Raw genomic sequence first — 144,179 nt, 5'->3', positions numbered from 1 at the left:
TAGCCGAGCTCAACCGCTCCATGCACAGGACAAACAAATAGGGAGACAGCGGATCACCCTGCCTAAGCCCTCTCTTAGCTGCAAATGGGGAAATCCTTTCCCCATTCCACAAAATCGAAAGGTGGGATGCCGTCACACAGTTCATAATTAGAGTAACAACAGAGAGAGGGAACCCAAAGGCCACCAATGTTTCCCTCAAGAAACGCCAATCAACCCGATCATAGGCCTTCTCAAGATCAAGCTTGAAAACCAAGTTACCTCCTTTCTTTCTCACCTTTCTCTGGTGATAGACAATTTCTTGAAGAGCAATAGCATTATCACTCGTACATCTCCTAGGAATGAAACTACTATGCATGGGGCTCACAATATCATTCAATACAGGTCTTATGCGATTAACAAGGATTTTGAAAATTAATTTGTAAAGGACATTGCACAAGCTGATAGGCCTGAAGTCCTTATAAGAGATAGGACAATCCACCTTCGGGATCAGCACTACCATGGTCTCCCCCAAAGCTCTATCCACCTGTTGAGTTTCAAAAACATTTTTAATGTATAAAAATACATCCTCCCCAACAACATCCCAATACTTCTTGTAAAAAGCGGCAGGAAAACCATCTGGACCTGGCGCTTTATAAGATCCCATCTGTTGGAGAGCAGACAACACCTCATCTCTAGTTACCTCACAAATAAGATAAGGGAAGTGCCCCTCTGAGAGGACCGGAAGATTAGGCGTGGGCAGACATGTGGTATCAATCTCCACGGTTTCTGCAAAAAGATTTTAAAAAAACGCAACAGCACCTGCCTTGAGAGTATCCTCATCCTCACACCTATTCCCATCTGCCATCACCAACCTCGTAATGCGATTCCGCTTCCTTCTAATGACGGTTTGAGCATGAAAAAATTTGGTATTCCTGTCACCAAATTTTACCCATTTCTCCCTGGATTTCTGGAACCAAAGCATCTCTTCCTGCGCTAAGATATCACTAAGCTCCTTCCTTAGCTTCTCATGCTGAAGGTGGAGAGCCACAGAATCTACATGCTCAAGACGTTGCTGGATAGAAGCGATACAGTTTTCCACATGCCTTTTCCTCCTAAAAATGTTCCCAAAAGTTTTTCTATTAAATTCTAGGGAATCCCTTCTAACCTCATACAAAGCTTCCTGTATGTTCGGGCTGCCCTTGCTCCACGCATCATGGACAACAGACTTGTAGAGAGGATGCATGGTCCAAGCCGCTTCAAAACGAAAAGGTCTCTGGCCACGGTTCTCCACTTTTTTGCCACACCGCAGAAGTAAAGGGCTATGATCAGAATGCAACCTGGATAGGACCTCGACCCCACCTTCCGGGAAACTCGTGCGCCAAGAGAGGGATGCAAGAGCTCGATCGAGTCTCTTCTGAACAGGGGGTCTTCCAACACTATTTCTAAACCAGGTGAACTGCAACCCTGTGGAACCAAGATCCAGCAAACCACAACTATTCATATTATCCACAAAAGTGCGGGCACGCGAGGGAGAGAACAATCCCCCTCGTTGCTCAGTGGAAAGAGCTATATCATTAAAATCTCCCAGGATAACCCAAGGTTCTGAGAAACTCCCAGCCAAGGCTCGCATATGATCCCACATAAAGCGCCTATTACCTGGAATTGGGCTGGCATACACACCAGAGCACTTCCAAAGGAGAGGACCAGAAGTAATGTTAAGAGTAATAATCTGACGATGGGACGCAACCACTGAAACATTCCCTCTAACATCATTACGAGCAAGAGCCCAAATTCCTCCTGCTTGCCCCTGGGCTTCCTCCACTCCCACAACACTGTAACCTTGCTTTAACCAAAAATTTTCCAGCCTACTAAACTGGACATGGGTCTCAAGAATAAAACAAATCTCTGGTTTATGCTTCATCACCATCTCTCTCATGTGACGCTTAGATACCGCATTCGCCGCACCGCGAACATTCCAACTCAAAACAGAAAAATCAGTTTGTACATTCATTAAAAACTAATTCAAGAGAGAGGTAACCCACAGCTGAATCCTAACTTGAAGCCACACTCAAGTCAGTCACGATACCCTGCTCCCTGTCTAGAGCCATCTTTGAGTCTCCTATAGCTTGATCCTCTGGACGGTGCAAGTCAGGAGGCATTGTACTCTCCTCCATACCCTGAACCCCAGCCTGGAAGATGACTACCTGAGGAGCACTAGCCAAGAAGGATGAAGACTCCCCTGTCATGTGAACGTTAGATCCAGTAGTCTTCAAATACTCACGGACCTTGGCACCAACGTTTTTCCCATCGTCCGCAGAATTCCCATTGGTTCCCACATGAAAAGCACTAGTAGGCCCCACAAATTTCAAGTCTAGGGCTTTAGAATTACTTTTATTTTCCAACGTGGGTCCCTCCTTTCTCTTTTTGATCCACACTTTATCATTAAACTTTTCCTCCAATTGTTGCACGGCCACCTTAACATGAGCCGGCCCCACATGGTCTCCTTTTTGTTGCACGTGTTCTCACCCCTTGCTAGCTTGTGAACTATCAAAGCCACTTTGTCTAGTATTCAGAAATGGGGCCCGCACCTTCTGGTTTTGTTTCTCTTTCTTTCTGTCTTTCCCATCTTTCATATTAATTGGCCACTCCTGATTCTTTGGGATCCGTTTTTTCCTTGTAACTACCATCCATTCTCCCAGAATTCCGTCCCCCCCACCATTGGGGAGCGCTGATTTTTGCACACTTATTGCGTCATCCACCATTAAGCAGCTTGGAATATTCCCCTCAACTTCCGCCGTCATGATTATGTCAGTTTCCGGAATCATAGCAATTCCTCCCTCTCTTTCCTCAGACAACGTACCTGACCCTGGAGCAGGTAGGGTTTGCGGCAAGTTCCCCTGAGGTTGTGACGGCGCCGCCACCTGGGCCGGCATGAAAACCAGAGGAGCCGCTGAGCACTCCTTCTTCCAATGTCCATAACAACCACAATTGGAACATATAATATGGAGCCCCTCATACTCAATCTTGTGCCAATGCCCTTCAATACAAATTTTACCAATCACAGGCAGCGTGAGATCTAGCTCAATGCAAATCCGGGCAAACTTCCCCCGTTCGGCTCTGAGAGTGTTTGTGTCCACTCTAACTGGTTTTCCTATCGCCGATGCCACCCCTAACAAGTAGCTCTCGTCGTAAAACACGACATTAAGTCCAGGAATCCTAATCCATGCCAGTGTCTTTGAGACCTTTGCATGTGGCGAGAGGAAGTCCTTATTCCAGGTAGCCACCGCCAGGTAATGGTCGAAAACCATCCAAGGTCCCCCTCCATCACCTTGGCCCGATCCGCAGCAATATCAAATTTCACCATATAAAACCCATTATCCACATCCAAAAGATCAAAATCGCCAGATAACCTCCATGTTGATGACAACCGAGCCTTCATAGTCTTGTACCCAAGCCTCTTACCCAGCAACGACACCACCAGAGCCTCCTGCCAAGGTGAGCACATTTCCTTGATAACCTCAGCGTCCGTGATCACCTGTGGAAGCATACGATTTCCATCCACCAGTTCAATCCTCATCTTCCCTTGGTCTATCAAGTTCACCGTCTCTTTTGCTGGAGCCGCCATCTTCCCACCTAGAAGCTTGTCACGGAAGGATACCGGAACCCCACCAACCGGTGGCTGTCGGAAAGCCACGCCTCCAGAACTTGCAGCGCTCATGCCTCTTTTTTTTGTAAATGTCAAAAATCGTTATAAACTATAGGTGTTTTGATTCTTTTTATATTTACACTTTGTAAAATAAATTTTAAGAAATGTTTTCTGTATGGAGAGAATTTGAAAACAACATGTTTGCTCACGTGATTTTGATTGTTGTTCTGTTTCCACAAATTCACTTCGTAGTGTTGTGTTCCTTATAGGTTATCAAATCACATCCACTTGCCATTACCAAATTTTATCATACATACGTTTGCGTTGGGGACAAAAATGCTAGAGAATTGTTTGAGAGCTCAAATGACAAGAAGATTCCAAACAAGTCTCAGCTAGTGCATGGTTGTGAATTATGTCCCTTTGCCTCATCTCACCATTGTTATTTTACACGACACCATCAATGTCAGCAAGCTCAACATACTCGAGCAGTAAGATTTTGTCAACATTCATAGCTGGCTAACGGTTTCTACCCCTAATCCTATAGAGACTTCATTCTACGATATGATTTAAGGAATCCAAGGCAGTAACCATAAGCATGAAATAAAGTTTCAATACATAGATTCTACCTATTTATGTTGGTATAAATTTCCTTACATGCCATCCAACTTTTATCACACAGAACACAACTTTTCAATAAAAATGAGTGACAAAAAAGGCGGTCCTCTTGAGACGTATGTCTTTGCGGTCATTTTTAACTTTACATCACCACAAAAATGTACATCTAAATGATATTGCTAGAAATGTGTATCAGTACTCTCATTCACTAATAAAGTTTAACATAACTGGTAGATAACTGAGTTTATTAATCATCTCGTTTGTGGTTCAATCCTCTTAGAATCTCACGGTCCCGGCCGCTGGATTTAGAGGGATACCTTGAAAAACTAAAAAATAAATCATCTCTTCAAGAAATTTTTGGAGCAGCCCTATTTCATGATTATTATGAGACATAACATAACATTAAATTCAAAACCAAACCGCATAATCCAACTCAGGCAACAACTAAATGGGCCTAAGAAGATCTAATTATATTTGGGATGGGCCTCCAAGTCAGCCCATGAACTTAAGAAAGAGAAAAAGGTGAGATTGACAGCGTGGAGCGCACCTCATGGTAGTTATAATAACAGAACTTAGCGGAAACGCAACTACTGTTTTTGTTTGTTGTTAGGTTTAGACCACTATCTCATCATACACTCACTACGAAGTTTCCAGACGCACTCTTTTTCAATATTTAATTAATTCTGTGAGAGGAAAAAAGACCTAGTCGTGGCAAGTAGGAAAGAAAACGTGTCATGCTACTCCTTGACACATTGCATTGCATAAAACACCTTCCCACAAATTCCACTCGCGCTCTTTATACGCGCAAATAAGCAACAGCTAGCCCACTTTTTTTAAACAGAACAAATTCATTTTGTAAACTACTGCTATAAGAGGGTGTTAATTTAGGTCATAGATGTCAGATTTTTCGTTTTCTTAAGAAAGTCTCAAACTTAGCACACGTGGTTTTGATTAAAAGAAATAGGATAATTATATGGTTTGAACTTTGAAGATGAGAATGATAAACTTGTATCAGTTGTATAGATTGTTTAGACCCTCTGATGATTATGCCATGCAGGTGGAGGTCCAAGATGAGTCTCTAATGGACAATCACTATTATTGTTTTCACTATTTCCTTCATTTATCAAACGAATTTTAACCATTGAAAAGTAACAGTAATTGAATGGGAAAGAACTTTGAAGAGTTAGAAGGAGATGAGTAAACTATCAAACAACTAATTATTCAAAAAAACTTAAGATGTTAAATAAGGGTCGTAATTATTAAAAAATCTTTATATTATTATTTCTAACACGAGCGACCACACACGAACACTTGAACTTTGAGTACATAACTTTTGGGAAGAGAGTTTTTATTCAACATACAAACACGGTAAGGAAAACACGAAATAGCGTCGACAAAAAACTGACGTTAACTAGCGAAAAATCAACGCTAAAACCAATTTAGCGTCGATGTCGAGACATACATTAAAAGGGTAGAAGCTAACGCGTAGAGTTGGTTAAGTAGCCAACGCTAACAGGTTGTGTCGGTGGAGCCGACTCTGAGCCGAATCAAACCTGTTGGAGACGTCAACTGACACAAACTCGTAAATGCTAAAGTTGGTGGTAGGTCGACGCTATTTAGACTCAGCTTATACAAACGATTATATTAGTGTTGGTGCCAACACTAATTTACAATGTCAATGCACAAATGATGATGACTTGCGCCACTTAATCATAATTTACAGGGCTCTAAAATGGTCGCTCTTGGCAATACCAAACATTATTCCAGGCACTACCCGAAACACTATCTCCTTTACTCCGACCCTGTGCCTCAACGCGATCTCTTCTCCTTTATAACATATTCACTTGAAACCTTCAGCTAGGTTTTCTGGAGCCCATGTTGAGGATACCTCGTTCCAGAGTGGCTTGTCAGCTAGTTGTGGTGCCATCAACGATGAAGACGATGCAGACAACAAAGAGCACGAGGGTGATGATGACAGTGGGCTTGGCGGAGGTCACGACGGTACAAGGAGATGCTTCTCTGTATGTTCATTAATGGCGGGCTATCATCAAATTCGGTACCTGTGTGCGGTTTTCATAAAGATTTTCAACCTCTTCTTATGGGTTTTTCTTCTTTTTGGGATTTTCCTTTGAGAGTCTCATTGATTAACCTCGTTTTGTTGGTGTAATTTCGCTTTCTCTTATTTCTTAAGGGTATGTCCTCAAGCCTTTTTTAGATATAGATCCTTTATTTAAAAAAAATTGGTAGATTTTAATGGGATGACAATGAGTGCACAGTAAATAAACTCATAATGTACTTTTTTTGTTTGTTATTTTTACATTTTTTCTCAGTGTAATTGATAATAATATTTTGACTAATTTGAATATTTAATATTTTAATTATAAATATATACAAAAATTCAGAAGTCTAACAATTAATAGTTAATCTAATTAATTATAGAAAGAGTCATATTTTTTTGTTGAAAAGGAAAGCTTATAGAAATAGTCATTAATTACTAATTAGTATATTATCATTAACGCACAACTCAAGATTATATTTTACTATATTTAGACATCCAGATATAGATAGAAAAAAATAATTTAATAATGAAAAAGAAAAAAAGTGAAAACTGAAGACATTAATTTTCTTCAACGAACCAGAACGTGAACCTGAACCTGAACCTGAACCTTATCCAGGGAAAATTATTATATCACGCATGTGTCAGACATCTTCGAAGCAGCGCGTGGATCTGTAATCCACAGAAACTACTCATAGTTTATAATATATTACCTCGTTCCCTGGCACGTGATCCCACGCGCACGACTTAAAATAACGAACAAGCAAAACGAAAGAAACGAAATCTCAGAAACCCTGATCATCGTTGAAACCTTCCTTCCTTCTCTCCAAAACCCTCACATTCATTCAATCAATCCATGTCAGGCCCCGCCGCACCACCGCCGGAGCCACCGTCGTCCGATCTCTCCTTCGACGACTTCTCCGCCGACTTCCACAACCTCCCTATCCCCACCATGGACTCTCTCTTCCCCATCAACGACGCCATCCCTTCCGACCTCGACACTTTTGCCATGGAATTCGCCGAATATGGCGACTTCGACATCACGTTTGACGATCTCTGTGTTCCCTCTGAAGCCGACGATTTCCTCCTCCCCGATGCCGCCGCCCCCGCTTCCGATTCGCCGGAATCCGGAAGCTCCGGCGTGTCTGGGTTTCTCAATTCTCAGGAATCGGAATCGGCTGATCTCAAACCTTCGAGCTTCCCTTTGCTGGAGGAATTATCTGATGGACCGGTTTCGTCTCAGGGTTCTGGGAATGGTGGATCGGGTGTGTATGAAGTGATGAACTCTCCGTTGTCATCGGATTCTGGGCATGACGAGAGGGACATTTCATCCTCTCATGTCCCTCATGCAGTTCTGGATGATGGTGTGAAATTGGAGGTGAATGGTAAGGGTTGTGATTTGAAGAGGAAGAAAGAGCAGAGTGAAGGAGGGGCTGTCAAATACAGGAAATCATGCTCCTTATCAGAGAACAAGACCCAACAACTACAGCAGCAGCAGCAGCAATCTGAATGTGGTGGTGGTGAGGATGATGACGAGAAGAGGAAGGCCAGGTTGATGAGGAATAGGGAGAGTGCTCAGCTTTCTAGGCAGAGGAAGAAGCATTATGTGGAGGAGCTTGAGGAGAAGGTGAGGTCAATGCATTCCACAATTACTGATTTGAGTAGCAAGATTTCGTTTGTCATGGCTGAGAATGCTACCCTTAGGCAGCAATTGGGTGCTGGTGTGATGTGTGCTCCTCCTCCTCCACCAGGTGCTTCAGGGATGTACCCTCACCCTCCAATGCCACCCATGGGTTATCCTTGGATGCCATGTGCTCCTTATGTTGTCAAACCTCAAGGCTCTCATGTTCCTTTGGTTCCCATTCCCAGATTGAAGCCTCAGCAACCAGCTGCAGCAGCCAACAAGAGTAAAAAGTCTGAGGGTAAGAAGTCTGATGGTAAGAAGACTGAGGTGAAAACTAAGAAGGTTGCCAGCATTAGTTTGTTGGGTTTGTTTTTGTTTATCATGCTTTTTGGTGGGCTTGTCCCTCTGGTGGATGTTAAGTTTGGAGGGTTGGTGGATGATGTTTCTGGTAGGTCTAGTTATGTTAGTGATAAGTTGTTTGGTCAGGGTGGAGGGAAGGTTTGGCCTGTGAATGGTGGTCATAGGAATGGATCTGAAAGGGATGAGAAAGTGGAATTTTCTAATGGAAGGTTTTGGAATCAACATGAGGGAGACCGGAAACTAGTAGAAGAAACGAATGAATGTAAAAACCCGAGTGGTTTTGTTCATAGGGACAATGGTAGTGAGCCTCTTACTGCTTCTCTGTATGTTCCTAGAAATGATAAGTTGGTGAAGATTGATGGGAATTTGATAATTCATTCTATAATGGCCACTGAGAAAACCATGGCATCTCAAACTGCTCAGGCCAAGAAGGAAAAGAGTGAAACTGGGTTGGCCATTCCTAAGGATTGGGATTCTGCATTGGCTATTCCTGAAGTTGGAAGGAATAGAGGTCAACATCCACATGTGTACAGGGTTCCTTCTGCAAAGAGGAGGGCTCTTGGCTCTGGTTCAACCCAAACTTTGAAAGACCATATGAAATCCAGTGCAACTGATGGTAAAATGCAACAGTGGTTCCGTGAAGGCCTTGCAGGTGAATATCCTTTTATTGTATCTTTCCTTGTGAATTTCACTCTATAGGTTGCTAGGTAGGAATGTACTTTCTCTTCGTCTGACTTAGGTGATAGACACGTAGGAATGATACATTCTCTTCTGCTGACTTATGTCTTTTTGATCACTGTCTAATCACACTAATTAGATTTTGTCAAATTATTACCACAAGGTTTTCAATTTTGGTGACGACAGAGTCTTTGAGATGCTGTCTAAGACAAAATGTTTCGTTTTGTTCTGCGCCTGTTCCTTGCTTTCCTATGGATAAAAATCATCATGCTGTTTTGCAACTGAAAATTTGTGTCTTGTCAATACTTCTGCAACATTTTTCCTCAATTTTTTTGAAGGTCTTTTAAACTTTACATGAACAATTTGAACTATTTGGCAGTCTCAAACTAGTTTGTTAACTTGGTTTTAACTTTTTATAATGCTTCATTTAACATTATTGTCCACCAATATTTGCAACATTGGTTCATTGTTTTAACTAAGTTACAGATTTTATTACAAAATATGCAGTCATCATCAATTGCGTCTCTGCTGAAAATAAGAACTGACAGCAATGTCTTTATGCTGTCCACCTCTTAAAATAACATATTTTGCTGGTTGTCTAAGCTATCCGAAAATAAAGTACCTGCTTGTCTATTTTGATGCCCAAATAACATTCAATTCCCATTCAATGATGCAGGGCCAATGTTAAGCTCTGGCATGTGCACTGAAGTTTTCCAGTTTGATGTTTCTCCAGCTCCTGGAGCTATAGTTCCAGCAACATCTGTAGCCAACATTTCTACTGAAAAACGTCAGAATGCTACCTCTGTCAACAAGAGCAGGAATAGAAGAATCCTCCATGGGCCTTCAGACCCACTTCCTGGATCCAGTCTGAACCTTACTGAAGATCATGTAAGAAATTCGCAGAAAGACCACCTCCATGGTAATAAATCATCTATGGTTGTTTCAGTGCTTTTTGATCCCAAAGAGGCTGGAGATGCTCATGTTGATGGCATGATGGCGCCAAAGTCGCTCTCGCGGATCTTTGTCGTTGTGCTTATGGATAGTGTCAAGTATGTCACTTACTCATGTGGTCTACCGCGTGCTTCTCCCCCCCTCTGGTAACTGCTTATGCATGATACATCTAACCCGAGTTCTAGTTTCTGTGACAAAAAGGATGTGGGGACTGGGAGGGAAAGAAGCTGAGCTCCAGTTTTGTACATAACAACATACTTGAAGTAACAAGCCTCATGTAGCAATGACCCCCAATATAGCAAGTAGCTGAGAATTAGAAGCCGGCCTTGAATGTGGTTAACCAACTGTTATGTACTGAGTTGAGACCTTTTTTAGAAACTTCTTAATATATGCTCAGCTTGGAATTAAAAGCTGCTCCCTTGTCGTGTGTTGTTGAATTTATAGTTCTGTGCTTGGATGTACCAAACTTGATTTTGGATAGTTTAGTTTTACAAATTAATTTTATTTAGAAGTGAAATTGAAATATAAGTGATGAAGTTTTTTTTTCCTGATGATTAGAAGTTTTTATTTTAAAAGTAAGTTTATATTAAATTTTAGTCATTTTATTTGATTCAACATTAAAGTTAAAGTTTTTGTTAAGTCAATCGTGCCTACTTTTATTTGAAATGGTTGTTTTGCAAAATCACTCCATAAATTCAAAACCGGACCCGAATATGATCCTACTGTCATCATAATTTATTGGGATAGTTAAACACACGTCCATTTTGGATTGACATTATTGCACTGACCTAACCCCAACTCTTTCATAGATCATTTAGAATAACATAGGAGTGCTGAGTGTTATAATGATAAATCTTAGGGGAGGTCGGTGCAATAAAATCTTAAGGGAGGTTGGTGCAATAATGATGAACCTAAGGAAAGATTAGGGCAATGTTGCCAATAAAGTAATGGTGGTAACCACCCTCAAGTATTCTCTTCAAACTTACAAGCTCTTACAGACTTACACTATCAGACTACAGAAAAAAAAATGTTCAGAAGTTATTTGCCATAAGAATTTCAGTACAAGATGTATGAGTATAAAACATGCCTCATGGATGATTGACAATGAATGAGCACAAAGTTTCGAACAATTCTATATGTTTAATTTTCTCGCCATCCAATTTCACCGCAATTATACGTGCGAGAATCAATCACATAACCACACTTATAGTGCGGTACACAAATTTTACATTCCGCACATTAAAGTGCGGAAGGGAATGACATAAATATCTATGAGGGTGGTATTAAAATCAAATCCCTTTGTTTTATAGTTGCATCAAAAGTAATTGTGCTTCAAGTTAATGAGCTATTAGTTGCTTTCACGTTTTCATATCAATTTCTGCATTTTATCTTATGTTATCAAACAGGCATTGTTCATGTCTTCCATCACAATCCTTCAACTTGATTGCCGTCAGACACATCTGGTCTGTATGCCTACCCAAAAAAAAATCTGGCCTGTATGATTTTTGAACATTGAAATTACATTAAATTTAAGTGGACGTTGATGTTGTCTAGAGTAGACTTCAAAAGCTTACTTCTGAGTGTAGCAGGTATACTCTGCCTATCATACTCCCATCAACTTAGCAGCTAGCCTGTAATGAGACTTTCCTTCCTGATATAAGCATTAATTGAAATGCTCTAAAATCACTTCTTGAAAGAAGCTACAAGTCTTAACTTCTAAGTAACATGCTATTGAATTCTATGCAAATCGTGAAACCAAACATCAGACTAGAAAGAAAGACAATTGATATTGGTTTAGAAAAATGAAACCATGTAGCTAGGCGATTGTGACTAGATAGTGGGAGGAAATAACAAATGAATGTAGAAGGAAGTAACAAATAAATGTACACGATAACACAAATGAAGTAAATGAGCAAGTAGCTGAACATATTATTTTCTTGGACTTTTTTTCAGTTTTTGGTTACCAAGATAAAATAAATCAAAGACAAATTGAAACACAGGTCACTGACTTAATCAGGTATTTACAAAATTACAAGGAAGGAAAAAAAGCCAGACTGAGAAAACACGTAAAATCTGATTTTAACCTCAGAACAAAAAAATCAAATGAGGAAACATAGTTCTTGCACAGTGATCTTGTATAAACAAAATCCAGACTGAAATAAACCGAAGTAAGTCTCTCTAATTTACCTTTGACAGAGAACTACACCACAAAGGAATCAAGCATGGCCTTTAGAGTCTTCTGAGAAGTTTGCCACTGCTTGTCATTGGCACTAGCCACAAACAAAACAACAGTGTTTCCCTTTGCTGTTGCTTTTGCTAGATTATGTGAACCCGTAAGAGCATATGGAGTTTCAAGCGCATATTTGTAGTACTGCAGACACCATTTCAGTAATGTTAGTCCCTAATACTTGGCAAAAAATGGAAAATTTAACTTCAAAGAAGCAGCTTGGCCTAAAAAATACAAGGAAGGGGGCTCTGCACTTGCTTTACATAGTTAACAACATTTAGCCAGAATAATTATTCGTATAAGAGGAGATATTAGGGTGACGCCTATCGAGGAGATATTAGACTATAGACCATGTTATGAACTCTTCTCAATGTTGCCTCCAGTGATCTTCTTCTTTTTACATGTTGTTAACTATCAAGCTCAATGGTGTAGTGTGATCCATATACCTCACTTACTGGGATAAGGCATTTGTTGTTGTTGTTATTCTATACTTCTATTAGTTGTTTATGCTTTTAGGGGGGGATGCACATAGGGTTTCTTGTTTAAGAATAGAGTTATGGACAAAACATCTATCACTTAAGCATTATATTGCAGCATAATAGGACAAGTCAGCATAAAAGAAGAATGCTCAAAGAGCCCTATCCTCCAGAGATTTCAGATATTATAGTTTCTGGAACTTCTCATGGGAACTTGTGTATATTTGTGTGTATAAACATCTTACGTCACACATTGCAGTTATAGGAACTTGAGTTTATATGATTGGTTTGATCAGCAAGCTTTTCAACTGAAGCTTTTCACCAAGCTGGTTTTCAACAAGCTTATCAGCTAACAGGTTATGGAAAGAAAATATACCGTCTGATCACCAAGCTTTTCAACTGAAGTCTCAATAAGCTCATCCGGATCATACGTGCTTCCGGTGACAAATGGCCCAAGAGATGCAATCACTTTGTCTGGGCTCCCAATGTCCTCAATTGTTGCATTTGGTTTGTTGGTTAGGCGTATCAAAGGTGAAGCCACAACCTGGACTTTTCCTTGTTTTTCATCTTCAAATTTAACCTCCACCCAAGGCTCAGCACATTTTGGCTGACAGTAATTTCCAGATAATATGTTTGCTATTCGTGTCTGTTTCCAAGTTGGGGGGAGAATAAACTGGTATGGCTGCACATTTCCTGCAAAGAACTAAATCTAGAGGATCAATTGCAAAGAGCGACAGAAGATGAGACAAAATGCATGAGGTATGGTTTAGTCTCTTAATTTTGAATCAATTTGACATATAGAAAAACCATACTGATGGTGGTGGCAATTGTAATTCATCAGAAGCCATAGAATTTACTAAACATGTGTCAAAACATAGATGCTTGAGGATAACCATTATTGACTATCATATATGAATCAGTGAAGAGATAGAGACATTTACATAATTGATTCTCATTAAGATGCTAAAGACAGTATTGAGACTTAATGAGAGCATAAACCTCCAAATTAACTGCTCTAAATTCTAAACTGAATCCGGTTCATCTCCAGCCTCACTCTTGCAACGCTATTGACCGTTAGATGCATCAAGCGGTTGTAATATTTTGTTGGAAAGCTAATACACTGTCGTTTGGTCACACGCTCCAAAGGAGATTTCTCTCAGACTGCAATTTTCAGTACTCAATCTGCAACAGGGGCTGATAAACATGATTCCCCTTTTGATTATATGATGGTTTGATCGACTCTGGCTCATTTTGTAATTTGATTTCCTGTTTGGTCTGGTGTAGAATGGGAGAATTTAAAGTTTTTACTAGTTTATATTCTTCTAAGTAGAACTGTTGCTTTCACTTTCACTTGACACTTGCCAAAACTTATATATGATGTATACAGTATAGCTTTTTTCTTTGTATGTTGAAAAACATGGAGATTGAAATGAGATTGCATAACTTTAATGTCCTATTTTGTTTACTTAGACCTACACCTAATGTCACAGGCTTAATTCTTACAAAAGGATGATGCTCAAGATGATGCCAGCAGCACAAACACCAGCAAGAACAAAAGAAGTCAGCTTAAAGCAATTTGCATCTACTGATCAAACACTAGAAGCACAAATGCTTTGCACTCATTATCATATTTATAACCTGCAAGTGCTTCAAGTTTCAAACCAAAGCAAGTCCAAATCCAAGAGCAGAGGCAAGTGTGAACAACTTCCATGAAACTGAAGTTTCAAATTTGAAATTGTTAAGTAGTGTAAAGAACACCTAGACTTAAGACTTTTGTACTGTTTCAAGTTTGAAATTGTGAAGTTGAGTGTGAAGAACATATAGACTAGGATTTTTGTACTCTTTAGCTTGACCATGATGTAGGAAAAGTTTGATTGCAATAAAATGATATTTGTGCAATTCATTGTGTACATTTCTTATATGTTATAAAATAGCATAAAGGCGAAATACATTACAAAATAACATAACCCCAATCACTAAACCATGAGAAAGCATTACAATGTTCTACTCAATGGCATTGAATATAGCAAATGAGTAGCAATTAAACTACTAAAATTTCTTCTTTTATTAGAAGCTAGAAAAGGGACAACAATGCAAAAGTAAAATGTTTGGCTGCATGTATGCAGAGAATGCAACACATGACCTCTTCCATCACACATCATGATGAAATTTTTTCGCATGCCAGTTTCATTAAAAGTGTGTTAACCGTGCCTAAGTCTGAGATGGTTTCTCTTAAGTAGTGGTCATAGTGAATTCAAGGAAATTAGTATTTCAGAAAATGGGGCATATCAATTGAAGCCATGTCTAGTAATCACTCAAATATTTCCTAGAGCCACATTGCTCTTTTTATTCATATCTTAATCAACAATACTAGCTAGTCATCCGCTATCTCAACAATCATTTATAAATTGCCCAAATTTAAAATCATCCCCAGAAGGAAAATTTCAGCAACATAATTAAAGTCCAAGCAGCCCATATTTTCATTTATTACACCTTCAATAATTGTTTCTCTTTCTAGTTAACTTCATATCTTACATAAATCCTGAGCTGCTAATTTCTCAATTCGTCCAGCTCCAGAGTCGATTACAATAAACACGCAAAGTACATCAGCGAGTTCACATTAACCATTTTTATATATAAAAGAAGACGGAAGCAAAACGCCGGTTAGAGCATTAGAGCAAATTAAAGGAAGAAGAAAAGCATCGGAGAAATGGCACCTGGGATTAGGTCATCGCGCAGGAACAGATCTGCACATGTAGTGCATGGGAGAGCAGCCAATTCCAATTGGGAGACGGATTTGCTAATTCGATCGCATTCCGAACTTGGAGTCTTCCCCCACAATTATCTTTCTAATGGCCGGAACTGTAAATCACATCCACAACAAATCATTCATGAAGTTGAAGATAGTGAAGCTGATACAAGTGACAGCAGTGATAGTGAATATAACTACGGAGGTCCTGATCTTGTTGATAGAAAGAATGGTGTCTCGGCATTAACATTTGATAACCAGGGAAGGTACTTGGCAGCTGGGACAAGAGCAGGCTGTTTAACTGTTTATGATTTTGAATCCCTGTATTGCCACACACAAGATGGAGAAGATCAAAGCAAGCAATTGGCACACAGATCCGACTCCGACATTAAACAAATCAATGCTATCAAATGGAATCCTGCTGATCAGAATGAGATTGCATGTGGATCTAGAAGCCTATATGATGTACAAATATTCGATTGCAATGACCTAAGATCGAAAGCAGTGTGCAAGAGAAGAGTCAATAATCACGATTGGGATAAAGGTTTGTCTGATGTTGCTTTTGCATCAACCAATCCAAGCTGCATAGTTGCTTCTGATTCGGAATATCCTACTGTTGGGGTTTGGGACACAAGAGAGAGGGATCTACCCATCCGCCAGCTTGAATCAGGTCTCGATCGAAGTCTTAACAGCATCCAATATTTAGATGGCAGTGGTGATCAGATTCTTGTGGGTGGTGGGTCAAGTGGCTACATGTGTCTGTGGGATCTTCGTTCAGGCGCTGCTCCTATACAACAATGGCAATTGCCAAATTTGCTGGAGGCTCAAAATTTGAATGAGGGAGCAGGTCGTCTTGTGTTGGATATTGACACCATTGGTTTTAATCCATCCAATCAGACGCAGTTAGCATTCCATGTTAATAATGGCTGGTCAGGTATTTTTGATCTTCACTCTACTACAATCACGCATATTCATCGACCATATGTACTACCTGGTTTAAAAGAGGCATGCCGTGATCCATTTTGCCTTAGAAGATCCTCATGGTTATCTACCACCTCGGTCTATATGGCACCAGCACGAAATGCAAGTGGCATTTTTCTCTTGGATTTTCATCGCTCCACCGACTCTCCTTACCATGTGGATTCTGTGTGGAAGCACCGAGATAACAACCAAGGTTTTATGGCTTTGTCCCAAACAATAATCACATGCGCTGCTCATCCACGGTGTGGGGATATTGTAGCTGGAACTGAGGATACTTCTTTACTGGTGATTTCCACCAAAGGCAGGAAAGTGGAAGGTGAGGAAGGCAAGCAAGGAAGTGGAAGGTGAGGAATAGACTGAAGCATTAGTAGGTAATAGACTGAAGTAGGTATTTAGTGGTTTTTTGACTCAAAGTTGTATTCTGTGAATTTGATGATGAATATACTGAAGCATTAGTAGGTATTTGTGGTTTAACTCAAAGTTGAATTCTGGGAATTTGATGATATGATCCTCCTGATACTTGTCACTATGTTACAAGAAAATATATATAAACTCTTTTTCATTCACTAGTTTCCTAGAGAGCGCTAGAAGAAGTAGGACAGTGGGGAGAAGAGAGCCACAGTGAAGAGTGAACTAGTGAGGAAAGGGAAGAAGAACGTGGATTAAGAGAAAGCTACACTTGATCAGACTTGAGTCCCTTCATTCCTACAAGAGACCAAATAAGATAGCCAGTGGTGCAAAATCATCACTTCATCCAATCATCAACTAATGATTAATTAGTCAAATCTTTTCCAGGAGAGGCATAAAAATTATAGCTGCTCAAATTATTCAGGCTATTGATACTATCAAGGTTTTAAATTAGAGTTATGGTTATGGTTAATTATGCAGATTGCAATTGTGAACAAATGCAGCTGACTTGGCTGTGGAAAGTCCCAAGACCATGAACTCTGTTACACATGCATTTGGGTTAGGAGTCTAGTTAGCTATATAAGGTGTATACACTATGTAATTGGTATGTTGTTAATGATAATGATACTCCTTTTCCCTTGTTTCCCTCTCTATTCTCTCTGTTCTTCCCTCTCTCCCTAATTCTATCCCTATCAAACTCGCAGCCGCAATTTAAAACCCTGATCATAATGATTACTAGTCCAGTTGTTTCCATTTCAATCCTAACAACAAGTTCTAATGCTCATTACCCAGATGCATAATCAAACAATCACTACCTACCCACTAGTCTCTTCACCCATTTATCTCATATTTTCAATGAAAAATCAACACTTTTAGTCTCCTACATGAAAGCAAAATAAACAGTATCCAAAAAAGCAACCTTTAAATTCAGCTTTTGGATAGGACAAAAATTCAATGTACCTGCTCGAAGGGCAGGGGTGTCCTTAGGAGAAGCCTTGAAGAGAACGAAAGATGGGTCTGCTGGTGAAGGTGGGAGGAAGGAGCCAACTTCAACGTCTCTAGCTTCTGCAGGTGGTGGTGTTTCTCTGAGGAGAACAAGTGGAAGTGCCCCCAACGCAATACCCTTCAAGAATTCTCTTCTGGGTGGTATGAGTTGGTAGCTTCTTGTTGCAGGAACTGAGTCAGAAGAAGCTGAGGCTCTGAATGTGCGAACAGGTGAGAGCTTTGAAGGTGACTGGGTTGAGAGTGTGAGAAAGGAGGTGAATGGAGAGGTAGACATTGCAGAGATCAGTGGTGTGAAAATGTGCAGTGTATGAAGGGAGAAGGTTCAGTGTTGATTGAGTCACTCTGTCTCTTATCCATTGAGAATATCTGATATGATGGTATTTAGAGGATGACACTTGTTACACTTGATTCATAGTCCCTCTATGTTGGGGACATACATGGATACAGATAGGGTACCTATTATTTGGTGTACAAGACTCAATTCTACCCGTCAACCCGTTCTGGCCCAAAACTTTTTAGGGTCGAATCCAACCCAACTTGTTCATTTAAATAGGACCAAAAAAATTTATCCAACATCAAACCCGACTTCGAATATGGTTGGGTTTGGATTGACCCCCGGGTCACCCAGCTCGTCACTTATATACATTTTTTAAAATTTCACTTTATTCTAAATGCTTAAGCCTCATGCTAGACCTATTTTTTTTATACTTAATTTTAATCTTCTCCTTAAGTGGATGTTGTACTTTCCTTCGCCTGACATGTTTTGAATTTGTAGTAGTCTTGTTGACTAAGTTACCTTGTGCACTGGTCCAAAGATCATGTTTGTTTTGTACGAATCACTTAGAGCATGAATTTGGATTTGATAATTATAGCGAGAACTACCTATTTGAAGAGGACGATAAAACCAGTATCTACTTACTACGATTGAACCTTAAGAGTTTATTTAGATCTAAAAGTAATACAATCAAGGAAAAATCTTTACCAAGGGTGAAAGAAAATTGAAAAAAAAGAATATTTGTTAAAATGCTAATTATATTGCATATATCAAGTGTGTAGATCAACTAACATAGAATTGTTTTAGCTTAAGTAGAAGTCTCGGATTTGAGACCTTTTATCTTTTAGAATAACATAAATGTAACTACATTGAAGGGTTAGTACTAATTGGTGTTAGGACTTTCATAAGTTCATGGCGGAAGCGTGTGCCCTTAAGGATATCTTACGTCTTGCTTGGGACCACGGTCATAGGCAAATTTGTTGTGAAATGGATTGTGCTGACTTGGTGGCGGTAATTGAGGACAGAAAGCACTTGCATTTGCACTCCTCATATCGTGTCTTGATTGAGATCAATCATCTCCTTTCCAAAAACTGGTTGGCCAGCTTGTGTCTGATCTCTCGAGAGGGTAATGAAGCGACATATTGTTTGGCCAGAAGGGGTTCTTCTGCTGTTTATACTGGTTTTTGGTGTTTGGATTACCCGAATGCAGAACTGGATGTCCGTTTAGCCAAGGACTCTGGTGGCGTTGTTAGTTAGTTAATTATATTTTATATGATTGAATATTTTAATTAATAAAATAAATAATAAATATTAAAATTATTTAGGATAATACTAATATAATCATTAGCGATAAATTGAGAAAACACAAAAAAATAAATTAGAAAAAAATACTTAACATTTATTCTTGCGTCTAAGAGAGTTGTATTTTAATGAAATAATTCCTGCAAGAGGTATGAACCCTTTTTTTTTATGAAAAACAATGCTATCTCCAATTATAGCTCCTTTGGAGTGTAAAATTTAAAAATTATAATTATGTAACTTTTTTTCTTCAAAGATATGTAACTTTAACTATTGACAATGAGTTAAATTTTAAAATTAAAATTATTTTAATTCTATTTTATATGATTGAATATTTTAGTTAATAAAATAAATAATAAATATTAAAATTACTTCGGATAATACTATACTAATATAATCATTAGCGATAAATTGAGAAAACATCAGATATTTAGTCTTTTTATTATATATACTAAAAGTAGAGAGATGTGCTCCCCCTTCTCTCTAGGACCAAGGGATCACGGGACTCAGGGAGAGAATGGATTTCAGGGAGCGGTCAAGGGGAAGACATACAGGGGAAAGGAACCATGGAGGAATGACCGGCGGGCTGAATCATCCAAGGCGGCGACGGCGAGGCAGGGTGTTTCTCTTTGGCAGCAGGGGAAGCGAACAGGTGGATGGACGAGACCTTTATCACGAGCACCATCGAGGCTGTCAAAGCAAGATGCGTTACACTGCACCTTGTTCATTGATGGCTTGGATGATAACACATCATACAATACGATTAAGGAGATTTTCTCTAAGATTGGAAGGACAGCGGGCGTGTTTGTGCAGAAGACAAGAAAAAGCCACAGAAGATTTAAGTTTGGTTTTGTGCGCTTCGTGGAGAACAGGGATGCTTGGGAGGCGATGCAATCACTCAACGGCATGAGGATCGACAGCAGTATAATGCAGGTCTCTATGGCAAGATACCCTTTCTTCACCACAGGTAAGAAACGGAAAACGACATATGAAAGCAAAGGACCAACGAAGATGGCGACGACGAGACAAATGTCGGTGCATAAAGATAAAACAAGGGACGGGAACAAGGCGACCAAGGGCGCTCAACTCGCCTCAGAAGGCCTTTACCAAATGAAGCAAACAGATAAAGAGAGGATAGGCAGAACCATTGTTGCTTCCGTAAGGGGTACCCAGAGCACTCTTGCGATTGAAGAATTTATGCGAAGCCATGGGTGGGGACAAACTAGGGTGGCGTCGCTGTTGAATTCAATTCGGAGAAGGAGATGTTCCAATTCCTCAGCGATGAAGGTGAGCTTGGCAACATTTTCACGGTCATCAAACCAGCTTCGGTCCTTGACAAGCCTACAAGGTTTTTCACCTGGGTGAGGATTTGGCATACTCTACTGGGCATGTGGAATAGGGATTTCTTCACTCTATTAGCTGGGCATGTGGGAGAGTTTATTCAAACAGACGATGAGACTGAAAACCGTCGAAGGTACGACTTCGCCAGAGTAATGGTATCTTCATACACACCCATTATTGAAAGAAGGAAGGTGGACATAAAGTGTGAGGATCAAATCATAACGGTGGTAATGGAAGGTGAAGGCATAGGTATCACTGAAAACCAACTACATCAGGTGTACTGGGCACCAGAAAGCTCATGCTCTGCAAATCATGATTCGCACAGGTCGTCGACAGGAACGGTGGTGGGTGAGTCTGAATCGGCGAGAGAGGCGGTGCACCCGGACGAGTGACACTGATGTGTCAGGAAAAAGGGCTCCAGAAAAGTCAACCATGGGGCTTGTTACTGAAATCTTGCAAAGAAAACAAACAGTAATGATATATACACACCTCATTTTTAAAACACTTCATTTCCACCTCTTTTTGTTTCTATCTCTCTTCTTTTACCATCTATCACATCTCATACTTTCTCTATCTTATTTTTTCTTTTCTTCCTATCTCTCTCATCATTCCACCTCAAAAGAGAGGTGTGTAAGTAACATTACTCGAAAACAAAAGGTGAACTGGCATAACCGTGAGAACGGTCAGATAGAAGTGTGCTTTAGAGACAAATTCAAATTCAAGGTGGGCTACTCTGCTATTGAAGGACTATGGAGCAGCTTTTTCACAGGTTTTAAGGTATCAGTTGGGGAAGCACGTGAGCTAGAGTTGAGTATCAAGGGAGCAGGAAAGTATAAGCTGATGGGGTGGGGCCAAAGTCAAAGCCAAAGAAAATATAATAATCGGTGGGTATGTCTTGACCCGCTACCATTGGGCTGCGTTAAAGATATTGGCCCATATATCACCTTCAAGAAAACATTCATCGGGCCTCTTCTGGAAGGACTGGAAAATAATGTGAGCCCATATGCTGAGTCTCCCTCTCCATTATCTCAATCCTTCAATGTTGTTGATAAGGGAACACCAATTATTTCTCCAAAGAAGAAAAGGGGCAGACCCAGAAAAGCTAATTCTGGAAATCTGATCGTGAAGGAGGCATCAGCTGCTTCATCCACACCCAAACGGAGAGGAAGGAAACCGAAGCTGCAAGGATCTGGGGAAATACATTGTGTTAAGAGGGAGCAGCACCCACCTTTGAGAGGGCCTTCTGGTAGATATCTAACTAGGAGTTCAAAGGTATGGCTTCTGGGCAAAGTGTTGGGCCTTGAATTTGAGGGTTCCGACGAATCCGCTATCTCTTCTCTTGAAAGCGATTTAGGAGCATTTTTATCCCCTTCTGCTTCTGGTGATGGAGAAGATCTGGCTCTCCTGGAACGTCAGAGGGCTGTGCAGTGCGGAGAAGCGGAGGAGTGTCAAAGAGCTGGTCAAGAGAGCACAGTCGGAATTGATTATGTTTCAAGAGACGAAGTTAGAAGCACAGAAAGAGAAGTTTGCACTTAATTTTGCAAATTCTCTTAATTATGAATGTGTAGTTGCTCATGCCACTGGAACTGCTGGTGGTCTCCTAACGATGTGGAAAGCTTCTACTTTCATCCTAATCCATGTCTACAAGGGAGATAGGTACTTAATTATTGAGGTCAAAGACAACAATCTCAACATCAATCTGATGATAGGTAATATATATGGGCCACACAATGAAGAGGAGAGAGAGGCATTGTTCTCAGAGATTGGAAATGTGCTGCAGAACCGGGAGTGTGGTTGGATTCTTGGGGGTGATTTCAATGCTACCCTCAATGCTGAAGACAGAAGTGGAAGGCTGGGAGGGATGGAAGTTTCTTTTTCAAGTTTTGTCAATGACTGGAATTTGATAGATTTGCCTTTGCAAAACTCAGAATATACCTGGTTCAGTTCAAGAAACGGAGGAGTCTGGAGCAGAATTGACAGATGGCTTTTAAACGAAGAAGCTTGGTTGTCCCTTGATGAAGCCATTCAACGGGTGGAGAATTGGGGACTCTCAGACCATAGAGCAGTAATTTTAGCCATGGGACAACATAGCTCAGGACCAAAACCTTTCTTATTCTACAACAACTGGTTATTGGATAAGGAATTTGACAGAATGATCAAGGAATGGTGGAACACCTGCGCTGTACAGGGATGGTCAGGTTATGTATTGCAAACGAAATTGAAAGACTTGAAAGGTAAAATTAAAGGGTGGAAGGGCCACTCCAGATCACACACAGAGGAGAAGATTAAATTGTTGGAAGGTGAACTCCAAGTGGTAATGGAAATACTGGAATCTGTGGGCATGAATGAGGAGTTGTGAGCTAAGAAGAGTCAGGTGTTAAGTGGCTTGTGGGAGGGGTACAGGATTGAAGAGTCCAAATGGCGACAGAAATCGAGGGTAAAATGGCTGAAGGAGGGTGATAAAAACACATCATTTTTTCACTTTGTCAGCAAGTCTAGGAGAGCAAAAAATCACATTCACAAACTTAATGTGAGGGGCAATGAAGTGAATGATCCAGCGGTAATCAGAGACGAAATCAGGGCCCATTTCCAATCCTTCTTTACTCGTGAAGGGATGATGAGACCAAAACTGAAGTGTACCAATTTGGTTAAATTGTCCATGGGGGATAGGCGAAGGTTAGAGGAGGGTTTCTCTGAGAGTGAAATATGGGATGTCCTCAAGCACTGTGACGGTGATAAAGCGCCGGGACCCGACGGTTTTAACTTCAATTTCTTCAAACACTTCTGGGCAACAATTAAGGGTGATATACTCAAGTTCTTTGAGGAATTTCATGCAAATGGTAAGCTGGTACGAGGCCTCAACGCGGCATTAATTTCCTTGATACCGAAGAAGCCTTGCCCTGTTGAAGTTGCTGATTTCAGACCCATATGTCTGATAGGCAGCATCTATAAACTGGTGTCAAAGGTTCTTGCAGCACGATTGCAAAAGATTATGCCAAAGATAATCTCTGAAAACCAATTCGCCTTCACTCTGGGGCTTCAAATAGTCGATTGCATCTTAATCACCTCGGAGGTGGTTGATTTTCTGAATAAGAATCAACGTGGTGGATATCTCCTTAAGTTAGACTTTGCCAAAGCTTACGATTCCATCGAGTGGAACTTTCTCTTGGAGCTACTCGCTGAAATGAACTTTGGCGAAAAGTGGATTTCGTGGATTAAAACCTGTGTAACTACTGCCTCTTTGGCTATCCTGGAACAACAGCACCTTTAGAGGCAACGAAATGCAGATGCAAGAGATTGAGGACATGTACATGCTTCGAATTGCTTGGTGGATCAAATGTGATTGGACCACTTGCCCCTATGATTCACTTCATATCTCAAGGAATTTAGGCAGCATTAAATTGCCTAAACCTTCTACTGTACCTAGACAAATTTCATGGCTTCCATCGGATACTGGGATTTTAAAATGCAATGTTGACGGTGCTTCCAAAGGCAACCCAGGAATCAGTGGAGTTGGTGGAGTGATTAGAGACTCAAATAGGATTTTTTTGGGGTACTTTGCAATCGGTATTGGCTTTGGTTGGGCTTTTGAAGCGGAAGTGAAGGCAATTCTCCACGGGCTCATGTTTTGCCAGCAGTTCCTATTCAGGAATATTATCCTAGAAAGTGATTCTACAACAGCAATTGGTTGGGTGGTTTCAAGAGACAAAAGACCTTGGAAGTTGATCAATGAGCTAAACAAAATTGACCTTTTGATGACTGAAGTGAATTGCTTGGAAATTAGGCATACTTTAAGAGAAGGCAACACAGAGGCAGACTCACTAGCAAACAAGGGTTGTGAAAATGCTAATCCAATTTGGCAGTTGCTAGAGGAGGGTGCGCGTGAGATTCCTTGAGGGATTGCAGGCACACTGCTTCTGTTTTCATTTCAGATTCAGTCCTTATGGATTGCCCATCTTTTCTATTTCAGTTCCTGTTTTTATTGGGGCATCTTTTGTTAGTTGTTGTATCGGTTGGCTGTGTGTTTCTCCCAAAGTCATGGCTTTTTTAGGATACTTGACCTGTATTTGGATCTATTATCTCAATATATTATATTTTGATCTTTCAAATTTTTTTTTTTGAGAAAACATCAAAAAAAATAAATTAGTTAATTAAAATACTTAATATTTATGCATCAGGGTATCTAATGAAATAACTTCTGTAAGAGGTATGGACCCATTTTTTTTTTATGAAAACCAATGGTATCTCCAATTATAGCTTCTCTGGGGTGTAAAATTTAAAAATTATAATTATTCCAACTTTAACTATTGATGATTAAACAAAAAAATTGGAAAATTTTAATAAAATATTAAATATTAAATATAAATATAATTAAATTTCTGAAATTAATAAATAATTAATATAAAAATTAAATATTTCTACTAATTTATTTTTACACATTTTCTCAATTTATTATTAATGATTAATACTAACTTTGAATTACTTAATATTTAATATTTAATATTTTATTTTAATAATCAAAACCTTTAACCTTATAAAATATCATCAAACGATTTTTAGTTTTTAAGCTTATTTCACTATATTTAGTTATTTACTCATCATACCAAAAGCAACGTTATCGTCAACTTGATTTCAAAAAAAAAAAAAACGTTATCGTCAACTAATCTATCTATCTATCTATAATCTATAATCTATCTATCTATCTATTTATTTATTTATAATATATATAAAGGAAGAGTTTTTGCAACCTTGAGGGCAATTTGGTACTTCAATATTTTATTGTACAATATTTAAAATTTAAGTATGGTTATTTTGGTAAAAATACTAATTACTTCTTCTTGATTAAATCACAGCCGTTAGTTCCCTTTACAATCTTCCTGGCTTTTTGGCTTCTCAAACGTATCCGCTCACTCTTTTCGTTTTCTCCTACCGTTCTGAATCTGATTCTTCTCTTTCGCACGGTTTCAGTTCTGTTGTACGCCTTCCATTTATTCTCTCTGCCTACTGCCTCATTTAATTCCTTTGTCGCTTCTGTTCACTAGATACATCTCACCGTTGGATTTGGAACTGCCGCCGATGCTGACCGCACCGCTGCGGTGCGTGCGCCTTGTCTGGGTTTATCATGGTGTTAGGTTTCTTTATCTGCAACTCTTTGATTGTTCTTCTTTTTATCTTTCATTTGTTCATCTCAATCAACCTTATTATGTGATTTAGGGTCTCATCTTCTCTTTTATTTTTAATTTACTTGCAGTTCTGCTCTGGACAGGCCGAATTTGAGGGACTTTGATTCATTTGAACTGACGCCCATGCTCGCATTTTTTGGGTTAGAATTGAATTGATGTTTTTTATGCATGTGTTTTTTTAATGCCTTTTTATTAAATCAATGCTCTTTGGACTGACTTCACAAATACTCTTCTATTTTATTTCTAAAAGTATTAAGAAAGAGTGTAATTTTAAAAGGGTTTTGATTGTTAGACAAGCTCTTAATTAGAGCTTCTTCTTTTCCTATTTCTTATCCAATTTGTTCAGGTCTATGGTCTTAGAGATTGAAGACTTTTGGTTTTCCAAGCACATTGATATTTATCTATGCAGCTATGAATCAGGGCATAAGAAATTAATCAGACATGATAAAAATCAAGAAGGTAACTTGAAGAAAAAAAGGAAAGCGTGGTGGGCATGTGGTCTGGAAAAATAATCCTTATCATATTCCCTATCTGACCTAAAAAGAAATTCAAAATATTTCATACTACTTTGACATTCTTTTGATTGTTATGTTGCTGCCAAATATACTCCCACCTCTTTGTTTCTTTTATCCATGATTCTGATATATTTTATTCATTTTAATGTAGCAGCTAGAGCATGAAAACACTTAATTTTGGTAGTACCTGCTGGATTTACTTCAGAATCAGCTGCAACCGCTGAGTAGCTTACATGGTTTCGAACAACATATGGGAGGTGAAAGTTCTAAACCAATGGGAATCTAATTTTACATCTCAAAAAATGAATAGGTAGTGTGCTCTGTCTTTGGCTTTGGCTTAATTCGCTTCACTCTTAAATTGCTTCATTTACATGCATTTTATAAATTTCTTTCTTTAATGCAGCAAGTTTGTTAATTTTCTTAACATCTAATGTTTGTTATGCAATTCGCTGATCTCATAACATGGAGAGTTTTAACAGGTTAGCACTTTCTATGTTGGGTGTGAGTGTGACCATGTTGGAGATGTAATGTTGTCAAAGAAAGTTCTTACATTAGCTGCAACTAATAAATTCCAATGCTAGACATATATCTTTCCTATAGCTGATTAAATTTTATTTCATCCTACTACTTTTTGTCTCCTTAATACAAAATCTGTTGTGTTTTTGGACTCTGAGACTTGCTGTTCTGGGACATTTGTGCACTTGATCTACATTTTCAAATAAATTGATTTAGATTCATACATATGTTTCCTCAACAAGCTCTTTCCTGCTCTTTTCCTTCTTAGGTTATTGGTCCAACTTCACCTTCTTGCATTTATGCCTTTTCTTTTTTTCCATTTAACTTTCAAATTTAGCTCCTACCCCTTTCCCATGATCAACCTAAGTTACCATGATCTATTAGCAAATTTTTATCTTCATGTACATTGATTTATTCATTTACTGAAATAACTAGAGGCTGCTTGGTTGCTGCTTCAGATCTTTGGGAATTAAATTTGATCTAAGATATTGGGATTTGGCATGAAAGCTTGAAATAATTTACTGAAGTAACTTGAGGCTGAAGGTGAAATAATTTTAGCATCAAGTGTACAAATTATTTTAGGTCTTAGTTAGTCAAGGGGCATTATTCTAGGTAACCTCTTCTTTACTATTATTGATCAAATTCTCTTTGCATGTAGGACATTGTGTAAGAAGCGGAAGAGGGACCTGCCTTGGTGAAAAAGCAGGAGCTTGAAGCTGCTAAGAAGAAAAGAGAGCCAAGAGTCGTAAGATTATCTACAACAGGACTAAGCAGTGCGCGAAGGAGTGCAATGAGCAGGAAATGGAATTGATTCCATTGAAATGTGAGGAAAAGCTGAAAGGTTGATTTTATGTAGATCCTAATGCTAAGCTCTCTTATTTATTATTCGTATCCTTGGCATTAATGCCATGCATCCTAAGACAAGGAGGATTCTACAGCTATTGAGATTGAGACAAATTTTTAATGGTGTTTTTCTTAAAGTTAACAAATCAACAATGAAAATGCTGCATAATACATAGTTGATCCCGAATTTGAAAAGTTCATGTTTGGGAAGTTGAACCAACATAGAGGATACAGAAAGTTGAACAAGCAAATATTTGCTTTGATTGATAACTCTGTCATTGAGGGGGGCCTGTTATTGTTCAAAGTTTATACCTCTATTATACTTATAGCTCTGGATTTGGATGCCATGAGGAAGATGTAGCGTTGACTGAAGGCGCAAAGTGTTTGTTAATTAACCAAAATAGGCGTAGAAACATCCTTGATATATGTCTAAGTCATTACTTGATGGAATATCTAAGTCATTACATGTTCAGTGAAACAAGAGATGTTGATGAAGATGATGCTAATGTTAATGGCTAATGCTATGGTCTCCTAAAATAAATGAACTTCAGCTTGAGAGTTTGTAATTATCCGGTTGACCGGTTAGTCTTCATTTATATATATATTTAGTTTTAGGTGATGCAATTTATTTCATGACGTGGTAGATGAGTGCACTTTACTAGAGTTTTATATTAATCATCTACTGTTTTTTGTGGTTTAACTGCAATATCTATTCTATGCAAGTAGGAGGCGGGGGGTAATGTATTTGCACTATCAATCATTTAACATGGAAATTAAATACAATTTAGTGGTTAGTTATTAGGCATTCGGGGGAAAGGGTAACTCACTTGGTGAGCAAAGGGAAATGAAGAGATTTGCAAGTTGAAGAGTCAGGAATCAAATCTTGGCGAATGAACCAGTCATTAGACATTCATTTCAGTAAATCATTTGACATTCATTTCAGTAAATCAGACACATTTATCAAAAAAATCAATTTTTTGTTTTTGTTTTAATCTTTTTTTTTTATTCATGAAATTTTTCTTAAAAAAGTAACAAAAAACACAGATTTTAATCAATTACATGCTATAAACTAAAATTAGTATGATGCACAGGTAAAAGTACTAGTTAAGATATAATAGTAATGTTCATATTTTTATTGAGTTTAATATCTAATTTCCTAAATAGCCACCTATTGTCAAATTGTGTCTTCATTTAAATCAATTTATCACATTAGAGATCACTTACACAACATATTGCTTGAATAAATTCAATTAAAGATGTTGAGCAATGAGCAATGCAGTGTTTTAAAACTCGGCTCGGACCGGTCCGAGCCTCACATCTGATCGGCTGTGCATGTGACTCGGCCGGAACCGGTTTGAACCGGCCGGTTCGATGATTAACTCGGTGACTCGGCCGGTTTTCGGTCAGACCGGTCAGTCACCTTTTTTTTTGTAATTATTTTCCTTAATGCTGTTAATGGACCATACTGTGGGCTTTTTTTTTAAACAAGTTATTATTTAATACAGTGGGCCTTTCACCTTTTTTTTTTTTAAAGTTTGTCCACAATAGTTGGTTTCTAGCTTGATTAGAGTGGGCCTTTCATTTTTTCCCATATTCTATTAACAACATTTGATTAGAGAAGATAAAAACCTGAAATATTTCAAAAATTGGTACCTGTGGGGCTCGAGCACGGGATCTGAAGGAAATATGGGAAAGACTTTACCATTATACCATATTGACATTGATGATAAAGACTCGTCTTTCATTATTAATATTTTAACTTAACATTGGAATGAATATTTTTATAATTTTTTAATATACACCGAGTCAAGCAATCGAACCAGTGACTCACTGGTTCGACCAGTGACCCATTGACTCAGTACCCTCACCGAGTCGATGACCGAGCCGAGTCTTAAAACACTGGAGCAATGTATGTATTTTTCATAAATAGATCCTCCTTGAATACACCCAAAACGCAATCTTGATGGCGGTGTTTAACTTGAACTAAAAGCCAAACAATCAATATTAACTAAAAACTCAGTTAAATGAAATGAAACTTATTTTTACAACCAAACAACTTAAAACCCTGACCAGCAACCAAATTATAAAAGCACTTAATGTTGATGGTGGAAAACTTGTGCCTTTCTTTTAGCTACATGCAGTACGACACATTTGAAAGCATTTCGAATCTTCTGCCAAATTTGCTTGCGCTTCCCTCTGCTTGGCATATACCCATTTCTTGGCAGATAGCCATTACTGGAGAAAGGTTGATAATTGCTAGATCCTACACTACCATAAGCTGAAGAGTAGTTAGGATTTACTTGCTCCCAATGGTCAAGGAGAAAGCAATCAATAAATTGATCCATGTGTGGTTCACCAAAGGGGGATCTGTTTCTATCATCAGTATATGCTCCAGAGATCAATTGTCCACCTGCAGAACAATATGGTGGTGTTTCTCCCAGTGCTTCCAACTGATTAGAACCTACCAGGTCTCTCTGTGATGTTGTACCTAAAGACCATGTTTCTATTTGGCCTGCAGAAGATAGGTCAAAGCTCTTAGGATAAACATGCAGTTGGAAGGACAAAAAATAGTTATCAGGAATAAGAACTACACTTCATGATCTCATAATCAAGGAACAGAGAATAAGTATGCCTAAAGACACAAGTACACACCCAAAAAGTGTTGGTCGCATTGGTTAAAAGATACTGTTTGAACCCCTAGGAGCCGCACTCTTGGAGAGACATTTGATCTTCACCACACCCAAATCAAATTTGCAAGAGCAATTTAGTGCCCCGGAAAAAAAGACAAAAGTAGACATAATTCTTCTAAACTCACCTGGCCACTCTCCTGAGGTTTATTGATAGAGAGATCACATGCTAAACTACCACAAGAATACTAGTGAATTATGACTTCTAAAGATTATATGGTCTAACCATATGATTAGAAATCATTTGCATGGAACATCAATTTTCTTAGAATTCCTCCCATTAAAAATTTAAATGAATGGCAAAGACGATAAAAAATGCACTTTATGCTTGATTGTTGATTAGCACTAGGATGTTGAACAGAAGTGCTTATGCCGGACACATGTATACACTACCTTGCTGAGCAATTGGAACCTCAAACTGTTGCAGACCATGACCTGGACCACCATATTGTGCAGTTTGTACACCTGCCGATGTCTCCACCGAGCCATGTTTTGTTGTTCCAACTGGCATCAGATTCTTCAAATTGTTGTAAGCTTGCTTTTTAGCTCTTTCCACCAAACGCTGCAAGGCAGTAAAGATATGGATCATCAAATTTAAGAATCCATAGTTCAGGCAATTAAGTACTCTCCAAATATTCACAGCCACAGCAACCAACATTCAGGATAGAAAAAACAAAATACAAAATACAAACCTTCTCTTCCAAATTCAGAGATTGCACAGGGCGATAATTTTGTCCATCAAAAGTCACCTCCACAACCTCATACACACAATTAAGGACAAGGGACATTGATTGTTCAGTTGCAGAATAAATGTAGCGCTCATCATCATCTTTATCAGAATTTTTAGCATGTTCAATAATTGTATTCCAATGCTTCTCTGGGATCTTGCCTATTTTCTATTTTTCAGAAGGAAAAAAATCAGATGAGCATATATACTTAGATGTCAGTATTGAATAGTCAAATTAAGAGAGCATCAAGAGCTAATTAAAGCAGATAACATATTACACCTCTCTTAATGAAGCTTGATCGGTTATGTACAACCGCAGAAAATCCTTAACAGTTTTTATTCCATTTGAGGACAGCTGCTTGCAAGGTTCACCATTTTTGGTTATCTTCTTCAGACGCCATACCTCGGCATTCAATGATGGACGGTCATATTTCATGTTAGCTGCAATGACCAAAACACAAAGCTTAGAAACAATATTGTACGTGTTTGGAAACTTGGTAGATTTCATGTTAGGGAAGAAGAAGTGATTGATGTACAAATCATAAATAACTTTAGTTTTAACTCGTTTCAACTCACTTTTAACATAATCAATTTTATGAACATCAATTCTATCTAAATCAATTCAGAGAGTTGATCCAAACAATCATTAATTAAAAGCTTTTGTGGGGGAGAAGAACCATTAAATGTGAAACCAAAGATGCTATCTTATATTAAATGTCAAAGGTAGGCATGGTGACAAAAAATGCATGAATAATGGGGAGAACTTACCTTTTCCTCTGTAATCCAAGACCCTAAAGGGTTCACTCCTCCCTTCTCTGATGTCTGTTCTAGAGGAATTAGATTGCACTATTTTAACTCCTAACCGGAACTTTCCGCTTCTTGTTCCACTGGAGTTATCAGTAAACACCATCTTCTTACTGATGTAACCAACTCCATTTTTCAATGTAATCACCGTGTCTCCAACAAGTAACGGTCCTTTTCTCTCTCTCGGACTCAAAATTTGGGCATTGAATTCCTCCGCAGTCCAATCCTCACTTCCAAAGTCACCATCCAGGACACAGATCCTGATCCTCATGGAGGAACCTTCATCCTTGACTACGCTTTGCTGGTTTGCAGCATCACGGAGCTCAATTTGAAGTGCAAGACCTCCCTCAGCTTTGATATCGCACTGTGTGAAAATTGTTTCAGGCAATTGATTCACAAAACAGAATTGCAAAGCTCTCCCTCCAGATGTGCCAGCTTTCTGGTTAAGGGTCAATGCACAAGAACTAAATTGGAAACACCAAAAACAATATTAGATTAAAGAGAACTAATTAATGGATTCATTATAAAAGTGGTGATGAACAAGATACATGAAACAGACAAATGACTTGGAAGGCTTAAGGTACAAATTTTGGACAAGAGAAACGAACCACGGGGACACGTATCTCTGGAGCATAGGTGGAATCATCTCTTGTATCTAGTTTGGAGATGATCAAAACAGCAAAACAAGAAAGACTTGTTATAAAACATTGGCTGTCATCATGATTATCCATCAGAACATAAATTAAACAAAATATCTTATAGGTAAAGATAAACTCAAATAAACTCTGGTTACCACTTTTTGAAGAATAGGTTCCAAGTAGAAAGCAATGTCATTCATGGCATTTCTGGCACCAGTACTGCACAAAAGACAAAGGAACATCAAGAGGTGAAACAAATAAAGTGCATGAACCCTGCACACAAAAAAATAAACACATACAGAAACGAAAGGTGCCGACTGGCGTCTTCTGGTTCTGGGTTGGCCCTTCTCCGCTTACCAGGAACCAGAAGATCCCTGTCATCATCATCAACCGGACCCTTGTCCTGAGATGTCCTCTTCAGTGCCATCACTTGACAAGTGACAAGAAGAACCAAATCAACCACTCTTAGTTCACAGAGCAAGTAAGGAACACAGGCACAGCACTCAATTTCTCAAATAACTAACTTCCTGGCTAAAGTGAATATTCACAATACACTGACACCATTTTTATAGCTATTGAGGAAGATTCAAGGAAAATTCCCCACTAGTAGCACCTCGTCATCTCTATGTATGAAATACATCAAAATTCATAATTAACCATTTTAAATTAAAAACAATTTTTTAGAAGACAAGTCCGTTTTGGATACTTGTTTAGCTAGTACTCCTTTCCTTGGTTACTACTATAATTCTGAATAATAAAGAGCAGAATATACTAAAAATGGATTGCCAAATCAGTTTAATAATTATGATATTACAGAGCACTTCATTAAATTACATTAGTATTAGCAATATACTTGGATAAATTTAAGAAAAATACATCATGCTAATGCTACTACAAAATTTTATGATATTTTTTCCCACAAGCTTATTAGATTATCTTATAGATACATACATACATGCTTTATGCTTATACATGGAACATGCAAAATCTATTGACTTTGCACCACATAGCGTTGTACTTTATTATTATATTTATTAATAAAAAGGAAGAGCTTCAATGGTTGCCGATGTGAATAGCTTACCGCGTTAAATGAACGAGTAGAACCGAGTGAAGTGCGACGGGAGAGTGAGTAAATCACGATGACGCTCAGGGTCCGTGTTGTAATTTTCTTCTTCAGAAGCTTCCAGGAAAACCCATTTCAGAAAGAACGAGGGCGCTAAAAAATTGGTCATTTGGTGCACTGTTTCAATGGTTGTTTCTTCATTCATGGTTTAGTTTTACAGAGCTAGAGAAAGTTTAGGGTTCTGAAACATGAACTGCACCTTAAATAATGTAGGAGAGAGAACATTTTTGCGACGGAGAACTACTCCGTCACAAAATATTCACATTCTACCTAGTAACAAACAAAGCATATAAAACAGGCTTCTAAATTCCAATAGTTCTAGTTAAACCAACATTGCATTCTTCCTAGCAGCTGCATCTTTTCTCACTGATATGACCCATTTGATCGCAGCTCGAATCTTGCACCACTCTACTTTTGGTTTCCCACTTCTTGATATATCCATAGCATGATTCAGCAAAGTGTTATGGCTGCTAAATGCTGCTCCATCACAAGAACCAAAGTAAAAGCCATTTTCTGAATTCTCATTCTGTGTTGGATAACCACATTGCATATGTGGAAAATGTGATCCATTGAAGTGCCAATTATCCCCTTCTATGTACATTCCTAAGGAAAATTCATCATCCACAAGAATGTTTTGTGGTATTTCTCTTGCTTCTGGCACTGGATCAGCATAGATTTGGGAATCATACATTGTTTCATCAATATATGAAGCAGAGATAAATGGTTGAACATAACCTGGCCATGTTCCTGGTTAGTAATTGATCCCTTGTAAGCTTGAGTGATGTAGTATAATAGAAATAAAAAAAAGAAAAACACAAAATTTATACCATTATGTATACCTTGTGATGCTGAGATATCAATATATTGCAGATCTTGAACTGGAGCAACTGAGTGCCTTGATTTTAGACATGCCTCTAGGTTTAAGCAGTTCAATATAGCTTCATCCATTGGTTTCAAGTTATTCACGTTTTTGTATGCATCTTGCTTCACTATTTCTACCAAATGCTGCAAAAGAAGAAGGAGCCTGATCACTTTTGACACATTTGTATAATATGATATATAAAATAAACAATGATAAGATGAGAATTACTAATTTAATTGTACCATATAGATGGCACAAAAAAAAGATTTCCAAATAGGGTATGAATGTGTACCTTCTCGCTTGGCGCGAGAGTCTCTGGTGAATAATAATTTTGGCAATCAAATGTCACTCCCAAAAGTTTGAAGATGGAATTGAATAACAGAATTATTGGTTGCTCTATTGTGTGGTAGCTGTAAAGCTTGTAATCATCTATCACACAGGTCTTGGCATGTTCAATAATTGCTAACGATGACTTATTTGGAATGTTTCCAAATTTCTGCAACTCCAGAGCAAAAAATCCAATGAACACACACATTTTTTGCATGGATTTCATTAATTGCTTATATCAAGTGCACAACAAGTAAAAAATGGCTACCAACAAAGCATCAAATGAGGAAAACTATGTTTTACCTCATATAATGAAGATGTGTTGGTTGTGAATAACTGCAAGAGATCCTTCACAGTGTGAATTCCATGGACGGAAAGCCGCTTGTGGATTTTTCCTTCTTTAGCAATCCATAATATATACATTCAGGGGTTTTTCTAGGTCCAGTAATCGCATACGTGACACCTCATGATTGGTCAATTTCATTAAAAATCCTACATAGCACGAATTTCTTCCTTCCTCTTAATGTACACCCTTCCTCTTAACCTACACTCATCTCTCTTAAAAAGCCTATTTAAGACTCTAATTCTTCATTCCTCTCTCCATAATTTGAATCTCTCTCCATCATTTGATTTCCACAACTCTCAGCCTCTCTTGGTCTTTGGCTATTGATTCTCGGTATTCATCCTCATTTTCCATTCAATCGACCAGTTAGATCTGAATTTTTTTCGTTAACTATTAACAAGTTGAGCATTTTTTCAATTGCAGATGATGATTACCAGATCAAGGTTTGGGACTACAAGCTGTACAGGTATTTACCAATTTCTTAAAAATCATATATAAGACTCTCCAATTGTTTCTTTCTTTCTCCATCATTTTATCACTGTCATCACAATTCTCTTTTCCTCTGTTTTTTTTTTTCCGCAGCTTCTCACTATTCTTCATGATTGAAAGGTGTTTTTCTAATCATTATTTTCATGCATGTTCTCCTTAATCTATTCTCATGTCGTTGTGTTTCATTTCTATTTTTTTTTCTAACGATCGATCTCACTTGCATTGTGTTACCTTCGTTTTTTGTGACGTTTTCACATATTCGGATACATTTTTTCGTTTCTGGTTTATGTGTTTCCATTTTATTTATTTTCAGGTTTTGCAGTTTTCATAACAAGGGATCTTGGAGGTTTGTTTAAATTTCGTTTTTTTTTTGCAATTCCTCATTCAATCTCTTTGATGGTGTTTTAATTTTGTTTTTTTTATGTATCTTCCTAGATCCTGATATCGTTTTGGAAGTTGTAATGTACAGAACTCACTAATAGAGGTTTATGTGACTTACAATTTTGCTGATTAATTTGCATTTGCTACCATCACTTTTACTCCACAAGGCAAAGTAAAACTGGCTAGATATCACGACAGAAAGGAACAATGCACTCTAATGTTGGAAATTTAGGATTGTGATGTTTATGGCAATATGGGGCGCTTGGAAGCTATAATGTGCAGATCTCACCAATTTCGTTGTAAAAGTATAAATCACATATTTTAGTCTTAATTGCTTTTTAATTCTTGACTTATTTATAGTAAAATAGAACACGACATTATTGCTATTTAATTAATTTTAATTGTATTCAATTCATTTCCTTATTTATAGCAAAATTAATGACGACATTAGTTTGTGATTCAAATTTTAAATTTTTGATTTCGTCAAGACAATTAATAATTATTCAAATTTGAAAACATTGATATTGAATTAATTTTTAGTCAAAATTAAGCAATAATTCTTCCATTATCAGGTTTAGTATTTAATTAGTCTTAATTGCTTTTTAATTCTTGACATATTATAGTAAAATAGAACACGACATTATTGCTATTTAATTCATTTTAATTGTATTCAATTTATTTCCTTATTTATAGAAAAATTAATGACGACATTGGTTAGTTATTTAAATTATAAATTTTTGATTTCGTCAAAATAATTAATAATTATACAAATTTGAAGACGTTGATATTGAATTAATTGTTAGTCAAAATTGAGCAATAAATCTTCCATTATCTGTTTTATTATTTAATTAGTCTTAATTGTATTTAATTCTAGACTTATTTATAAAATAATAAAGCACGACATTATTGCTATTTAATAAATTTGAATTCGGTTCAATTCATTTCCTTATTTATAGAAAACGTATTAATAATTACTATTTAAATTTAATAATCATGTATTTAATGCGTTTAAAAATGCATTAATTTGTGTAGAATTTTGAGAAATTAAATACACATCGACATTCAGTCAAATATTCAATTAATTTCCCAATTTTTCGTCAAAAAAAATTTTCAATTAATTATACCATTACCTCTTATAATATTTAATTGGTTTTAATTATACCATTAATTATTTAATAAAAATGTGATCTTCTTTTCCTTTTACATATACAAAACGTTTATTTTTTAAAAAAACGTAATGTATCTCCATTGATTATTTAAAAGAAAAAACACTCATCCTTCTTTCCATTTTTATATATATAACGTACTTTATTAAAAAAAATATGATGGAATTGAATTAAATTTTGAGAATGAATTAATAACGTAATTAAAGAATTAAATAATTACTATTTAAAAACAATCATCATGTATTCACGACTTTAAAAATAACATGTAATCCATAATCCATATCCATCCATAATATATACATTCAGGGGTTTTTCTAGGTCCAATCATCGCCTACGTGGCAACTCATGATTGGCTAATTCCATTAAAAATCTTACATGGCAATCATTCCTCCTTTCCTCTTAATGTACACCCTTCTCCTTAACCTACACCCCTCTCTATTTAAAAGCTTATATAAGACTTTTATTAGCAAAATTAATGACGACATTAGAGGCGATGACATAGTTTGTTTTAGGTTTGAAAGAATAGCGAATAGAACTAATGAAGTTAAGGTGTTGTATAGAAATATTTAGTCAGTTGTTATTCATTCCAGAATTTAATCAGTTGTTGTTTTGTCTTGGGTATCTTTTCGTTGTTTTGTTTTTCTCAATCTACATCAGAGGATTGTTCTCATGATTTACTTTATTTATCAAATAAAATCCAAGATTAATTGTTATTTTTTTATTCTGAAATTGTTCTCATGATTTACTTTGTTTTTCCTTTGTTTTACACGTACAATTTTCCCCCCGCCTTCATCACTTTGTCTTGTGGGTTGAATCAAGCTTGATATAATTGACAATTTTGCATTCACCGGCCATTTATAATAACAAGATATTCATATATGCCTAATGGTGCTTTTTTTCTTTGTCATCCTTTTACGTTCAGGATCCAAACAAGATTATATATAAAAAAGAATTTTAGTCAAATACCAAAAACAATTTTTTACCTTACCTTTTTAAAAATAAAAACCGTTTTTAATAGCCAATTTAAGTTAGTCTAATATCAATATCATTCATGTCAAATTATTGCTTTATACCATTTTAAAAAATCCCTTTTGAAACAAGTTCCATTTTTAAGATGAAAAAGAAAATGTTTAAATAATTAATTACATGAATCTCCTTTTCCTTGGTTTTAAAATAATTTCAAATTTTAAAATGATAAAAAAAGGTAAAAAAATAATAATTACTTTTTAAAATCGGAAGCCAAGTTTTATTTAACAAAATATTTTCGAAATTAATTATTTATTTCCTTCAATTTCCTTATATAAACCACTTAATTATATTAATTTCCTTATTTAAAATCATAAAAGTCATTAAATGCTTTATGAAATAAATGTTATTTTCGTCTTTTTTAAATAAGTAAAATTAAAATAATTAAATAAATTTTAACGCATTGACTATTTATTTATGGAAAATATTTCGAAATTAATTATTTATTTCCTTCAATTTCCTTATATAAACCACTTAATTATATTAATTTCCTTATTTAAAATCATAATAGACATTAAATGTTTTATGAAATAAATGCTATTTTCGTTGTTTTTAATAAGGAAAACAAATAATTAAATAAATTTTAATGCATTGACTATTTATTTAAGGAAAATATTTTCGAAATTAATTAATTATTTACTTCAATTTCCTTATATAAACAACTTAACTATATTAATTTCCTTATTTAAACTCATAAAAGACATTAAATGCTTTATGGAATTAATGCTATTTTAGTTTTTATTTAATAAAGAAATTTAAAATAATTAAATAAATTTTAATGAATTGAATATTTATTTAAGTAAAATATTTTCGAAATGAATTATTTATTTCCTTTAATTTCCTTATATAAACAACTTAATTATATTAATTTCCTTATTTAAAATCATAAAAGGCATTAAATGCTATATGGAATAAATGTTATTTTCGTTTTTGTTTTCAAATAAGGAAGTTTAAAATAATTAAGTAAATTTTAATGAATTGACTATTTATTTAAGGAAAATATTTTTGAAATTAATTGTTTATTTCCTTCAATTCCTTATATAAACCACTTAATTATATTAATTTCCTTATTTAAAATCATAAAAGACATTAAATGCTTTATGAAATAAATGCTATTTTTGAAATAAATTTTATTTTTGATTTAATGCTTGACTTTTTTTTGTTAACAATTTGATTATTAAAATTTATAAATAAAATAAAATTTATTTAATTGCAGTTACTCCTCTGTTACTAAAAAAAACTACTTAACTACAAAGAAATTATAATTTAATTAAGTTTTAATGGGTAAAAAAAGTAATAACCATCATTTATTCCAAATTTATTGCATTAATTTCGGCATATTGTAAAATAAATTAAAAATAACAAAATAGTTTAACTGCATTAATTACATTCAATTAATTTTAGAATGAATCCGTAAAAGTTTTTCATTAATTCGGTTGACTTATCTTTAAAAATTCAGGACAAAATTTATTTTATTTCCTTAATTACAATGATTTAATTATATAATTTAAGTTACGTTTACAAAAAAATTATTAGTCACGCATTTAATGATTTTTTTCTGCATTAACTTTTAGTCAATATATAATCAAGCGCATTTATAATATTTAGCATTTAAAAAATTAAAATTTAAATAAAGGTATTTTTCAACCTTTAATGCGTAAAAAAACCATATTTATTAAAAATATACCAAATTTATTGCATAAATAACGCGATAAAGTACATTAAATTCAAAATAACAAAATAGTCTAACTGCATTAATTACATTCAATTATTTTTAACAAATATTCCTTAAAAATATATTTCCTTAAAACCGTAGACTGCTATTTAGGAAAATCGAATAAAAATACTTTTAAATTAGAATTAAAAAAATTAATAACATTATTTAATTTTAAAATTCATCCATCACAATTAAGTACATTAATTACATCGATTTATTTTTAAAAAATCAAGCAACAACTTAGTAATAATTCTTTAATTATAATTACTTGATTATATACATTAATTATACAAAATTATGTGCGTTAATTAAGTAAATAAAACCTACATACATAAATGAAAAATTCGGAATCAAGTAAAAAATTGAATAACGCATTAAATTTTTAAAATTTTTCAACTTATACTAATAAAAATTCGAGCTTCAACCAAAAAAAAAAATCAAAACAAAATCAGTTAGGAATCACAGAAGAGCAATAAGCCTATATATATACTTTAGTATACATCTCCTTTGATACACAAGTTCAGGCCAAAATCAACAGACGTTAGTTTTCATCTCCAAAACTTCCATGCATCGTGAATCCGAACTATAGCCTACTTGACCAACTAACTCTTTTAGCACATGATTGGACTATTGTCGTTCGAGTAATAAGGGTGTGGTTTGCTGAAGAAGAGGAGAAAGAAGATGAGGAAGGACACGACTGTTCGTTCTATAATCTGTTGTTGATGGATCGAAAGGTATGTAAACCAGAAACAATTTCGCTATTATTAAATATGTAATTGTATTTTAATTTAATTCACGGACATAAATTCATACGTAACTCCTTCATTTCTAGGGTCAAACAATCCATGCGGAGTGTAGGCGTAACCTTCATGAACGTTTTGCCAACAGAATCACGGAAGGTTCGGTATAAAGTTTTGAATATTTTTGGGTATGGCATAATTTCCGAGGTCTTAGTGCATCTAGACATATCTACAAGATACACTTGCAAAGTAGGACAAGGATGGTTCGATATAATAAAGATGTGTTTCCTATGCGTGATCTGATATTTGACAGCGTGCATGAAATTCTAAATCCTGACTTTGATGAGCGGTTCTTAGTTGGTATGTAAATACCTTCATTTAAATAACTTCAAATACATCAACACTTCCATGTATTGACATTACCATTAAACAGATGTTATGGGAGAAGTAATGCACGTCGGATATTACAACGAATTCGAGCGGAACGGAGTCCATACGCAGAGTAGAGACATTGAAATTGAATCTCAATGGTAAATTTGCTTTTATCAATAACAAATTAGTATTATTAATTTCTATAAATTCCTACGGAAGAAAGTTAACAACTTTTATTTAATTTTTTTCCAGTAAAAAAATTAAATGTTTTTTATACGACCAATTTATCGACGAATTGGATGCACTTCTAAATTCAAAAGACCACAAACATGTTGTTATTATCATATTGTTGGGAGTTGTAACAATTCATCAAGGTGCATTTAATTATTTTGAGCAACAAACAAACATAAACTTCTATATAATAAATCAACATGTTCAAACTTAAACTTACAATCGATCGCTAATTTTTTTCCAGGGGAATATAAACTAACTGTTGGGTTAAACTGCACTAAAGCAATGTTCAATCCTGACATTCCACAAGCAGTGTCCTACAGAGAAAGGTATGTACGCACTGTGGATTTCATATTACTTTGAAGAAATTTAGATGACAAATAACAACATAATTTTTGTTTCTTTGCAGATTATTTGAGTGCGACGCAGTTCATACTCAAGTAATGAACGTTGTGATTAAAAGATTAAACGTTACTGAAAAAGATGAGTTCCTGACGCTTTTCCCAAGCACAAGTATTAAAAATTTGGTTACTTGCAGATCGGTATGTTCTCATCACTTTTAATTTAATTTATTAGACATTTTTTTATTAAAAAAAAAAGACATTGATTTTCATTCAATGTTTTAATTAAATAAAACAATTACTTATTATATTATTAACTTAATATTAATGAATAAATTATTAAATTAGTAAATAAATATTTAATGTTAGTACACTAAACAAAAATGCATTTTAAATACAAAATTCATGGGATTAGAGTTTTTTAAACACTAACTACAAACTTAAATACTTATTAAAATAATTTAATAATCACCTATTATGGGAAATTAACAACACATGAATAATGAGATAAAATATCAATTAATTAGACCATAAACTCTTATACTCTTTCATTGAATTTAATTGCTTTAAATTCATAACGTTATAAGGTGCCACCTAATATGCACCACTTTTTAGTGGTGCAACATTGCACCACTATACCAATTGTCCATTTTACCCCTGTTAAAAAAATTATTTTATAAAAAGAAAAAAATATTGGTATTACCGAGTAGATTTTGATGGGATTAATTTTTTGAACAGGGGTAAAATAGACCAGAATCAGAGATCAAAGGACCCTATCTGGTGTGGCGGCAGAAGAGCTTCTAGTTGACTTTCAAGAGAAGGATCCAGAATCAGAGGGGCACAGTGAAGAAGTTGGGTCTCTTGAATCCTCTGAGGCAGTACCAGGCAACCTCTTGGCAGTGTGCTCGAAAGGGGTGGGGAGAAAATCCAAACTAATCGCAATCGAGAGGGTGGGTTTAGAAGAAGCCAGGATTTCTAGAGGCGGCAAGAAGAGAGGAAGAAAACCGCGGTCGGTTGTCGGATCGTCAATTCTCAGGGAGGTAGTCAACGAAAAGGCCATACAAGATCCTGTCATAGCTTCTATTCAAGAGTGTGTGGATGAATCTGTAGTCGGGAGCTATTTCACCAGAGCTAGAAAAGCGTACTTCATTGGCAAATTTGCAGGTTTGGAATTCCCAGGTTCTGATGCTCAAGCAATCCAAGGGTTAGCTTCTCATTTGGAGGAGAATCATTCTTAGCTATTCGGCCAGCGGGCGGTGATGAAGAAGAGATGGATTTCTTGGAATGTTAGGGGGTTAGGAGGAGCTGAAAAGAGAAAGGAAGTTAAAGATTTGTTGAAAAGAAGTAAGGCGGACTTGATTCTGTTACATGAATCCAAATTAGGTAATTAAGCTCAACAGGGTCTGGTGCGAAGATCGTGTCATTATTATAGATATTCAGTGTGATTATCTGCCTGATCCTGTGCTTCTAGTTTATATCTATTGTCCAAACTCTGCGGATATTTGACTAGATTTCTATCGTGACCTAGCATTGAAACTGAATAGCTTGGGTTCTATCTTTTGTATTGGTGGTGACTTCAATGGAATATTGAATTCGGGGGAAAGGAGAGGGGGAAATGATGGGACTGATGAACACCTTGTAAGATAACTGAATCCGTGAGTATTATTGATGAATGGTATCCTATTTATACAATGCATGGTTGACTAAATACATAAATGCTAGACCTAATTACAGAGTAATTACAGGGAAATCAAATATGGAATAATCAACATATTCCTATTCTATCACACCCCCGCAGTCGAAGCGGGGGTTCACTGACGCTGAGACTGGAGCGAAAATCATCAAAGAGAACTCGAGGAAGGCCTTTAGTGAAGATGTCCGCGATCTGGTGACGAGAAGGAACATGAAGGATGCGTGCCTGACCACGTGCGACCTTCTCTCGAACAAAGTGAATGTCCATCTCAATGTGTTTAGTGCGCTGATGCTGGACAGGATTGCCGGATAGGTAGATGGCACTAACATTATCACAATAGACCAAAGTAGCCTTAGAAAGAGGAAAGTGAAGCTCTAAAAGCAGGTTGCGGAGCCAACATGATTCAGAAACCACATTAGCGACGCCTCGGTACTCAGCCTCAGCACTAGATCGAGAAAGCGTGGGTTGTCTCTTCGACGACCAGGAAATGAGGTTGTCGCCGAGAAACACACAGTAGCCAGAAGTAGACCGACGGGTGTCGGGACATCCACCCCAATCGGCATCGGTGTATGAAATAAGCTTCTCGAGAGGAGAAGGATAGAGATGCAATCCAAACTGTAAGGTGCCCTGAACATAACGCAGGATGCGCTTTAGTGCAAGCATATGCTCTGTGCGGGGGGCATGCATGTGAAGACACACCTGTTGAACAGCATAAGAAATGTCAGGACGGGTGAATGTGAGATACTGCAAAGCCTCAGCAAGACTCCGATATAAAGTAGGATCATCACACGGAGAACCAGCAGAAGTACTGAGTTTCGGCTTGGTGTCAACTGGAGTGGCAGAAGGATGGCACGATGCCAGACCGGCTCGAGCAATAATGTCACGAGCATATGTACTCTGACTGAGAAAAAGTCCACCGGCATGTCTGGTGACGGCAATGCCCAAGAAATAGCTCAACGGTCCCAGATCCTTCATAGCAAACTCAGAGGCAAGAAGAGCCATGATAGATTTGCGAATGTCATGAGAAGAGCTGATAAGTATGATGTCATCAACGTAAAGCAGGAGGTAAGCCATGTCAGAGCCGCGTCTGTAGATGAAAAGAGAGTGATCAGAGGTGCTATGCTGAAACCCAATGGTAGAGACATAATCTGCAAAACGCTGGTACCAAGCGCGAGGTGCTTGCTTCAACCCATAAAGGGATTTCCGCAAGCGACACACATAATCAGGATGAGTACGGTCACGAAAACCCAATGGCTGATGCATATAAACTGTCTCATGCAGATCACCATGGAGGAAAGCATTCTGAACATCGAGCTGGTGAATGGGCCAAGACCTGGAGAGAGCAATGGTGAGAACTGTGCGAATGGTCGCTGGTTTCACCACAGGACTGAAAGTCTCATCACAATCAACACCTGCAATCTGGGACCTGCCATCACCTACAAGACGAGCTTTATAACGCTCAAAACAACCATTAGCTTTCGTCTTATGACGAAAAATCCACATGCAGCGAATGATATTAACATCACGAGGTCGAGGTACCAAATCCCAAGTATTATTTCTAAGTAAAGCATCAAATTCAGACTGCATGGCGGATTTCCAATTTGGGTCTGAAAGAGCTAGCTTCGGGTTTTTGGGAAGAGGTGAGATGGTGGGATCATCAATGGTGACAGAAAGGTTGAAGAGCTTTCTAGGTTTGTAGATACCTCGCATGCTGCGAGTGGCCATGGTACGGATAGGTGGTACAGGCGGAGTCGGCAAAGGCGGTGAAGGAGAAGGTGGTAGGGAGGCAGAAGAGGAGGAAGAGGCCGTATGGGGTGGTGGTGTGGTCACGGGAGAAGGGACTGCATGAGTAGGGCTAGGCGCTGGTAAGGGAGAGGAATGAGTCCACTGGTGAATTAAAGAGGGATGTATAGTATCTGAGAAGCAGTCATAGGTAGAGGGAGGAGGGGTAGTCATGGTGGCAAAGGGAAACTGAGTCTCATCAAAGATGACATGTCGGGAGAGAATGATTTTTCTGTGCGACAAGTCAAAACACTTATAACCTCTATGATGAAGTGGGTACCCGAGGAAGACACACGGGGAGGAGCGGGGTTGTAATTTGTTAATGGTAGTGTGTTGAAAGATTTTTTTACCACTTTCGAATCCTTCAAGATTCAATCGTAGTATAGCAAAGGGTTTTTATCGTCCTCAGGGAATTGGAAATACAACGTCGTTCTTTAGTAAAACCACTTAAGCAATGAATTTAACAAAGTTTTTGATTGATTGTTTCGAAATACGTCGTAAATATAAAGAAAAGCGATAATAACAACGAGTTTAAACAGGTTGAGAAAACTGTTAGGATTGAGTTTCGCACCTTAACTGTTATGAATCCGTAAATTCAACACATATGAATCATTATATTCTTGATTCCATCACACCAGTTCTTATCTAACTCATTAATTCCTTACATGAGAAGATTAACGGTTCGCTCTCCTAATTACCGATGTCTCGCATAACTAACAAAGCGAAGCGTGATTGATTCGGGTGTTTAACGACTAACAAACCTAACTCTATGTCTAGCAATTAGGATTATTAGATGATATAACCTAAATCCAATTCAAATATGTAGTTTTCACTCACACATCAAATCTCTAATCAAGTTCTAATTGATCAAGTTAAAACAAGCTTTAAGAACAAGATTATACCATTGAAATCAAGAGATAGATAGATTCATATGCATAAGAACTAAATTAGATACATAGAGTCAAGGTACTACACCAAATCCTAACAAAGAAAAGCTTAGCTATCCATAGACATGGAAGCTAGACAAGCTTACAAGAGAAATAGGATGGAAGTGATGATCCGTGTCGACTTCGGCGTAGCTCCAGCTCGATGGAAGCTTACCCAAGCTCTAAGTTCCTTCCCTTTTTGTTCTCTCTCGAATTCTCTCTCCAAAAACCCCGTTTTCGTTCTGAAAATGAAGAAAATCCTTTTATAATGAACTTTACATCTGTGCAGAGTGCTGGGCGGCCATTTATGGGCGCTGGGCGCCCAATTACTTCAAGGTTGGGTTTCTGTAACCGCCCCAAGCGCTGGGCGGCTACTGACAAGCGCTGGGCACCCTGCTGATCCAGAAATTCTCTAAGTCTCATAAAAATATGTCTTTTTCCTTGAGAACTTAGACCCTACATCAAAATTTGAGAATATAATCAGTCATAAAACACATTTGAGCTTAACTCTCAATCAAATAACAAATTCCAATCAAGATGAGAGAAACTAATAGGGATTTCTCATAAACCACTTGAGATAAGTGCCTAAAATGTGTATGAAAACTAGGAAAATATGGCACTTATCAACTCCCCCTAACTTGGAACCTTGTTTGCCCTCAAACAAAAGGTATTGGTAAACAAAACACACATATACAATTTGTTCTTAAACAAGCATGACTCATGAACAACCATCTTAAAAAAACTTTACACATTGCATGATTTTAAGCACATGTGAAGCCCACAACAATTAACCAAAAATCATGATAAGAAAGCATACCCAATCATGAGATTCTAAGCACAATTTGAATTTCCTACTTTTAATCAAGGATTCACTCAAAACTTTCCAAATGCACAACTTAAGAGTTCAAGGGTAAGTGTTTCACTCAAATCTATCAATGAATCACACAAATCAAACTTGCTACCCGTCTCAGTAATCATCAAACTGCATGGTCAATCAAGAATCACATAGGTCTTTCTAGGGTTGTAATGGGGCCTGGTTTCAAAAGAACATTGGTTTTTCTGGATATTCAAATACTTTCTAGTTAAGAGAGCATAAAATGACATGTATCACAATTTATATCTAGCTACCTTTTACTCTCTTCTCAACCATTCTCTCTTTTGTCACCATTTTCTTAACATTTGTATGACTCATCAACCCTTTCATTCCCTTTCAACTTCTCAATCCTTATTTTTTTCTCTGTTTTTTTTATTATTATTATTATTATTTTTTATACTCGCATTTCTTTCTTCATTTTTTTTTTTAACAAAGATTGAGAAGTTTGACATTAATCACTACACAAAACATAATATATGTTCAATGGTTTCCATTCCCCCTAACTTACACATTTATACAATCTCATCATTCATGCTCTCTTAACTAAGAAAGTGAGGGAGAGACATTGTTTTTCTTTTTAGGCTTTGGGATCATATACAAAACAAAGAAATTTTCAATTTTTTTTTTTGGCTCAAGTGGGGTAACAAAGTGATTTCCTAAGTAAAGGTAGGCTATATGGCTAAGTAGTTATTTACTCTAATGAACAAAATGCCTTGATCATTTTCTTTCATTTCCATGCAATTTCAAACAATTAGAGACTCAAGCAAGTTCAACTATGTAAAACAATGATGATTCTCACTTTCTCTCTTCTCACTAGTGTTTGGTCACACTCCCTCACCGGCTTAGGTATGTATCCTTGATTTCAAGCATTTTCAAACAAATTGAGCCTAAGACCTCATGTGAATAATGCATTAATATCATGTCATGGCATCAAGTGAGTGCAAAACACAATGATCATGAATTTAAAAACACAAAATCATGCACTCAGTTGGCATTTCATAGTTCATGCTTGCTCTCAAACCAACAAATTCCAAAGTCATCCAAAATTTGAGCAAAACTGAGCTCCCATCCCAAAATAAACCTAAGCATACCAACATCAAACAAAGTGCTAAAACCAAAGCACATAATTAAAGTATCAACATACTAAAGTATTTAAAATACTAAAACTGAAATAAAATGCAGAAAACTAAAAAAGTCACTGAATAATGGTGAGTCCTCAATCCTCTGCATCATCATCATCCTCCTCATACTCCTCATCAGATCCATCAGTGTTGCTCTCCTCCTCTCTGCCAATTGGCCTGTCCTCAGGCCACTGATTAGCTGCCATATAATCTGCAAATGGGAGGCCCACATAGTCTTTGTGTGACCCATAGATACTCTGAAAGCTCTCATAGAGTCCAGTAATGGCCCTGTAGCATGCTTGTTTTTAGACCTGCAAAATAACCAGAAAATCCAATGCCCAAAGCCTGAGATATTAGTAAAAGAGATTCACATAACATTGCAATCATCCAAGTTCATCACAAGACAAACATCTCATTGAAATTCTTCAATCAAAAGCCTATTCACTTAAGTTCATCTCATTCTAATGACCAAACAATCATATTCACATACAAAGCATCACCTTACATTTAACATGAATTCTTCACATTAGCAACACTTAGCATGAATGATTCATGTCTCATGTGGAACAAAAATTCTCAAATTGGAAATGTCAAATAACCACTTTATCCCAAAAGCTTAAGCTCTTGGGTAAGGGTCATATTAATGGTTATATATTATATTCTAACACGCCCCCTCACGCAAGAGCCCTTTGGGCTTGAAGCGTGGATAAATGCACAGGCCCACCTACCATGTGCTTAATTAAATTCCACTTTTAATTAGAAAGTGAGGGGAGCAAGGATCGAAATCTAGACCTCTCAGTCATAGAGGCTCTGATACCATATTAGAAATTGGGAGGCCTATACTCAACCACAAAAGCTAGCTCAAGAGTTGAGGTTTGCACAACCCTTATAAACACTTGATTGGCCTTATCTCTAGCCAATGTGGGACTTCTAACACACCCCCTCACGTCCAGGATTGAACAGACTGGAACGTGGGAACAACAACGGGTGGCCCAAATATGGGAGGTCTCCACACAACAAATGGATCAACGGGTGGCCCAAATACTGTCAACATGTTTTAGCATCTTGAATTCCAAGAACTAGTTCCAAAAAGAACCAATAAATTTCAAAAACCCCCAATTTCTAATTCTAGGGTTCATAGCAACATCACTTCAATCCTAAATTAGGAACCCTAACCAAGAAGTAGCATGAGATTGGTCATATACATGCAAAACCCATTCCTTATCTAACCCAAAAACAAGCATCTTGACAAACAATTTTGAAAACCCTCAATTCCTAAGCTTAGGTTCGAATTCCATGTATAAGAGAGGAAAGAGGAGAAGAAAAAGAACTTACATGATGAAGAAAGGAATGGAACGAAAGTGGATTGATGGAGGAAGAAGATTGCAATCACTTGCTTGAAAAGTGGAAGGAGAAGAAATTTGAAAAGGGGGAGGGGAAGAAGTTTCGTGGGTGTGCTGTGTGTGTTGTGTAAGTGTGTGCGTGTTTTAAGTGAGAAAGAAAAAGAATTTTTTCTGTTTTTGTTTTTGTTTATTTTAAGAATTGGATCAGGGTGCTGGGCGGCCTCTGAGGAGCGCTGGGCACTCGTGCTAGTGTTGTCCAGGCTGCTGAGCACCCTCTGAGACGCGCTGGGCGCTCGTGCCAGTGTTGCCCAGGCTGCTGAGCATCCTCTGAGACACGCTGGGCACCTCATAGCAGCAAAATTTCTCCTTTAAACATCATTCTAACCATTTAAGACTACTTACTTAACACAGATCACACACCCCCTCTTCATAAAAGACCTTGTAAGATATCTTTGTGCCCAAGATCATCATCATTCAACACAACCTCCATTCCATATTTCACAAATCAATCATACTTTGACAGTTTTTTACTCAACTTTAAAGTTCACAAGTGAGGTAGTCAAATTTTGAGTTTTCCACTTCTGAGGCATGTCTATGGATTTATTTAGTTCAAAACATTATATAAAACATGTCCATGCTTTAAAACTCAACATTTGACCATCATTCATTGACAGTTCACAAGTCATGCTTACAAAAGACAAGTTTCAAACAGTAAACATAACTCATCATACCAAATCTTGATATTCTCATTCTCTTCTCAAGTTAAGCTTCCATAACATCTATATACAACATTTAAAACTTGTTGGAAGCCTGAAAACATACATTCACACATAATCTCCCCAAATCACTTCTCAAGTTCTACTGAATTAAGAACTGAAATATCAAATGACTTCAAGACACACCACATGAACATAAAACTATACTAAACATGCTCAAAATGGTAATCAAAAGCTGTGAAGCACATAAAAACACAGATTTAGCTAAAACTTCACAAAATCACCATGTCACTTACTAAGAATAACTAAAAACTGTAAAATCTAACCGAACACTGGGTTGCCTCCCAGGAAGCGCTTGTTTAACGTCGTAAGCTCGACGCAAACACTTCTATGGTGACCACAAACAATGATTGAAAAATAGGCCATTCTTCTTTCTTTGCCTCTTTATTTTCTTGGCCATCGTTTTCTCTTTCCTTTTCTTACTCCACCTCAATTCTCTTCCATTTTCTTCTTTCAAATAAAATTCACATGTTTTCAGCTTAACATCACAATCATATTTAAGATTATCAAGTATGAACATGTGAATTGAGGAGTTAAACGGAGTATATTGATCAAACATATCACCAAACACAAAACCAATATGTTCAACTTGAAAGTCCATACCTATGTTTTGGTGATTATGTGACTCTTCCAATGTTTTGGAACTTACCTCAACCTGTATTTCTTCCTCATTCTCTTTTTCAACAATTTCTTCACCTTCCTCAATTTTCTGACCATCAACTTTTTCATCATTGGCTGCTAGTTTATCTTTCTAGTGCTCAGCCATTTGTGTAGCCAATAACCCCACTTGAATTTCTAAGCTTTTGATGGAGGCATTAGTATTCCTTTGATTGACCATTGAAATTTCCATGAACTGATTAAAGGTATCCTCCAACTTAGTGATTCTATCTTGCTCTGGTGGTTGGTATGATAGTGGTGGCCTATCAGAAGGTTCTGGTTCTTGTTTCCATATGTAATGCACATGTTCTTCCTGTGGAGCACAAAAACCAGTAGGATGAGATCCAAAACACAATTCACATCTCCTAACCTTTTGATTGGAGGATGATTCTTGCATTTCTGCGAACATCTTCGGAAGATTGGCCAATTGCTTTGTCATCTCTTCCAGTTGTTGTTGCAAGAGCATATTTTGTGCCAAGATAACATCATTCAATCCAAGCTCCATCATCTCTCCTTACTCAAAGCTCAAAAGAGATGTGAGAATAACAAGACAAATAGAAAGTAAAAGGAAAATAAAATATATATACAATATTCACAATCACTCAAGATAATAAAGCTAAAGCAGTGCAAATGTATTGACGCAATTCCCCGGCAACGGCGCCATTTTGTTGAAAGAACTTTTACTTAACCACTTTCGAATCCTTCAAGATTCAATCGTAGTATAGCAAAGGGTTTTTATCGTCCTCAGGGAATTGGAAATACAACGTCGTTCTTTAGTAAAACCACTTAAGCAATGAATTTAACAAAGTTTTTGATTGATTGTTTCGAAATACGTCGTAAATATAAAGAAAAGCGATAATAACAACGAGTTTAAACAGGTTGAGAAAACTGTTAGGATTGGGTTTCGCACCTTAACTGTTATGAATCCGTAAATTCAACACATATGAATCATTATATTCTTGATTCCATCACACCAGTTCTTATCTAACTCATTAATTCCTTACATGAGAAGATTAACGGTTCGCTCTCCTAATTACCGATGTCTCGCATAACTAACAAAGCGAAGCGTGATTGATTCGGGTGTTTAACGACTAACAAACCTAACTCTATGTCTAGCAATTAGGATTATTAGATGATATAACCTAAATCCAATTCAAATATGTAGTTTTCACTCACACATCAAATCTCTAATCAAGTTCTAATTGATCAAGTTAAAACAAGCTTTAAGAACAAGATTATACCATTGAAATCAAGAGATAGATAGATTCATATGCATAAGAACTAAATTAGATACATAGAGTCAAGGTACTACACCAAATCCTAACAAAGAAAAGCTTAGCTATCCATAGACATGGAAGCTAGACAAGCTTACAAGAGAAATAGGATGGAAGTGATGATCCGTGCCGACTTCGGCGTAGCTCCAGCTCGATGGAAGCTTACCCAAGCTCTAAGTTCCTTCCCTTTTTGTTCTCTCTCGAATTCTCTCTCCAAAAACCCCGTTTTCGTTCTGAAAATGAAGAAAATCCTTTTATAATGAACTTTACATATGTGCAGAGTGCTGGGCGGCCATTTATGGGCGCTGGGCGCCCAATTACTTCAAGGTTGGGTTTCTGTAACCGCCCCAAGCGCTGGGCGGCTACTGACAAGCGCTGGGCACCCTGCTGATCCAGAAATTCTCTAAGTCTCATAAAAATATGTCTTTTTCCTTGAGAACTTAGACCCTACATCAAAATTTGAGAATATAATCAGTCATAAAACACATTTGAGCTTAACTCTCAATCAAATAACAAATTCCAATCAAGATGAGAGAAACTAATAGGGATTTCTCATAAACCACTTGAGATAAGTGCCTAAAATGTGTATGAAAACTAGGAAAATATGGCACTTATCATAGTGGAAGGGACTAAAGGGTAACAAAGACAACCAAAGACTCGCAAATGTGTGTAAGACGGATCACGACGATACAAAAGTTGAGTGGGGGAGAGATTAGACAGAGCTCTCCGAGGAATGATATTAAGTAGATAGGTAGCCATTTGAAGGGCATGATGCCAAAAGGACGGAGGAACAGACGCATGAGCGAGAAGAGTACGAATCATGTTGTTAATGGTGCGTATTTTGCGCTCCGCCTTACCATTTTGAGATGAAGTATGTGGGCAGGAGAAGCGAAAAAGAAGACCATTAGCAGCACAATAATCATGAAACGATTTATTGTCAAATTCTCGCCCATTATCACATTTAAGGCATTTTATAGATTGAGAAAAATGCGTGCGGATTTGATTTGACAGAGAGGTGAACATTTCAAAAACTTGAGATTTATTACTTAAAGGAAACGTCCACAAGAAATCTGTATAATCATCCAAAAATAAAACATAATACCGATGACCGGCAGAAGATAAAACAGGCGAAGTCCATAAGTCATTGTGTAAAATGTCAAAAGGCATCACAGTAACATTATTAGAAGACTCAAATGGCAACCTAACATGTTTGCCAAACACACAAGACTCACAAACAGTGCTAGAATTTAAATGCTCAAAACTAATGAACTTATTACTACGAAGAGACTGCAAGGAAGAAGAACTTGGATGACCAAGACGACCGTGCCAGAGACTCTGAGCTAGACCAGCAAATGGAAAGGATGGAGTGACTGGGTAGAGATCGCCTGAACTATTACATCTCATGAGTGGAATCCCCGTCTGAAAATCATGAACCGAAAAGCCATATGGGTCAAAACAAACAGAAACATTGTTATCAGTGGTGAGTTGTCGCACAGAAATCAAGTTTTTAACAATATTAGGTGTGTGCAAGACATGGGAAAGGGTCAAGGGCTTGTGTTTATGGGAGGTAGGGAGAGTTGTATGTCCAGAACCCTGAATTGGAATACCCTGTCCGCTACCAACATACAGTTTCTGATTAAGATGACTCAAATTAGAATAAGATGTGAGATTTCCTTGTGATGCGACCACATGAGATGATGCTCCAGTGTCCATGTACCAGGTGCTGTCCGGAGGAGCAAGGGTCATGGTGTGCATGGCAGTGGCAATGTCAGTCGGCACAGGTGAGACTGAAGCAGCATAAGCCTGAGGGCGCTGGCCCAGAATGCCAGGTTGCGGAGGAGGAGCAGACGGACGGGTCCACTGAGAGGTAGGGTATGGGCACGGAGGCATGGCCCAGGGAGGTGGGGCCCATCCCCAATGCTGGTATGGAAAGTACTGCGGTCGAGGTGGCATCGGAGGAGAGAAGCCCTGAGAGGTGCCACGGCGGGATCCACCACCGTTGCCACGATTCCCACCACGACCCTTAGAGTTGTGGGATCGAGAACGGTTGGAGGACCGATGATCGGAACTCTGAGAAGAGGCATCGGAAGGACGCGGCTGAGTAGCAACATATGCAGCTGGAGGTTCAGCAGGTTTCATCTTAGCCATACCGGCTTCCTCCAAGGTAAGCATGGAGCGAGCCTGATGAAAGGAGGGGAGCGGATTGCTCTGACGAATCAAAGTAGCAACACCCTTATAAGCGGCAGTGAGGCCAGAGATGAGCTGCAAAACTAGACGATGATTGTTCACAGGAGCACCGACATCACGGAGCTGGTCAGAAAGGGTCTTCAGACGCTGACAATAGGAGGCGACAGTCGGAAATGCCTCCATGCGAACATTAGAGAACTCCTGCTCTAGCGTGACAACACGAGCGTTCTGATTATCCCAGAAAAAATATCAGCCAAACGAGTCCAAGCAGTGAGAGCGGTGGAGTCAGGCTCCATGATGGTAGTCATCAGGTCAATGGAGATGGTGGCATAAATCCACTGGAGGACAGTGGAATCCAAAGTGAGCCACAGCTCGTAGGTAGGGTCAGTCACAGGCGGAGGAGGCTTGTCCGCAGCAGGGACAATGTGGTGCAAAACCCGGTGAGAACGGGCATGGATGCGGAAAAGCTCCGCCCAGGTGCCATAGCGATCAGTCTCCACGTCAAGCATAATAGGAATGTGATTCCTAATGTTCGTAACAGCAAGCGCCGGGTGGAAATCAGGTTTAGCCGGCGGGGCAGGAGGGGCCACGGTGGTGACTGCCGGAGAACTGGTGGCGGGCATGGAAGTGCTGTCCGAGGAGGCGGGAGAAGACATGACGGCGAAAGGTCGGGCCAAGAGTAAAGGATAAGAGGTTTTTTTTTTTTTTTTTTGATAAGCTGCTGGTTGAACCGAGCGGCTGGGTGCTGGACCGGTCTAATCGAGCCGGCCGGTCTGGTTGAACCGTGAAGATTGGACCCAGTCAAGAGGACAAGAGGAAGTGGGTCACGGGTAAGCCAAACGGATCCGTTTGGCTGGAAACGGGTCAACACGAAACCGGGGCAGATTGAGGATCCTGGGCGGCACGGCGGGAGCGACGGCGACGCGAGGAGGAGGCCCGGCCAAGGAGGAGCGCCGGCGGTGCGAGATGGCCGTGAAGAGAGCGCGGCCGAGTAACACGATGGAGAGGACGAACGCGACCTGTTCTGGGCAGAAACGGGTCGGTGACGCTCAGAGAGGAGGCACGCGACGGTGCGGCGTGCGGCGGCGCGACGGAGGGCGCCGGTGTTGATGCTGGTGGCGGCGGGCAGCACGAAGCAAAGAAGCGTGGCCGGCGGCGGGAGCAAGAACAAAACAGAGGGGCGGAAGGAGAGAAAGAAAAGGGAATAATAATGAAAAGAAAAATTAGGTCAGAAAAGGGATCTGAACCTGCTCAATGATACCATGTAAGATAACTGAATCCGTGAGTATTATTGATGAATGGTATCCTATTTATACAATGCATGGTTGACTAAATACATAAATGCTAGACCTAATTACAGAGTAATTACAGGGAAATCAAATATGGAATAATCAACATATTCCTATTCTATCACACCTTGTCAACTTTGTTGAGGAGCTGGATCTTATTGATCCTCCCTTAAGTAATGCGGAATTCTCATGGTTCAGTTCAAGGAGCGGAGGTCTGTGGAGCAGAATTGATTGTCCATATGATGCAGTCCAATTCAGCCGTGACTTTTCTCATATTAAGGTGAACCGCAAGATCTCTACTAGGACAATATCAGCGTGGATTCCTCCTTGCTCGGGGCTACTAAAGTTCAATGTGGATGGAGCGTGTTCGGGTGCTCCCGGAATTTGTGGTATTGGAGGTGTGTTAAGAAATTCCTCAGGAAGTATAAAAGGATATTTCTCCAAACGTTTGGGTTTTGGCTATGCTTTTGAAGCTGAGGTAAACGCCATTCATCGCGCACTGCTCTTTTGCCAGCAATTTCTTATTAGGAATGTGATTATAGAGAGCGACTCCAAGGTGGCTGTCTCTTGGGTGAATTCTCTTTGCAATCGTCCTTGGAAGTTGTTAAACACTTTGAATCACATTGATGTTCTTTTAGCTGAGGTGAATTGTTTCGAAGTACGCCACATTCTGAGAGAGGCCAATGACAAGGCTTATTTCATGGCAAAGAAGGGTGTTGAAAGTGATTCGATTGAATCACATTGATGTTCTTTTAGCTGAGGTGAATTGTTTCGAAGTACGCCACATTCTGAGAGAGGCCAATGACAAGGCTTATTTCATGGCAAAGAAGGGTGTTGAAAGTGATTCGATCCTGTGGCATTTTGATGATCTGTTGTAAGATTATAAATATCTGGTGTATTGCTTTGAATTGCAGGTTCAGTTTGTATACCAGATTTGAATATGGAAGATATTAGCTCGCTGGTAAGCTATGAGAGGCTGGGTATCTTTGTTAGACAGTGTGGAACAGATTCATAAGGCCATATTTGAGATGCTCCAAGTGGTTCCTAATTTAAGTGTCATTTTGTACTTGGTTATGTATGCGTTGCTGCTGTCTTGGAGTCTATTTTTGAGCAACAATTGTTTCATCTCTTATTTATTTATGGGGCATTATATTGGGTGCTGGTTTTTGTCGGAGTACTCTTTTTCCCCTTGGGGTTTTTCCCTTGGGGTTTTTCCTAAGCGGGTTTTAATGAGGCTCCTTCACAAACTAGTTTTTAGCCTCCAAAATAGTTCCTAATATACTGTTTTGTGGGTAGGCTTTGGGGGTTTTTGTTCCTTATTCAGTTTTTCTTTTAATCTATATGAGAGGATTGTTCTCATAACTCTTTCTTTTATCAATGCAATATCTTTTGTTCTCAAAAAAAAAAAAAAGTGGTGCATATTAGGTGGACCCACGTTAATAGGAAAAAAAGATTTTGATACACATTTTGAACATTTTTAAAAAAGATTAATTCATAGTCAACAGTTAAAACAACAACTACTATATTCAATTCTTAAAAAAAAACGTTTTAACTTTTTTTGTAAAAAAAATGATGGAACGCTTATTAATTTTTTTTTAATCAATTTAAAAAAAAACTTTAAAAGTAAATACCGTATTTAAAAAAGAAAAAAAGCTACTTAAAGGTCTTTTTACGAGTATTTTAATTATCATTTATAAATATAAAAACTCTTATATAAACGTTTTTTTTTGTTACTATATAAACGTATAAATGAATCTTAAATAGTGTGTTTTATATTGAGTTATAAAAACAGTAGACACTATAATCCCTCCTTTTAGAAAAATAAAGTTTACACTATACAAATTTAATTACTTTTTCTATAAATAAATTACTATCTAAAAAAATAACAACAAAATCAAGTACAATCATTTCCCATTTAAAAAACATGTTACTGAGTATTTACATTTAAACGTATTACATTTACATATGTTATCATCACTGTTAATCTAACAATCAGTTGTAACTACGATTTTTTTTTTTGCATTTTATTCATTTCTACAGCGTACAATATTCATTATATATGCCACGATTAAGAAAATTTAGAGCACAAATGATTGGTATTACCATAACTGTGAATGTCACTCAGCAGCATACTCTGACGGAGTACAATATTATTGTGAAAAATGTAACAAGCATGTCACTCCTACCATACGATAATCTACAAATTCGATAAATAAATTAATTTGTAAAATATTCAGTTTATTTAATTTTTAATGTTTACATCAGGTACAAATTGTTGCTTAATGTTGCTGATGATACTGGATCTGCAACGTTTACCATTTTTTATCGTGAAGGTTGTTATCTGATGAACAAAAAAGGCAACGAGATATTGGAAAAAATGGAAAAGGTAAACATAGTCATGTCAAAAAAATGTACATTTTCATTGCTCACTTAATTCATAATATACTAATTTTTTCATTTTAATTTAAATTCAATGTAGACCGGGAACATGAAAGACCCCCCACAAGAAATTGTAGATTTAGTGCACAAGGAATTTCTTTTCAAGGTTGAAGGGAAGGATAGATGCGGAAGGTGGTTTAAATCAGCATTTAACGTCTTGAAAATTTGCAAGGACCCACAAATAATTTCAAAATTCAAAACAAAGGTAAAATTTTAAACTCTTATTACTAAATAATGATTATTTATATCTACATAATGAATTTTGATATTTCTGATTCAAATGTAAAATCTCTGATTGAGGTATTGGTCATCACTATTGTCAAATAGGTTTGTTTTAGACATTGGTCATCACTATTTCAAAATATGTTTGTTTTGCAGACAATCACTAAAAGTGTTGAACGAAACATACCTCCACCTATAATTGAAGACTCCAACACACTTATTAAACGTCGTTCAGACGATGGATCCATAACATAAGTTGTTGGAAGTAACGATGCAAAAATGTTCAAAAAGATCAAGTTTTCAAAGAATTAGTAGCATTTCCTCAAGATTGTTTACAAATAAAGAGCCTATGTGTTAAACTTTCACTTTTATGTCTTTACCCACATTGACAATGTGTTTTTTTTGGTAAATTGACCTTGGTGGTAACTTTCGAACATTTTGACATTTGTTTTTCGTATATTGACTATGTTACTAAAATATTCAATAAACCGTTTTATCTTTGCAAATCTTCGTGCATACGTCAATTTAAATGTGTTTACGACCCTTAACCACATTACTTTGCAAAAAAAATAAACTACACCACAAATGTGTAAAAAACGAAAAATAAACTAAATACCTATATAGAATAAATAAATAAAAATATTAATTGATTAACAAAAATTTAAAAAAAATAAATCTAAAATTAAATTCCCCGTGCAAGGCACGGGTTAAAAACTAGTTTTCTTCAAACGCCATATATCATCCTTCAAGGATGGAGGGTAGTGTTTCTTGTTATATAATATCTGTTTTTAGTTTTTACTTATGAAAGGTGATAATTAGTAATTATTGCATATTAATTATAATTTAATGAAATACCTTAATTAACTTAACATAATTTTATTTTATATCATTCAAATTATTAGTTATTACTTATAGGTAAAAAAATTACTTTCTTATAATTTTAATTATTAAAGAAAATTCAGGAAAAAAAAGAAGTCATAAATTAAACACCATTTATGAATTCTCTAAATTCTCGCAAATTGTAAAAAACTTTATTACACTTATAATTTGAATTTTTGACAGATGTCACTGCCCGCCCCGCCTGTTAAAGAAATGATTGACTTTCAAAAAAAAAAATGATTGCAATCCTCTATTATAGTGTAAAAAAACCTCCTATATATATCCACGTTACAATGTATGCATATGAATAATGTTATCTTCACACCTCTAAAATGAGGTGGAGAGAGGTGGAGGAGGAGAGAGATAGGAAGAAAAGAAAAAGTAAGAGAGAGAAAATATGAGATGTGATAAATGATAAGAAGAGAGATAGAAATAAAAATAGGTGGAAATGAAGTGTTTAAAACATGAGGTGTATATATCATTGTTGTATACATATAACATTGGGTTGAGCTTATAAAAAAAAAATATAACATTGGGTTATACATGCATTATAATAGACAAAATCGGTCTCTCTATATCATTTGAGTTAACAAATATCAAATATGATGGCAGAGGAAAACGTTCAAGGCAATGACAAGATGATCGAGAAAGAGGAGGAGCTAGACTGTAACAAGGGGAAGCAGCATCGACGAGGAGGCATCAAAACTTTACCTTTCATCCTTGGTGAGCGCTGTCACACTTTTTCTTCATTTAATTTTATACTTCTCTTAATTAAACATGCTGATCAGCCAGCCACTGCGGTTTATTGAGCTGATTGTGGGACGAATAATTAGTTTTACGACGATTGGCTGTGAGAATACCTTAGCCAAAACAAAAGAAAAACAGGCTAGCTAGCCAGCTTTGAGCTTCTGTGTAGATTCATTTCTTCCTTCTTTGCCTTGTGTTGCTCAATCAATTTTTAGGTTGGAGAAAAAGGAGATTTTTAATTTGAATCATATTAAATGAAGAATTAAGACTAGAAAGTTAAAATCTGGCACTTGTAGATAGGTGCAGAGAATTGTGAATGGAAGGGAGACAGAAATGAAAGAAAAATAAAATGAAATGAAATTTTTTGTTGTCTTTGTAGTATCAGCCATCGAGTTTGATATTCTGAATGAACAAAGTTAATTTTGGAATATTATGTGTGTATGCAGCAAATGAATGGTGTGATAAATTTGCGAGTGCTGGTTTTCATGCGAACATGATAAGCTATCTTACTCAACAGCTGCATATGCCAATGGTATCTGCCTCCAACACTCTCAACAACTTCAGTGGAACATCTAGCTTCACTCCTCTTCTTGGTGCTTTCTTAGCTGATTCCTACATTGGCAGATTTTGGACCATTCTTATCTCCACTCTCGTCTATCAACTGGTTTGAGTGCTTCTTACCCTCTGCTCTCTCTATATACAATGTCATTATAGCATTAATTAGATGGGAGTCCTACTAAGTACTAACCCACTATTTTAAAGGCATCATTCAACATGTCTTATGTCTTATGTGGTTGATTTACTTTTTAGAAACACAACACATTTATTTTATTATTTTAAAAAATTATTGATTTTTTAAAAAATAAATCAATCACATAGGTTATATTAGAGCATGTTTAAAAATGTGTTACAAGCATTTTTTTAATTAACTCTAGAAATTTGGGATATAAAATATTGGAGCCGATCTCAGAGTTTGGGGCTGATTTTAGGGTTTAGGACCCCTTTTAGTGTTTAGGGTTGACTTTAGAGTTTAGGGTGGAGTTTAGGTTATTGGTACTAATTTTTTGGTTTAAGGCCGATTTTTGGGTTAAGCACCGATAATTGTGTTTAGGTTCAATTTTAGGGTTTGAGTTAATTTTATGGATTAGGCCAAGTTTAGGGGTTGAGTTGACGAGTTGTGGCTGATTTTTGGATTTTCAGGCCGATTTTAGGGTTTAGGGCTAATTTTACGGTTTATAGCTGACTTTTGGGTCGACATTAAGGTTTAAGTCCGATTTATATTGTTGTTGATTTTAGGGTTTAGGACCAATTTTAGGACGAAGATGATTTTAGGATTTGGGGCTGATTTTCGGTCGCCTAACTCAATTAGGTTGGATTTAAGGGTTTAGGGTTGGGGGGAGAGAGAGAGAGAGAGAGAGAGAGAGAGAGAGAGAGAGGGTTGGCCCTCGCCCACAGGGCTTTTGGCAATACGAGCTTTTCTTATTTGGGGCTCTTTGACCCTAAGAGCTTTTTGGACTACATGGGCTAGGGTTGGGCTAAGATGGGTGGGTCAAATTGCCACCTCTACACTAATTACCTAATGGACTCTTGTGAATGAATATATAATAAGATTGAGATTTGAAATGTATCTAATAAACATCAAATTTTTTAAAAGTTATTTTAAGCTTTTAATAGCCCCATCATGTTACTACCACCAAATGCATATATTAACACATGAGTTGTTCTAATCTATGTAAATGTCTCAAGTTTGAGTCCCTATGAATTGAGTTGTTGCGTTAACTACTTGCTAGGATGATATTCGTGCTTTAAAAAAATTCATCTCACTACTTTTTAATTTTTTTTTAAGTTGAAACAAAATTTTATTTCAATTTGAATTCCTAAACTCCCAACTCATTATGATTTCAATCTTTTTAGTTCTTTCCTTCTCATTTCATTTTGAAATAGTCACAACATAATGAAATGATTTCGTTGTGAGCCTTCTCCATATTAGTTCCACACTTTACCTGCCAATAACTTTGCTTAGCTATATACATTTCTGCTTGATACAGGGATTGGTTATTATAACAACATCAGCTATATCACCTCATTTCCACCCTCCACCATGTCCAACACAAGTGAATTGTCAAGAAGCCACGTCCTTACATCTGTGGATACTCTACATCTCTTTGTTCTTCATATCTGTTGGAACAGGTGGAATTAGATCTTGTGTTGTGCCTTTTTCAGCAGACCAATTTGACATGACCAAAAAGGGTGTTGCAAGTAGAAAGTGGAACCTCTTCAATTGGTACTTCTTCTGCATGGGAGGGGCTTCTCTAAGTGCTTTGACCTTTGTGGTCTATGTTCAAGACAATTTGGGATGGGGCTGGGGCCTTGGCATTCCAACCATTGCCATGTTGATATCAATATTTGCCTTTGTGTTGGGTGCACCACTCTATAAGAATGTGAAGCCAGAAGGGAACCCTTTGGTTCGTTTAGCCCAAGTGATTGTGGCAGCTGTGAAGAAGAGGAATGAGGCTTTGCCACAGGATCACAGTCTCTTATATCAAAATAAGGAGCTTGATGATGCTATTTCTTTGGAAGGAAAGCTTTTACACTCAGACCAATTAAGGTATGTCTTAGTCCTTTTTCTAAGAATATGAATTTTGATTCAATTGGAGAGACAAAGACATATTTTATAAATACAATAACTAATACAGGTCAACATCTTCTGTCTCCAAATGATGTCTTAATTTTCTTCACTAATGAAATCTTGTCACGCCTATTTAAAATATGTAGGGTAGTTACAAATTTACAGTGATTTTCAATTGACATGTGAATGTTTAAGATGCATAACAAATTATTTTGTTTTATGAATCTCAACTATGAATTTCTCAATCATCAGTTACCCTCTAAAGTCACTCATTGATAGCTAAATTTCTCATGTTTATATCTGCAGATGCCTGGACAAGGCTGCAATTGTATCAGAGGAAGAAGCCAGAGATCCAAATGCACAACCAAACTTATGGAACATAGCCACTGTCCACAGAGTTGAGGAGTTAAAATGTCTCATTAGAATGCTTCCTATTTGGGCATCAGGAATTTTGCTCAAAACAGCAACTTCACACCAGCAAACCTTTGTCATTCTACAGGCTCGTACAATGGACCGCCATCTCTCTAACTCATTCCAAATCCCCCCTGCAAGCATGGCCATCTTCAATGTCCTTACCATGATGGCAGGTGTTGTTGTCTACGAACGCGCTTTCGTTCCTTTTGCTCGAAGGTTCACCAGGAACCCTACTGGAATCACATGCCTGCAGAGAATGGGAATTGGCTTTGTGTTCAACATTGCAGCCACAATGGTTTTAGCTCTGGTTGAAATCAAAAGAAAAGCAGTTGCTGCTAAATACCATTTACTAGATGATCCAAATGCTACTATCCCCATTAGTGTGTTTTGGTTGGTACCTCAGTATTGTCTACATGGGGTGTCTGAAGTTTTCTTCTTTGTTGGACATTTGGAATTTCTCTATGATCAATCACCTGAAACTATGAGAAGCAGTGCTACAGCTTTGTATAGCATAGCTACAGCCATTGGCCACTATGCTGGTAGTGTTCTTGTAACACTGATCCATAACTATAGTGGTAAGGAAAGGAATTGGTTGCCTAATAGGAACCTCAACAGGGGAAGGCTTGAGTACTATTACTTTCTTGTTAGTGGGATTCAAGTTGTGAATCTCATTTATTATGTGATCTGTGCTTGGTTTTACACTTACAAGGCATTGGATGAAATTAGTGAACCAAACATGGAAGTGGAGTTGGAACAGGCTGATGAAGAAAGCTCATTTATCAATTTAGAAAATAGTAGGAAGACAGAAAAAAGAGAATTTACAAAGGATGATTGAATGTACGTTCTATTTGATAGCAGTATTGTAATTTGATGATTTATGCTCAATACCTAATCAAATTTAAGGACACGTGAGAGGATTTCTTCTTGTTTTCACATTGATTGCATGAATATGATGGACTTCTTTTTTTAAGCAAGATGGTTATTATTTGCTCTCTATATATCTAGAATGTTCGAGATATTTGAGAAGTGATTTGAAGAGAAAGGAGACTCTCCCATATTTCTTTGACTCATGATGAAATCAGTTGTAATTGGTCCAACTCGGCCCAAATCACGGATTGGTCTTGGACTACTCAGTTGGGCCAACTCGGCCAAGGCGGTTTGAGCCGATATTGATTTGGCTAACACAGCTTGGGCAGGAGTCCGATATGTAACAATTCGATCCCCAAGTCATTTTTACCATAATTAAATTTACTAAAATAATCTCTATCTAAAGTTAATTTTGACAAAATATGATGCAAAACTCAGTCTTAATTGATTCTTATGTACTCCAATCTCCAGCACCAGCATTGATGGGATGTAACATATATATAACTCTTAAAAGTTAAAAACCAAGTAGTTCAATCATACACAATTCAGTATTTCCTCTAATATACAATCTGAGATTGATTGCATGAATTACTAAACTAGTTAAAGGACTAAGTAAGCTTATTGGCCAATACACACACACGCAACTTTATTATATCTTGTAGTAATTACTAATTAGCAACAACTTTGATGCACATGATGAATAGATATGTCAAAAGAGAAGAGTCAATCGATCATGAAATAACGACAAATTGCCAACTAATCTGAGAGTGTTTCCCCGAATATAAGTGAGATTCAATATTCATTTTTCTTACAAATATTACAATTGGGTTATGGGTATATGAAGACAAATTAATAAATTGAAGCATATATAATTTAATATACTAAAGAAGTCACTCTGTGTTGGTATGATGATTATTTTATGATTATGTCATAATGTCTATATAGATGAATGCAAAACTGCAAATGGATTCATAGAAGAAAAGAAGTATCTCCAGCAAGGTGCAGATATGGAAAGAGAGGAGAAGAGCATGGGAAGTGAGGAGGAGGCCAAGGGGAAACCGTGGCGACGAGGAGGCATCCGGACATTGCCTTTCATCCTTGGTAATTAGTTCTGCTGAATGCTCACTATGAATTCATTCTCAGATAAATATCTTCTCATTATTATAATTCTCTTGATTGTAGTTGCTTTGCTAGCTGTTCACTTCATAGCAGATTTATTTCATGCTGAATCTTCTTCCTAATTATCCTTCCCCTGCTTTTTCTTAGCCTATTATCTAGCAGATCAATCTAAGTTGCATTTTTTTTTTAGATTTAAGTTGAATTAATTTGAAAACATTTTCAATTCAATGGAAGTAAGAAGTTACTTTCACATTCGCCACACTGAAATTCATGTATTTTAGTTGAAATTGTATGTAATACATGTGAACTGAAAATCAAAGACAGAGACTTGGACATTAAATTGCTGCTGCAAAACCTTCATTGTTATGCGTCGGTAATCTAGTCAGTTCTTGACACATGCAAGTCAAGTTGCTGCTTAATTTACTAAGTGCTAGTGAATTAATAATAATTTAGAGAAGACTAATTAGAATAGTAGTCCATGTGCCAGTAATATTTTAGCATTAATTCTTGATTAAGTTAGTCAAGTTGTGACTTAATAAACTCACAAGTGTGTTTCAATTTCAAGACAAGCTCTGTCCTGTGTGTGACCTTTATCTTTTACGGCCGTTGTCATATTTCATATGATTATTAAGTTTTTAAAATGCATGATTATTTTCTTCTTTAAACAACTTTACTAATTATCTTCACAGATCACATGCATCTTTTTCCAATATTATAAACCAAAATTAGTTCTGGTGACAAAATTGATTTTGATGAAAGAAAAGGTCATTGTAACATGCAATTACAACTTTTGTTATACATTTTCAATTAACAACTAAATTTGACAATTACTTATCATCACTATTCACTAACCCTTGATTTCATATATGTCCTGTTTGAACCAAGGTTTACTTTGAGTGGTTTAATTTGGTGCAGCTAACGAGTTATGTGATAGATTTGCGGTGGCTGGTTTTAATGGGAACTTAATAAGTTACCTCACACAAGAGCTGAACATGCCACTGGTTGCAGCCGCCAACACTCTCACAATCTTTGGTGGAACAGCTAGCTTCACTCCTCTCATTGGTGCTATCATTGCTGAGTCCTTTGCTGGCCGCTTTTGGACCATCACCATTGCTTCTCTTATCTATGAACTGGTAACTTTCTTACCTTCCCCTCTTTCCCATACAATCTCCTTTTATTAACCATCAAAATACAAGCATTCTTAATTACATTACTTCAATATTTCAATTAAAAAACTAAACAATCAAGAGTCACAACTGAAAGGGCTTTCAGCCCTCCACATTAGCAAAAGAAAAAAGAGTCACAACTGAAAGCAAAATGAGATTTAATATCCTTGTACATTTAGTAGCTAGTATGTTATATACGCCGCCGGAAAGTGTTGTGGTCATTGTCGCGACACCGGATTAAATGTTAGGGTTTGGAGCAGAGAATGATTAAAACTAACTAAGGTTACCATGTTAATCGGCGACTGAGCCAAAAATAAGCCACATATGCTTTACGACATCATGAGTGGTTATTTCAAAAAAAAAAGGCTTAAAGGGTCCAAAGGCCCCTTAAATTACAAAGAGAATCAAATCCAGGACCTAGAAAAATTTTGCATCAAATTGGGTTCCTAAGAAATTTTTTTTTAATTCAATTAAGGCCAAATGCTGCCACAGCTCAATTTTGTCCTAGTCATCAATTACACGTGGCTTTTATAATTATTTTTTAATTAAAAAATTAAATGATGTGGATAATAAAAATTAAATTAAAATAAAAAGTATTAATTAAAAATAAAAAAATCATCTAAAAACCATACTTCCTAACTAGAAGATTTTAATCTTAAATAAACACCAACAACCGAAATTTGTTTCTTAATCAAATATTGCAAAAATTGCTCTGTTTATCAACCATAGTGTGAAACTCACGAACAAACCAAAACAAATTCCCTCCCCTCTTAACACAAAAATTAGTCTACAAACATGTCAAAGTTTTAAACTTTTCAACATTAAATCACCAAGAAATATGCACAACCACAAATTTTGAGCACAACCACGAACTGTCGTCACTGAGGAAGCAGGAGTGTGAGAAGAGGAGTGAAATAAGAACCCAGGAAACCCAAAAATAAGAACCCATAAACTCCTAAATGGAAAAATCTCCAGATACATCTTATTCTGTAGCATCAAGAAGAGGCTCATGAAAAACCCAGATCGTGGATGGTAACAAAGCAGAGGTTCATGATAAACCCAGATCTAACCACCGTCGGCGAAGCCCAATCTGTTTCTAAGGCGCATCCATGGCTGCTCTAATCCTCGGCGATCTATCTCCTCTATGGTCTCGATCTTTTCCTCTTCTCTCAAACTCATCCATGGCCGTTTTGCTTCAACCCTTGAGTTTTGGACTTTTGTGTTTCAGGGGTGAAGTGGTTGGAGTTGGCTAGGGATTTGGGTTGGGGTGTGCTAGTTCGATTTGGGGATTTGGATTAAGAGCCTGAATCGTGATCTGGGGTCTGGTACGCCGTCGATGCTCAGGCCTTCACAATTCACGGTTCTCTCTTTCCATGGTCAGGTTCTAGAGAATGGAGATATTTGAGGTGGGGGTTACGATTTTGTGGGTTTTGAAAGTCATTGATTTTGCGGGTTACGTGTTCTGGTGGTTGTGGGATTGGCTCTGAAATTAGATTTCTGGAGGTGGAGGATGAAGGATATGTAGATGATGAACGTGATCTGAAGATGAAGAGAATGAAGATCGTGATTGTGAATTTCAAGATTTTGTGGGTTTTAATTGTGTGATTAGATGGGTTTTCTCCTTCATCTTCCTCTGTTTTGGGTTTGGGTTTGGTGAGGTTGATAGATTGTGTTTGGAATTTGTTATTTAGTTTAGGTAATTATTTAGTTAGTTTTGGAAAGTTTAGGTAATTATTTAGTTAGTTTTGGAATTAGACTAGGGATTTTATTTAAATTTGGGATTTTATGAAGTTTTTAATTTTTTTTCTGCTTAAATAACTGAGTTGGAATAAAAAAAATAAAGTTTTCTTATTTTTTAATTAAAAAAAAATTAAAAATGCCAAGTGGAAACGGTGACTAGGACAAAATTGAGCTGTGGCAGCATTTGGCCTTAATTGAATTAAAAAAAATTTCTTAGGGACCCAATTTGATGCAAAATTTTTCTAGGTCCTGGATTTGATTCCCTTTGTAATTTCAGGGGCCTTTGGACCCTTTAAGCCAAAAAAAAAATATGGACCAAAAAAGATGCAAAAACAAAATCAGGGACAAATTTAGATTTACCCCTATATTTTAAGGACTAGAAACGTATTTAAACCGTAAAATTATCATATTTGAAGTTAATCAGATTATTCAGAAGTATCAAATCCAAAATTCTTTGCATTTTCCATTTTAGCTCACCATATTGCATATATTTCATCCCAATTATTTTGTCACACTCTTGCTTGATTTATCACAGGGAATGATCAGTGTAACACTATCAACCATACTTCCACATTTGCGCCCCCCACCATGCCCAACTCAAGTGAATTGCCAAGAAGCCACATCCTCACAGCTATCCATATTCTACATCTCTCTCGTTCTTATATCCCTTGGATCTGGTGGCATAAGACCTTGTGTTGTGCCTTACTTAGGAGACCAATTTGACATGACAAAAAATGGTGTGGCATCTAGGAAGTGGAACATCTTCAATTGGTACTTCTTCTTCTTGGGATTTGCCTCTCTAAGTGCTTTGACCATTGTGGTTTACATTCAAGACAACACTGGCTGGGGCTGGGGTTTTGGAATACCAACTATTGTCATGTTCATATCCATCATTGCCTTTGTGTTGGGCTCACCATTTTATAAGAATGTGAAGCCAGACGGGAGCCCTTTGGTTCGTTTGGCACAAGTGATTGTGGCGGCTATAAAGAAGAGGAATGTGGTCTTACCAGACAATCCCAATCTTTTGTACCAAAATAGGGAGCTTGATGCTACTATTTCCTTGGAAGGAAGGCTTTTACACACAGATCAGTATAAGTAAGTCATTTATATATGGTTTCTTTTGACTCAAAACAAACTATGAAACTTCAAACAAACTGCAGGTAATCACTTAAAAAAAGCAGTAAATAGTCACTTTAGTGTCTGAAGGTACTTTCGTACCTCACTAAGGAAATAGACAAAATAACTTCTAAAATATAAAACCAAAATAACTTCTGCAGCTTTTTCGTTTTTTGAGGAGCAGTTTTCCCTATTTCCATCTATTGGAGACTAAATTGACCGTCGTCGTAAGCGTCACTATTTTGTTACTCATTGAAAAAGTCAATTTGACATATTGATTTATACTATAGTTCCATTATTATTGGACAAAATGACCATCAAAATGACTATTTACTACTATGAATATGAGCTTACCAAGCTAATAAACAATTTCACTTTAGTTGCATGAACTGCTACAAGAACAGGAATATTGTGCCATTTCCTAATTTAGCTGCTAATGGGTTGAGTTTTCATTTGAACACTGAACATTACTTCATTGTGAGTTACATCTGCAGATGGTTGGACAAGGCAGCAATTGTCACAGAAGAAGAGACCAGAGACCCAAATGCAGCACCAAATTTATGGAAACTAGCCACTGTCCACAGAGTTGAGGAGCTAAAATCCATCATCAGAATCCTCCCAATCAGTGCAACAGGAATATTACTCATTGCTGGTTCATCACATCTACCTAGCTTCGTCATTCAACAAGCTCGCACGATGGACCGCCACCTCTCTCACTCATTCCAAATCTCCCCTGCCAACATGTCTGTCTTCAGTGTCCTAACCATGATGTCAGGACTAATTCTCTACGAACGCCTCTTTGTTCCGCTCGCTCGAAGATTCACAGGGAACCCGTCCGGGATCACATGCTTACAGAGAATGGGAATAGGCTTTGTGATTAACATCTTAGCCACAGCAATTTCAGCACCAGTGGAAATCAGAAGGAAAGAAATTGCTGCAAAGTACAATTTACTTGATGATGTTAAAGCCACTATTCCTATTAGTGTGTTCTGGTTGGCGCCTCAGTATTGTTTACATGGATTGGCTGATGTTTTTATGTCTGTTGGGCTTTTTGAGTTTCTGTTTGATCAAGCACCTGAAAGCATGAGAAGTAGTGCTACAGCTATATACTGCATAATTATAGCTATTGGGAGCTATGCTGGTACATTCATAGTGTCACTTGTTCATAAGTATAGTGGAAAGGATGAAAGGAACTGGTTACCTGATAGGAACCTCAATAGGGGAAGATTGGAGTGCTATTACTGGCTTGTTAGTGGGATTCAAGTTCTGAATCTTGTTTATTATGGAGTATGTGTTTGGTTTTACACTTACAAGCCCTTGGAAGAAGTTGCTGAAGTGATGAACAAGGAAGAGGACTTGGAAGAGGTCAATACTAAAATCTCATGTGTCAAATTGAAACATGATGGGATGGATGATGAATAAGGAGCTTTCACAAAATCAATGTATTTATGTTCATGTTCAAAGTGACTGATTTTCATTCTTGGACTCTTTGAAACTCATTTTCCTCAATAGGATTTTATCACATCAATTAAAAATGAATGAAATATCACTGTTTCATCAGATTTAACAGCCTTATATTTCTCTCCCATGGCCATAAGTGATAATGATTTTATGTCCTAACCAACTAACTATATTTGAACTTCAAAAAGAGATGGATAAGGAAGCTATTGACACAATCAAATCTGATAACAGCAAAACAACTCATAGTTTGTAACAGGATTCAAGTTTAACCTCCTCCCCCCCCCCCCTCAAAATTGTAGAGTGAATATTGTGAATTCACAACTTGCTCAAGAACTCATTGAACTGCTTAAGACCCAAAACCTTGGTGAAAATGTGAGTCAGCTGCTCCTTAGGGAAAACATTAGAGATGACAAAGGGAGATTAATAGGTGCCCAATAAGAATCACATAAGTCAACAAACTTCAAGTCATTGAACTTTGGGAGAATAATTCCTTGACCTGGAGGAGATTTTAAGTAATGAAGAATGCACAATGCAACATCCCAAAGTGGCTGTTTGAGTTTCTGCATAAACTGTCTGTGGACATGCACTAAGTAAGTAATCTCAGGTTCTGTGCTGGTGAGGTAAATTAGGCACCCAATAAGGCATCTATGGGGCTATGGTCTGAGCAAGGTTCACCAACATTAGATTATGGTGTTGCTTCATAGAAAATCTACTATTTTTGCAAGAGTTTAATTTCTATGCACCGACGGTGTAAAGTTTTTTTACACCGTCAACCAATCAGATTTCAAGAATGTGAGAAAAACTCTCATTTTATTTAATTTCATTAATTGACGTGGCACATCCTTAAAATCTGATTAGTTGACGGTGTAAAAAAACTTTACACCGTCGGTGCATCAAACTTTTTCTCTTTTTGCAATCCATCATACCACATTCAGGATATGAATTAAAGGTTTAATTTAGGATTCATTGTAGAGTATAAGATTTGAGTCATACATTAGAAGTATGATATTCTAATGTGAAGTTTATAAGACATTCGGCTCTCCAACTAAAATGGCTAGCTTTTTTTGTAAGGATCTCCTCAAGTTTTCATTTTGGCAATAAAAGCAAACGTCTCTCTAAAATCTTCCAAGTGAATAATCAACTTGATCTCTAAAAGATTTTGCCGCTACCAAATTGGTCACTAGAAGAAGAAGAAAAGTTCAGAAGTCCCTAAATGTGTAAAATGTCACTCAAGTTAGTCTCTACTGTCAAATTTGGTCAACTAAAATATCATTGTAGGGACTAACTTGATTACTCGACTGGCGTTTGTTCTACACATTCATGGACTTTCAAACATATTTCCTCCTTCTACAGACTTTCCAACAACAAAATCTTTCATGGACCAAATTGATCATTCACTCAAAATCTTCCACTGTAAGAAAATACTGAATTACTGACGTTTTTACTAATAGTCCCCAAATCGTCGCAAAATCTCGCTATTAACAACGACCTGGCGTCAGTGACGTGTTATTTTAAAATAACTTACCGACGGATAAATTTGTAGGTAATTTGACAGTAATATTTTTTTTGACAAGATTAGTTACAGCCAAATTACCAACAGTTTTGGTAATTTCAAATTTGAAATTGTCACCTTCCAAAAACTTAGCAGACTTTAAAAAAAATTGAATTTTTTACTAAAGGTTTTAAGGTCGTAGGTAACATATAAATATCTCGACAAAAACTGTCTCCTCCTCCTTCTTCGGCAAAAAACTCAATTGCATCTCAACCGACTCAAATGTCTCGCAACTAAGTGACTACCGTTAGAGTGGATGAGATGACTTAGTTATGAAACGACCGTTCCAACTACAGCCGACCGGTCGCACGACGACTCATTTATTATCAACCAAGTAAGGCACTCGGAGGATCATCTACAAGGCTTCCTAGAGACCTACAAAGACAATGACGGCGAACTCCATTCCTATATATACATGTGTAGTCATTAATTTATACAAATTTTGCTCATTAGGCAAAATTTTGAGTTCTTCTTAGACTCTGATATTCTTTCTTCTCTCACTTACTTGAGCGTCAAAGTGCAAGCACACCATAGTGCCACACTGTGTCAATGCAGCTTCGTCACACAAGTCAAGTCAATCAAGGTCGTGCACCACCACTGAAAGCAGAGATATCTGAATAATTTCATTTGAAGAACAACTCTTAATTCTCTTATGAAACCATCTGTTAGAGATTTCGTGTTTTGACATATATTTGAATTTTTTTTATTAATTGAGATTTACCAATATGAACTTCTCTTTTACTTTTCTTAATCACCAAATGTTTTAGGGTCAATGGTCAAATTAGTCTCTGATTTTTAATAGAGTTTGATTTTAGTCATTCGGCGGAAAAATTATGTTTAGTAACGGTAAAAAACTACTAGTAATTGTAAAAATGACCGCCACTTACTAAAAGTATTTTTTTCTATGAACTAAAATCAAACTCGTTTACAAAATTAAAGACTAATTTGATCATTAACCTAAAAATTTAATTAAAAACAAAGTCTAATAGAACAATTTAAATGTTTTTTTCATGATGATTATTTTTAAAATATTTTCAAAAAAAATATTTTTTAAAATAACTTGAAGTTAATATTTTTATTTTTATTACAATTTTCATCAAATTAAAATACTATTCATTTACTTTTTACATTTTATATAATTATTATCACGCATTTGACAAAATACTTTAGTGGTTTAGGTTGAATTCTTTGAATCCTGGAAACACTCAAATATCAGTCTCTCTTTACAATCGTTAACGTTCGTATATTTGAGCAATCATGATCATGTATCATTATCTAGTTTATACGTGGCGGAGTTTCATGTGCGTTACTTGCAAACAAGTCAATAATGGTTGAATGTGTCGACGATCCTGATCCCATGCGCAACAGCACAAACAAGTTCAGTTTTTATGGTCCCTAAATTTTTTATTGTCGGTATCTGAACGTTGTATATGTGCCAAGAATATTTTATGATGGTAACAATGGGGAGTCCTGAGTTACTGATTTGAATTTCTCTAGATATGGAAAGTGAAGGTGATGAAGTGTTCTACTGGTCTGGTCCTCCATATTAACTCTGGTGTAATTTAAGTTGTACACGCACATACATGGTCCATTCAGATGAAAGGCCTAGTGTAATTTGGAAAATATTTTATTTACACTAATTTAACCCTTCCACCAAACTAGGAACAAGAATATTATTGAACCTTGCTCAAAGAAAACTGTGATCTAATTATGACGGTGGTGATGATGGGTTTGCGTTTTTTTTTATGGTAGAGATGGTGAGAATTCAAGTTAATTTGAGTTAAAATCTTATATTTCATCTGTTCCTTAATAACTGTCACTTTAAGGTTGTAATATATGTATTAAAAAATAATATCTGATGCTTGTTTTATTAAAAATGTTATATAACTTCCTAATATAGTGTTTATCTTTCTTATTAATGTTGATCTTTCAATGTTCCTACCACCCGTTCAAAAAAAAGTTCCTACCAGGCTACCACCAATAAGTTAAGAGTATAATTGGTAAAACATGATAAATGCTCACTATGAAATTGTAAAAGTGATAGGAACAATAAAATGGTTAAAATAGTGACATTTATAAGAACAGAGGGAGTATTTGTTAAGAACGTGCGAGGTGAAGACTTTATAAGAAATGTGGCTCATAAACTTATTACCTTAAAGTTTAGGGTAAAGTTGTAGTGTCCAAACCTCTTGATGATCTCCGATGTTAATTAGTCATTTGTGCATGATCTCATGCTTTAGGCTCCCTCTGTCTCTCTAATAGGGGATTATATTTGAGACATCATCTCTAGAATTTTTCAAGAACCCCTATTTTTTCTTCGAGAAGATCTTCTCCGATTGCGAAAGGGAAGAATACGATTATTGAAGCTTTCTCATCCAGGAAGTAGGGGTGGAAATAGGTCAAGCAGCTCGTCAGGGGCCTATGGCTCGGCTCGTCTGAGGCTCGGCCCGGCTTGACTCGTTTATTAAAAAGGTCAGGCTAAGGCTTTTTAAAAGGCTTGTTTAACTAAAAAAGTCAGGCCCAAACAATTAAAAAAGCCTATTTGGCTTGATAAGCCAGCCTCTTTATCTATTTTTTTATTAATAATATAAATAAATATAATATAATTATATATAATTTAATTTTGCTTGTGTTTGTTTTAAACAATTGAGGTTTTATTCTTTGAAATGCATATATACAAGTTTATTTATTTGAAAAGAAAATGCAATGATATATAAAAATGTCTATTAGCCCGCCCAATAACCTTCTTTTAGTGAAATTTTCTGGTAAATATGATTTTAAGTAGGCTTGTAGGTCAGGCCAGACTTTATTAAAGGTCAAGCCAAGCCTTAAAATTTGGCCTATTGATAGGCCACAGACCAGGCTTGGGCCACAAAAAGAGAATGTAGGTCAGGCTTGGGCCACGCAAAGCCTATCTCGGCCCGGCCTATTTCCACCCCTACCAGGAAGAAGAAAGAGGCGAAGCGTGGAGGTGGAGAGAGAATAGAGAATGAGATGAGAAGAGAAGTGGAGGTTCGGCCACCAACTCCACCGTCTATCGACAGTCGACACGTTCTTCGTCCGGCCACCACCTATGTTGTCAAAATCCAAGGCCACCACTTCGTCTCTCATTAATCTTGCACATGTTTTTATTTTTTCTAAAAAGAATAAAGTTTAACCAGTTTCGATCAGATAATATTTATAATTTTTTTTATCATTGTTCATTTTTCAAAATTCTTTAGACTAAAAAAATAGTGATAAAATTATAAATAGAAAAAACACTTATAATTATATTTGTATCAAAATGGACTAAATTATAATATATATATATTATCATTTACGATTGCAATTTAATATATAATTTTAGTTTTAATATATTTCGATATGTACTTGTATTTTTCGTTATGAATAATTAGTTTAGTTTTTTTTTATAAGCAAATGTTAGTTGTTAGAAATGTTAAGATTCGAACCCGGGACCCTCACATCACCCAACCAATTAGTTTAATCATAATTTTACAAATTGAGTATTCTTGAAAACCAACCATAAATATATATTACATGTATTTAACAAGTATCAAGGTCAATCATTTAAAATGTAGAAGTTAAATAAATATAAGTGAGTTTATATTATATTATATTATTATTAAGTTGGGTAGCTAAGTTGGTAAACTGCTTATTTTTGTCATCCCAAGTTCCAATCAACCATTTCACTCCGTTAGTTAACAAAACTGACGGAGGGGCTAACTTAACTGATAATTGTAGGTCTGCCACTTTTAGGGACTACAGAGCTATTTTAATCATCCAGAGACTAATTTGATAGCGCTTGACACATTTAAAGACCAGGACTTAACCATTTACTCATTTAAAAAGTGGTTATATACTTATATAGACATACATTTTGATGACACACTCATACACCTTTGTGACGGTTATTAACTTCACAATATTTTGTGACTTAAAAACCACCATAAAGTGTCACCAATAAATAATAATGACATGTAATACTTTTTAATATATTTCGTGACACTTAAAATTTCAATTATATATTATTATTAATTTCAAATATCATAAGTACCTTTTACGATTGCCTTTTAATATTTGAAATATGTAATGCGGTGACAAAATATGTTGAGGCGCCCCATAATATAATGGCTCAAAACAAGACTATAAAGACGACATGCAAAGGAGCATTCACTGAACGCAAACCGTGTAACAGCTTTTCCGGATCAATAAATATTATCTTTTATGATCCAATATTTTTAATTTTTATTATTATATAGTTATTAGTTATTACTTATTAGCTAGGGGTGAACAAAATTCAACTATTTCGATCTCATCTTCCTAAATGCACCAGTATACCTACATATAATTTTTATAGCTATAGCATCTTTATCAAGTTATCATAAACCATTTTTTCCTCTTTCCATACTAGAGCTCAATCAAATGCGTTTGATGATGAATGGTTTGTATTCATTGTCAATGACAATGTAGAATAGTTTTTTATTAATTAATTCTTTCTGTCATTACCCTTAATAATAAACTGGAACAAGTTCAAACATGAACATTATTCATATATATAACAAAATGCTGTATGCACATAGGATCCTTTAAGGGAATCTGATCCATTTGTATGTGGGCGTGAACAAGTGGGGACTAGCACGGACATGAGTGTGTAGAAAGCACTAAGTGAGGCTGTGATTATATACCTACTGCAATCTGTCCTTATATCCAAAGATCTGGTTTTCATTCAAACTTATTAATTTGAACCATATAGTGTTGATATTGACAATCCAAATGTTTCCAGTTCACTTCACGTAAGAGGGGACGTCATCATAATTAAATTTATCATTTTTTAATCCACTTTGTCTTCAACCTCTTAATAACAATTAGTAAGAGCTTTTTCAAGTGTTTTAGGAACTTGCATTGAGAAACATAGTCATTTCTTCGAGTAATCGCTTAATTAAGGAATTGTTACGTTGATTTCTCAGCAGACTACTTTAGACCCATATTTATTTGAACAAACAAATAAAGAGCAGATTCCACCAGTTATTCCGTATGAAACTTCTCCTCCCCAAAGGAGTTCGGCACAACCATCTGTTGTAGCCAATCAATCGTTTAACATGCAAGGGTTTGGATACCAAGAAGACCGGCTGAATGTTGGACATCCTAAGGGGCCAAATTTCATAGATCGAACATGATTGTCGACGCGACCAAGCGGCGACATCTCAGCGTCCAGTTACAACCAATTGTCATGTGTCATCTATTGAAAGACGTACCTTTTGAATGGGTAGACATGATAATATCTTTGCCGAGTGGGTTCAAGGTCTCTGATTTCACCACTCTCTCATACGAAGATGAGAAGTCCACAATGAAGAACGTAGGTCGATTCACAACTCAGTGTGTGGGGGGGGGAGGGGAAATTAAAATAAGTCCTATTGCCAGAAGTCTTGTCATTGGGTCGTGGTCATATCGTTGGTGTTGGGATGCTTCGTTAATTGCCTTTTGGGATGGGCGATTTGGAGGATGCTTTTGGTGTTTTTCGTGTTGTTGGGGTTTTAGAGGAGATCGTTGATTTGCCTCTAGAGATGCTTTCTTGTGATGGCGGATGCATCTTCGAGAGATGAGAGAGGTATGTTGTGTCCCTCCCTTGTGCTTCATCATTTCCTTATGCTTCTTTACCTCGTAGTCATGAAGTAAAAGCCTTCAGGCCTAGGGTAGGAAAGTAGAGAAAAGAGGAACAAAGAAGAAGGATCAAGATGGATTCTCCAGACCATTGTTGTAGTGGATGACTTGGCTTTATCGGAAGCACACAAAGGGAATCAACTGATGCTTTTTTCGACAGAGTTTTTCGGAGCCACAAAGTGTTATGACAAGGGCGAGGAATGCTCTCTTGATGTGGAATCACTTGGGAATGGCGTATAATTGTTCATATGTGATTGCTCTGAACCAGATTGCGACCCAAATTCTAGCGCACAAACCTTCTTAGGAGTGGTGGCTGGTTGGTTTTTTGTCTGGTTTGTGGGTTTTCAGGTTTGTTTCTTTGATGGCTTCATGTTCAGTTGAGTTATCTCAGTGTATTATTGTCTTTTGTTGTGCTTGGGTTTTTGTCCATCTTTGGGCTTTTGGTTGTGGTTTCTGCGGGGTGGCTTAGCCATTCTGTTTCATTGGCTTGGTTGAGGTTGTATAGTCTGGTTTTTAGGGGCGCCGTATTCCTTTGTTCCTCTATGAGTTATTAAGCTGGGTTTTGGATTTAGTTTAACTGATGTGTCCCATTTTTTGTTGGGCTTTGTATTCTTGACATTCATCTCATTTATAACATTTTTTCTTTTAAAAAAATGTATATTTACCTTTATTATCTTCTTAAACTTTTGAATAAAACATTGTGTATATGATTCGATGTACTATATATTTAGGTTTTGTCTCATGGACAAAAAATAAAAAAAAATTATAAGTTAAATCGACTTCTCTATAAATTAATTTTAATACGTAATAAATATATTGTAAATAACATATACCAAGTGTTAATAATAAAAACACATGGTCCTTGAATAGAAAAAAAAAAAACGCATGTTCATGGATGATCCACCATAGAATTCATTTATTTATCATATTCAAATACTGATAACTGGTGTTCATTTTTGGAAAAATATCTTATTTAATATATATATATATATATATATATATATATATATATATATATATATATTATCTTATGAGATGAAGGGAAAATGAAAGGGAAAACACTTATCTACACACTTTGAAGGTGCGTCTAGGGGTGCACATGGGTTGAGTTGGATGGATTTTAGTCAAAATAAAATCCGAACCGATCAAAATTGTCTGGGTTGGGTTGGGATGGATTTCACGAATTTCTTCTTCGGACCTGATCCGAACCAACCCGACGAAGTTCGGATTGGGTTAGATGGATTTATTGGGTCACTATATTAAAATAATAATGTATCTGAAATATTAAAAAATCTTGCAAAAATTATTATAAATTCAGAAAAAGTTATAAAAAATACTAAATATGTTATAATACTAAATAGCATGAAAAAGACACAAAAAGTCATATCAAATAGCATGAAATAATACCACATAAATGACATATAGCCAAATATCGTGAAAACATAAAACTTCATTACCAAATGACATGAAACAATCTAACATAAATAGTACCTAAAAAGTGAAAAACAACACTAAATGTCAATGAGATGACAGTTAGAACTTAGATGTCTCCAACATGCCAAATAACTATATATAAACATGTAACAAATAACTACGAGCAAATACTTTAAGTTCAAATATGACAAATAACTATAAATACTTAAGTCTCAAAGTTTCAAAAGTCATTACTCCGACACTAGCACTCCAAGTATGAGTAAAATTATAAAAAAATATTATTATATGTATGGATTTTGGGTTGGGTTGGATGGATTTGAACTGAATCCGATCCGAACTTGGTTGGGTTGTAGTAAAATTCATCCGATTAACCTGATTGCCCGATCCAACCCGCATTTTTTCTATTGGATCGGATTGGCTTGGACGGGTTCATTGGATCTACTCAACCCATGTTCACCCCTAGGTGCGTCCATAACGCACTTTGAAAGTGCGCCCATGACGCACTTTTTTCTTGTGCTCTTTATTCCCACGGCTCCTTACTTAGGCGTCATTTTACTGCCCCTATGCCATAGCACTGTAATCCTTGATGTGCCATTTTCAAGTGTGAACTTATAAAATGGTGTGCCCTCTATAACATAAATTTTCCTGTGAAACTAACCAAGCTTGAAAAACATATTTTCCCCTCCTTAATTATTTTAAGTAGAAAAGAGATGTTTCGAATTTTTTTGAAAACCTGACTTTGGGATATTTGACTGAAAAATGGTCAAGTGATCGGCCTATGTGAAGAAAATTGAGAACCGCAAGTACTGGTTGAACTAAGACTAAAACCGGTGAAAATTGAACCAATCAGATCCAATCATATTTGTAACAAAGAGGAGGGCTCAACTTACACTTTCTAAATCTTATACACTTACACTCAATCTAAACCGTTGATTTCATTTTAATCCCCAATGGCTCTATGTTTCAATTCTTAAAACCTAGCGCACCACCATTGACAAACATCCTTCCTGATGCAGCACCACACTCACGTTCTACATTTATATGGTCCAAGAGGTTTTTGAAATTCTAATTCAATTCATCAATCAAATTGAGTTTTTATTGAAACGTCTTTGGTTCTCCCAGAAAATATGATCCATCAAAGCCTCTTGGCTTTTCCCAAAAATTATAGGATGTCGCTTTCCAAAAAGTTCTGGTTGCCTACCATATTTTCCCCAAATCCTTGCCCATGATTTAATCTAATCAGTAATCATTGTTTAAATAACAACAAGCTTAGGAGAAAACAGGTCATGGCTTCTCAAAGATTAATTACTAACTATTCCAAAAAATTATATTTATTGTTTTACATTTAGTAAAAATATATTTTATTTAAGTAAATGCCTAATTAAAATACTACCACATACATGAACTATAATTCTTTTATCTTACAAAATATACATTTTGGTGATTTTATACAAATTTAAAATTTAACTTGACTTTACTTCTGAATTTTTTTTTAACTAATTAATTATTTAATATATCATATAAAATTAAATTTTATATATAATAATTACGGGTTCAACCAAATTTGACACAATTCAACCATTAAACTGTGAACACTTGCCTTTACCGGTTCCAATGATCCTTCCGGTTTTTTTAAGCCTAAATAGATAAATGTGAGAAAGATTGATGAAATTATAGTTATTTTAATTATCATTCCCTTTCATTTTATTTATTTATGAAATGGCCCCATCCCAGTGTCTCTATATATATAGTGGATAAAGTGCAATGGAGAGAGTACTGAGAGACACAAGTTGTCTAACACATGATTAAGGAGGAATATGGAGATAGAGAAGAAGATTGTGAGCAGTGTGAGGATGACAGAGAAAGAAGTGGAAACGCCAGAAAATGATAATAGGAAGCAACATCGTCGAGGAGGCATTCGAACATTGCCTTTCATCCTTGGTGAGCCTTCACAATAGTAAAATTATTTCTCATTATTATGTATATACATTAATTTCTCTTAAACTTGCTTCCTAGATACAAGTAGCTTTTAGCTTCTGCAGTGAATCATCATCCTACTTATCCTACACTTTTTCATTCATTAATTTTCTCAGTTTTTCTTTAGCATGGTGTTTTTTTTAGGTAAGCCAAATGTATATTAAAATGCACAAGAAGTGCTTTAAATAGGATAATTACAGACTCAATAAAACGAAAAAGAGAAGAAAAGGATGAGGACACCATAAAGAAAACAGAACCAGTAGAGAAAACAGAACCAGTAGAGAAAACAGAGGGTGAAACAGAGGGATTAAACAGAACGAGAACCAGAAACCAGACTCTCATGATACATTTTAATGGAAGAAGAAAACGAAGGCTTTCCAATCCCTGCACAGGCCAGATACCTCATGGGTACTTAAATTGTTGGTGGACATAAGACACAGATGCTCATAAGTCATAACTTTGGAAACTAAATCCAATCATTAAAGGATCTTAATATAGCAAATTGAATAATTAAGTGGGAAAATTAAAAAAAGTGATATGATAGCTTTTACTCCTTTTAGTGTTCTTTAATTTGGATTTAATAATTACACACTCAAAGTATAAATAAAATTTTATAACCATGCAATGTCAATGTGAAAAAAATAAATTACATAAATCGTGAGATTCATTATTTTACTATATAATATATAAATTAGAATAAGAAAATATTAAAAAATTGACATAATTTAATGTCTGTAATTTCTTTTACGTTATTGATTCATATAATTTTTTTTTTGAAATGCATTCATATAAGTTAAATTCATAATTATTTTATCTTTGATTTGGATGTCTCCTCTGTTTGGATTCATAGTTAAGGCTCAATTGCTCAAGTTAAGAGTATGATAATTCCTAGTATATATCCAATGACCTTGCCTTTTTTTTCTCGCTGAACATGAACTAAAACAACAGTTTTCACGTGCATATATTCTGAAGTTTAGTGTTAATAGGTTAGACGCTGTTGTTCCCTTTGTCATATATACAAATTTGACGATTATCCACCATGAAGGAGTGATTTAGGGATTATAATTATTTTTTAAGCTAACTTAAGATGAATAATTATTGGTTCACATTTTAAAATGAGGTGAAAAGAGGTGGAGGAAGAGAGAAATAAGAAGAAAAGAAAAACTAAGAGAGAGAAAGTATAAAATGTGATAGGTGATAAGAGGAGAGAGATAGAAATTAAAGTAGATGAAAATGAAATGTATAAAAAAAGAGGTGTGTATATATCATTGTAAGATTTATATAACAAAAAGCCTAATCTGTTGTGGCTACAGTGAGTCTCACTGACAATTGTTGTAAGGATATTTAATTTCTTTACTTTAACTTGTTACACTCATTTTTATATTTTTTAAATAAGTTCTAGTTCCAAATTTTATATTTATATTTGGTTTATACTCCCTCCGTTTCTTAATATAAGCCACATTTTTTGAAAAAAAATTGTTCCTAAATATAAGTCACTTTCTAATATTTATGAAACATTAAATAATTTTTTCCAAATTCACCCTCATATTTAATATGAAAGAGATTATGAACTTTTTGAATATTAACTTGGAGAGAGAAAATCATAGGAAAGTAAATAAGGGTAGTCTAGGAAAGCTAATTATTTCCTTTACAAATTTATTGTTAGTAACTACTTTTCTTAATCTAAGAGAATTAGTTATTTGTGACTTATAAATAGAACAGAGGGAGTATATGTGTATGCCGTGATGAAAATGTTATTTTTTTTTGGTCCATCTAACCATTGAATTGAAACTTCATCACATTTATTATTTGTGTTAATTGGTAAATTTTGTTTTAATTTGGACTTGTTGGGTGTTGTGGCAGCAAATGAAGCATGTGACAGATTTGCGAGCGCTGGATTCCACAGTAACCTGATAAGTTACTTGACGCAGGAGCTGAATATGCCATTAGTGGCAGCTTCAAACATTCTCACAAACTTTGGTGGAACATCTAGCTTCACTCCTCTCATTGGGGCTTTAATTGCGGATTCCTTTCCTGGCCGCTTCTGGACTATTACTATTGGGTCTCTCATCTATGAACTGGTTCATTCCTTAACCACTCTTCTATTAGTAGCCTACTACTACTTATTTGATTATAAACTCGCCAAGTAAAAACCAGGTAAAATTACTCTGGCCTCAAGTAATTCAATAATATTTTAATACATGTTATGAACTTGAATTTGCTAAAACATGTGTCAAAATATTGCCGAATCACTTAAACTAAAGTGATTTTACCTTATATTTATTTATGTAGGTGATTTAGGGACAAATAGTATTAATAACATACAACCATTTTAAATGTTCAAACCTAACATGTCCCAAGTATTTAGCCATTCTATTTTGCTTGATATATATATATATATATATATATATATATATATATATATATAGGGATTGGTTAGTATCACTGTATCAGTTCTTCTTCCGAACATGCGCCCTCCACCATGCCCAACACAAGTGAATTGCCAAGAAGCCACATCATCACAATTGTCTATACTTTACATCTGTCTCCTCCTCACATCTCTTGGCTCAGGTGGCATAAGACCATGTGTTGTGCCATTTTCAGCTGACCAATTCAACATGACCAAAGATGGGGTGGCATCAAGGAAGTGGAGCCTCTTCAATTGGTACTTTTTCATCATGGGATTTGCTTCTCTAAGTGCTTTGACCATTGTTGTTTATGTTCAAGACAATTTGGGCTGGGCCTGGGGCCTTGGTATTCCAACCATTGCCATGTTGATATCAATCATTGCCTTTGTGTTGGGCGCACCCCTCTATAAGAGTGTGAAACCAGAAGGGAGTCCTTTGGTTCGTTTGGCCCAAGTGATTGTGGCAGCTGTGAAGAAGAGGAATGAAGCTTTACCAAATGATTGCAAGCTTTTATACCAAAATAGGGAACTTGATGCTCCTATTGCTTTAGAAGGAAGGCTTTTACACTCAGATCAATATAAGTAAGTCATATATTTGATTCTTTTGATCCGGAAAAAAAAAAGTTAAAGTCTTAATAAAAACTCCTAGGTGTGCTAGCTCCATCATAATAAAGATGTTATTGTTTCGAACAAATCTATCTTATGTGGTGGAGGATACTTGTATCGAAAAAAAAACCCAAACTAGCTGTTTGCAACAACTTCATGTTTCAATGTCAATTTACACATGCACACAATGAATAAATTACTTAGCTGGTCTAGTGAATATATATATTTGCAGGTGGTTGGACAAGGCTGCAATTGTGACAGAGGAAGAGGCTAAAGATTCAAAAGCACCCCCAAACCTGTGGAAATTAACCACTGTCCACAGAGTTGAGGAGCTAAAATCCATCATTAGAATGCTTCCAATTTGGGCTTCAGGAATCTTGCTCATAACTTCATCATCACACATAGGTAGTTTTGTGATTCAACAAGCTCGCACAATGGACCGGCACCTCTCTCACTCGAGCTCATTCCAAATATCCCCTGCCAACATGTCTATTTTCAGTGTCCTAACCATGATGATAGGAGTTATGTTATATGAACGCTTCTTTGTCCCATTCGTGCGTCGATTCACAGGGAACCCTTCCGGAATCACATGTTTACAGAGAATGGGGGTAGGCTTTGTCGTTAACATTGTAGCCACTATAGTTTCAGCACTAGTTGAAATCAAGAGAAAAGAAGTTGCAGCCAAGTACCATTTATTGGATGATCCAAAAGCCATTATTCCTATTAGTGTGTTCTGGTTGGTGCCACAGTATTGTCTTCATGGGGTAGCTGAAGTTTTCATGTCTGTGGGGCATTTGGAATTTCTCTTTGATCAATCACCTGAAAGCATGAGAAGCAGTGCTACAGCTTTGTACTGCATAACTATAGCTATTGGAAGCTATTTGGGTACATTTTTGGTATCATTAGTGCACAATTACACAGGCAAAGAAAGGAATTGGTTACCTGATAGAAACCTTAATAGGGGCAGACTTGAGTGCTATTATTTTCTTGTTAGTGGGATTCAAGTTTTGAATTTCATTTATTATGTGATTTGTGCTTGGTTTTACACTTACAAGCCCTTGGAAGAACTCAGTGAAAGGATCGAGGAAGAAGATTTGGAACAAGCTGATGAAAATGTCTCATTTGTCAATTTAAAACATGGTAAGGAGGAAGAAAAGAAGCAATTCACAAAAGATGAATGAAATTATAATGTCAGTTGGTAGTAGTTAATAAGAATTATAGAACTCGGGTGAATATGTTCAAGTCCTCATCAAGTGGCATATATAAGCACTAGAGAAAGTGTGTAATCTTTGTATTTTATTTTCATGTGTACTTGTATAATCATTAGATATTTATGAGTCATTTGGTTAACATTTGCTAAAAATTGCTTTTGTAATATTGTTCTGGTAGTAGATTACCTAATCGGAGTAAAGACTAAGGGTAAAGCTTAGGGTGAAGAAATAAGGATTAGGGTTAGATAGTAGTGTGCTTTTGGTGTGTGTCCCATGGTATATGTATCTTATTGGATATATTTATTATCTTTTGAATTTTGGGAAAAACATAATCAATATAATGTGGGAACCAGGGAAAATAAATAAATAATGAGCTCAAAAAATTAATGTGGCTCGGCACGTCTTGTCTAAATCCACGAGTTCACTAAAATATTTTATTACTCAACTGTAAATTTTTACAGAAATAAAATTGCAAACCCTCTCAATGCAGCTTAAGGATAAAATTACAAACCCTCACAAAATACAATTTAAGGTTATAATTGCCAACTCATTTGATACCGTTAGGTTATTGATAAATTCATTTCAATTAGCTAGAAATTGGGCATGGAAAACTAAATGAAGTTGACTCTTACCATCAATAATGGTTGAAAGTATGTTGGAAAGCGTGCAGGAACCAACGTAAATTATGGGCATATTTGTTATTTTACTGAGAAACGTTTTTGAATGACACATGAATGTGATTATAACGACATTCACTCCCCATTTCCTTCTTTTTGCTTTTATGGATTTGAAAAAATTTATGGGTTCTCGCCTTGAGTTTTGGAGGAGGAGGATGAAGAAGAAGGTGGGAGTTGAATGACTAAATGAGAATATTTTTGTTACAAAGACTAAAACTAATGTGAAAGTTCACGTGGTCACCCCTCAGCTGTCTAGATTCGTCATGAAGGCAATTGACTTGTCAAAATTGATCAATTGAGGAAATCCTCTAGCAAGGCCATATTTCCTTTGTCGTGTAATTTCTTTGAGAAAACTCCATTGCCACTTATGTTTGTAGACCAAACCACAATGGTTTCATCTTTTTACAACAAGGCATTACCTTTCTGGTTGATGGATCTAGTGAAGGAGGAGGAAGAGAAGTTGTGATTGTTGTTGTCGTTGTCATTGAGCAATGGGAACCGCCGCAGAAGGCGGTGTTAGGGTTTAGAGAAGAGAAAAAGGAAGACCGAGAAAAAAAAAAAACCAAACCAATGATTTTTTTTTGAAGAGGCTGAAATCAATGATGAAAAATGTCCACTTTGATTAGGATTGATGAACCCACCACATGGGAAGTTTGTTTGAGTAAAAAATAGTCCAACTCATTTTTATTTTTGATAGACAAATGTTAATTGTTAGTAATGTTAGTAAATTAATCCCTTCTCAGGGTTCGAACCGTGGACCATTCACCCTTCATCCCACTCAACCTTTAAGTCCCCTAATTCTTACCACTTGAGCTAACCATCGGGGACAAAATAGTCCAGCTCATATTTTTGACGTTATGAGAGACTGAATTTTTTTATGAGACTAATGCTTAATTGCGTTTGAATTTCCATTGAACTCAACGTAGATCCACGTTGAAGCTAACATGCGAAAATCCCACTAAATTCGTGTTAAACTCAATGTGATAAATTTTAACTTCTCTGTTGATGCATTATTAATGCATTGAGGTACATGAAATCATGTTAGCATTAGCTCTAATGTCAAACCAAACACACAAGTAATTAGTGTTCATTACTAGTAAATATTCAACACTAGTAAATATTTGATCCCTAACTAAAAAAATATTCAACCCTAGACCGTGTGTATGAAAAAATATTTGTTGGGAAATGTATACAACGCGCAAGATTTTACCTCAAAATTTAATAATAGTAATGAACTAATAGTTGACCTGCAGAGGGGTAAATAAATTCATGAAAATAAATTTACACTGTGTGGAAGCTTCTTGGAAGCACCCCAGGATTAACCCCTGTTTGGCACAAATAGAGATTAGAACCTAGTTGCAGTTCTTGTCTTTATCCTATGAAACTTGTTTTGTTCAAATAGAAATCTGTCCCTGAAAAAGAGAAGAAAAGAAAGGGAAACCTGGAAACTGGGTTGAGGAGGAGAGAGAGAGAGAGAGAGAGAGAGAGAGAGAGAGAGAGAGAGAGGGAGAGAAGATGACAGAGGTGTCGATGTGTAGCAGCAGTACCTCTGAGTTGAGTCCAGATGAGGAGAGGATCATGATCAGAGACATTGCTCTTGCTTCTCAAGCTAACAGCAAAGAAGGCGACACCTTCTTTTTGATCACCCAGAGGTTTTTTTCTCTCTCTTTTCCATCTGGGCACCCTAAATCAGACCAAAGTTCACACCTTTTTGTGTTTTTGATTAGATTATTCCATGGTTTCCTTTGCTTGTGAAAATGGGTATGGCCTGAAATTTGCGCTGTTGATTTTTTCCCCTTTGCCCAGAATGTTCAGGACTTGAATTTTGTTGTATTTTATGCTCGTTCACGAATTTGGATGAATTTTTTGGTAGATAGTGGGTGATTTTTGGTGAATAATGCAATAGTTTTAGATGGTGTTATCTGATAGATAATGGTGATGCCTTGATTAGGGTTACACACAAACCCTCAATTGCTTTGCATTATTGTTGTTAGTTTTGTTTTTGGGGGGGTATGGGGAGCAAGCTGGCTTTGTTGTTTTGGCAGAATGATTTTGTGACATGCCCTAGGTGGGTTGTTTTCAACCAAAATAATTTTACTCAGGTGTAATTGTCAGTCAGTCAGTCAGCCATTCTCAAACAAGAAACTAGCTTGTTGTTCAGTTGTTGTTGTTAGAAAGCTGCATTTTGCTTAATAGGCAATGGTAGTACAGTACTGTATTGCAGGAACACTTCTTCCTGTGCACTGCCATATCGTATGAGTAACTATTGTAAATTACATTGTTTGGAGGAGGTTATTGAGCTCAATCATTATTGCCTTGGGTTGCATTTTATGTGGACAGATTGATGTTTTTATTCAGTTGTTTAATTTACTTGTTTTTGTTGCTTACTCCTGTGCACGGGGGAGGGGTGGTTGTGTTTTTGTGGTGTTACCAGAACTTATGAACCAAATCAAGAGAAACTGCCTCAATGTATAAGCCTCTCATGCCAATGTTCCCCTAGAACTGCAAACAAATAGGAAAGGAGCTGCTTTACTATGTAGTATGTAAAAACAATTCAATTTGAACCTCTTTTTCCAGAGTAGACATCTTAGCAAAAAGATCTGTATACATAAAAGTTTCAGCCTCTTTCTGCATATATCTGTTAATGAAGAGCCCGATATTCATCTTGAAATACAATGTAGATATACTTTGTATTTTTGTCATCATTTTGTGGCTATATACTGACTGGCCAGTCTAGTTTGAATGGCCTCAATACAAATATTTATTTACAGAAGGCATGGAAATTGTTTCTGATGGTTTTCATGCAGGTGGTGGCAACATTGGATTGAATATGTGAACCAAGACCACACAAACACTTCTTATGATGGATCTTCCTTTTTAGAACAATGTGATATGGCCTATTCGAATGTTTCAAAGAAACCGTCTGGTATTGATAATTCTGATTTAATACATGATGTTGCACCAGAAGACTCTAGTACAGGTATTGAGATTCATGATACTCTTTTAGAAGGCCGTGACTATGTATTACTTCCCCAAGAAGTTTGGAACCAATTATTTACGTGGTGAGTTTTTTTGTTCATCATACAGTTCATCTCTGGTTCATCTAAAATTTGAAAAGTGTCATATTACCTTTCTGATTTTCTTTTTGATTTATTGATTTTCTTGGCTTCTAGGAAATCTAAAAATTGACAAGTACATATTTATGACTAAAACTTCAACGGAGCTTTAGTGTGAGCTGCATGACTTATTTATTTCGTGCTCAACTAGGTATGGTGGTGGACCTACATTGCCAAGGAAAGCTATCAGTTTAGGTCTTTCCCAGACAGAATTGACTGTAGAGGTGTACCCTTTACGGCTTCAGTTACTTGTGTTGCCAAAAAATGAACGTTCCTCTATAAGAATAAGCAAGAAGGTATAATATGAGATAAAGTATTCAGTTTTGTTAACATATATTTTAAATATCTTGCTATTTGTTTGCAAGTATAATTCAGTTTATACATGCTATATCTACCTTGAAGTTGGAAATTTTGAGCAGGAAACCATTGGACAGCTTCACAGGAAAGCTTGTGAAATATTTGATCTTCAGCTGGACCAAGTAACGACTTATCATGCACTCTTGAAATTCTAAAATTTTTGGGATTGGTTTTTACATTTATTCAGCATGTAGTAAAAACTTGCTGTGGCTGTTGTTTGTAGGTGCGCATTTGGGATTACTATGCCCGTCGGAAGCATACCTTGATGAATGACATGGACAAAACTCTTGATGATGCCAATTTACAAATGGATCAAGATGTGAGTCTTCACCAAGTTTTATATAGGAAACTGTTGCTTTCACTCACGTATTGCATTTTAATCCTTCTTTTTTCTTTTGATTAATGACAACATTCATGCAGATTCTTGTTGAGGTCCTCAGCAATACAAATAGCACAAGTGCTGCTCTAGAGAATGGATCAGCACAGAGGGAAGCAAATTCTGTTCTTGTGGAGCCTCCAAAGTCAAGTTTATCAATTGCTGGTGGCCTGTCTGCCAGCAAGGGGGCATCTAGAGGCTACAATGTGGAACTTTCTTCATCTCAGAACCTAACTTCTCCAGTCAGAGATGTGGAAAATCCTTATGGAACTAGTGGTGTCACCACAAGAGGTTCATTTGGTGGTCTCACTGGATTGATGAATCTTGGCAATACTTGTTTCATGAATAGTGCAATACAGTGTCTAGTTCATACACCAGAATTTGCTAAGTACTTCAGGGAGGACTATCATCAAGAGATAAATTGGCAAAATCCACTGGGCATGGTTGTAAGTATCATATAGTAAGCATGAGCTTGTTTCTTTTCCTCTCCATATTCTTTATTAAGGCCGAAAAGTAGAGCAAGATCTTGGTGTAGAGACTAAACATTTGATATGATATATAGTATTAGGCTTGTCATGAAACAACTATTCCAAAAACTTAGGCTTTAGGGTGAAAACAGATGAATGGTCTTATATCTAACATGTTTCCTCACTTCAGCGTCCTCTGTGTTTGAAGTGTCGATAATAGGCCCATATACCTTGTGTGTAATTTTAACTTATTTAGAAGAAGGGGGTCAGTGATGACTGAGGATCAAGTTTTATACCAACGGGTCATAAGAGCTAAGATAATATGTCATCATCCAACTATCTCAAAGCTTAAGCTTTAGGTTGAATGCAGGATTTTAACAAGGTTTAAATAACTTTTGATTCTTTCAAATTTAAATGCAATATTGGGCTAGTTGTTTGCGGTAGCATTTGTGTGGGAAAGTTTTGTCTTCATTTAGCTGGATACCACTTAATTTTCTTGGTTATAAGATCACTTTGCCTTCACATTGCTTGAATGCCATCAGCAATAGGATTAAACTTATGTGCATTATTGTGCCAATCCTTCAATAACTTGGTTTGGTTGGGGAATGTTTTTTGTCAACCAAATGTATGATGGGGTCCTGTTTCGTTTAAAAACTTAAGGTTGGCTCATTCAAGACTTTTTTTTTGAACGTATTCAAGACTTACCTGTAACTATAAGATTGCATCATCTCTATTTTTTTAAATACAAGACTTGGTGGCAAGCTTTTTGCAAATGATATAGTTCTAGTTGGATGGTAAAAAGAATACACAACTGGAAGCTAGAGATGTGGCAACAAGTTTTGAAAGCAGCCTGTGGCAAGATGGGAAAAGACATACACAACAGAGCAAGAAAGGCAGAGGGAAAAGTTAGAGTCACAAGGTTGGGTCAAATTTTTGACCTGATTACCCAAGACCAAAACACTAAAGAAAAGAAAAGGACCTTACAGAAAATAGTTGCACATGAATATGGGGCTAGCAATAAACTAGATCCAGTAGATACTGAAAAAAGAAGAAGAATTGTACTACTGTCTCTTGGACAGTGAAATACACATCTGGAAAGGAAGTTTGGGAATCATTTCCTTTTGTGATTTGGGAAAAGTTGTTCAATTCCTAAGCTTGTACACAATCCTTCACCTTGAGGACAAGGTGAATGTTCAGGGGGGAAGTATTGATAACTCATAGTCAGTTTGTTACTAGATTAGTTGGTCACTTTGAAGCAGTGTTGTCAATCCCAGATAGTGGAGCGTAGTGTCCGACCCTAAAAGGCTGCTATTCTAATTATTTGTATAGTTTATATACTTAACTATATACATATAAATGAGAAAAAATACTCAAAATTCATGGCACCCATAATTAACATTAAAAAGTCACAAGTATCCTAAACAAAACGTACAGTACCAATAAAAGTCAAGGTAACCAAGAAGTTTAAGTCTCTAATTCCCAAACTAAACTGCCCAAAAACATTAAAGTTCAATATCACTTCCTTCTCATCCTCCTAAAACTAGACCATTTTCAGTATGTTTCAGGATCAAAAACCCTGAAATACCTCCCCAAAATTCCCTAACATGAACTTTTTGTGGGTTGTTTTTGGGTTTTTATCAATTCCACCAAATAGTGCCGCTATGCTGCTATTTCCTCCGCTTTAGCGTCTGCTACATTGAAATGCACCCTATGCAAGAACTAGGAGCGGCCAAGGGCGGCTACGCACCACTAGGGCGCTATATCACCACTATAGGGCGCCATTGATAACCCTGGTTTTGTGAGTTAGTTAGAGAGAGTATTATAAATAACAGAGAGTTAGATAGAATTGTCATCTTTTTAAGTGATTGTATTTGTGGGAATTCTAGGGAGGGTTCTGGTTCTCTGGAACAACCCATAACCATTGTAGTTCATTCCTATTCTTCAACAACAATCAGTTTTCTTCTTGTTTATTGTCTGTTTCTATCATTGTTGTATAAGATAACTTTTACATTTACAAATTATTGTGCTTACTGGAATTTTCCACTTTGTAGGGTGAACTAGCCCTTGCATTTGGTGAGTTGCTTCGGAAATTATGGGCACCTGGGCGAGCACCAATTGCCCCTAAGCCTTTCAAAACAAAACTTGCTCGCTTTGCACCTCAGTTCAGTGGACACAGTCAGCATGATTCTCAGGTTTGCTTGTTGACTAATTTTTTTCCCTCTCTTCAGTTTCATGGTCTAGTCTCTGGTAGCATTTGTTTTATTATTTCTTCAGGAGCTTTTAGCATTTCTACTGGATGGTCTCCATGAAGACCTGAATCGTGTAAAGCACAAACCATATATAGATTCTCGAGATGCTGATGGCCGACCAGATGAAGAAGTGGCTGATGAGTATTGGGCAAATCATATTGCTCGTAATGATTCCATAATTGTTGATGTGTGCCAGGTGAGCCTAGTAAACAATGGTAAATTTTGGTTATGTTTCTTTTCTTTTTTGGTCCATAATTTTGGCAATATTTCATTATTATGGTTTAATATCAGCCCATCATAAACCACTTTAAGATGCATGGTGAACTAGAAAATGGTGCATCGAATTTATTAATTCTGTTAGGACTCTATAGAGAGTTGAGAGTGAAAAGAGAGGGGCTTTGTTTCTGAAACGTGTGGTGTTTGTATTCTTATCAAATCAGTGTTACATGTGAGTATATAAAGCCAGAGGCTTGCTGTGCAAGCAGCAGCTACAAGGCACAACTAAATACAAAAAAATCTAACTGAATCCTAACCACTCAAACAGTCTTCTTACTACTGCAGTTGCTGGTAGTTACACAAGCCTAACAGCTAAGTGCTTACATACAGCTGAACACACATAAAACTGTTGTACTGAAATAAACTCAAACCGTCTAAATATGATTTTTAACCGAAAATTTCAGTTTCCTATAATCAGATGATTAGTGTGCGTGCGCGCATGCGCTATGTACCTTTTCTACAAAACACTTTATAGTTTCAGTTATGCAACCTACCAGCTTGATGAACACCACTTTACTATGAGTACCACCAAAATTCAGAAGTGATGGGGCTCCAAAAAGTTGGAAAACTTTGTTGCTTTAAAATAATAAACATCAAAATGTTTCATGTTTGTGTCCTAAGATTAGTGGAGATGGGATTTTTTCAGTGCATACATTGTTGTGTGCTTTGTTTCTTGAAGAACATACTGGAAAATCATTTCAGCTATTGAACAACCCTAAAGCTTTAGAAAGAGCACTAAGAGTTTCTTGTCTTTGTGTGTTCTTTTTCTTGGAAAACATTCTGAAAACTCATTTTCAGTTTCTGCTATTGCACAACCCTAAAGCATTAGAAAGAGTGCTTAGAGATTCCTGTCCTTTTGTGTTCTATTTCTTGAAAAACATACTGGAAACTCAATTCTTCCGTTGAACAACCCTAAAGCATTAGAAAGGAGCACTAACAATTTATTATGTTTTATGAACCTTATAGTTATTGGCCTCTCCCACTTAACAGTCAGAAAACACTGAGAACAAAAGCCATAGCTTTTCCAAATATGGAATTCTAAGTTTCCTTTAAATGCTGAACCTCCGGCAAGTGTGAAATTAAAAAGAAATGCTACTGTTTGTGCATAACTGCATATTAAACTTTGTTCTCTTGATTGCCTGTTAAGAATTATTTGTATATTTTATCTATTCACATTTTGTGTTCCTGATCAAGTTCACCAGCTCAGATATGTTTCTGATGATTCTTCATTTCACAGGGGCAATACAAGTCGACTTTGGTTTGTCCAGTTTGCAATAAAGTCTCTGTCACTTTTGATCCTTTTATGTACCTTTCGCTGCCACTCCAGTCCACCGGCACTAGGACCATGACAGCGACAGTTTTTACATGTGATGGAACTGCCCTGCCATCTCCTATTACAGTAACTGTGTCCAAGCAGGGAAGATGCAGAGATCTTATCCAGGCGCTTAGCAATGCTTGCTCATTGAAGCCTAATGAGAGGCTGTTGCTGGTAGAGGTGTGTACCATACTAGAACAAAAGTTGAAGATATGTTTGGATTGGAATTACAGTGTATATTTTATTCTAATTAGGCGTGTTATATCTTTTTGTTGTTCACAGATTCGAAACCATTTGATCCATAGATTTTTTGAAGATCCTCTTCAATTGTTGTCCTCAATCAAAGATGATGACCGCCTTGCTGTTTACAAGATTCCGAAGATGGAAAAAAATACAAAGTATCTCCAGTTGATACATCGCCGTAGAGAGCAGTATGTAATATCCATAGATTTATACTTAAATTAGTCATATTTGCCAAATATTTCAGTCTGGTCTGTCTAAACAGTGCATACAGCGACACTTAATCTTCTGTCTTGTTATACCATGCTTTTCTTTTGCTATATAGTGGGGATTCAGGGAAAACAATCTGTCATGGTTAATAACTATACTGCAGTATTTTGTTGTTGTTACTTTGATCTGATTCATTCTGGTTGATCTAGAATCTAGAACCATTAAAATTAAATCCAGAGTTGCTTGGCTGCAGTATCATATGTCATCCGGCCTTAAAACATCCACTTCGTACTAATTTTGTTTGCTGTTATGTTGTTTGCTCTACTATTTGCTGATACATTGTAATTTTCTCTTAGGAATAGTGACTCCCTGACCATATCTGGATGGAAACCATATGGAACACCCATTGTTTCATTGATCTCATGTGATGATACGGTCACAAGAGGTGATATACAGGCAATAGTTAATCGTATGCTCTCTCCTCTGCTAAAGAAAGGTGGCAATGTAGAACAGGCTGCTTTGTCTGAAACCAGCATCCCAAAAGAAACATCTGACCAATCCAGTGCTGCCAATGTGGTGTCAAATTCAGTCATTTCAAAGACACGACAAATGCCAACATTACCTCTTCTGTTGGTAGACGATAACAATGCTTGCATTGATCTTTCTATGGGAGGGGACAAAGTAGTTCAATTGCCACCATCATCTCCAACTGTTCTGGTGTATATTGATTGGTCTCAAAAGCTTCTGGAGAAGTATGATACTCGTCCACTTGAGGCTTTGCCAGAAGTTTTGAAATACGGGCCTGTAACCAAGAAAGCTCGTACTGAACCTCTCTCCTTGTACACTTGCTTGGAATCTTTTCTGCGTGAAGAACCTCTGGTGCCTGAAGATATGTGGTTAGTTCCTCCTCCAGCTCACTTTTCCGCTTTTCCCATATATGCCACCTCTCTTCAAATCTTTCTTTCTCATGCTTGGTAAACATTCAAATGGAATATGCGTTAATAATTGTTTGCTTGATCTGCTTATTACCTGTTTAAATTTCCCTAAAGCCTTGACTAGTTTGTAGTTTGTACAATAAAAGAATCTCACAGAAGTGGATGTGACTTGTAGTAACATGCTTCTTGTTTGAAGATTTGTTTTTAGTAAATTGAGATTCGTAATTTGGTCTTATGCCTAATTCAAAGCTTGCTCGCGAGGTAAGGATTTCCCAAGCTTTTATAAGCCCTACTTTTGCCATATCTGTGGTCGATGTAGGATGTCAACAAGAGCATGGCAGATGGTGATGATCCACAACATTGAATGTGCTGGCATGTGGTGACATCTTATTTTACATGTTCCTATTAAATTAATTTCATTTAAGAGGAAAACTTATATCTAGATACTTCTATTAACTATGGGATGGTTAGTCTCTAATATCTTCAATTCTATAGCCTTTATAGCTTTAGGTCTGACATTTGAGTTTCATTTATGTATTTTATTCTGGATTTGCATCTTTGAAGTTTAAAAAGTGTTTTATGCAAATTTTATGTTTCATTGACCAAAATGCAAGTTAACTCAAAACACGTCCAGTGCAATGATTTATCGTTTGCCTATTTTTTAGCAGTGTTACTTGTCTTCACTTATAGGCGTGGACTTAAATATCAGCTTATGACTAGGTCATGTCAGTGTAGCTTCACTTGTTTGAAACACTGTGATTTGACCTAAGATGCACTCATAAAGACCAATCCTCAAACAATGGCTATTCAAGGCCAGTTGGTAGATTTTTATCATGATGGTTGATAAACTCATCTACAGAATTAGGTGGAAATTGAGCCTGCATTATTTGCATCTGTGGTTCAATATTCAGATCCCTATGTCTAGGTCAAAGGAGTTTCCCAATCCAAACAATTGTTGGCCTGGAAATTAAAATCATATAGAGTAGATATGGAAATTGAAAACCCTAGATAAATTCTAGATAGTAAACTGCATGTAAATTCTAAAGGAACCCCTTGATAAAAGATCTAGAACACCATAGCAGTTAAGAACTAGGATCATGTTCAGAGTACATCAAGTACAGGGATGGCAATGGTTAGAGTACTGTAGTGCCCATCCCCATACCGTGTGAATAGCAACTTCAATGTGATCTTATTGTTATAGTTTGTTGAGATAAGTCTGTTTTGGATTATAGTTTCTTTGTTTGTTTTCCTATTTAGTTTGACTTGGACTAGGAAACCTTGTATATAAATATTGTACTTATGAGTTACATTAATATCAATCTATTATCTATCAATTATTCAGAATACTTTTAGTTCCAAGAATCTTGTAGATCTTTTATTGCTAATAAATCTCCTGACAAGGGCAAAATGTGTTACTGCTGCAGAAATAGTTCTTAAAACTTTTCTCCACTTACATCTGTCAAATAGGGATTGGTTAATACTTGAATACCAACTGCTAATATTTATGTCTCTATATTAGGTACTGTCCTAAATGCAAAGAGAGACGGCAAGCAAGCAAAAAGCTTGATTTATGGAGGCTCCCAGAGGTTTTGGTCATTCATTTAAAGAGGTTCTCATACAGCAGGTCAATGAAGCACAAGCTTGAGACATTTGTTAACTTACCCATTCATGATTTTGACTTAACAAGTTACATAGCCAACAAAAACAACTCTCGTCCCCAACTGTATGAACTGTATGCCCTCACAAATCATTATGGTACATTGGGTAGTGGGCATTACACTGCACATATCAAGGTGAGATCAATCCCTTGAAGTTGATTTGATTTTTTGTTCAGGGCTCTTAGAATGTTCTTCCTTTTACTCATGCTGCATCCTGACTTAGATTTTCCAAATCTGCAGCTTTTAGATGAAAACAGGTGGTACAATTTCGATGACACCCATATATCAGCTATAAGTGAAGATGAGGTTAACACCGCTGCTGCGTATGTTTTGTTTTACCGGAGGGTGAGGACTGATGATGCTGCTGTAAACAATGGGGCTTAGTCTTAGTTTGCATTTTTATGCACAATGAGCATATATGTTCTGTGATTATAGAAAATTATAGAAAACTTAGGTGAGTAATTGCAGGAGTGTCTCAAGTAAGGGAGTTTTCATTTCATGTATTGAAAAACCGAAGCCTGTTGATATGAGAGTGTAGTCAATGAAATAATCCTTTCCCTATGTACTCTCTATTGTTTTGGAGTTTCTTTGGGGGAGTGTAGGTGGTAGTTGAATTTGACATCCTTTGCTTTTAGAAACAAATGGTAACTGAGCAACTTGACTTGTTTACCGTGTTCTACTGCTCAAAGCACTTTGCAGCTGTTGATTATTATCTAGATAAATTGTATTTGTAATTTTCAAAATATTTATTTTGTACATTCTATTTTTCAAGTGTCGTTTCCAAATGAGGCTACGGTATCCCTTGAAAAATGGGTGACACCGGTCCCCCTTTCGTATCCGTTGGATATATAAATAGTTAAATCAATGGCTAAGATTAAGAAGGGGAACCTGGTGGGACAGTCATAGAACAATAACTTGTGTTAGTTATAGTATGGGCCTCTGATTTGTTCCTTCCTCACAATGACCCCTATATTTCCTTCCTCACGAATTATCGTGTCAAGGTTTATGGTTGAGGGGTTGAGGTAGAGCTCTAGGGTTTGAGAGTGAAATTGATCGGTAATGAGAGCAAGAGATGGTGAGATTGATGAGGACTGTGGTCAAGGTGGATTTGTGGTTGACGGTTGGGTGATGCTCGGTGGAAGGACGAGATTGTGGTGTTGAACGGGTTGAGTGAGCGTTAGGGTTTCTAGAGGGAAATTGTTTGGGGGACTAGATCGAGAGGTGGATGTGATCGAGGATCTCTTGGTTGGAATGTGATCAAGTGCCCGGTTATATTATAGTAATAAAAAATATTGTTTATCCCATGAGGAATGTGCTAACTAGTATTTAATTTACTTAATCAATTATCTGGACATCGCTTAAGAGTGATTGTTGTTGTGATCTCACAATTATGAACACAATAAGAAATAACTTAAGTAGTAGTTGAGAAGAATTAAGATGAAGAATAGAAGAATTAAGAAGGAGAAGAAGAATTGCATTAAAAGACTAACATACCAAAATATAGAGTATTTATCAATTATTAATAGCAGACAGAACCATCGAAACATAAACGGTGGTGGAAGGGCGGTGACTTGTCTATGCTTAGTCATCCCATGAATTTTAGGAATTTTTCAATAAAAAGAATTTAAAGTTGTAATAGCACCCAAAGTGCAGAGTTCCACAACACCACTCTACCATCGCCTACTTTTTTTTTGTTTTTAACTAAACACATATGTGGCATCCACCCTTAGAAGTTACTCCCTCCGTTCCTATATAACTGATACTTTAAGGTTGTGGCACAAATATTAAGAAGTAGCAATTAATATTATTGTTTTACTAAAATTACTATCTAACTTCCTATTATACCCTTTATCTCTCTTATCAATTCTAACTTTTCAATTTTCCTACCAACAATAAATGAAGGGCACAATTGATAAAGTAGCATTAATGCTCTCTTGAAATTGTAAAAGTATCAGTTAAATAGGAAAAAAAAAAGAACCAAATTAGTATCAGTTATTTAGGAACGGAGGGAGTACTCCCTTCGTTCATGATCTTTTGTTGTTTAAGGTTATGCACATTGTTTAAGAGTGAAACCATTGATATATTTGTTGACATAACACTCATATTTAATGTTGAGATAGAGTGAAGAGAGAGAGAGAGAGGGATAGTTATTGGTTAAGAAACTTGTTATGATTTGATTGGTGAAAATAAGATGTGGTATGTGAGAGATATAGTATTAAATGAGGGTATACATGGAATAAATTGAAAAAAAATGCATTGGATTTGTAAAACAACAATAGTTTTAGAATTTAGGCTAAAAGTTAAAATAACAAAAGATCAGGAACAGAGGAAAACGAACAAAAGCGGAAGAAACAAACAAAAGCAGAAGAAAAAAAAACAAGGCAAAGAGAAAGAAAACTAATTAGATTTTGCTTAACTGAAGAAACAACTCAAGCAAGACAAAAAGAGAGAAAGAAACAAGGAATTTTGCTTAACTGGTGCAACATTTAGAACACAAAGGTAAGTTCTCTATTCACTTTCTCATGTATGACTTTTTATGGATATTCAAATTTTCATGAGTTCAAACTCAAATTTATTGGTTCAATTCTCTTTTTTATTGCTTAATTGACCTGATTATATGAGATTGAATTTATGGTGCTTGGAAAAAAATTATGCACACCAATTATTTGTAAAAAGTTCTCTTTAAACAACTCAAACAAGACAAAGAGAAAGAAAGAAACAATGAATTTTCATACAAATTAAATTCTTTTAGATGTTAGTCCCTTTATGAAATTTCTACCTTCGCCCCATACTATAGAGATGTTATTACAACCCTAAGAGCATCTTTAATCATGATATTAAAGTATTTACATTTTACTTTTTACAACTCCCAATAATGTCACATCATCTACATCATTTTATTAATTTTTACATCAACTCATCAACTCTTAAAAGTTTATATAAAAAAATTATTTTATTAGTTGCAAGTTTTATTTAAACATTCTACATTAAGCAATTATAAATGCAAACACACTTTTCATGACTAAATTGAGTATCTATTCTCACATACTCTCACTAGTCATGTTGGAATTAAAAATATGCTTCAATAGTAATAGATATTGGTGGAAGTATGTATTTGACATTACATACTCCCATTGGAAATGCTATAAGCACTCCAATTCACACCCTACATTCTTTTTGAAAATTCCAAAATCACACCTCCTATCATATGTTTTCCACATTTTGAAAATTCCAAAATCACACCTCCTATCATATGTTTTCCACATTCTCACCTCTCATCCCACCTTCTATGTTTTATGGGGAATAAGAAAATTCCAGTGTTTAAAATTCTTCTACCTGCTTTTCTGGGTAGATACATATTACGATCCGAGTTTTAAAGCCCATTAGATTGAAAAGACACTAACTAAAATCTGGTATGTAAAGCACATTTCCCACATTTCTTAAAAATATAATTGGATTTTAGAATTCTGTATGTTAAAAAACACATTCCTTACAAATATGTAAAAACAAACTATCTACCGACAAAATGTAAAAAACAAACTTCCCAAAAATACATTATCATAGTTTAAAGGGATTGTCTAAATGACCCATGATAAAGTTTGGGTTAAATAACCCATCATCCAATCACATTAGAGATAAATGAGTTGGAAATAAATTAATAAATAAAATATAAAAATTCCACCTCACTTATCTCCAATGTGATTGGATGATGAGTTATTTAACCCAAATTTTATCATGAGTCATTTAGACATGCATCCACTAGTTTAAAACTTAGTATGTAGAAAAACACATTTTTAAAAAATACATTACCAAATTTTAAATCTTGATATATAAAAATACAAATATCGTATTTTCAAAAGCCTGATAAACAATAAAACTTGAGTATTTTAAAAAATTACTAGCTTATAGGTGCTAAGGTGGGAAAATCAAGACCCTTCAAGTTCACCATTTGATCCTATTTCACTTACCTATTACGAACCAACACCCTCACTAGCAACCTCACTTCAAAGTTCAAACCAAAACCCTCACCCTCACAGGCAACCCACATTTCATCCTCAAAGTCAAAGATAAAACATGCTCAGGACACGTGTCCTTTTCCAAAGCCTCCACCTCAAACATCTCCATCACCGAAGCAGCAATATACTTCATCTGAATATAAGCCATCTCCTTCCCCAAACACATCCTGGGCCCCGCATGAAACACCGGAAACTTAAACGGACTCTCACTCCGCCACAAACCACCGCCGTCCAACCACCTCTCCGGCCGAAACTCCTCACAATCCTCCCCCCACACACTCACCATCCTCCCCATCGCGTAGGTATGATAAGATATAAACCATCCCTTCCCCATCCTCGTCCCGTCTGGCAAAACGTCGTCGTTTGAGCACGACTTCGTGTCCACCGGCACCGGCGGAAACAGCCTCATCGTCTCGGAAATCGCCGCGTGGAGGTAATGCATCTCCTTCAACTCCTCGTAACTAAACGACGCCGTTTCCGTTTTCCCAATACGCACCGTTTTGATCTCGTTTCGGATCTTCTCCCTCACGTCGGGTCGTGAAGAGATTAACCAGAAGAACCAACTCAACGCCGACGACGTCGTATCGCGTCCAGCGAGGATGAAGCTGATGACGATGTAGCGGAGAAACTCCGGCGAGCAGTTCTCTGTTCCGATGAAGCGAGAGAGCAGATCCTGGTTGTTTCCGGTGGGGTCCACTGCTTCTTCCAATCTGGACCGTATGATCTTATCTGCAAACTCATGGACGGTGGAGATTGACTCCCTCAGCCTCCGTTCTGGTCCCAATTTGAAGAGCCTATTCAGCTTCCACAGTATCGGCAGCGCCGCCATGAACCTCCCCTGGCTGAGCATGGTGGCGTTTTCAAACGCCGCCATGAACTCGGCTCCGGCGGTGCCGTCGCCGCCGAGGCAACCGGGGTCGACGTTAAACGCGAGCTTGCAGACATTGTCGAACGCGAATCGCTCCAGAATGTCCTGCAAATCGAGGACCCTGTTCGTTTCCGCTGCTCTGGCGAGAATGGGGAACAGCCTTCCTCTCATCTCCGCCGTGGCGTTTTCCATGACGAAGTTCCGGAGAGATTTGGTGCTGAATTCGTAGCTGGCGGTTTTCCTCTGCATCATCCAGAGGTCGCCATCGGAGTTGAAGATTCCGGTGCCGAGGAAGTCTCCGAGGAGGAAGATGAATTTTTGGCCCTTTGGGTAGTTTTCGAAGTTGGTCTTGAGCATGTGCTCCACAATGGCGGGGTTGGCGGTTATGACGCCGTGGACGTTGCCGGGGCGGGCGAAGACGGCGGTGTTGGTGGGGCAGTCACGGAGGACTTCGGTGGACCAGTCGAGGAAGCGGTGACGGTTCATGAGAAATTCCGGCATGCAGCCGATTAGAGGGTAGATTTTGAATCCTGTCTTGTTATTTGTGGTGAGCCTGAGGGATTGAAGGTAGAAGTAGATGAAGAGGAGAAGGGAGAAGAAGAAGAAGAAGAAGAAGAAGAGAAGGGATTGAGTTGAGAAGAGCTCCATTGGTAGTGTGTAGTGTGAAGAAATATAGCAAGATAGATAGGTGGTGGAAGGAAGGAAGCAGTATTATAGTGATAAGGTTTTGGTGTGACTGTTCACAAAAGTACACAAGCAAGGAGATATGTGTTGAAGAGGTAATCTGCCATGTTTCCCCTTATAGAATAGAATCATTGTATTTGATATTAATTAGGATAGAATCATTTTAACGTAAATTAGGAATCAGTTGTAAATGACTGGTATTATATTTTCTGGGTTACCCATAATAAAGTTTGGGTTAAATAATTCATCATCCAATCATATTGAAGATAAATAAGTTAAAAATAAATTAATAAATAAAATATAGAAATTTCAACTCACTTATCTGCAATGTGATTGGATGATAAGTTTTTTTTCTCTTAAAATATAAGTGATTTTACAATATTTATGAAGCATCAAGCATAAATTATTTTGACCCGGTATCAAAGCTTGTTTAAATCCTATTGAAACTCTAGCCGCGAGAGTGGTGCAACTAATAGCAAAGCTTCCCATATGAGGGGGTTCCTTCCTCGGTTTTTCCAAATATTTTCAATTTTTTTTTTCTCTTATCCTCTTTGAAACATTTGTTTGCACTAACTCCCTACCAGTTGCTGCCTCTTGTTGTTGTGTCCATTCATGATTCTCGGCTCTCTTACAACGACACACTTGTCAATCGCACTCATTACGTCATCATCCTCATTTCACGGTTGGTTGCGATTGTACGGTAGCAAATGATCTTTGTGATTCAATCGCTCTTGACTCTCGATTTTGACTCAATGAATGATCAATCGTTCGCTCTCGGTTCTTGATTTTGGCTTAGTGAACGATTATCCATTAATTCGCTTTCAGTTTTAGTTTAGCGAGAATGATCACTCATCGCCTACTCATGCCATGGTTAACCCCACCTTCCAAATTTTGTTTCCTAATAGTATATACAAAGTTTTATGGTCCTGGTGAGTTTTTAAAAACAAAACAAATGGAGCTGGTCTAGAATCGAAATACGACTAGGCTAGTTACTTGTATTGTAACAAATGCACGTTTTAATATCATCACCGATTCCTATATATTTGAGGACAAATTAACATATATTGTAATGTTTATCATCTTGTTTGAGTATTTTTTTTTTGTCAAACTAAAATGTGTTTTGAAGCTTACAAGAATGTCTTTTTTTTAAAAGTGATTTTACTTTATTCTATCCAAATAACATTCTTTTTTTAATACTTACTCTTACACACCACTCTCAATTACAAAATTATGTCAAACTTCATTTTCTCTCAATGTAATTTTATCAAAAGATAAATCAAACAGACTCATAGTACTTTTCTATTCATTCTAATTCAACAAGCTTATAAGTTTGTTAATATCTATTGTACATTTGCACTCAAACAAATTATGTATTTCTTCTACTTATGAAAATTATTAGGTAAAAAAATTATTGTATCTTGTTATAAGTCATAATGCATGTTCGCAGTACAAATGGATAAATTAAATTTTCTTAATTTTTACTTCTGCCCATTATAATTTTCACTTATCGTAATTTTTTACCGTATATCCAAATATGTTCATAATCTTTGCGATATCAGTCCCCTCTTGTGAAAATCATTGCTACGCCCCTGCCTATATATTTAAATATTAAGAGGCATATATATAAATATTTAAATATAAAAAAATTAATCAAATGATCGGATCGGTTGAGATTAAAATTAGATCAACAATGATATATTCACACCTCATCTTTTACAGTGTGTTTGTTTTGGGTGAAACTAGATGGAAGGGAAAAGTGGGAGGGGAAAAGGGCTGGAAAATGCATTGATGTGTTTGGGACAGCAAGGAAAATGAGAGGGGAAGGAGAACCGTACAGCAACAGAGCTGTGTCAGTTTTCCCACCACCTTTGGCATGAAAACAGGAGACAGAGTGGCCATTATGTTAGATTACATTTTTAGCCCATTTAATATCTTGAACTAGTTTAAATTTTAAATTGCACAACGTTGCATTTTTATTAGTAGCGCCCTGAACAATAAAAATAATTATATTGGAGAGAAAGTAAAATAATCATAATTTGTGTTTAATTTTTTTTTCTTAAAACAGTTCATTGCCACAATTATATTCTAATAAATGTATTAAAATTTATCTTGTATTACTTTCTAAATAAAGTATTTGGGAATTATAAAAGGGCAAATTGGTAATATCCAACCACTCTCATTGTCTTTCTTATCACTTTTCCTTCACTTTTCCATTGGTTTTAGTGTAATCCAAACAACTTTAAAATCACCTCATTTTCCACTTATATTCTTTCTATATATATTCTTTCCACTCATAATCCTTCCTCTAATTTTCACCTCTACATCCAAACAGATTTAAACACTTCATTTCCACATATTTTTATTTCTATCTCTTTTCTCTTATCATCTATCACATCTTATACTTTCTCTCTCTTACTTTTTCTTTGCTTCTTAGACCATAAGCAATGGTTGTTGAAAAATTGTGTTGAGGATTGTTGAGATGTTGTAGTGGTTGTTGAAGAATGTTGAGGGTGATGTGGAGGAGAGAGGGAGGGGAGAAATGTTGAGGAAGCTCAACAAAGTTGAGAGAGCTCCCGGACACCACGTGGCGCGTTCCTAATGGCCACCGACAGGCGCGTGGTTCTTTGCTTCTTAGACCATAAGCAATGGTTGTTGAAAAATTGTGTTGAGGATTGTTGAGATGTTGTAGTGGTTGTTGAAGAATGTTGAGGGTGATGTGGAGGAGAGAGGGAGGGGAGAAATATTGAGGAAGCTCAACAAAGTTGAGAGAGCTCCCGGACACCACGTGGCGCGTTCCTAATGGCCACCGACAGGCGTGTGACCTTCACGCGCAGACAAGGCGCGTGACGCGCCTGCGGAAGGAGAGAGAAGCTGACGGATTAAATGGGGCTGCCACGTGTCTGCTTCTGATTGGGTCGCCAGATTTCTTTTACCCTTGTCTTTTGAACTCAATTATTTCATAAAAAAAAATTTCTGGAAAAAAAATTTATACCAAAATTCATGATTTTTTTTTTCTCTATAAATAAAGACTTGGTTCATTTGATTTGGACACAGAAAAAAAAAACCAAGTTTTTCTCCATCTTATTATCTTTCTCACCATCTTATTATCTTTCTCACCAAGCTTGATTTAATCTTTGTTTTGAAAATGGATCCCAACAAGTACCAATTCAACATCCAGAATTCTTCTAACTTTCCATTTAACTAATTTAAATCGATAATTGTAATTTTATGTTTTTTTTTATAAGCAATTGTAATTTTATGTAATCATAAAAACAAAAATATAAAATTAAATAAAAATGTGTAATAAAAAAGTGGTGGGGTAGGGTGAGTGGTGGGGTAGGGTGTTGAGAGTTAAGTAAAACTATTGGAGTGGGTAAAAGTTGAATGAGTATTGAATTGGGGAGAGAAGATGATTTGGAGTGTTGGGAAAAGAAAAAGTGGGGTTGAAAAGGGGTAAACAAAACAAGATTCAACCAACCATTGCTCATGGTCTTATCTCTCACCTCCTCCACCTCATCTTTAAGATGTGAAACTATAATTATTCAAATTAGATAAATTTGAGAATCAAGCATTCGAATGATTTGCAATATTGGTTCAGTTGGAGTCTAGGGTGAAGTAAACCAATCAAACAAATCAATTTAAATTGATTATGTTTTTTTATAAGCAAATTTAAATTGATTATATGATTAAAATGAGTTTTTTTTTTTTTTTTCGAAAGAGGGATGATATATTGATCATAAAAAAGACCTCGGACCAAGTACAAGCTAGTTGTTAATAATTTAGACCAAATTATTCTCTTTAATTAGAGTTCGAACCCTGACTACCTACAATTACTGAATTACCCTTAAGTCAACCACCCTTTGAGGTATAAGCTAGTTATAAGTAGTTAAGTAGAATAAAGCTTATATCTAAAAACATAGCTTCAAGGCATACTATCATAGCCCGACACGAATCTAGTCTTAGATATGATTCCTAGCAAGTACAAATCATAGCTTACAGTCCCTGGATTCTTCTCGCTGGAAAGCATTCTGAGTAAGCTGGACTAACGTGTCGTGGCAGCATCCTTCCTTATGATGGACAGCAGAGGGGCCGGGGGGGGGGGGGGGGGGGGGGGGTGTTAGCCACTTGGTGTGCCAAATAATTTAATTCACGTCTTGCCCACACAAACCTGCAGTCTTCGAGTAAAAATCCTAGCCTCTGGGTATCATTCACAAGGGCCTGGTTATCAGATTCAAAGATATGATGAATACACTTTTTAACAAAAATTCTATCCCATTCCAAATCATAATTTCTTCCACGAACTGGACGGGCCTGATGCATTTTGATGGCTTAAGTTATGGGCTTACAGCGTGCAGAATACAAGAAAACAATAAAGAAAGAAATATGGGCCAATAGCTAGGATCGAAAAAGGGTCTCACTTGATTCTTGCCCAGATAAAAAAAAAGGATTAAATTATTTCATGACAATAACAATTTATAGGGAATGGTTGAACTCATTCATAATATAAGAAGTACCTAGTGCATGATATGTTTTTTTTTTCTTTTCAAAATCAAGTTAAAAAAGAAGAAGATGAATTTAAAGACAATAGTTGAGAGAAAATAGTTAAATTTAGAAATTAGTCTTACATTTTTTTTCTAGTTCACATGAATCTACCGCTTGTTAAAAAGAAAGGGATTCACTACACATAATAAAGAGGGAGGAGATGATAAAACCAAAAGAAGGGTGTGAGGAAATGATCATCAAGGGGGTTTCCACTCTTTCTCAGTTCAGCATTGCAACTCTAACTTATATTGATCCAACTTAGGGCGCTAAAACTAAATAAATGAATTTGTATAAGTGACTATGCAGTCATTAAGCTGCTTCAGTGTTAGCCTTCTTGGCCATTGCAGTGCCTGGAGCAGTGGATGTCATAGACGCTGTAGCCTCTAGCTAACCTGCAAGGAGAAACCAAAGTTGGGTCAAATTTCTTTGACGAATATTTTCCTAAATTTGTTGCTAGGTGTTGAAACCGTATTTGATAAATTTTATCCTGAAAACCAACCTGGCCTATAGAACAAAAATGGGCTTGAATAGTACAGTTTTGGGCCGAGCCTCTGTTTTTTAACACCCTAAATGATCTTTGACCAAAAATAGAAGAAAATATAAATGATTAATTTACAAATGAATAAGATCACAAATTGAAACTACTACCAACTCTAGAACACATTGTTCTTTATCTTTGATGAAGACACCTACTTTCTGAAACTAAAAACAACCCGAAGGAAAAGATTTCCAGTAGAAAAAGGAGCAACAAAATGCTTTTTCCCCCTCAACCATGACTAAGATCTTAGCTCAAAGACAACATGTACATACTATTTTATTTATCTATTTTGTCTTGGAGTGATTGCCCCATTTTCACTCCAAGTAGTTGGGTCTCCGTCTCCAAATTGAAATCGAACCACTACATATAAAACAGCTAGCACAATTACTTTACACGACTAATATATAGAAGTAAACGTAAAACGACAACCCATATACCATTGTGTTGTGTTGTGTTCACCCAGGGTCGGTCCCGACATTTTGGAGGTCATAGGCAAATAATAAAAATGGACCCTTAATAAAGAGAAATATCTCTTGGAGATACAACTGTCCGATACCATTATATATATTTAACGTTCGAAATTTCATCAAAACTATTATGTTGGTTCGTTTGGCAACTGACCTCTTGCAATCCGCCCAGGGGTCGCATGTTTGAATCCAAGCAACGCGACCTTTTGCTTTAATTTTTGAATTCTTTCAGTACAAAATTAATTAATAAATAACATGTTAAAATCGAAAAGGTGGGATTCAAACCCAGCACATAAAAGTAACATAAACAGTTACTAATCACTAAACCATCTAAAATCATTAATAACATCTTGAACATTAATTATTATAACTAAATTGTTTTTTAGGAAAGTTTAATGTGATTTTTTTCTGGAGGCTCTGGGCTGGCCGGCCATGTGTTCACCCATGGATTTATAGTGGGACATGGAAAACCGGCCATGTGTTCACCCATGGATTTATAGTGGGACGTGGAAAACCGCTGCTGCTGAAACTTAATAATGTGATTATTATTATTGGTTTGTGGGTTAGATAGTGCTAACTTTTTATGCTAAGTTGAAGACAATCGAAATCCAGAAATTAAGTCTCCGTTTGTTCCACGAATATGGATTTAATTTGGTACTCCATAAAGGCTAATATATAGTTTCAATCCTTTACATCTCTTAAAGCATCAATAGTGTCATAGTGATATGTACATTTGTATAAATCTAAATCATTAATGATAGTTGTACTATGAGCCACCTACAAGGCTACAATATATCGTTTTGTGATAATTTTAGATCCTCACAAAATGTGCATCATGATTTTTCTTTAATTTTTAACTTTATGATTATCTAAAACTGCTAAAAAGTGGGTGTTGTAACACCTTGAGTGGTTTTTATCACGGTTCAATCTAAATCCATCAGTATCAACAAGCCAACTCATATATAATTTAAAATTATACAATCATTTCTTAAATTATTTTCTTCCCAAACTCGCACAACTATAAACTCTTATTACAATCTGATAGTTATTTTTTACTATCAAAATAGTTTAATTAAAAACGGGAAAAAACTAGCTACAGTAGGACATAGGTGATTTCTTTTAAAAGAAAAGATTTTATTCATCAATGTATTTAGTAGGACATAGGTGCTAATAATGATTGTTTAAATAATCTAAGATAAAGTTTAGGTTAAATTATTATAGTCTTTTTTTTGTAAGTAAATCATTATAGTCTTAGGTGGTCTAATTAAGTTTAAGATAAATGAGGTAGATTTTTATTTTTATTTTATCAGTTATTTTAAATATCATTAATTCAATTTAAAATAAAATTAAAATAATTTAACCCAAACTGATGATCATTTAGACAACCAAATAATAATACATTATGAGTGCTACAATACATATCATACATATCGTAAATAGTTGATATTAATGAATAGTGATACCCGTCTAAATAGTTGTTAGCATGAGACAAAAATAATAATAAAACTCTTCAAATAAAGTAAATAAAAGTGTATTCTTATTACGCTCATTATCTAAACACACACTCCACTTTTTTTTTTTGGTCGAAGGTTCAAATTCATTCAACACCCAAAAGGGGAGCCCAGCGGCACTTACAGCAGAGAACATCATACATATTGAATGAAGAAATTGGGTCATAAGCCCAAACTAACTTAAAAGGCCAGTTCATTAGCATTAAGCATAAGATTCCTTAGAAACATCTAAACTAAGTTAGAACTAAGAAAGATTAAGAGAACTCCTGCAAGTACAACCCATGAAAAGCCCATGGTATTGAGCCCATGAAAAACTGGGCCAGATAAGCCCAAGCTTTCAGGGTATCCAAACCCTAGCCATCTAGGGTATCGAAACAGTGGCAGTTGCGGCAGCGGAGCGGCGGCTCCAAAGTTCAATCCAAAGAAGACCTGCTGCAAACAGAAGTGAAATTTTGATAATGAAAACTTTACATGTCACTTCTTCTACCTTGCCGGCTCTGCCGTCAGCTATCTTGCTACAAGGTAATCATCAACATAGGTATTCAACACCTATAAAACAGGGGACAAACCCCGCAGCAGACCAGATCTGGAAGAAGTAGGAAATGAGACCAAGGACTTGAAGGATGCAGCCACAGATGATGGTTGGGGAGGAAATCACGGTCGTAGCACAAAGGAAGCAGCAAAGAAGATGCCTTTGAGGAAACAGAGGTGGCTGTGGTCTTCAGAGGAAAGGCCAGCAACTGAACATGGGGATGACAACGGCGGAATATGCGGTGGTGGAGACGCGGAAGTGACAGTGGGGGCACATTCGCTGCAACACAGTGACGACGACGGCGACCAGTGGGTGGAGGTGGGCGGAGTGGACGATAGGTAGCAACAGAAAAGGGAAACTAAAATAACAGAGAAAACCCCACTTATTGGGTAGAAATCCACCTAATGTGGAAGAGAACCCACCTATTGTGGGAGAAAACTACCTACCTAAAGCAGGAGAAGCCTCCATGGAGGAGGAGGAGGAACCCCCCAAAGGGGAGGAGCCCCCAAAGGGGGGTTGGCGGCTGGCTTTCTTTGGGTTGCCTTCAAACCCTAGCAGAGCTCTTTTTTTTTAAACGCGTTTTCAAGTTTAATCTCTGTCTCAACACACACTCCACTTGTGTGTATCGAATGGAACTTTGGATTCCACAATATACAACTTTGCATACAATTGGGTGACAAATTTTCTTTCACTCTATTTCTTTCTAGTAGAAGTAAATACTAGTTGAATTACCCGTGCGAGGCACGGGTGACTTTAGTTATATGCTGTTTTATTAGCTTTTAAGTTTAATGTCTAAAGTCTTGTAGTGGAAATTGTGTTTAGTTATAGCGTTTTAAATTAATTATGTTGTCCAAGAGGAATTACCCATGTAAGGCACGGGTTAGTTGTGTTTAATAAAATTGTTAATCTAAATGTTGTGTTACACTATATATGTTTTTTTTTAGTAAATACATCTTAACCATTGTTTTAAATATATGTGTTTTGAACATTTTTTTTTAAAAAAATTCAATGTGTTTTAATCTACCGTCATTTGTTTTTCCTTATTTCCTTTTTTATATTGTTTTAGTTTTTTATAATTAAAAAAATTAATTTTAGTCAACTTTTTAAGTCAATCTTATAATAATTCCGTTGACTCGTCAAATATTCTTTCCCACCACAGACCTATTCCTCCGAAAAGTCGCTCACCCAGCTTTCATTCTATTTTTACACAATCATTTCTTTCTCATTCTCCAAGAACCTCTTTCTCTAATAAAAATTGAAAATAGATGTAATGTTAAAAAATTTTTTTTTTTTAATGAAATGGATTTATAAGAGGGTTCGCATAGGCCTCAAGTATCCATTCATGTTTTTTTTCAATTTATATTTCTCTATTAATTTACTCTTGAAAATAAAATTAAAGCAACATTACTCAAAGAGAAATAAAGTGTGTTAATTTTCTTATGCTTATTTCACAAAACTGATAGTGGAGGTTTGCTGTTATCCTGCGCCCCTCTGTTTGCCTGACACACCCACTTCAACATCCCACAAAGCGTTAGATCTGATTCCTCATTCTTCATACCTCGTTCGTAATTGCTCATCTTTTGTCTGTCATGAGCTTTTGATTTTTCTCCTTCTGAACCTGAGTTCTGATCTCATTCGTCATGCTTCTTCGTGTATTGCGCTACACAATCGTTTCTTTGAATTCGAGGTGATTGGTGCATCCACAGGAGCTAACGTCGTATTGTAATGATTCTCATGTCCTTGTTTATGTTGTTCAGATTGCATTGGATCAGGTTTCAATACGAAAGGGGCAATGCAATGGGCAAATTGCCGCAAGGTTGAGAAAGGTCAGTGGCTTTATGCTAATTATTATGTGGGATTAGCTACTTTTGATAAGTGGTCTCTTTGAGAAATACTTTTTTGTACATTACAAACTACTTATGCGGTTCTCATTTTAACTATAATTAAGATGGTTTAAGAAGTATTACTTTTATGTCAGGTAATGTATTGCTTTTGAAATTACATAATGATTCTGAAGTACTTGTAACAGTGCATCAAATTATTTCAGGAATTCTCTTTCAAATCAGTAGCTGGAGTTGCTTTGGTTTGCTTGAATCTATAGTTTTAGTAATCTCTTGATTCATTTTCAGTTTTATGATTTTGCCAACCATAATGCATTCAATCTGCTGGATAGATACAACTCACGTGATCTTGTTTTTAACGATGATATACAGGTAACATTCTAGAAAAGCTTTTGGCTTATGCTCAATTTCTTATTTTAACTTAGGTCATTGTCTCTGATTTTTTTTTGTTATATACACGAATTCAGCTAGTAACAAAAGAAATTTCATGTTAGAATGAATGGAATACCATGTAAATGTTTATAGTACTAAATATAAATGAATATGTAGAACTCCATAAAACTGCACCTTATGGAGTTATATTGTCAAACACTTCTTCATACACAACATTAATTGTTGTATTAGAAGGGAGATCGTCGTGGTTTTCTATGAGGATCCTTAGCCCTTGTTTGCTTTTGACTCTTGATAGCGCCACATATAATTGTCCGTGGCTAAAAACCGGTCTTGGAAGATATAACCCAACACACCCTAGTGTTTGTCCCTGCGCTTTGTTTATCGTCATACCGAAGCAGACACATATAGGCAACTGCCGTCTCTGAAATTGGAACGGTAGATTTGTGTTATTTGTATTCATGGTCATCCTAGGAATCAGTACAGTAGATCCAGCTTTAGTCCCAGTTAGAACGGTGCACTGAATGACATGGTCTCCAAATCTCTTCACCGTCAATCTTGTTCCATTACACAATCCGTTGGACTGGTCGATATTTCTCATTAATATTACTGGGACTCCAATTTTCAAACTCAACTTATGCGGTGGCAGTCCTGAACAGTTCATCGCATTCAATACCTCGGGGGAAAATGCATCCAGCTCACTCTCAACATTGCCGTCTTCTTTGTATATTGAATCAGAGCTCAAGTATTCACTTTCTTCTGCCGAGACCCGAGACATCATGTAATCATTGACCTTTCCAACCAGTTCAATCGTGGGGGCCAAAATGGATCTTTCCCTGAAGTATTCAGAGTTAGACATGTTACGCAACAAATCAGGGTAGGTATAATTGACCAAGTCTTCAAAACCGGTTTCTGAGTTTTTTATAAGGATTTCATCTGGTATTTGAATTTCTGATTCGCCGTTAACTGGCTGTCCGACCTTGCCATCACCTATAGTCAACAACCATTCTGAAAATTCTGCTATATCTGATGCACTTGAGCACGAAGATCCTTGCAGGAGTCTCATGTTCTTTGTCAAACAAAGAACTTCACAAAAAGGCCATAGATAGGATGAATTTATTGTTGCACTGATGACATCTTGCCCGGATGCCCTTGGAATTACAGGTAAGATTTGCCTGAAATCACCGCCCAGAACCACAACTTTTCCTCCGAACGGCAAGCTGGAGTCATATCCTGGGGTGAACCTCAAAATGTCTCTCAAGCACTTATCCAAAGCCTCGTAACACCATTTACTCATCATAGGAGCTTCGTCCCAAATGATCAGTTTCGCCTTTATCAGCAATTTAGCATGAGGGCTGTTATGCTTTATGTTGCATGTTGAATCCTCAGTTATAGGTATGGGAATCTTGAACCTGGAGTGCGCCGTCCTTCCTCCAGGAAACTACAGTGCAGCAATACCACTTGAAGCCACATTGAGAACAATATCACCTCTTGATCGAATGGATGCTGAAAGCGTTTTCCAGACAAAGTTTTTACCCGTCCCACCGTAGCCATACAGGAAGAAAAATCCACCTTTGTTTCCATAGACGACGTTAATTATTTTGTCATACGCATGCCTTTGTTCGTCAGTTATTGAGGAGAGACATTGGTCCAAGTATTCACTCATTTCATTCCTGTCGTAATTCAACTCCTCTACAATCAGTCTTTGTCCAACGTCTTCGACAACAATGTCTGAAGGATAAGGCATGGAAACAAAATTGTGCAGGCTCCTGCCATTGTTTTGTAGCATGTTCTCAATCTCAGCGAGCGCCAGGTTTTTTTTCTGATCATCTGTTAGATTCAGTCCTGCAGACAGATAAATTAGATGAGTTTGGCAGGTTATCCGCAATTTAGAATGATCCAAAATGAAGGAGGCTTACCTGGGTAATCTAAGCGTCTTCTTTGTCTGTAGAGAATATCATCTGAAAGCTCTTGCCAGCACTTATCCCAAACTACCTCGGGATTTGACATGTTGTTAGACATCAACAACACCACAAACAGTCTTCTAAGATACTCTCCTGACCCCCAGAAGCTGGCCTCTTTTATTGCGTCTACAAATTCTTTGTCATCTTCTAGCAAACCAAGAGCACAACACGCATCCTTAAAAGTACTGTAGGTCACTTCTTTCACAGTGAGAATGTCTTTAAAACTCGTGCAACCTTTTTGAACGTTCAGAAGGATCCTTAAGTAATAGTCCTCGCCGCATGATGGAGGCACATGTGAAATTCTACCAATTGAGAAACCCTGTTTTCTAGGGCGCCATTCTCTTGTGTCGTCTTTCCAAACAAATTTGGTGGGATATTCTGAATAAGTAATGTCTCGTCCAGCCGCATAAAGTTGGTTAGCCTCCATCCAACCTATAAACTTGTTTTTCTTAATGTCGGCCTTTTCAATTGCATCTTGTACTGTCTCACCGTCATTGTACACTACGCTTTGCTCACCCGGAAGATGGAATGGCAACCTCACAACTGGAGGCTCTCTATAGTGCACTTCAAATCCAAACAATCGCCATGTCGCCTCACATGCAGAGATGTATCTGCAGTCATAGTAATTTTTTATTTCATCAATCACCTGGGATGGATTACTTGAATCCGAAGTTCGGTAAAATTCAGCTGTCACTCTGTCGTTGCCTTTATGGACATACTTGAAAAGATATTTTATTGCACTTGTCTGGCACGTGTACTCAACGTTAATGTGAGCTCTATATTTTTGGAGTAGCAATGGGTTGTATGGTACAATATATCTATTATCCAGCACAGTTTTGCCCTTTTTGACAGTCCTGCCATCCTCTCTTCTTCTATATTTAGGAAAACCTTCATCATCAATAATGGTCCTCGTCCTAAACTCTTTAGGAAAGAACTTGGAGCATTTTCCATTGTTCATACATGGTGACTTCAAATTTAGTACACCGCATGGTCCGTGAATCATATACTTCTGCACAGCCTCAAATAATTCAGGATTGTTGGTACGGTCTGGAATTTCTGCGGATATAACTTTGTCGATGTCTTCGGGGGTCTTGGGCTTGAATTTGGCATGGACAAAGACCAAAATGTGTGCGTGGGGAAGACCTCGCTTTTGAAATTCGATGGTGATTGAATCTGCAAGAATGATAGAAGAAGGTAATAAAAATCTGTGAATTGATTATAAATTTAGGCAAATGACATGATTTGTACATTATTAGATTTAAAAGTATCAGTAGGCTTACATCCACTAATCTTTCCGAACACTTTTCCGCTCTTCAAGTCATCAATTAGTTCGTCCAACTTCATTTTGAAAACTCTACAAAGTATGTCGGGTCTATCCTCAGGCTTCAAACCTCGTGTTTCAACAAAACGTTTGACTTCAGGCCATTCTGGATTGCATGTCATAGTCATAAATAAGCTAGGATATCTGATATATCTACAAATGGCAAATGAGTCCTTGCAATTGTTGAACATGTATCTCGGCCCTCCAGTAAATGATCCAGGCAATATGATTCGCTGACCTGTTGCAGCTGCATTTGTTTCTCCACGGACCAAGCACTCGTGCAATCCCTTGTAACGTTCCACTCGCAGTTTCGGCTGTATTGTCCTATAATATCGCATTCTATCAGCTTCAACCATGGTATAAGAGTCCACCAGAAGTTGCTGGAACAGTCTCCTAGATTGAAGAACAATAGGTGATTCCCCTTTTCTTTCTTGCAACCTATATGCAAACCACTCGCGCATGGCAATGTCATCCTTTTTTCTCGTTCTTCCAGGTGCGTCATAATCTTTAGTTAAAATACCCCGTCTCCATCCATCCTCCCCGTATGGAAACAATAGTGGATATTGAAGTGCAAGAAATGACGGATATGTAGGGTCAATATGCTTGATCAACCTGGATTGTGTTTCAACAATGATCTCTCTCTTAACAGTAACATCTATGTCACCCACCACCAACGCAGCAACTTCAGATGCTGTGGGAAGGTTATAAGTTCTCTCATCTTTGTCCCTCTGCCGAATTAACCTTAGCTTGACATTAGAAAAATCACCACATCTGTATCGTTCCCTAGCATATCTGTATGACTTAACCAAAGGGTTCTCTGCATCTAGCATGTTTTTTAAGTCTCTGACAATTAGCTCATCCAACTTATGAGCATCACCGCTTGGCTTTCAAATTAAAAAGTAATCGGTTAACATAAGGTGTTCAGAGGATACTTGTGTATTAAAAATACTATATAAGAAGATTGTAAATTCATAACGTTATGTATACCTGAGAGCTTGTATCATATTAGCAACCTCATTTTCAGTGTCAAAAATATAAAGTTGGGCAAATTTGGGACTTTGACCAACTGGAGGTATGAGACTACCAATAGAATGGTAATTTTGTCCTCCGAGCAAGAAGATTGGAGGACCACGTCCATTGTTTATGTTTTTGTCCACCTTTCCAGCCATAGACGTGAATGCAAACATTCCATTGAACATCATTATGTTCTTTAAGAAATGTCGGCTTTTATCAGTTTCATTTGCGTGCAAGTCTTGGAGAATTTTAGGTGCAGCTTTGAGCAATGGTAGTTGAAAGAAGAAAAACGAAAAAGGGGTTGCCGTTGCGCAAGAAGCCGCGGCGCGACGACCACCCAAACAGATCTGATTTGAGAGAGATGAGTTCAAGGGTAAAGTATAAATTATCATACTATTAATAATGATTATCCAATTTGAAAAATCTATAAAAATTAAACAACTCAATAAATAATGTGTGAAAACTAATTCGTAAAGAACTTATTTTAATTTATAAACTATATTTTTCTTGTTCAACGATAAACAAATCCATAAATTAAACTCTTATTATATTCTCCAGAGATCCCTAGTTATTACTTTACTTTAAGAGGTGTCAAATCTTTTAGTATATAACTCAATTAATTGATGAATATAACTACTAATGATTGATGAAGTGAGCATAGTTATGCCTATGAATGGAAAATATTTGGATTTTTTTAGGACAATAGATTAGGCCCTATAACAATGCAAGTTTGTTCATATAAGTAAGAGGATATTTTGCAAGTTTTTTAGGAATGTTAGCAACATTCTTTAAAAAGTGTTCCTATCTATGAATGTAGTCTTGGCATTTTTCATGCGAAATGATGCTCTAGGTATCCCAGATAAACACGAAACTGCTCCATTTGAGTTATGAACATTACTTTCTTTTCTATACATTTCAATTATTTCATGCATGTCATTCATTATCTACGCCTAATAAATGTTTGAACTTTTCTTTACATGAAAACGATCTAGGTGCCTTTTGATGTACTTGGACTTAATATCCTCCTCCATTCTCCCCATCTCATCTTACTTCTTTCTACACTAGCTAGTGTATATATGAGTTTCCTTCTTAGTTCTAAAATAGCACTATCATTAACCTATTTGTTTGGTATGTTGCGTCATCATCTCTTTCCTTCATATCATTCATTATGTGTATGTGTTGCTTTAATTCTTGTTCTTATCCTATTGTAGCAAACACATGCTTTCATGTTCTTGTAGAAAATTACTTCTTCTTAATCCCATTTTCATATAGTTCACATGCCTAAATTTTTTTCTAATAAATGCTTTATTGAAGTAAAAAATTGTCATCATAAGCTTTATTTTCTTTGAAATGGGAAAAGAATTGCGTATCGTCAAAAGTAATCGTGCACCATTTGTATCGATTTAAACAAAATTCAATGTTTAACGTTACCTTTTACTCCCTTCGTTCCCTATTATAAGCCACATTTTTTGAAAAAATTTTGTTACAAAATATAACTCACTTTCTAATATCTAGGAAGCATTAAATAATTTTTTCCAAGTTCACCCTCATATTTAATATGAAAGAGATGATAAACTTTAGAAGTATTAACTTGGAGAGAGAAAATTATAGGAAAGTAAATAAGGGTAATCTAGGAAAGTAAATCATTTTTTTTTACAAATTTATTACTAATAACTACTTTTCTTAATCTAAGAGAATTAGTTATTTGTGACTTATATATAGGAACGGAGGGAGTAACATATTTCCATAACTAAAGATTTGGGTAGTAGTTTGTACTTTGTATTCTTACTCCCACATAGGTACTTATGGTAAGGGAAACGATTTTTAAATCTCCACGCAATTATGACAAACATATTATTTATTATTCCTGTTCGGTTTATTGATAATAAATAAATTCTAATAATATCATAAATTTTTAAAATAACAAAATGAGATGAACTGTGAAACAACAATCAAATTCAAAAATACAAATATCGGTATATCAAAACTTAAACATAATTATGTCAAAAAAAAAGAAAAACTTAAACATAATTACCTGGTCATGTATAATTAAGTATCTCTAAATGATTTAAAACATATAGAAGTTTCACCAATACTAAAAACCATAATCTATAATATGTAACCATTAACTCATCAAATTTGTTCATCACTCTGATTGTCATTTGAAGCATTACTTCTTGGAATATCATGAAGATCATCTCCATCAAATTCATTGCATCCTAATCAATGTTTGTATGTCTTGCAAATAAAGCCATTATTTTATTTTGTCGAGCAAGAGTAGCACTTATGTTATCAATTGTTTGTTGTTGCTTTAAAATCTCCTGTCTTAATTTTTCCTCAACCTCAATACTCATACCTTGGACAAGATCAGTGTGGCTAGTATACTGTGATTTGGAAGTTAATGCACTAGCACAGTAGCACACATCTTCCACCTGAACTAAGGCCATGTACCCTTCCCTTCACAACTGTCTTAATTGGTTCCCTTGGATACTTTAATTGTTCAATTTCACCAAGTGTGCTGTAGTAATCATTTTCACATTGTCCAAAATCAGCTCTCTAACACAAAAACCATTATTAGAAGTAGTTTTTCCTTCACTCATGATGTTGTGTGAAACTTAAATCAATTGACAAATTGATAGGCCATGTATGAACTGTAGCAAATGGTGTTAGATCAAGATTTGGTCATGTGGTACAACTCTATGTTTTGATGATAACAAGTATTTATTTGTGGATGAACAACTATGATACTCTAATGTTTGTCTTGAGTGTTTTGACAAACAGGTTCTGATTCTGACACCAGAAGATATATTCGTCAGAAGTTCAGAAGATCAGAGGATCTGAAGATCAGAGGATCTGAAGATCAGAGGATCAGAAGATCAGAGGATCAGAAGATCTGAGGATCAGAAGATCTGAAGACCAGAAGCTCTGAGGGACCAGAGGCTCTGAAGGTTCAGAAGCTCTGAAGGTCCAGAAGCAGAAGTTACGAAGGTCAGAGGATCCAAGCATCCCTCTGACTCTGATCACCAAGCTTCACAAGTTCCAACACGAAGCATAACTCTGATCAGAGGTCAATGGTTAAAGGCAAAGGTCTCTATCGAGAAGTACAAGAGCAGTGTACTATTCTGAAATGCCTACCTACCAAGGTTCAGCCACAGCAGGTTCTGGAAGTTCCAGAAATGCCCTCCAACGGTCATATTCTCTCAACAGAAATATCCTTTGCACCTTGGACTATAAAAGGCTGAAGAAAAGAAGAAAGACCTAGTGAGCGAGAAGAGTGAGAGAAATCAAGAGCTGCAATACAAGAAAAGATTCAAGCCTCTACTTTCTTCATCTGTTCTTATTTAGTTTACACTCAGCTTATTTAGAAGCAAACCTTTGTAAACACCAACCTCAAACAGTTGTTTGATTTTCCTTAAGGGACCGGGTAGGTCAGTATCCTTAAGAAGACTAAGAGAGTGAATCTTAGTGGTGATTCCTTTAGGAGATCAAGGTTGATCGGATCCTAGAGAAGACTAAGAGAGTGAATCTTAGTGATAGCTAAGTCAGTGTATTGTTAGTCACTTGTAGGTTTCAAGTGCAGTTGTAACAATTATCTGATTAGTGGATTGCCTTCATTCTAAGAAGGAAGAAATCACCTTAACGGGTGGACTGGATTAGCTTGAGGGATTTATCAAGTGAACCAGGATAAAATACTTGTGTGCTTTTCTCTTCTCTCTATCTTTATCCGCTGCACCATCTATCTTAGAGAAACCGAAAAGATTTACTTTAAATCTTAAGGGGAAAGTTTTTATATTGAAAACGCTATTCAACCCCCCCCTTCTAGTCGTTTTTCACACCTTCAAATGGTCCCCAAGAAAATGTCATGTATAAACTAACGATGAGTTGTGTTGCTTGATTGATGCACCTATTCAGTAAAAAGTCAAGTTTAATGTCATTTATTATCTCAACACAATTACTTTAGAATCATCAAATACTTTAATGATGTTTGAACCATTGTGAAATTCATAATTAATACAATGATTAACATCAAACCGTAAGTTTGTAAACTTTCCATGTATGAACTGCAAGTTCAACTTCAACTATGTGTCTTCATATATATATATGTAAAGCACACTTGTGTTTTTGCATGCAATTAATGTATTAAACAATAAAAGCTTACATACCTTTATATTAAATACATTAAAAAATAAAAAATTTAATAAACTAAAAACTGAAAAAAAAAATTGTATTATTAAAACCTATTCAACTACTTATATTAAATAACAACATTCATAGACTTAAAATTGACTTGAGCTTTGCATTTGACAAATTTAAAAAATAAAAATAATATTTATTAATAAATAATTTAGATAAAATACTTTTAAAATAAAAAAAAAATTATATCAATATATCTATCTATATTGTACATGCGGCTCTTATTTCCCAAAGTAATTATTTATATATATATATATATATTTGGTTTTTCCAAAAAAAAAACCATCTATCTATATCTATATATATTAGTAAAACTCACTTGAGCTAAGTATTAAGTACAAATACACATGAGAACCTACATACATTAGTAAAAAAACTGGTGTGTTTTAATGAGATAGCTTAGTGAGTGAATGAACGGGTAGTGGAAACTTGTGCACTAATGATTTCAGTTTTAAACTTAATAAATATCAAATGTATAAGCAAAAGAGTAACATCCATGCCAAAAGTGTAACAGGCCACAAAGTTATATCTGCAAATGGTTTTAGCACAGTACCTTAAATTAAAATCAAATTTAATGTTAATTTTAAACTAATATCAATTTAGTCCAAGAAAAAAAAACTATTAACAATAAAGCATACTTCCGCCAAAATTAATCTTGATATGCAATGGTCTTAGTTTGCTGTCCAATTTTCTGCAGAATATATGTCTATTTTTCTTAAACTCACAAACTTTTAGAATTCCTGAACATAGTAACTCCGAAGAAAAACTAACATTAAATTAAAAATAGTGGTATGATGGCAATACCAGTGTCAAAAACTGAATAAAATTGTTAATGTCAAGAGGCTATTTAACTATCTACATTAAATAAGTAAAAAATGAAATGTATTATATTGAACCATGCATCTATTATATCTCTATATAAACAAACTAGTGAAATCACTCACAAACTCAAATTATTCATATTTCTTAGACTTCAGCTGCTGGTGAGAAAAAAATGACAATTGTCTCTAACTACTTTAACAAGTATATAATTTTTAATTATTTTAGTTAATTTCAAAATCAATAATTATTTGTCCACACCTCTAAATTGAGGTGGAAAGAGGTGGAGGAGGAGAGAGATAGGAAGAAAAGAAAAAGTAAGAGAGAGAAAGTATAAGATGTGATAGATGATAAGATGAGAGAGATAGAAATAAAAATAGGTGGAAATGAAGTGTATAAATAATGAGGTGTGTATATATCATTACTCTTAATTGCTTTTTTAAATTACTCATTCTTATTTCTTTATTGCAGGAGAAAGATCATCAACAACAACAAGAAACACACATTACTTAGTGATATATCCCCGTTGCAGATGATTGGAAAATAAAACTGTGAATTTCACATATATGGTAATTTACTAAACAATTCTTCTCATTCAATTGAAATCATACAAATATATCATCATTTCTATATATTTATATGACGCAAATCAGTAACAAAGTGTGAGCCACATAAATTTATATACTGCACTAGAAAGATAAGTGTAAAATGTAGTACTCACTATATTCTTGATAAGAAATAGGAATCTTTCACTCCTCAATATTGTCATATTATGGAAAAAAAAATAGCAACTTAATCATTCAAAGGGAACAAATGACGTCCATCCTGCAATTAGATAGAATTTATTTTTATGTTCGTGAAAGTGATTTTAAAAGAACTCCTATGCCACCAGCAATGGTAACAACACATCAACCTTGATAAAAAAAAAATTAGCACAACTGATAACATCACTGCAATGACTAAATCAATATTATAAAATAAAATAGTAGACTACCACGTTCATTTCAATACTAATCTAATTAAGTAATTAAATTTCTTTTATATCAAAAAAAACTACTCTCATTTCAATCTCAATAAAAATCTACCTTTTTCTTCTTCCGATGAAAACAAAAAAAAAAAAGAAATCTACCTATTTAATCATTTTTTCCCTTATTAGAAAAAGAAAGTGTTAGAATATCATAACTCAATTATATTTAATTATATATATATTATAAATCTTCTTCTAAATAATAACTTTCTTACCTTTCTGCAAATTTAAATATTACAATTAAAAAATACAAATTAAAAACGAACCCGTGAAACACACGGGTTTAATTTCTAGTTATATGTATAACATACTGGACATAATGAATAGACTACATATATATGCATATATGATTTTTTTCTTACCCTTGATGATATTTACTTCTTCACAATTTAGAATTACACACAAATGAGCTTCATTTTTTTCTTTCCCTATAGTAACTCTGTGTGTTTTCCCTCCCGCCACCCGACCGGATTGACTGAAAAGGGATAAAAGTTGAAATAGTTGGTCTTCGGACCCATCATCATTTCTTGATACTCTAGTTCTTCTTGAGTGGACATAAAACCCAAAATAATATAAAATAAATGTATTTTCTATTAAAATAGAGTATTACATAAATCATAAAATTAATATCAATCTTTATCTTTAACCTTTCCAGTTCCCATCTCCACAAACTTGTAAATTAAAATATCGTCTAGCTCAAACAAAATCAAGACTAACATTTCATACTTCATAGCACCCCTCTTATTTAATTCAAAATTTATGCCATTGAATGAGGCATGAAAACGGGGCAAAATTCAACGAGGGCTTCCCTTTTTCTTGCGGACTCAAAACACTGGTTTGGTCCTAACTTATCAACACTTTTTAAGGACAGGGAATCCTTTCGAACAGCCTGTTATCATTAGCTAGGGAGTTTTGTATCTTCAAATTGATATATACGTCATGCCTTTCTAAAAAGTAAACGCATTCGTCTAATGAACACAAGAAAAAAAAAAGGGAGAAAGGGATATTGTTGTTATCATCAATTGATTTTCACGCATTAATTGTGTTTCATATAGTGCTGATTTTTTTTACACTCAAATTTTGATGACACCGATAACAGTTGCGGACACTTGTGGTTTGTGGTGATTTTTAACCCGCAATAAATTGTAGGTATTATCGGTATCAATTTCAATGTCCACGAGCCTTTCCCATGTTCCAAAATTCATAAATTTACTACTCGAGTTGTTTTATTTTATTTTTTTACTTAAAAAATCAAGAAAACATAACTTGTTGAGTATTTTAGTAACATATTGAGTATTTATATTTTCAGTATTTTAACTCGGTAAAATCAAAACTCGATCAAATTTGTCTACAGAATTTTGAGTACTCAATCGCACAAGGTCCCTAATTGTATTGCTTCCAATTAATTTTGAGACAATCCCACAAGGACTTCTTTTTTAAGCCAAATGAATTAAAATAGGAAACATTAATTGGGTTTTAACCCGTTTATCATCCAGATACAAAGTAAACATGATCAGTATGTCCCGAAGCTCATTTTTCATCATAAGCATAATTTAGTACTAATTAAGTTGGGATGACTAAAATAAGAGAAATATCTAGCAAGGATTCTTGTATCCCTTCACATAACGGAAATAATAGTCAAGCATACACATTTTATCGGGCATTCAATCGACATATACATTAGCATTGACTTTTAATTGTTGTATATGTTTGCGACAGTTAGATATCGACGTCACATCTCTCCTCTCAAGTGTGAGTCACCGTCGTTCGCTGCATCAATGAAACCTGTTGCCTAGTCACACTGCTAGAAAGACTTTCGACACAATGAGTCGTTAACATGGTCCCACAAACCATCGACTTTAATACCATTTACTGAGGAGACAGAAGAGCCCATAGGCCAAGGAGGAACACCAAGTGATATCAACACCACATTTTAACCAAAAATCAAAAGACATTAGGTTTATGGGTCACATCTCTTATAAATTTTTTCCCTCATTCATACTTAATAAGTGTGATGCTCAAACTCACATTTGAATTCTCAACGATATCCACATAAACTCATAAATTTACATGCATATAATCACTCTTCAGTCTTCACATAATACTAGCAGCTTTATTGGCTGATATTCTTCCACACCAATAACGCATAACGACAAATACGTACGTCATGGCCTTGAACAAACTTCTTTTATTGGGTTTACATGCATGAGAGATTGCACGTATTTTGATTAGTGTTTCTCAATGAATAGGAAGCTTAGCTTTCAAAGCAATTAATAAAGCGAATGCATTATAGAGCTTGTACAACAAAATGATGTGAAGGAGGTGCATGATTCGTATTAAATTAGACAAAGAAAGACCACAAAAGATGAAGCTTTGATTGGTTGCATGATTGATTGTAAGGACTCGATCAATGACACTATCACATTTTGTGTGAGAATGATCTTTGACCAGGGAACTTTTGAAGAAGATGACTTAAGTGGGTTTCAATAATAGACCCTCTTTATTGCATAAATGGATATGTTTAAGCAACTAGAAAGATAGACAAATGCTCAAAGTAAAATTAAAGGAGTCTTACTAACTACAAAGGAGTGACAACTCGAAGGATTTTTGTTGTTTAATTCATTCAAGGACACATTTTCCATCGCTTGGACACAATGAAGCAAGTGTAGAATGCAAATCAATGTGGGATATAAAGTGGTGAGGGCTTTTTGTTAATTTTGGTTGTTTTTGATAGATACAAACTTGTGCGCATGATTTGTAAGGTATTATATACTTTTAGTGGAAGTCCTTTATGTTTTTTTCATCAGAAAGGTTTTTCCATAAAAGATGATGAAAAAGAACGGTGTCTTTGCACCTTGCCATTGCTCATTGAATGAAATTAACTATCAAATTAAAATGAGTCAAAATTTTAGCATGAATTATGAAAGTCTTTTTTTAATTTAAAATTTAATTTCAAAGCCCAAGTTGTGCTGCTTGCCTTACATTCATAAAAAAATTAAAGTTATATCCTCACACTTTTTAATCTAAAACTAAGCATTACTTATACAAAACTCTAATAGGTTGGTCAAGTGGTTCCAAATGTAATTAGGGACCCCTCTCACCCTGTCTTTTTATTGAAAAAAATATAATAATGATGGTTGGAAATACAGAGATTTACAACATAAAACAAATATAAAATGCAAAAAAGTTATAAAGCATGTTAGTGAGGGTTCGAATCTGTCACAAATATGTAGAGTCTTTTTTATAAAAAAAAATGTTCCTAGTAGTTTTTCGGCACTACAGAGGTTTGGGGATTGTGGAGATTTAAAACCTCTGCTAAAGATTTTTTATTTAGTGTTAAGCGGCGGGAGGTCGATGATCCTGAAACACATGGATTTGTAGAAAAGCATGGTTATTAAGTTAAAAAGACTTATTTGAAAATTAGTTTTAGCAAATTAGGACTATAGTGCAAATAACATGTACTAAACGTTAGTTGTAAAACACAGTTTATTGGTGGATTAATTTTTAACAAGGTCAAGTACCATATAACATTATTACTGTTCATATTGTTGTCATAGCTTTGATACGTCCATGACTATAGCTTTGCCAGCTGCCGGTAATAAAAAAAGATTACTTAATTACCCATGGTTAAAAAAATAGTGAGTATTATCCCATCAATGATTTTTTTTCTTTTCTGAGGCCTTAGTTGGGGAAGGATACGATAAAATAGAGGTGAAGGAATGTGAAGAGAAGTCATAAAGAAAAGGGAGTTAGAGAACAAAAGGTAGAAGGAAAGCGGGGGGAGGGGAGAAAAAGGAAGCTACTAGTGAAGCGGGGATGGAAGAGGGAGCATGGAGAAAAAAATAAAAAACAAAAAAAAATCTACCTGGAGTGCATAGAAAACGCTCACAAGAGAGGAAAAATACTCACGAGTGAGTAGGAATATCACCCCAGATAGGAGAGCCCCCCATAGGGCTAAAACTTTGACGACGATGATGTTGTGCTCCGTTTTGTGAATGTGCGTTGTGCTAGGGTTATAGGCTTATTTGGGAAGTCAATCGATAAGTAACAGAGTCATGGGTCGTAGGCTCATTTGGCCGATCCCCCATACCCATTTATTTGCTCATTCGGTCATTAGCATTACGTGGGGCCACACCCAAGATAACATATCTAGGTAGTGAATCTCGACCCGAAAACTTTCAAGTTGAACCAACATTCTTTAGTGCTCCCTCATAATTTACCAATAAGTAATTATTTGGTATAATAAATATTCATGAATGATATATAATAATAGTTTAAAGTTAACATTTTATTAATTAATAAGGTGATCAACACAAACAACAACCCTCTCCTCTAAATTAGAGAAGAGATTTGGAGAGCTACTATCTTTTGTTTTGCTCTATTACTCATTTACTCTATATGTATCATACTAATAGCAAACACAACTTTAAAAATTAGGTAATGTTACATCTAGGTACTTAAAGTAAGCACTGATGTATTTAACAATGAAGTTTAAAAAGCCAAAATAAACTAAAATGAAAATGTACAATAAATTGAACATAATAATGTTAAACTTCATGAAGTAAAATGCAAATAATTTTATGATTGGAAATATGTCCAGGCTTTGTCTTCACTTCTACAGTAACACAAAAAGGTCACAAGCCTGTGTCTGCTTGTGTGCTAGTGCTCTCCTTGCTAGCACATTGCAGGCTTGAGAATTTTCCAACCTAATCCAACTTCACCTGAGAAACCGACAAATTAAATTGATTAGCAAAAAATAAAAGTATCAAATTCCAGGCACAAAAAATTTCAGGTGGCTTTTGACGACCTCGACCCCATAGTAAGGCCCAAACTAGTTGAGATTCCTATACATAGTGGAATCTAGCACACCCTACTTGTGAAATTTAAAGTCTACAACACTAGCAAGAAAAAATAAAGCAATTAATCAAAAGGGAAAGTGAAAACAGAAAAACAAGATTGTGGACGAGATCTTAATTGGCTTCTCACCGCTTCAGTCAATCCCAACATTTCCTACTTGATCTTTCACTTCAAATTGTAGTAAAAGACACCTAACTTGTCTTCTAGTTCAACCATTTTCTTTTTCTTCCTGGTACTGAATTTAAACTCAAAAGAAGATTGAAAGAAATAAGGCAAATTTCAATATTGTCCTTGTGAAAAGTTGCTGATGAATGCAGACAAATCCAAGTTGGTCACTGAAATCAGTCACTGGACCTAGCTATTCATGTAATATGTATGTTTCATTTTGGAGACAAAATCTACGAGATGATTGGTTTGGTGTATACTGATTAGATCCCCATTTGCTTCTATGATGCTCATCCACTTTTGCTCAAACAGACTTTCCTTGTCACTTGGGGGCAGTTCAATTTACAGTGCTGATCGACATGAGGAAGGGCATCTAAGACATTTCATGAGTTATATTTCTACCCGGCATGTGTTTTTGGATGTCAGAAGCGTGTGCAAGGTAAACGAAATGAATTTCGTTTAATAAAAAAGAGTTTTGTTGACATTTTAACGTATGATAGTGATAACAAATATAAACCAGAGTAATTTTATGCTGGACCATGTTTATCACTTGTACACTTATGAACTATGTTTTTATTATTAACATTATTTATATTATTATGTGTTAAATTAATTTGCATGAAAAACTCTTTAACTTGCAGACTAATTTTTTTTATCCACAATAAACAAAGCCTCCAAACAATATTGAGTGTGAATAAGTGGTGATACATGAATTACTACTGGTGTCGGCATATTCACTTTTATGGCGGTCTTAAACCGTTACAAAAGTGAGTGTCCCGATACTACTAGCGTTTATCACTAAGTGTGGATATGCAAAAGTTTATGAGTGCTATATGTCATATGTGAACGAGGAAGAAGAAACAAGGTTTTCAGCATCCACTATACTTGGTGTAGCTTTAATGAAGTGAAGTGTGGCAATGGGGTACATGGTGTCCTTGGTATGAGGATATTGTGTGGTCATTGAATTTTCACTCTCCTACTGTTGTGTCTGAATTACTTTTGTGGATGTTGATGATGGTCCACGACTAAAGCAAGAAACGTGGCACGAGAGCAAATATAATTGGAGAATGCGTGTAGTGTGTATGATTAGTGAGCAAAAAGACAGAGTAAATCTTGTGAATATATAACAACTATGCATTGTTTTCTTAATGGAATGCATTTATGCATCATATTTGCCCACAAATAAATAGTGGAGATTCTGTAAACAGACTAAATTGAATAATTTATTCCCCTTTTTTCTCTCTAATTTTGTTTCAATTTTGAATCTGCTCACCACCAAGTATACTCGTTAATTCATTCCACATTTTCCATGAAAAGGTGAATGAAATCTCTCCACTGTCCATGAAATTAACTCATGCACTTTGAAGCAAGGAGACACAATGTGGCTGGCTAGTCCTATCGACTCCCTGCTTTTGAAGGCGGAAATCTTCACTTAGGAGGAGCTGCAATGCTCTGTTTTTTCTTTGTTAGAGATACTGCAATCTGCTGAGACAAATAGTAGTGACCCTTCAAATCACTGCACTTTCTAGCGAATTTTTTTTTTTTAGATTCTACTCAAGATGAATTTATATCTGTAAATTTGTTTGGAAATTGTGGAAGTCATTTCGACCTATATGAAGTTCTAACTTTCGTCGTCATCATCTATAGGAAGATCTAACTTGTTTACTACCAAATCAACACTTTGTAAGTGTTTTCTGGTGCTCTTGATACATTTCATTATATTTACTTGATATATATTTAAGAAAAAATAGTTAGGATATATTAGAAATATAATACAAGTCACTCATGTGTCCCCACATAATAGAAGGATATGTAGGAATTTTCGAATATCAATATATTAGCAATTGTTGTTTATCGGTTTTTGACCACTCCTAAATGTAAAGTGGAAATATATTACGTTTATCAAGACTTTTCATCCTCCGCTATTTTCGAACGTAAATTCTAGAAGTCTAAACCTGTCACTAAAGATGTTACATGTTTTATTTTTTACATATTTCGCGTTTAGCATGAAGTATGATAGTCTAATACGATGCACTAAAAATTGTTGTATTATCCCTGTGATTCATTAACATTAATTTATCTCAGGGGGAATTCGACACGGCATGAATTGCATATGTGGAAATAGAGGATCCGAGATTTAAAAATTAAAATAAAGGACAGAGAGGTTGTTGCAGGATAATTAACTTTTCTCTTAACAGCGTGCATGTATATGAGATTTGTGGAGGATAAAGTGCAAGCTACAGACTTTGATGCTGTTGAATTTAATAAACATTTTTGGAATGAAGTGTAATATATATGCTTTCTTTATTTTAAATATTAACCACTTTATGCTAAATAGTATATCAATTATTAAATAAATTAGTTTGCCAAAATCATATCAAGCTTTAAGAATTTGCAGAGGAACTTTCATTAGAAGTAAAGGCTTACATTTCCTAATAAAGAAAAGAAGGAAAGCGTGTGCTTAGAAATTGGTAGTTTTTCATATATGGGGAATAAATGATTCTCAAAAAACTACTAGAAGTAGCTTTGTGTGGGAGAAGTGCAAGTTTAACAGTGTGTTAAGCTAAAAACTACGAGGACTACGACTCTCGACATCATGGTGCAAAGGTGGGTTCTCGACAACAAGGGCTATGGCGACACCGGCAACTCAGCATACGGTGCCCCTCAAAGTCAAGTTAAGAAGAGTTATATCTCGACAAACTCAGCAGATGAAGAAATCTCGATCATCCTAATGGAAGAGGCAGTTACCGAGTAACAAGTAACTACAAGCACGTGCATATACCCACGATGCCACGAATAGCAACGGTTGCCCACGACTCAGAACCACCCACGTGGCAATAGAGTCACGTGCTCGAAAACCAGCGGCTAAACGTGGGGCATGGCGCCAAAATTCAAAACCCACGAAGCCATCATGCACCCAAGAAAAACCGCCAAGAACGTGGGCAATGACAGCACTATAAATAGAAGAAGCAGCAGCAGAAAGAAAGGTTCCCAACTCAAAACTCTGAAAGTTCACCAAAAAGCTCTAAACGTCCGCATCAATGAGACTCAGAGAGCAAAACGTGACGATGGAGGAGTATGTTGCAGAACCAACGCTTTAGTTTTCTTGCATTTAAGTTTGTTAATTCCCCAGTTCTTCTACGCATTTCCCTGTCGAGATCTTCATCTTTTGTAGTTTTTATGTTATTTTGATGTATGTGATTTCTTTGTAATTTACCCGTGTGTAATGAAATTCAGTTCTGTTTAAACCAACTTGGTGTTATCGAAAAAGCACTCACACACGCAACACTTTGGCAAAGCGTTTTCTCAAAAGGACCCCGAATCTAAACTTCCTTTAGTCGAACTAAGAGGATATTTGTTTACCAAAAAACCACGTAAACAAATTGGCACACCCAGTGGGACCGTTTTTGTGAAAACTAAGTTTTACAGAAGCGTTTCGTGTGTTTTGTTTGCTGCATGCTATTTGGTATTTGTTACTTGCCTTGATTGTGATTTATATGCACCTGAGAAGTGGTAAGACTATAAGTATGGCGAGCAATCGAGGAAGAACCTCTCCTCAAGGGTCTAATGTGGGTAATCAGAGCAGCCCTGGGGGAAGTAGTGGTAACAATAATGAAGAAGTGTCTACTGGAATGGGGCATGGCACCACTATGCCAACCCAGGATGTAGCAATTTCTGCAGTTGCAGAAAAGCCTGTATCTACATCAGTGCAGACACAAATTGTTCCAACAGTTACGAGGGAAAACATGCCTTATGGTATGCCTACGTCCATGATGCAAGGCATACAAGGCACGTATTCGACGTTCCCTGAAAATGTTCCCCCATTCAGCATACCCCCTTTTGGGGCAAATGGAACAATGCTAAATTTGGGGAGTCGAGTTAGCCCTCCTATTCCTGGATCCAGTTCACAAGTTTATTTATCTACAGGTATGAATACTAGTTTACTTCAAGCCATTAGGCAACAGGTAGATGACAGTAACCATGAAATGGTTAACATGTTATCTCGACAGATAGGTGAGCTAATCAACCCTGTGCTCCAAAATAATAATGCCAATAATCAGCATTTGGCACGACAGATGGATCGTTTGGCGACAGCCCTGGGGGCACCAGTCGAAATCCAACCGGCACCAGGGATTAACCAAATCCCGTTGCCTAACCATGTCCCTGCCCCTGTGCGCTACCAGGCGCCGCAACGCCAAGAGATGAGGGCAAACCCTTTGTACGAGGCAGTGCAGCCTGAAGGTGTGAAAAACGACTAGAAGGGGGGGGGGGGTTGAATAGCGTTTTCAATATAAAAACTTTCCCCTTAAGATTTAAAGTAAATCTTTTCGGTTTCTCTAAGATAGATGGTGCAGCAGATAAAGATAGAGAGAAGAGAGAAGCACACAAGTATTTTATCCTGGTTCACTTGATAAATCCCTCAAGCTAATCCAGTCCACCCGTTAAGGTGATTTCTTCCTTCTTAGAATGAAGGCAATCCACTAATCAGATAATTGTTACAACTGCACTTGAAACCTACAAGTGACTAACAATACACTGACTTAGCTCACACTAAGATTCACTCTCTTAGTCTTCTCTAGGATCCGATCAACCTTGATCTCCTAAAGGAATCACCACTAAGATTCACTCTCTTAGTCTTCTTAAGGATACTGACCTACCCGGTCCCTTAAGGAAAATCAAACAACTGTTTGAGGTTGGTGTTTACAAAGGTTTGCTTCTAAATAAGCTGAGTGTAAACTAAATAAGAATAGATGAAGAAAGTAGAGGCTTGAATCTTTTCTTGTATTGCAGCTCTTGATCTCTCTCTATTTTCTTTCTTCTTTTTCTTCAGCCTTTTATAGTCCAAGGTGCAAAGGATATTTCTGTTGAGAGAATATGACCGTTGGAGGGCATTTCTGGAACTTCCAGAACCTGCTGTGGCTGAACCTTGGTAGGTAGGCTTGTCAGACTAGTACATTGCTCTTGTACTTCTTGATAGAGACATTTGCCTTTAACCAATGACTTCTGATCAGAGGAATGCTTCGTGTTGGAACTTGTGAAGCTTGGTGATCAGAGTCAGAGGGATGCTTGGATCCTCTGACCTTCGTAACTTCTGCTTCTGGACCTTCAGAGCTTCTGGACCTTCAGAGCCTCTGGTCCCTCAGAGCTTCTGGTCTTCAGATCTTCTGATCCTCAGATCTTCTGATCCTCAGATCTTCTGATCCTCTAATCTTCAGATCCTCTGATCCTCAGATCCTCTGATCTTCAGATCCTCTGATCTTCAGATCTTCTGATCTTCAGAACTTCTGACGAATATATCTTCTGGTGTCAGAATCAGAACCTGTTTGTCAAAACACTCAAGACAAACATTAGAGTATCATAGTTGTTCATCCACAAATAAATACTTGTTATCATCAAAACATAGAGTTGTACCACATGACCAAATCTTGATCTTACAATCTCCCCCTTTTTGATGATGACAAAACCATGTATTTTGATGAACAACTCTAAACAAATAAACTGAAGACACTCAGAGTATAAGGTATCAGAGTTAAAACTTATCCTGATGTGTATAGTTTTTCTTGCTCCTTCTGAATCCAAGACTCGTGCTTGATTCTGAGCTAAGCTCCCCCTGAATCTAGTACTTAATATCAACGTTAGTAATATCTAGATTCTGAGCTAAATAATATAGGAGTTGTCAAGATACTATAAGTTTAATATCTAGATTCTGAGCTAAATAATATAGGAGTTGTCAAGATACTATAAGTTCTCCCCCTTTTTGTCATAAGCAAAAAGAATGAAGGTGGAAAAAAAATAGTAAGAGCATAAGACGAAATACTCCCCCTCAGAAGGAATACCAAGGGATACTTGGCTGCTGATTAGTATATCTTCTTATGAGAGCAGAAGTGTCAAAGTCCAGAGGTTCTGGTGACATCTCCATTCTGGAAAAAATTCCATCTTCAGATGCTTCAGAATGAGAAGCTATGAACCTACTCTTCTTCTGATGACGCAAGTCAGAAGTTGTAGTAGCATCTTCTGATGTTGTTGCTTCTGGTTTGACAAGTTCTGAGTCTTTGTTTCTTTCTGAAACAGTCATGCTCATCTCTGCAAGCTTTTTCAGCTAGCTTTGACTTGACCAAATCTTACTCTACTGATGCCTCCAAGATTAACTTCACCTTCAGGTTCAAGTTTTGGATCTTGAGACATATGCCTTTCTCCCGTCATGTGTTGCCTGCATCCACTGTCCAGGTTCCATGGTTGGAGTTTCGATGGACTTATTGAAGATATCTGCAACATATATAATCTTATCCCTAGGTACCCACTTTCTGGGTCCTTTCTTGTTAGTTAGCCCAGAAGTTCTGACAACTTTGGGTCTTTCAACAGGATAATATAAAGGAATTTGAGCATGATATTTTGACATAGAGAAAATTCCTTTCTTAAGAGATGATGGAGCAACTTCAGAAGGTTTAGAATAACCAATGCCATATATTTCATTTCTGCTTACGCCATAGATCATTGAAGCAATTAAGCTTCTGTCTACGCTTTTAGCCAGGAATCTTTGAAAAGACTTTTCATACTTAGATTCATTTCTACAATCAGAGGCATCACAAGCAACTATTTCTTCTAACTTAGCAATCTGGTTCTTAAGCACAGAGTTAGAATTTACCAAAGCATGATTATCATTTTTCAAATCGGAAATAATTTTCTCATGTTCAGAAGGAGTCTTAGAAGCAGCAGATAAGTCATTTTTCAACCTTTTATGCTTAGACAATAAAGAGTTATACTTATCCATAATATCAGACAAAGCATGTTTCATTTCAGAGGTTGAGAGAGAAGCGAATACCTCATTTTCATCGTCTGAGTTAGGATCTTCTTCTGATGCTGAGTCAGAGTCAACTGCATCCTTTGACTCTGCTCCTTTGTCTTTGACAATGGCCATGAGTCCTTGAACTTCACCATCAGAGTCAACATCCTCTGACTCTGATTCATCAAAAGTCACCATCAGACTTTTCTTTGTCTTGAAATGCTTCTTTGACTTTTTGTCGTTTGATGAGCCTTTGTATTTGCTCTGCCTGTGCTTCCAGATGCAGTTGAGCTTTCTGGATATCAGAGTCAGCTCATCCTCATCAGAATCTTCAGAGTCTTCTGCTTCAGCTTGGAGAGCTTTTGACTTCTCAGATTTGGATTTCAAAGCTATAGACTTCTTCTTCAGATCCTGCATTTCTGAGCGCTTCAGTTCATGGCATTTCAGTATGCTGATGAGTTCTTCTAAACTCATATACTCAACATCTCTAGTTAGCTCCAAGGAAGTTATCAAAGGCATCCAACTTTCAGGAAGACCTCTAAGGATCCTCATGACATGATCCGCAGTGGTGTAGCTATTGTTGAGGGGTCTTATTCCAGCAATAATCAACTGGAATCTGGAAAACATATCTGCAATGGATTCGTCAGGTTCCATTTGGAAGGATTCATATTTCTGGATCAAAGACAGTGCCTTTGATTCTTTCACTTTCTTGTTTCCTTCATGAGACATCTTCAAGGATTCAAAGATGCCCTTGGCGGAATCACGATCAGTAATTTTCTCATATTCTTCATATGAAATGGCACTTTGCAGAATAGCTCTTGACCGGTGATGATCTCTGAACTCCTTCTTTTGATCTTCACTCATCTTCTCCCTTGGGATTTTTACACCATGTTCATCAACAGGAGGGGTGTAGCCATAAACAACAAAATCCCAGAGATCAGGATCAAAGCCAAGAAAGAAGCTTTCGATTCTGTCTTTCCAGAAATCAAATCTCTGACCATCAAAGACAGGTGGTCTTGCACTGTATTGATATTTGCTTGTAGTAGTGGTGGCATCCATGAGTTTTTCACACTGGCCCGGATCTACTGAACACTGTTAAGTGTGGTAATCAGAACTTGCGCTCTGATACCAATTGAAGGTGTGAAAAACGACTAGAAGGGGGGGGTTGAATAGCGTTTTCAATATAAAAACTTTCCCCTTAAGATTTAAAGTAAATCTTTTCGGTTTCTCTAAGATAGATGGTGCAGCGGATAAAGATAGAGAGAAGAGAGAAGCACACAAGTATTTTATCCTGGTTCACTTGATAAATCCCTCAAGCTAATCCAGTCCACCCGTTAAGGTGATTTCTTCCTTCTTAGAATGAAGGCAATCCACTAATCAGATAATTGTTACAACTACACTTGAAACCTACAAGTGACTAACAATACACTGACTTAGCTCACACTAAGATTCACTCTCTTAGTCTTCTCTAGGATCCGATCAACCTTGATCTCCTAAAGGAATCACCACTAAGATTCACTCTCTTAGTCTTCTTAAGGATACTGACCTACCCGGTCCCTTAAGGAAAATCAAACAACTGTTTGAGGTTGGTGTTTACAAAGGTTTGCTTCTAAATAAGCTGAGTGTAAACTAAATAAGAATAGATGAAGAAAGTAGAGGCTTGAATCTTTTCTTGTATTGCAGCTCTTGATCTCTCTCTATTTTCTTTCTTCTTTTTCTTCAGCCTTTTATAGTCCAAGGTGCAAAGGATATTTCTGTTGAGAGAATATGACCGTTGGAGGGCATTTCTGGAACTTCCAGAACCTGCTGTGGCTGAACCTTGGTAGGTAGGCTTGTCAGAATAGTACATTGCTCTTGTACTTCTTGATAGAGACATTTGCCTTTAACCAATGACTTCTGATCAGAGGAATGCTTCGTGTTGGAACTTGTGAAGCTTGGTGATCAGAGTCAGAGGGATGCTTGGATCCTCTGACCTTCGTAACTTCTGCTTCTGGACCTTCAGAGCTTCTGGACCTTCAGAGCCTCTGGTCCCTCAGAGCTTCTGGTCTTCAGATCTTCTGATCCTCAGATCTTCTGATCCTCTAATCCTCTGATCCTCTTATCTTCAGATCTTCTGATCTTCAGATCCTCTGATCCTCAGATCCTCTGATCTTCAGATCCTCTGATCTTCAGATCTTCTGATCTTCAGAACTTCTGACGAATATATCTTCTGGTGTCAGAATCAGAACCTGTTTGTCAAAACACTCAAGACAAACATTAGAGTATCATAGTTGTTCATCCACAAATAAATACTTGTTATCATCAAAACATAGAGTTGTACCACATGACCAAATCTTGATCTTACACAGCCGCCATTGCAAAATGTATATATGGTAAACAGGGAAGAACACGCTGATGGTGTGCTAGAAAGAATTCGACACCAGAACGCTGGGGGGCAACAAAATGTTGCTGCTGTGGTAGAGCAATTGTTGAACCAACATGGTTTCAACGTGGGTTTCGCGAATAGACCCCATTTTGTGTCAGCCTTTACAGAGGAGGTTCTCGAATCAGAACTTCCTCGAGGCTGGAAGGTCCCCAAATTCACTAAGTTCTCGGGGGATTCAGGAGAATCCACTGTAGAACACATAGCCAGGTACCAAATCGAAGCAGGAGACCTAGCCATCAATGAGAATTTAAAAATGAAGTACTTCCCGAGTTCGTTAACCAAAAATGCATTTACCTGGTTCACCACCCTCGCTCCTAGGTCAGTCCATACATGGGCCCAATTGGAAAGGATTTTCCATGAGCAGTTCTTTAGGGGAGAGTGCAAGGTGAGTTTGAAAGATTTGGCTAGTGTTAAAAGAAAGCCAGCAGAGTCAATTGATGATTACCTAAACAGGTTTAGGATGCTTAAATCTCGATGTTTCACCCATGTCCCTGAACACGAGCTAGTTGTCTTAGCCGCTGGTGGTCTAGAGTATTCCATTAGAAAGAAAATCGACACTCAGTATATTCGCGATATGTCTTTACTCGCAGATAGAGTGAGGCACATCGAAGTGCTAAAGGCCGAAAAGTCTGAGGAAAGGGCCAAGACTACTAAGTGGCCAAAGAAGGGGAAGGTAGCGTACATAGATGCGGATCCAGTATGTCAAAGTCCATGTGTCTATCGAGAAGTTCCTGAAGACGTCGAATTAAATGATGTCAATCTGGCTGAACTTCAGCCAGGGGATCCTTATGTTTGTAAAGCATTGAAACCACGTGAAAACAAACTTGGGGAGCAAAACCCCAAGAACGCGATTCCTGCTGTGAAAACTTATACTTTTGATGTGACCAAATGTGATGCAATTTATGATATACTTGTGTCTGATGGTTTGCTTGTGGTCCCTAAAGACCAAAAACTTCCTTCTCCTGAACAAAGGAAAGGGAAGAAATATTGTAAATATCACAACTTTTTTGGTCATTGGACCTCACAATGTGTTCGTTTCAGGGATCTTGTGCAGGGGGCATTGGATTCGGGAAGGCTCAAGTATGACGAGAAAGCCAAAAGCCAAATGAAGATTGATTCCGACCCACTGCAGGTAGCTGAAGCCAACTACGTGGAACCTTTCTACATTGGCACGGTCGACATTTCTGAGAAGCTAAATCTGGGCCTGACACTCGAGGAAGCAAAGGAGGGAAACATGGCTGTCAAAGAACCAGAGGTCGCGAAAGAGGTGAGCCTAGAGGGGGTTTACCCCAAGGCAGGAGAAACTCTTGTTGAGTTTTTGTCACGAAGCAAAGATGGCGAGAAAGAGGTCATGCTTTGTTCTCGGTGTAGTGCCGTTTTCGACAAGTCAGCAGCTAAAGCCTATCAAGATTCCGAGATGAAGAGGCATTACCAGAGCAAAATGCCTGTGTCCAGAAGGTTGAAATATCCCCACGAGGAGTGGATTGAAAGGGATCAAGAACTCGATGGCAATAGAGGCCAAAAGTCAAGAATCAAGGACAAGACTTATGTCCCTGATGCTGGTTTGCCAAAGAATCAATGGTTCAGGCCAGCACCCCCAAAACCGAAGCATCACCAGAAGTGGTCGAAGATCGATTTGGGCCAGGGGTCTTCCTATATTAACAACTCCCGCGTATCACGGAGCTACTCCTATGGCTCTGGAAACTACTATGCCCCCGAGCAAATGACCAGAACTCAATTCAGACGTTTCCTGAGGAAAAGAAAAGCTGAGAGAGAAAGAGGTGGCAAGTTCCGTTCCTTATGGGACATAAAGCCAAAAGATAACCCTCGCAATGAACCTAGTGTGGCGTCGATTATTAACCAGCTCGACCACGCCATCAAACAAGGAACAGTTGTGCCACCAAACCCGGCCAAAGAAAAAGGGAAAGATGTGGCTGAGGATGAGGATGAAGACATGCTCGACGATTTCGACGATAGTGATGGGGAAGATCTTAACATCATCTGCATAGTGTCTATCTTACCCGCTGAATTCGACAGAATCTCGGAGGTAACCGAAAATGAAGAGGACTACTACGACGAGGAAGAGCCGGATGACAACCCCTTGTGCTACTACGTGATGCAAAAAGGATCCGTCGAAGACGAAAGAGCTATTTTCCAGAGGCCAACGGAGCAGATGAAAAGCCATTTGAAGCCGTTGTTCGTTTGGGCAAAAGTCGACGAAAAAGGAGTCAATAAAGTTCTTGTCGACGGAGGAGCCACAATCAATTTAATGCCTAAGTTCATGCTCAAGAAATTGGGCAAAACTGAAGCAGACCTAATCCCTCACGACATGGTCCTTTCCGACTACGAGGGGAAGACAGGTTCTTCTTTAGGAGCAATTATGTTGAACATAACCGTAGGAACGGTAGCCCGTTCCACATTGTTCATCGTGGTGCCTTCAAAAGCCAACTACAACCTGCTATTGGGGAGAGAATGGATCCACGGCGTGGGGGCAGTGCCCTCAACCCTGCACCAACGTATTTCCATTTGGAAAGCAGATGGAGTCGTCGAGAATGTGCAAGCAGATCAGAGCTACTACTTAGCGGAGACAGGCTACGTCAGCAAAAAGAATTTCGACAAAATTTTAGCCACAATTGCTCCTCTAGACACAGTGGCCTCTCAATATTTCAACCCGTACTCAGAGTACTCAGTGACATTAGATCCTATCAGGGGTTTGAACCTTAATGAAGCATACAAACCTGATGCCATGAGTGGATGGCACAGCGATGAAGAAAAGGATGCCACAACTGAGTGGCAAAATGAGGTTAAAGATGATTAATTCGAGCCTAGCTCGAATTTCGGCTTATGCAGCCGAAAACAGAATAAGGACGGCCTTAGAGGCCGCAAGAATAGCCAAAGAAATGGCTACTGAAGAAACCAATGCCTCAATTCTGCCTGTCGAAATGACATCCCAAGAGGAGGCAACAGCAAATGAGGATAACACGTGCATAAGAAAAAACGAGCAGAGAGTCGATGAATGCGAATTCGAGGATCTTCGCGATTTGAGACTGGATTGCATCTATGATGACGGTCCATTAGGTTTCGAAAAGCCAGTGGTCGACATTTCCAAGAAAATGGAAGCACAAGACCCTTTGGAAGAAGTGGACCTGGGAGATGGCTTAGAAAAGAGGCCAACATACATCAGTGCTCTCATTGACCCAGAGTTGAAGGACAGGATGGTGAAATTACTCAAGGAATTCAAAGACTGTTTCGCTTGGGATTATGATGAAATGCCTGGCCTCAGTCGAGAATTGGTGGAATTGAAGTTACCCATCAAAGAAGACAAGAAACCGGTCAAGCAATTGCCCAGGAGGTTCCATCCAGATGTGTTGGTGAAAATCAAGGAAGAGATTGAAAGACTCCTCAGGTGTAAATTTATCAGAACGGCTCGATACGTGGACTGGCTAGCCAACGTGGTTCCAGTGATCAAGAAGAATGGAAAGATGAGAGTTTGCATCGATTTCCGAGATCTTAACGCTGCCACTCCAAAAGACGAGTATCACATGCCTATTGCTGAGATGATGGTGGATTCAGCTGCTGGTCACGAATATTTAAGCTTGTTGGATGGTTACTCAGGTTACAACCAAATCTTCATAGCAGAAGAGGATGTGTCGAAAACAGCTTTTCGATGTCCTGGTGCCTTGGGGACATACGAGTGGGTGGTCATGCCATTTGGATTGAAAAACGCTGGCGCGACCTACCAAAGGGTAATGAATACCATTTTTCATGATTTTATCGAAACTTTCATGCAGGTTTACATTGATGACATTGTGGTGAAATCCCCATCAAGGGATGACCATTTGTTGCATCTAAGGAAATCCTTTTAGAGGATGAGAAAATATGGCTTGAAGATGAATCCCCTTAAATGTGCCTTTGGTGTTATTGCAGGTGACTTTTTGGGTTTTGTGGTGCATAAAAAGGGCATCGAGATCAACAAGAACAAAGCCAAAGCCATTCTCGACACAAATCCACCAACCAGCAAGAAACAACTGCAATCATTGTTAGGAAAGATTAACTTCCTAAGGAGATTTATTGCCAACCTCAGCGAGAAGACCAAATCATTTTCCCCACTTCTTCGACTCAAGAAAGAAGACACGTTTCGCTGGGAAGCAGAGCACCAGAAAGCATTCGATGAATTCAAAGCGTACTTGTCCAGTCCACCTGTAATGGCACCACCTATAGGAGGAAAGCCAATGAAGTTGTATATCTCTGCCACAGATGGAACCATTGGAAGCATGTTGGCTCAAGAAGATGAAGATAGCAAGGAGAGAGCCATATTTTACTTAAGTAGGGTGTTGAATGATGCAGAAACTCGATACACCATGATCGAGAAATTGTGCTTATGCTTGTACTTCTCTTGTGTGAAGCTGAAATATTATATAAAGCCAATTGATGTAATGGTTTTTTCTCATTATGATATAATAAAGCATATGTTATCTAAACCGATCTTGCACAGTCGAATTGGCAAATGGGCTTTGGCCCTAACCGAATATTCACTCACTTATGCCCCACTAAAGGCAGTTAAGGGGCAAGCAGTCGCTGATTTCCTAGTAGATCATACTTTGCCTAAAGAAATTGTAACCTATGTGGGTGTCCAACCTTGGAAGCTATTTTTCGACGGTTCTAGCCATAAAAATGGCACCGGAATCGGGATGTTCATAGTATCCCCAGGGGGCATCCCCACGAAGTTCAAGTTTAGGATCAAGAAGAAGTGCTCGAACAATGAGGCCGAGTATGAGGCTTTGATATCAGGCCTCGAGATCCTAATAGCCTTGGGGGCAAGGAACGTTGTCGTAAAAGGAGACTCTGAGTTGGTAATAAAGCAACTCACCAAGGAATACAAATGCATCAGTGAAAATCTAGCTAAGTACTACACGAAAGCTAATAATCTGTTGGCCAAATTCGACGACGCTAGGCTAGGCCATGTTTCCAGAATAGACAATCAAGAGGCCAATGAATTGGCACAAATCGCGTCAGGATATATGGTCGATAAATATAGGCTAAAAGAGCTTATCGAAGTCAAAGAAAAACTGAACCCCTCTGACCTCAACGTCCTAGTCATTGACAACATGGCACCTAATGATTGGAGAAAGCCAATTGTCGATTACTTGCAAAATCCTGTGGGTACCACAGACAGAAAGACGAAATACAGGGCAATGAGCTATGTCATCATGGGAAACGAGCTATTCAAAAAAAACGTCGACGGAACACTACTGAAGTGTTTAAGTGAAGACGACGCGTTCGTAGCAATCTCGGCCGTTCACGATGGGTTATGTGGTGCCCACCAGGCAGGGATCAAGATGAAATGGATCCTATTTCGACAAGGGATGTATTGGCCTACTATTATGAAAGATTGTATGGAGTATGCCAAGGGGTGCCAAGATTGCCAGAGACACGCAGGGATACAACATGTGCCAGCAAGTGAATTACACTCAATCGTTAAACCTTGGCCATTCAGGGGATGGGCTTTAGACCTAATTGGCGAAATTAACCCATGTTCTTCTAAGCAACACAAGTACATAATAGTGGCTATAGATTACTTTACCAAGTGGGTAGAGGCAATTCCTCTACAAAATGTTACCCAGGACACGGTGATCGATTTCATTCAGAATCACATAGTGTATCGTTTCGGGTTACCTGAGTCACTTACTACAGACCAAGGCACAGTATTTGTAGGCCAAAAAGTGGCATCATTCGCAGAATCTTGGGGCATAAAACTCCTAACCTCGACTCCTTATTACGCTCAAGCGAATGGTCAAGTAGAAGCGGCCAACAAAACATTGATCTCCTTGATTAAAAAACATATTGGTCGAAAACCTAAAAGATGGCATCAAACATTGGGCCAAGTGCTTTGGGCTTACAGGAATTCACCTAAAGAAGCTACCGGGGCAACGCCATTTCGATTAGCGTACGGCCAAGAAGCGGTGTTACCAGCAGAAGTATATTTACAATCATGCAGAATTCAAAGGCAAGAGGAAATTCCAAGTGAAGATTATTGGAATATGATGCTTGATGAATTAGTCAATCTCGACGAAGAAAGACTATTGGCATTGGATACCTTAACCAGGCAAAAGGATCGCGTTGCTAAAGCTTATAATAAAAAGGTTAGAGCTAAATCTTTTATGCCCGGTGATTACGTATGGAAGGTTGTATTACCAGTCGATAAAAGGGATAAACGCTATGGAAAGTGGGCCCCAAACTGGGAAGGCCCTTTCACAGTCGAGAAAGTACTTTTACACAACGCTTATTCGATTAAAGAATTAGAAGGTCGAAATCGAAAAATAACGGTAAATGGCAAATACTTAAAAACGTATAAGCCAACGTTGTATGAAGTAAACATCGAATAAGGAAGCAAGAATAAGAAAATAAACAAAGTAAATTGCCAAACTCGAATGTTTTATTAATTGGAATAGAACATTTACAACTATGACAAAGAAACTTTAAAAAGGGGGATTGGCCCTATAACTATCGTATTTAGCCCTAAGAGGCTCCATGCGCCTCAAGACATCCTCTTGTTGGGATTCCAGTCTCGACTTCTCCTGTCGAAGATCCAGCTCCTCACGGGCAGCGGAAGAAAGCTTGTCCACCAAGGCTTTCAGAGCTCCCACACTCCCCTCAGGGTCCGCTCGGTTCAGAGCAGCCTTCAACTCTTCAAATTCTTCCATCTTCTCCTCAATTTGGTGTTCAGCAAAGAACACTCGAGCAGTAAGCTCCCGGTGTTCTTCATATAGGGGTACAGCTTCATGCAGGAGGCCCAGGAACTCCAGGAGAGGAGTTTTTACAGAGGCAATAATATTCCTCTGCAGAAGCTGGTTAACGAGCCTGGTAAGCTCTTCAGCCAGAGAAAGGGAGGAATGCAATTCCCAAAACAGGTCTTCTTCAAAGGCCAAGCTCCGGATCTGGTTAAGAACACGACGGCTAGCCATGGTTGAAAAGGAAGCAGGAAAAGAATTCTGAGAAAAAGGCAAGGAAGAGCTTGAAGAAGTTGCTGAAAAGAAGTAACCAAGAATGCTCTATTTATAGTAAAACAACAAAG

The 144,179-nt window shown here is 36.7% G+C and overlaps 10 protein-coding genes across 15 annotated transcripts; 5 read left to right on the top strand and 5 right to left on the bottom strand.

Annotated features, from left to right (window-relative positions):
- The first annotated feature begins 7,056 nt into the window (after window positions 1-7,056).
- LOC130730040 (bZIP transcription factor 17) lies at window positions 7,057-10,463 on the top strand. The gene is made up of 2 exons (XM_057581917.1): window positions 7,057-8,932; window positions 9,635-10,463. Exons 1-2 carry the CDS (start codon window positions 7,153-7,155, stop codon window positions 10,057-10,059), a joined length of 2,205 nt encoding a protein of 734 aa, XP_057437900.1. The 5' UTR covers window positions 7,057-7,152; the 3' UTR covers window positions 10,060-10,463.
- Window positions 10,464-11,052: 589 nt separating this feature from the next.
- Window positions 11,053-18,155, bottom strand: LOC130730039 (psbP domain-containing protein 6, chloroplastic). 3 transcript variants are annotated; one of them, XM_057581915.1, is made up of 4 exons: window positions 17,711-18,155; window positions 12,989-13,305; window positions 12,097-12,280; window positions 11,053-11,560 (listed from the first exon to the last, which is right to left on the bottom strand). In XM_057581915.1, exons 1-3 carry the CDS (start codon window positions 18,027-18,029, stop codon window positions 12,110-12,112), a joined length of 807 nt encoding a protein of 268 aa, XP_057437898.1. In that variant the 5' UTR covers window positions 18,030-18,155; the 3' UTR covers window positions 11,053-11,560; window positions 12,097-12,109. The 3 variants fall into 3 exon arrangements, with proteins under 3 accessions (XP_057437898.1, XP_057437899.1, XP_057437897.1); XM_057581916.1 differs by having other exon boundaries at window positions 11,054-11,540; XM_057581914.1 differs by lacking the exon at window positions 11,053-11,560 and having other exon boundaries at window positions 11,810-12,280; window positions 17,711-18,151.
- An 11,471-nt stretch (window positions 18,156-29,626) lies between these two features.
- LOC130730038 (calmodulin-binding protein 60 B-like) lies at window positions 29,627-34,684 on the bottom strand. 4 transcript variants are annotated; one of them, XM_057581911.1, is made up of 10 exons: window positions 34,545-34,684; window positions 33,664-34,452; window positions 32,882-33,011; window positions 32,738-32,801; window positions 32,553-32,599; window positions 31,909-32,408; window positions 31,421-31,581; window positions 31,106-31,309; window positions 30,807-30,975; window positions 29,627-30,238 (listed from the first exon to the last, which is right to left on the bottom strand). In XM_057581911.1, exons 3-10 carry the CDS (start codon window positions 33,007-33,009, stop codon window positions 29,820-29,822), a joined length of 1,692 nt encoding a protein of 563 aa, XP_057437894.1. In that variant the 5' UTR covers window positions 33,010-33,011; window positions 33,664-34,452; window positions 34,545-34,684; the 3' UTR covers window positions 29,627-29,819. The 4 variants fall into 4 exon arrangements, with proteins under 4 accessions (XP_057437894.1, XP_057437893.1, XP_057437895.1 ...); XM_057581910.1 differs by having other exon boundaries at window positions 33,664-34,440; window positions 34,545-34,675; XM_057581912.1 differs by lacking the exon at window positions 32,882-33,011 and having other exon boundaries at window positions 33,664-34,440; window positions 34,545-34,675.
- LOC130722860 (calmodulin-binding protein 60 B-like) lies at window positions 34,028-35,317 on the bottom strand. Its single transcript, XM_057573717.1, has 4 exons — window positions 35,198-35,317; window positions 34,860-35,063; window positions 34,545-34,710; window positions 34,028-34,452 (listed from the first exon to the last, which is right to left on the bottom strand). Exons 1-4 carry the CDS (start codon window positions 35,315-35,317, stop codon window positions 34,028-34,030), a joined length of 915 nt encoding a protein of 304 aa, XP_057429700.1.
- A 24,447-nt stretch (window positions 35,318-59,764) lies between these two features.
- LOC130732571 (protein NRT1/ PTR FAMILY 3.1-like) lies at window positions 59,765-63,879 on the top strand. Its single transcript, XM_057584588.1, has 4 exons — window positions 59,765-59,885; window positions 60,356-60,573; window positions 61,958-62,517; window positions 62,845-63,879. Exons 1-4 carry the CDS (start codon window positions 59,765-59,767, stop codon window positions 63,785-63,787), a joined length of 1,842 nt encoding a protein of 613 aa, XP_057440571.1. The 3' UTR covers window positions 63,788-63,879.
- Window positions 63,880-64,762: 883 nt separating this feature from the next.
- Window positions 64,763-70,520, top strand: LOC130730037 (protein NRT1/ PTR FAMILY 3.1-like). The gene is made up of 4 exons (XM_057581909.1): window positions 64,763-64,920; window positions 65,854-66,071; window positions 68,380-68,939; window positions 69,455-70,520. Exons 1-4 carry the CDS (start codon window positions 64,827-64,829, stop codon window positions 70,380-70,382), a joined length of 1,800 nt encoding a protein of 599 aa, XP_057437892.1. The 5' UTR covers window positions 64,763-64,826; the 3' UTR covers window positions 70,383-70,520.
- Window positions 70,521-80,856: 10,336 nt separating this feature from the next.
- Window positions 80,857-85,421, top strand: LOC130730036 (protein NRT1/ PTR FAMILY 3.1-like). The gene is made up of 4 exons (XM_057581907.1): window positions 80,857-81,009; window positions 82,909-83,126; window positions 83,475-84,034; window positions 84,291-85,421. Exons 1-4 carry the CDS (start codon window positions 80,886-80,888, stop codon window positions 85,237-85,239), a joined length of 1,851 nt encoding a protein of 616 aa, XP_057437890.1. The 5' UTR covers window positions 80,857-80,885; the 3' UTR covers window positions 85,240-85,421.
- A 1,907-nt stretch (window positions 85,422-87,328) lies between these two features.
- Window positions 87,329-97,916, top strand: LOC130730035 (ubiquitin carboxyl-terminal hydrolase 5). Its single transcript, XM_057581906.1, has 13 exons — window positions 87,329-87,598; window positions 88,754-89,008; window positions 89,214-89,358; window positions 89,482-89,541; window positions 89,643-89,738; window positions 89,840-90,241; window positions 92,314-92,454; window positions 92,537-92,707; window positions 94,025-94,282; window positions 94,385-94,533; window positions 94,909-95,448; window positions 97,007-97,280; window positions 97,386-97,916. The coding sequence occupies exons 1-13, from the start codon at window positions 87,462-87,464 to the stop codon at window positions 97,527-97,529; spliced, it is 2,772 nt and encodes a 923-aa protein (XP_057437889.1). The 5' UTR covers window positions 87,329-87,461; the 3' UTR covers window positions 97,530-97,916.
- A 2,225-nt stretch (window positions 97,917-100,141) lies between these two features.
- On the bottom strand, window positions 100,142-103,030 carry LOC130730034 (cytochrome P450 CYP94D108). The gene has a single exon (XM_057581905.1). The coding sequence runs from the start codon at window positions 102,675-102,677 to the stop codon at window positions 101,157-101,159; it is 1,521 nt and encodes a 506-aa protein (XP_057437888.1). The 5' UTR covers window positions 102,678-103,030; the 3' UTR covers window positions 100,142-101,156.
- A 9,682-nt stretch (window positions 103,031-112,712) lies between these two features.
- Window positions 112,713-113,831, bottom strand: LOC130722801 (uncharacterized). The gene has a single exon (XM_057573650.1). It carries the CDS (start codon window positions 113,829-113,831, stop codon window positions 112,713-112,715), a length of 1,119 nt encoding a protein of 372 aa, XP_057429633.1.
- Window positions 113,832-144,179: the final 30,348 nt, after the last annotated feature.

The sequence above is a fragment of the Lotus japonicus genome, chromosome 1 (genome assembly GCF_012489685.1).
Source record: "Lotus japonicus ecotype B-129 chromosome 1, LjGifu_v1.2".
Taxonomy (NCBI): domain Eukaryota; kingdom Viridiplantae; phylum Streptophyta; class Magnoliopsida; order Fabales; family Fabaceae; genus Lotus; species Lotus japonicus.
This window is presented reverse-complemented; position numbering and strand designations above follow the sequence as displayed.

Coding starts and splice junctions, on each gene's coding strand:
- LOC130722801 (XM_057573650.1), bottom strand. CDS start 113,831: ATGAGTAAATGGTGTTACGAGGCTTTGGATAAGTGCTTGAGAGACATT.
- LOC130730035 (XM_057581906.1), top strand. CDS start 87,462: ATGACAGAGGTGTCGATGTGTAGCAGCAGTACCTCTGAGTTGAGTCCA. Junction 90,242..92,313: donor AAAATCCACTGGGCATGGTT/GTAAGTATCATA, acceptor TCCACTTTGTAG/GGTGAACTAGCCCTTGCATT. Junction 97,281..97,385: donor ATTACACTGCACATATCAAG/GTGAGATCAATC, acceptor CCAAATCTGCAG/CTTTTAGATGAAAACAGGTG.
- LOC130730037 (XM_057581909.1), top strand. CDS start 64,827: ATGGAAAGAGAGGAGAAGAGCATGGGAAGTGAGGAGGAGGCCAAGGGG. Junction 66,072..68,379: donor CTTCTCTTATCTATGAACTG/GTAACTTTCTTA, acceptor GATTTATCACAG/GGAATGATCAGTGTAACACT. Junction 68,940..69,454: donor TTACACACAGATCAGTATAA/GTAAGTCATTTA, acceptor TTACATCTGCAG/ATGGTTGGACAAGGCAGCAA.
- LOC130730034 (XM_057581905.1), bottom strand. CDS start 102,677: ATGGAGCTCTTCTCAACTCAATCCCTTCTCTTCTTCTTCTTCTTCTTC.
- LOC130730039 (XM_057581915.1), bottom strand. CDS start 18,029: ATGTCTACCTCTCCATTCACCTCCTTTCTCACACTCTCAACCCAGTCA. Junction 13,306..17,710: donor CACCCCTGCCCTTCGAGCAG/GTACATTGAATT, acceptor AGTTCTTTGCAG/GAAATGTGCAGCCATACCAG. Junction 12,281..12,988: donor AAAAGCTTGGTGATCAGACG/GTATATTTTCTT, acceptor TGGTGTCTGCAG/TACTACAAATATGCGCTTGA.
- LOC130730036 (XM_057581907.1), top strand. CDS start 80,886: ATGGAGATAGAGAAGAAGATTGTGAGCAGTGTGAGGATGACAGAGAAA. Junction 81,010..82,908: donor AACATTGCCTTTCATCCTTG/GTGAGCCTTCAC, acceptor GTGTTGTGGCAG/CAAATGAAGCATGTGACAGA. Junction 84,035..84,290: donor TTACACTCAGATCAATATAA/GTAAGTCATATA, acceptor ATATATTTGCAG/GTGGTTGGACAAGGCTGCAA.
- LOC130732571 (XM_057584588.1), top strand. CDS start 59,765: ATGATGGCAGAGGAAAACGTTCAAGGCAATGACAAGATGATCGAGAAA. Junction 59,886..60,355: donor AACTTTACCTTTCATCCTTG/GTGAGCGCTGTC, acceptor GTGTGTATGCAG/CAAATGAATGGTGTGATAAA. Junction 60,574..61,957: donor CCACTCTCGTCTATCAACTG/GTTTGAGTGCTT, acceptor TGCTTGATACAG/GGATTGGTTATTATAACAAC.
- LOC130730038 (XM_057581911.1), bottom strand. CDS start 33,009: ATGGCACTGAAGAGGACATCTCAGGACAAGGGTCCGGTTGATGATGAT. Junction 30,976..31,105: donor CTCTGAATTTGGAAGAGAAG/GTTTGTATTTTG, acceptor ACTGCCTTGCAG/CGTTTGGTGGAAAGAGCTAA. Junction 30,239..30,806: donor GGTTCCAATTGCTCAGCAAG/GTAGTGTATACA, acceptor TATCTTCTGCAG/GCCAAATAGAAACATGGTCT.
- LOC130722860 (XM_057573717.1), bottom strand. CDS start 35,317: ATGTATATATTATGGATTGCTAAAGAAGGAAAAATCCACAAGCGGCTT. Junction 35,064..35,197: donor ACACATCTTCATTATATGAG/GTAAAACATAGT, acceptor CTGGAGTTGCAG/AAATTTGGAAACATTCCAAA. Junction 34,453..34,544: donor TGATATCTCAGCATCACAAG/GTATACATAATG, acceptor ATTACTAACCAG/GAACATGGCCAGGTTATGTT.
- LOC130730040 (XM_057581917.1), top strand. CDS start 7,153: ATGTCAGGCCCCGCCGCACCACCGCCGGAGCCACCGTCGTCCGATCTC. Junction 8,933..9,634: donor GTTCCGTGAAGGCCTTGCAG/GTGAATATCCTT, acceptor TCAATGATGCAG/GGCCAATGTTAAGCTCTGGC.